The sequence below is a fragment of the Crotalus tigris genome, unplaced genomic scaffold (assembly GCF_016545835.1).
Source record: "Crotalus tigris isolate CLP2741 ecotype Arizona unplaced genomic scaffold, ASM1654583v1 scf7180000020425.245734, whole genome shotgun sequence".
Classification (NCBI taxonomy): Eukaryota; Metazoa; Chordata; class Lepidosauria; order Squamata; family Viperidae; genus Crotalus; species Crotalus tigris.
Window position 1 is genome coordinate 101,297 of NW_024098016.1, and position 141,204 is coordinate 242,500.

General features: G+C 45.5%; 1 protein-coding gene across 5 annotated transcripts; it reads right to left on the reverse strand.

Moving 5' to 3' along the window:
- Positions 1–12,535: 12,535 nt before the first annotated feature.
- Positions 12,536–112,888, reverse strand: PTP4A3 (protein tyrosine phosphatase 4A3). Of its 5 annotated transcripts, none has more exons than XM_039366825.1 (7): positions 112,750–112,888; positions 90,101–90,208; positions 32,886–33,656; positions 25,708–25,800; positions 17,661–17,791; positions 16,415–16,489; positions 12,536–12,884 (listed from the first exon to the last, which is right to left on the reverse strand). In XM_039366825.1, the coding sequence occupies exons 3-7, from the start codon at positions 32,988–32,990 to the stop codon at positions 12,767–12,769; spliced, it is 522 nt and encodes a 173-aa protein (XP_039222759.1). In that variant the 5' UTR covers positions 32,991–33,656; positions 90,101–90,208; positions 112,750–112,888; the 3' UTR covers positions 12,536–12,766. The 5 variants fall into 5 exon arrangements, with proteins under 5 accessions (XP_039222759.1, XP_039222762.1, XP_039222763.1 ...); XM_039366828.1 differs by lacking the exons at positions 90,101–90,208; positions 112,750–112,888 and adding exons at positions 38,496–38,528; positions 40,512–40,612; XM_039366829.1 differs by lacking the exons at positions 90,101–90,208; positions 112,750–112,888 and adding an exon at positions 40,653–40,778.
- Positions 112,889–141,204: the final 28,316 nt, after the last annotated feature.

A 141,204-nucleotide genomic window follows, 5' to 3' on the forward strand; every position in this document is an offset into this window, starting at 1 on the left:
CTTACAATTGCCAAGCTTTCTGGTTTAAATTGTATTAATCAGAGGGACAGTGGTGAGGATCCTGAACAAGAAACCAGGAGTGTATGAGTTTTAGGCCTTCTGTTTTTGAAAAGCTGCCTGTATGACTTTGGACCAGTCCCTCAGCCCAGCCCAACTGACAGGGTGATTGTTGTGTGGAAAATAGGAGGAAGGGCATTAGATACGTATCCAAGGTGTGCTGGCTGAACATTAAGAGGATAAACATCTAATGAAGGGAAAAAAGGGGATTGGTTTCATTTTAATTTGGAGATTTCCAAAAACCAATTGAAAAGTTTTTTTTCTCTCTCTTCAAAATCTGGTTCTCACTCAACATCTAGATTCAGTTAGCTAAATAACCCAGCTTAATTATGCCACGTTTTGGGGAGGTAGTGACAGGACTTCCCAAATGAGTAATTGGTCTATTACATTCCCAAGAGCTTCCTTGCAAGACATCCACACCTGCCGTGAAACTATTCATAACATTTAGCATTAAAAGCGGCTTCATCTCAGCTGTCATTCCAGGTCTGGGTGCAAAGCACGATGTTCATGCTGCTCTGTGCATCAGGCTGCAATTGGCCCTCTTTCTCACTTCTGATGACCATTTTAATCACCATGCATCTGGTAAACCCACAGCCAAGTTCAGACGCAGATCCCCAATGCAGCTTAACTGCCACACCGACCTACATTTCAGTGTGGTGTTACACACTCGGGGGGTGTCTGCCCTATGATGCTGTTCTAGATAACAGAACAGTTAGAAGGGGGCTTTGGAGGTGTTCTAGTCCAGCCCCGTTCAGGCAGGAAACCCTATACCATTTCAGACCAGTGGCTATCCAGTCTCTTCTTGAAAACCTCCAGTGTTGGAGCACCCACAACTTCTGGAGGCAGGTTGTTCCACTGGTTAATTGTTCCAACTGTCAGGAAATTTCTTAGTTCTAGGTTGGATCTTTCCTGGATGAGTTTCCATCTGTTGCTTCTTGTCCTGCCTTCGGGTGATTTGGAGGATAGGTTGACCCCTTTTTTCTTGTGGCAACCCATCAAATATTGGAAGACTGCTATCATATCATCCCTAGCCCTTCTTTTCATTAAACTAGACATACCCAAATCCAGCAACCTTTCTTTGTATGTTTTAGCTTCCAGTCCTGTAATCATCTTTGTTGCTCTTCTCTGCAACTCTTTCTAGAGTGTGCTGATGACGTTACCTAGAATCTACTTAGACACAAAGACTCCACAATTCTCCTCCTCTGCAAACCTCATTCCTGTCTAGCACTGATGTTATCATGAAATGTCTGCAACAAAACCACCCAGCTCAGAGAGCATCAAGGACTCTATAGTTGTTGTCCTCCTCCTCCTCCTCTGCTCTCCACAAACCTCACTCCCTTCTAGCACTGATGATGTTACCAAGTTGGGTCATGAAATGTCTGCAAGAAAACTACCCAGCTCAGAGAGCACCAAGGACTCCATAGTTGTCATCCTCCTTCTCCTCAAACCTCACTCCCTTCTAGCACTGATGATGTTACCAAGCTGGGTCATGAAACGTCTATAAAAAAACCACCCAGCTCAGAGAGCACCAAGGACTCCATAGTTGTTGTCATCCTCCTTCTCCTCTGCTCTCCACAAACCTCACTCCCTTCTAGCACTGATGATGTTACCAAGCTGGGTCATGAAACGTCTGCAAGAAAACAACCCAGCTCAGAAAGCACCAAGGACCCCTTATTTCAACTCTGAGCTACAAATATTCTCCTTTATTGCTAAATGCTGGATTTCAGCAAAAATGCCGGATTTCAGCAAAAATGCCTGCAGAAAACAATTGGTTCCACAAACAAACAAACAAATAAAAAAAGGCTTATAAAATCTGGTCAGTCATGTGACAATCTTCCTTACCAGTCTCATGATTTATGACCCTTAATGAGCAGGTTCCACTACTGGCGTAGGTGGAGGACTTACTTGCATGACAGCTGGGTAAACATTTAATTAACGAATCACACAATTATCGTGGCTCCGACAACCTACACGCCCAAATCGCACAATTATTGTGGCTCCGACAACCTACACGCCCAATGAGAAAAACCCACTGCTAGACAAGAGTCTCATACAAAACAGTGAAGCCTTTTATTGTCTTTTATTGTGGCGGCTGGAGGCCCCCAAAAAATCACCTCACGATGCTTTTCAAGAATTCTCTCACCACTCCAGAACAAAAGGATCATTAAAAAAGACATAGTTTTCATACAGGACTTGAGCAAAACCAGGTACATTTCATTTTATTTGTGGGGGAGGGGGGGTTTGTCATAATTATAAAAGTTCTAGATCTCATTGGCAGACCTTAACACGAACATTTTACCTGATTAAAAAAAGCACCGGAAAAAGTCATCGCCATCATGATTTACGCAGGGCTCAGAATAGAGAAAAACAAGGATTAAAAGCAGGAATGTCAGAACTTTGTCAACTTTTGTGGACTACAACTCCCAGAATCCCCTAGCCAGTGTAGCTAGCTGGGGAATTCTGGGAGTTGAAGTCCACAGATCTTAAAAGTTGCCAAGGTTGGATAGGCCTGCTTTAAAGCCTCAGCATCGATTCCTCATTTTTGCGAACTACTGAGACTCAAGGAGTTGTGTCGTTGTGTCAAAGTGTGTGGCTGATGGAAGTCAATTAACAGGGCAGTCCCTGAAGGAAATAACCGCCATTGCAATGTGATCACACGTAATTTAAGAAGAATAAAAATAACCAACACCATCTCCTGCACATTATACAGCTCCTAATTTTCATTTTTCCCTCTGATTTGACTGCCATGTTCTGACTGCTGGATGACTTATGGACACGAAGCATTACAATTCATTAAACTGTCATTTTTAGGAGACCGGCAACCACACGAAGGCCTTGTTTTTCAAGAAGCAGATTGGCACCCACTGCCCAGCGCCTTCCCGCCTTGGCCCGTCTCTCCATCTTATGAGAAAAAGAACGTGTGAATGTGTCACAGGACCACCACCACGCCTGCTGCGTTCCTGAATTTCCATCGAGAGAGGTAGAGAAATCAACGGAAAGCAACATCTATCGATGGCGAAGTGTGAACTGGGTGTGACAGGAAGCGCTAGTGTAAGAAAAGAGACACACAATTTCTCATTTTCGATGGTCTTAAGAGCCACTTTAGATGCCACCAAAGTTGGGCTCTCATCTTTAAGCCAACTGACGTTGGGCACTTGCTGTGGAGAAGATCTTGATGTTCTCCTGAGATGTTAAAATCTTTGGACCTTCATCCTTTAACAGCCAACCTTCTCCACCTCCCTCCCCCCAAGGTTTTCCAGCTGGATGGACTTCAATTTCTCAGCCAGAAATAAAGCCCACCTGCAAGAATCGTAGGACCCAATTCCATGCATCTGGAAAACCTCTGGGTCTTGCACCAGATCATTTGTGCACGAGTGGAATATGGAAAGGAAAACATCTCCTTGCTCTATCCATTTCACTGAATTTCCGGCATCCAAAGTAACAGGAATGCCAGCATAGACCCATAATTCTATTTTTTTTTTTTTTTGCTAAGTGCAAATTTCACATTCTGGACATATTAGAAGCTGCGTTGAAAGATGATCAAGAATAGATTTGGGATGGTGTTTTTCCTCCCCCCTATTTCCCAGGGTTTGATTTCAATCACCAGGTACAAAGGCTTGACAACTGCGTAGGAATATAACGTGTCTTCTTTGCAACGGTTAAGACACCCCCGTCCCACCCACCTACCCCCAAAACACAAAGGCATTGTAGTATTTTTTTTTTTGTTTTGTTCATTTCTATACATACTTCTTCCAGCTAAGGATACACACAAGCTTTTATTCTTATATTCAAAGTTTTCACACTATAAGGCTATTAAAAATGCTGGTATGTTCTGTAAATAACTAAGCTGGTCTTCTGAAATAAATCTCAGGAGACCTTCAACTTGCTTTCGTTTTCCCAAAACCGCCAAGAATGTTTTTCCAAAGGGATGCAGGATCCGACGAAGGAGACCCATCACCATAAAAAACAAACAAACAAACCCTGTACTTTATAAAACTTCAGAGTTGTGCCTTTGAAGACATTCTTTATCCATGAAGCTAGAAATCACCTTTATTCTACCTCCGCTCTCTTCGGACTTTCAATACATGGAATCAAGCCAAGATCCACGAGTGTCCTTCATTCTATGCCTGTGCATGAATGGCCCATGCGCTTGTTCACACACCCACTGCTCCTATGCCATGAGGTAATGGGCTTGGTGGAAGGAGGCACACGTGGGAATGGACTCGCCCTGAAAGATTTCCTCCACCAGCCAAACCCACCCTGTCTGGGAGTGAGGTTGTGACCATGACTGAATTCTGGTGGATCTTCTGATTGTTTCGGAGTCTCCACCTGCTCCTAAGGCTAGTTAAAGTGTTCTGGAGCATTTCACCTGGTTTTGAGGAAGGGAAGGAACTAGGATTCAACATTCCTATCGTCCACAAAAGGAGAGTCCACGCGTGGCCACTTTTAAGACTTGTGGACTTCAATTCCCAGAATTCCTCGGCCAACATGAGAGTTGAAATCCACAGCTGTTAAAAGTTGCCAAGGTTGGACACCCCGGATCTAAAGGATGGGAAAAGGAGAGGAAGCAGGGAATCAGCTCCGGTTGCTCTCCTTCCAACACGCTAGGTGTCTCCTCAAAGTGGTTTTCACAGGTGGTCCAAACCTCCAGGAGATACCCCGAAATAATTCAAACCTTTCATGCTAGATTTTGCTCAATTCCTACTAGTACCAGTTCTAGTTCAGAAGCAAAAGATGACCACACTAGATTGTAATTTGAGACTCACACTATTCAATATAGGGTGGGTTTTCCCCCCCCCTTCTCTTATTTTTTTTTTTAAACTTTCAGGAAAACTCCAAATCTTGACCAGTCAACTCAAGAAATCAATTTGCCTACTTTAGGGACGGTCTGGGTCCAATTGCACCCAGAAGAGCAGATCCTCAAAACCCAAAACATCGCGAAGATCACTGTGTATTTTACATTCAACTCCCAAACGGAACCAACGGAATCCCTAAGCGGATGTCAATGCTGCATACTGTATATTCGTGCTTTGACAATATGCAGAACACATATGCCAGTCACATCAATTCTGTTTCCAGGTTATTACAGAAAGAATTGAAGCTTTTGTTTTTAAAAAGAGGAGGAAGCACATCGCTCTGAAATTTCATGGCGAGAACAGAATTTCCGCTCTTTGGCATAGCTCAAACTTAGCCGCTTTCAGCCTGCTTGAATGTCTTTCCCCAAACGGCCACCTTTTTGAACAAAGCATTTATCCGTTATTTTGGGATAAAATAATGCTCTGCATAAAATGGTCTCTTATGCTTCCTCAAAACGACAAGAGATGCTACAGTCTTCCCTGCCTCCATTTAGTTCGAGGCCCGTACACGAAGCAACCAAGAAAAGGGGTGTGCAAAATAGTTCATCTTGAAACAGGCCATTCTATTTTGGGGGGCAAAGCCTGCATTCTCTACTTCTTGACATCGTACATCTTTTTAAATCTGCCAAAGCTATTTCACAAAGCACGGCCACCTTGCAACATGAAATCTGTTTTGTGAAGCACCTGGGGAAAGAATTTCCCCAAGCAACGAATCAGCCGGAATCAACTAGATCACCTATGCTAGGAACAGCACCAGTGGATCAAAAGAGACACCCTACACCAGGGGTAGGCAACCTTGGCTCTTTTATGACTCGTGGACTTCAACTCCCAGAATTCCTGAGCCAGCCATGCTGAGGGGAAAGGGAGAGGTTTCCAAGCTGAGCCAGGCTGGCTCAGGAATTCTGGGAGTTGAAGTCCACGAGTCATAAAAGAGCCAAGGTGGCCTACCCCTGCCCTAAACCTTGCAGAAAGAAAACGCTTGCTCACGTTGTAGTTCCATATTTCAAATGAGGAACAGACTACAAGACGCAAGGACAGTATCTTAAATTTCCTCCCCCCCCCCACAAGTTTCTAGATCTTATGATCTTGAAGGAAGTGTCTGGACAATGTTTGAGGCGGTTACAGTACTTAGTAAGACAACTTATATCTTGATAGGAGCTGAAAGGTCTCTTCAATATTATGTGCTAGGATCAAGCAAAGAAAAGGATTCATTTCATGCATGCCCAACACCTGAAGGAAGAAAACCTTAGCAACTGTCCGGGTTTAGAAATCCTGGTTATATATGCAATTGGGGAATTCCTAACGCAGCTGAGGCACATCAAAAATGGGTGAAGGGCTAAGGACTGCTCTTGGGAGATTTTAACAGTGGCCTAAAGCTCTAAATAAAATCCGTAGGGTTTAATTTGTTCATATTCCCAGTTGCAATGCATGTGAAAGTTGGACCATAAGAAAGGCTGAGTGCCAAAGAATGGAGGCCTTTGAACTCTGGTGCTGGAGAAGACTCCTGCGAGTCCCTTGGACTGCAAGGCGTTCAAACCGATCAGTCCTAGAAGAGATCAAACCCGACTGCTCTTTAGAAGGCCAGATCCTGAAGTTGAAACTCAAGTACTTTGGCCACCTAATGAGAAGGAAGGACTCACTGGAGAAGAGCCTAATGCTGGGAAAGATGGAGGGCAATAGAAGAAGGGGACGATAGAGAATGAGATGGCTGGATGGAGTCACTGAAGCAGTAGGCGTGAACTTAAATGGACTCCAGAAGATGGTAGATGGTAGAGGACAGGAAGACCTGGAGGAACGTTGTCCATGGGGTCGCGATGGGTCGGACACGACTTCGCAATTAACAACAAAAAATTCTGGGGAAGATAAAGAAAAATGTCCCACCAGGAAAAGCAATGGAAGAGCGGTGGTGAAGATGGACAGTTATTCCATTATCTGGGATGCTTCGTTTTGGATTCCTGGGTCAAACAGGGCTGGATTTATGACCTCAGTGGGCCTCTCTTAAAGACGGATTTGGTAGGCTTCCTGGTTCTGAACACAAGGATGCTGGAAGCTTCTACGGCAATTTGGAGAAAGAAAAAAAACTTCCTGCCCCACCAGTGAGGTGTAAGAAAACCATCTCTTCTACAAGGAAGACTGGAGGTGTCCCTCTCTGGAGCACTACTGATGGCGGAGCGCATAGAGCTCAGTTAAAAAAAAAGGATATGTCATACATCAACCCTGACTGCTCTTTAGAAGGCCAGACCCTGAAGTTGAAACTCAAGTACTTTGGCCACCTAATGAGAAGGAAGGATTCACTGGAGAAGAGCCTAATGTTGGGAAAGATTGAGGGCAATAGAAGAAGGGGACGACAGAGAATGAGATGGCTGGATGGAGTCACTGAAGCAGTAGGTGTGAATTTAAATGGACTCCAGAAGATGGTAGAGGACAGGAAGACCTGGAGGAACATTGTCCATGGGGTCGCGACGGGTCGGACACGACTTCGCAATTAACAACAACAACAACGTCATACATGTAGAAATTCCAAAGCTCAATTCCTCGTAAGTCTTATTACGGTATCTTAGTGACAAAAATGGGAAAAGCCATGATCCAGAATTAGGCATCTGATGAAGGGAGCTCACTAAAGCTTATGCCTTTTAATATATATATTTATACATATTTAATTTGGAAAAAGTGCTACCACAGAATCCTTCTGAATTTTTCTACCCAAAAGGACAATCCACAGACAACATTAACCATAGTCTGCATCTAACTGGAAGATAAACCAACTCCTTAGGAAAAGACGGATGGACCCGCGTTAGTTCACCCCACCTTAAGTGGGCTTCACTCAACCCAGCTCTTTTTAAGGTTGTGGCTTTGCCACGATTTGGAGAGAGAACATCCATGGACCACAGCAGCGAGTGCAAAAAGAACAGGAAAATGATGGAAGTTTCAAGACGGGATGTTCCTCCTTAGAATCCAACCACAGGTCCCAAAGCTAAGCTAGAAGAGCAACTAGCTGGATGTTCCAGATAGAGACCACGTGAAACAGCTCTGCAGACGTAAAGGCTCTCCAAAATCTAGAAAGCATCTTGAAAAGTCAAGTCAATATATCTCGACGGCAGGACTACTGTGTGCACAAAAATGGAAGGACATTTCGATTCCCCCGATGGACGGAGGGCTCCAGAAGTTGACGGAGCTGGCAGAGATGGCCAAATTGACTGTTTTGATTAAAGAAGCTTTGTTTCTACATGGAAACCGCTTCTGGACTTTGTGCTTGAGGTGGAAAAGAATGAAACTTGGATTCTGGGTTCCACTGATTAGATTGATTTGTTGTTACAGAAATGGCTAGTTTTTACTATTGTGAAAAAGTACTAAATTGAGGCTCGACGTTAATACTCTATTCCAGGGGTCTCCAACTGTGGCAACTTTAAGACTTGTGGACTTCAATTCCCAGAATTCCTCAGCCAGCAAAGCTGGCTGAGGAATTCTGGGAGTTGAAGTCCACAAGTCTTAAAGTTGCCTAGGTTGCAGACCCCTGCTATTCTACTGCAATAGGGGAAGTCAATCTCTTTTTTTCTCCTTTTTTCTCCCCATTGTGTCCTACTATTTGCTTTGCAGTTTCTATTTTACTGTACAACTTAATGTTATTAAAAAAAGGAAGAAAAGTCAGCCAAGAGTTTATGCAGGTGACAATGTTCTACGATGCCTCGCAACCTACAAAGAGCTAAATCAAACTATACACCAGTTTGTCCTCTCCCCAACTGCTGAGTCCTTGTCTTCTAAAACGACACGATCCCTGTAGGTGTCAAGGCAGGTGGCAAAACTCTTCCATCACTTATTCACTGGTTCTTTTAGCATCACCAACCAAACGAGCATCCTTCATCCAGAATCTAAGCCCGTAATTCTCTTTCTGGGACAATCGGATCATCCCGTAATAATGCCAAAGCTGACGGATGACACCTTATTTTTTTGTAAGTTTAAGGTTCTCCACTTTCAATCTCGTAATTCCCTTTTTTCCCCATAGAGGACCCCAGAGATGACTGTGGAGGAACGTCAGACCGGCTGACAAAATTGGATTTAAGCCCAGGATGGGAAGGCTATGTTATAAAGCAGTGGTTCTCAACCTGTGGGTCGGGACCCCATTTGGGGTCGAACGATCCTTTCACGGGGGTCGCCAAACAACGCAGTTCGCCATTCCCCCCCCCCTTTCCTTAGCTGTGCTACTCCCTTTTATTCTATTGGCTTTCGAAAGCCAATAGAACAGACTCTCTTGAATAGAGTCTAATTCTATTGGCTTTCAAAAGCCAATAGGAATTGTCCAGGCTCTCTCTGCCCTGCTGAGCCCGCCAAAAGTCCCATTCTGCAAACGGTGCTGCACCAGTTGAGTAGTCCTAGCCTACTCACCAGCCTAAGTTCTCGACTTACGACCGGAGGGGGGGTCGCGGCATTAAAAAGGTTGAGAACCACTGTTATAAAGGAACTTAAAATGGCTTTGCCTTCAAGTCTCTTGGCTGTGGGAGGAAGGAGAAACGAGCTTAGGCTTCTCTTATCCTGTTAACACCCAGGACAGGACTTCGAACACCAGGGAAGTTTCTTCCATAATTATTCTTCCAACCACAAGCCCAACGGATGCAGACAAAACCCACCTCTCCAAGAAAATGAGAAGGCCACTAACCTCCTTGTCCACTTTTGAACTTTTACTGGATGGGTTTATTCCATTGGTTTGGGTAAAACTTTTCTTATTTTTCATTTCCACATTTCATTTCTTGCCGTTCTGCCCCCAGCTCTCAATATTTTCATCAATCCCCCTAAAAAGCAGCCAGCAATTAAAATATATGTCTATAAATATATAAACGGGAGGACAGATAAGAAGTCTCAACTCCTTCATGAGTTCAACTGCAGTTGACAAACTGGGTTGACGCAGGAGATCTAGTGGCTTAACAGAAAGAAGCCTTGGGCTGGTTTGGGGAACAGGAGATGGCTATATATATATATATATATATATATATATATATATATATATATATATATATATATATATATATATATATATTATAATAATTTGGATTGCTAACAAAGAATTAAGGGAGAATGGGATAGCTATTTCGAGTTTCTTAACTCTCTTCAGCCACACTTACCCTTCTGAGATTCAAGCCTGGGCTATGTGCATGTTAGGCAGCTGTATTAACCTCTAGGTTAATATATATATATGTGTGTTTTGATATATATTATATATATATCAGAACACACCTCCACCCAATCAGAACACAGCCAAGCTCCCACCCAATCAGTTCATACCCCCACTGGCAGTTAAAAGGAAGAAACAGCTAAGACCACACATTGCTCCTCGAAGCACGAAGCTGAAAACACCAGCCTGAAGATGACGAATGGGACTTCGTCGAAACGTCGCCAAGACACTTCCAATTTTACGCGGGACAAAACCCGAATAACCAAAGACCTACGTATATAAATTTATATATATAAATTAATTGGCTCACTGTGATAAGAGGATAGACTCAACGTGAGAGGCTGTAATCTGTCTCCCCGGTCACCAGGACTGCAATGCGACAGTCCTGGTGACTTGTGAGGACGTAAGTCTCCTCACCCACAAGGAGTGGCTGAGGAAGTATGTACAAAAGTGCATTGCACACACATTGGAGAAAGTTGTAAAACTCAAAAGTCCCTCCCTGTAGATCAGGCGTGGGCAACTAAGGCCCCTTTTACGATTTTCTGGGACTTCAACTCCCAGAATTCCTGAGCTAGCCATGCTGGTTCAGGGATTCTGGGAGCTGAAGTCTACAGGTCGTAAAGGGACCATAGTCGCCCACCCCTTGCTCTAGGTCAGGGGTGGGGAACCATGGTGCTTTTATGACTTGTGGACTTCAACTCCCAGAATTCCTGAGTCAGCCATGCGTTCTCCCCCCCCCCCCTTGAGACCTTCTGACAAGCAAAGTCAATGGGGCAGCCATGCTGGCTGAGGAATTCGGGGAATTGAAGTCCACAAGTCATAAAAGGGCCATGGTTCCCCACCCTTGCTCTAGGTCAGGGGTAGGCAATCTTGGCTCTTTCATGACTTGTGGACTTCAACTCCCAGAATTCCTGAGCCAACATGGCTCAGCTTGGAAACCTCTCCCTTTCCCCTCAGCATGGCTGGCTCAGGAATTCTGGGAGTTGAAGTCCATGACTCCTAAAAGAGCCAAGGTTGCCTATCCCTGGCCTAGGCCTGTGTTTTTCAACGTTGGCCACTCGGAGATGGGTAGACTTCAACTCCCAGAATTCCTGAGCCAGCATGGGGGAACTATGGCCCCTTCATGACTTTGGATTTCAACTCCCAGAATTCCTGAGCCAACATGGCTCAGCTTGGAAACCTCTCCCTTTCCCCTCAGCATGGCTGGCTCAGGAATTCTGGGAGTTGAAGTCCACCGGTCATAAAAGAGCCAAGGTTGCCTACGCCTAATCTAGGTCCATAAAATGGGGATGTGAAGAGGCTTTATTTAAAAATATTAATTCCACGTAGTCAATACTGAACTTTTACAAAAAATGACTCTCAGATAGACACTTCAAGACAAAAAAAAAAAAACCTCCAGAAAAGGGATTTTCTCAGCTTCTTCCTCAAAACGTCCGAACCTATGGCAGCCAACGATACTCCACAAAATACCTCCAAATCAAGTGCCATTCCGTACCATCAGTAATTCCCGCGTCCCATTCCTGTTTCCAGAAAGACCTCCTTCACACACACCTTCCTAAATTTCCCTCCGTTTTCTCGTCAAGAGAGACCGCCTTTCCCGTCTCCAACTTCAACGTCAACCCGCCTTCTTCTCCCAGACATCCCAAAAGTCATAGTTATCAAATCGAAGGGGAATTTTATGACTTTATGGGCTAGCACCACAAACCCGCGCAAAGAGGAACAGCCTACTCGCTGGAAGGGTGGTGGGGTGGGGTGGACAGACCGTGATGCGTTCGAGACACATCAGAATTGGTGGATCCATCTCTACAAACCAGGTGATGTCTCGCCAACTGTCCAAGCCTCACAAGTCTTGCCAAAAAAGGATGACCCAGCTATCTTTTCAAACATGAATGCCAAACAAGCACAGCATAGCACAACACCCTTCGTACCTCAACTAACTCAGCTCTGCTGTGTATCTAGATCAGGGGCCTTCAAACTTGGGCCTTTTATGACTTGTGGACTTCAACTCCCAGAATTCCTCAGCCAGCAAACCTTTGCTGGCTGAGGAATTCTGGGAGTTGAAGTCCACAAGTCATAAAAGGCCCACGTTTGAAGGCCCCTGATCTAGATTGATCTCTGCCCAGAAGAAGTGGACTTAGCTCCAGGCCTGCCAACCCAATGGCATCTACTATAGTTAGTTCATGCCTTAATCCAGTGTTTCCCAAACTTGACAATTTTAAGGCATGAGGACTTCAACTCCCAGAATTCCACAGCCAGCGTTGCTGGCTGTGGAATTCTGGGAGTTGAAGTCCACATGCCTTAAAATTGTCAAGTTTGGGAAACACTGCCTTAATCCACCAACCCATCCATCAGTTCTCCAGTGAAAAGAGAACGCTCCGGAGTTATTGCATTGAAAGTTGATGTTGTTACAAAGAGTTTTTGACAAGGTGAATATCTGGGAAAAGAAAGGAGAGGGGTGGGGTGAACCGCCGTCATTTCAAGCCTTTGAAACCAACAAAGGGGGGGGGGCAACTCCCAGTTTTCCTTGCTTGGGACAATTAAGAAAAAAAAGGGAGGGGGGAAAAGTTGTGATAAAAATGTCCTCCGCAAACTTCAGAAGTCAAGCCCTGTGCGTTTTTTTGTGTGGGGCGAGGTTCGTCTTCCCCCACGGGTGGGATCCAGCTAAGGGGGCACACCACCACGGAGGTTACATGATGCAGCATTTATTCTTGTGGTTCTGGGGATCCTTGAAACGCAGGCGCTGCTTCGGCCGGTATTTCTCCAGATAGGTCAGCTGCTTGCTGTTGATGGCGCCTCGGCGTTTCCTGCAAAGAGGAGGAAGAGGAAGGAAACATGTTGTGTGCTCCTCAAAATGTCTGAAAGTGATCTTTCCATGTAGGGAGGAGAGATTTTGGTCTAGGGGTTAAGGCAGGGGTCCCCAACGCCTAGTCCTTGGACCGGTACCGGGCCGCGGCATGCCAACAACCGGTCTGCACAAACAAGCAAAGCCCCTTCCGTGGGATGCAGACAGCACACAAAACCACGCATTCTCCGATCCGTGGAAAAACCTCTCTCCAAGGAACCCGTCCCTGGTGCCCCAAAAGTTGGCGACCTCTGGGTTAAGGCACCAGGCTGGAAACCGGGAGAGGGTGAATTCTAGTCCCACCTTAGACGGGCAAGCCAGCTGGGTGACTTTGGGCCAGTCACCAGGAGACAATGAGTTCTAGTCCCTCCTTATGCATGGAAGCCAGTTGAGTGACCTTGGACCAATCACCAGGAGGCAGTGAGTTCTAGTCCTGCTTTAGGCATGAAAGCGGGCTGGGTGGTTTTGCACCAATCACCAGGAGACGGTGAGTTCTAGTCCCACCTTAGTCATGAAAGCTGTCTGGATGACTTTGGGCCAATTACTAGGAGACAATGAGTTATAGTCCCGCTTTAGGCATGAAAGCTGGCTGGGTGACTTTGGGCCAATCACAGGATGAGGTAGATGGAAAATTGCCATTAAGAGAAATGATAAAGTACTTTTGAATTATATTTTAATTAACAGGTGATGTTTTGAAAGCATTAACTAATACTATTAACTGGCTGAGTGTGATGACCTGTGTACAATTCTATGAAGAAACATTTTTACAAGAAGTGCCAACTGAAAGTCACAAATGGTGTAAGATATTACACGTGTAGGGGAGTGTGGTTTTCTGCACATTGTATAAACTTCCCTTTTTCCTATGTGTGTGGTCTCAAGATATGAATTTCTCTCTTTTAGTGTGTTATAGGTAGATAAGAAGTCATCTATTAGGTTAAGCGTGGGCGCCAAGCTGTATAAAAATGACACCCTCGGAGTAACTCAGGGTTCAGAATCTGTCATGTGAATGCTCTGAACCATTGTGCACAAATAAAGCCTGTTTTCTCCAACCCTTCGTGGTCTTGTCTTCTGATGTAAGTATCGTGGTTTTTTCCACAACAAGGAGACCATGAATTCTAGTCCCTCCTTATGCATGAAAGCCAGTTGAGTGACTTTGGATCAATCACCAGGAGACAGTGAGTTCTAGTCCCGTCTTAGGCATGAAAGCCGGCTGGGTGACTTTGGGCCAATCACACTAGGAGACAGGGAGTTCCAATCCACCAGCTGATCTTCCTGCTTAAGGGGGGGACTAGAACTCACCGTCTCCTGGTGATCGATTATTAATTAGACTTGTTGGCTGCCCATCTTGCCAAGAAGCCCAGCATCATCCAAATCATCCACCTGGCTTTCATCTTAAGCCGGGGCTATAACTCACCGTTCTCCTGGTTTCTCGTCTGATGCCTGAACCACTAGAACAAACTGATTCCAGGCAACAACATGGACACTTCCATGCGGATTTCTTGGCATGAGTAGGAAAGTGATCTCCCCCCCCCCATGTCTTCTTTTGAGTTGGAACTTTTAATCCAGGTCGTTAAGTACCTTTTGGGAGGATCCATTGTAACTTAAAATGGTGACTACGCAACTGGTCGTTAACTTGAGGACTACCTGTTCTTGGCGCCCTGTAGGCATCCACAAGAGTTTATTGTGATGTCAATAATTTTTGACTCTTCCAACACAATTTGGACCGCGTGCAGGAATGAACGGGTCTCCTGCTTCCAGTTTAGAAGCAAGCCTGCTTGGAGAATTAAGATTATAAGCCATTTCCAGGGCTTAAGATAATGCATTTATTGCGATTTTGTTCAGAGTTGGGGAAGGAGGGATTTGAAGCACCTCCCCTGTCTATACTCTGAAGTGGTACCACCCAGTGGGAAAGATTCCTGCCAATTGTCTATGGAGGTTCTCAGTCACCCAGGTTGTGATTGTCCCAAAGGTGCTTTTTCGGGAAGCAACTGGACTTTCTTTGTTCTTCTTGGAAGACTTTTCGCTTCTCATCCAGGAAGCTTCTTCAGCTCTGACTGGATGGTGGGGAATGGAAGGACTTATACTCCTTGCCGACAATTGGTCATTTGCATTCTTTTAGAGAGTCTTTGAGGCCACTTGGAGGTTTATCCGTGTGCTCAGGGTCACTTCAACAGTGAAGGGACCCAGGGCAGAAAACATCCTGCAGGCAAGAAGGCTTCACACCCATTTTCACTACTCAGGTGAGCCTGAAGACATAAACCTCCAGGTGGTCTCACTGCCTCTCTAAAAGAATGTAAATGACCAGCTGTCTGCAAGCAATATAAATCCTTTATAAAGAGTGGCCTTTGTTTTTTAAATGTGGATGGACTGCTGAATCTTGTCCTGATGGGTTTGTTCTCCTATGCTGTACCCTGCAAGTGGCCTCAACAACTCTCTAAAAGAATGCAAATGACCAGCTGTCTGCAAGGAACATAAATCCTTTATCAATATAAAGAGTGGCCTTTGTTTTTTAAATGTAGGTAGACTGCTCAATCTTGTCCTGATGGGTTTGTTCTCCTATGTTGTACCCAGCAAGTGGCCTCAATGACTCTCTAAAAGGATGCAAATGACCAGCTGTCTGCAAGGAACATAAATCCTTTATCAATATAAAGAGTGGCCTTTAGTTATTAAATGTAGATGGACTGCTGAATCTTGTCCTGATGGGTTTGTTCTCCTATGCTGTACCCTGCAAGTGGCCTCAACGACTCTCTAAAAGAAGGCAAATGACCAGCTGTCTGCAAGGAACATAAATCTTTTCTAAATATAAAGAGTGGCCTTTGTTTTTTAAGTGTAGGTGTCCTGATGGGTTTGTTCTCCTATGTTGTACCCTGCAAGTGGCCTCAACGACTGGAAGGATTTATATTCCTTGCTGGCAGCTGGTCATTTGCATTCTTTTAGAGAGTCGTTGAGGTCACTTGGAGTTTTATCCATGTCCTCAGGGTCACTTCAACAGTGAAGGGACCCAGGGCAGAAAACATCCTGCAGGCAAGAAGGCTCCACACCCATTTTCACTACTCAGGTGACCCTGAAGACATAAACCTCCAGGTGGCCTCAACGACGCTCTAAAAAAATGCAGATGACCAGCAGTCTGCAAGGAGTATAAATCCTTTCTAAATATAAAGAGCGGCCTTTGTTTTTTAAACATAGATGGACTGCTGAATCTTGTCCCCATAGGCTTGTTCTCCTATGTTGCACCCTGCGTGGCCTCAACAACTCTCTAAAAGAATGCAAATAACCAGCTGTTTGCAAGGAGTATAAATCCTTCCATTCCCCACCATCCCGTCAGAGCTGAAGAAGCTTCTTGGATGAGAAGCGAAACGTCTTCAAAGAAAAACAAGGAAGTCTTGGGTTCCTGTATTCTTTAAAGATGTGCCAAGTAGTTGCCCACTGACCGGTGGTGGTCCATCTCCACCAGAGCCAGGTGGCACAGAGGCTTCCAGAAGAGGCACTTACTGTCTAATGAACTGGATGGCGTCTTCATATTTCATTCCGCTCTCAATCAGGGCGAGTGCGACCAGAACGGGAGCCCTGGACAGGAAAAGACAGAAGTGAGATCAGGCCCACAAAGCGATATTATTTCTCTATTCCAATTTGAAAACAACAACAACGACAAAATGGCTGAAGAATAATAAATCAGGACGCCAAGGCTGAAAGGGGGGGGGGGGAAATCCAGTTACACAAAACTGAACATATGGACTTGTGTTTTCTAAACTTGGTGACGTTAAGACGGCTGGATCTCCTGGGGAATTCTGGGAGTTGAAGTCCATCCATCCAGTTAGAACCATTAACCAGTGGAACTACCTGCCTCCAGAAGCGGTGAATGCGGCAACACTGGAAGTTTTTAGGCAGAAACTGGACAGCCATTTGTCTGAAATGGTATAGGGTTTCCTGCCTGAGCAGGGGGTTGGACTAGATGACCTCCAAGGTCCCTTCCAACTTTATCATCATCATTATTATTATTATTATGGATCATCGCACAGTCAGCCAGATGTTCAGATTGGATTTGGCATTTTGTCTACCTATCGAGTCCTTACCCAGGACCTGGGATAGGCAGATGTGGATGTTTGATGGTATTACAGATATCGTCGCAGATGGAAGCAGTTCCTAGTAAGGCCGCCTTTTGCAATTGACTAATAGTGAATTTGTCAATGCCAATGGTGTTCAAGTGGTGCTCCAGTTGTTTTGGGATTGCACCCAAGGAGCCTATGACTATTGGTACTACCCTTGCTTGCTTTTGCCACAGTCTTTCTATTTCTATTTGTAGGTCTTTGTATTTTGTTATCTTCTCCAGTTCTTTCTCTTCTGTTCTGCTATCTCCAGGCACTGCCACGTCCACTATCCAGACTTTTTTGTCTTTCTTATCGACAATTGTTAAGTCTGGGGTGTTATGTTGCAGGTGCTTGTCTGTTTGAATTCTGAAGTCCCAGAGCAGTTTAATTTTATCATTTTCTATGACTTTCTCTATTTTATGATCCCATAAAATAGAGAAAGTCATTATTATTACTATTACTATTATTATTATCTTAAAACTGGATCTAAACTGAGTGCCAACCTACAAGTTCTTTTCTACCACGTATATCTAAATTAGTGAAGGTAGTCAAACTCTTGGCCACGGATAATTGCAGAGTTTTGTGCAAAGGAAAAATGTCAACAACATAGTGCTTGTTCCTGGGTCAGAAACTGCCAGGTGGGCACTCACCGTCCCAGGCCAGCCACACAATGGACAGCGACGCAGCAGCCGGGATCTTCGCAGAATTTGGTCTTCAGCAGGTTGAGCCAGTCGTCCACAATTTTGTTGGGTGGTGGAGCTCCATCATCAAACGGCCAGTCCTGGAGAAGAAGACCAGAGATGAGAAGTCCTTGGGGCTCTCTGAGCTTGCTTGTTTACTTAAAGACGTTTCATGACCCAACTAGGTAACGTCATCAGTGCTAGAAGGGAATGGGGTCTGTGGAGGAGGAGGAGGAGGAGGGGGAGTGTGGGGTCCTTGGTGCTCCCGAGCTTGTTTAGACGTTCCATGACCCAACTAGGTAACGTCATCAGTGCTAGAAGGGAATGGGATCTGTGGAGGAAGAGGGGGAGTGTGGGGTCCCTGGTGCTCCCGAGCTTGTTTAGACGTTCCATGACCCAACTAGGTAACGTCATCAGTGCTAGAAGGGAATGGGATCTGTGGAGGAAGAGGGGGAGTGTGGGGTCCCTGGTGCTCCCAAGCTTGTTTAGACGTTCCATGACCCAACTAGGTAACGTCATCAGTGCTAGAAGGGAGTGGGGTCTGTGGAGTAGGAGGAGGAGGGGGAGGGTGGTGTCCTTGGTGCACCTGAGCTTGTTTAGACGTTCCATGACCCAACTAGGTAACATCATCAGTGCTAGAAGGGAGTGGAGTTTGTGGAGAGGAGGAGGAGGACAACTGTGGGGTCCTTGGTGCTCTGAGCTCGCTTGCTTACTTGCAGACGTAGGTTTGTTCTCTTATGTTGTACCTTGCAAATGGCCTCAACGACTCCCTAAAAGAATGCAAATGACCAGCAGTCTGAAAGGAATATAAATCCTTTATAAAGAGTGGCCTTTGTTTTTTAAATGTAGGTGGACTGCTGAATCTTGTCCCGATGGGTTTGTTCTATGTTGTACCCTCCAAGTGGCCTCAACGACTCTCTAAAAGGATGCAAATGACCAGCTGTCTGCAAGGAGTATAAATCCTTCCCTTTCCCACCATCCCGTCAGAGCTGAAGAAGCTTCTTGGAGGAGAAGCAAAACATCTTCAAAGGAAAAACAAGGAAGTCCAGTTGCCTCCTGAAAAGGCACCTTTGGGTCAACCATGACTTGGATGACTGGGAATCTCCTTAGACCAGGGCTTTTCAAACTTTTCACTCATTGTACCACTTTTAGGATATAGCAATACCCAAGTACCACCAGTCACCTAGCAAGGTGTCAAAAACTTGATGACAAAAAAAAAAAAGTGATTAAGTATAGGTAGTCCTCGACTTACAACAGTTCGCTTAGTGACCGTTCGAAGTTACAATGGCAGTGAGAAAAGTTCCCCGCAAGCCACAGCCGAGCAAGACACCTGCCTACCCACCTGCATTCTTCCTCCTGTCCGAGGTTTTCATTGTTGTGAGCATTTCTGTTGAGGATTGGCAGTGGGGGTGGGCTGGGGGGTGTTTGGTTTTTATTCCCCCCCCCCGTCTGCTGGGTGGCTGCAGCAGGTTTTGGCCACTTCACATGACCCCGGGACACTGTGACCGTCATAAATATGAATCGGTTGCAAGCATCTGAATGTAAATCACAAGACCCTGGAGATGCTGCAACAGTCCAGCTGATCGGCGCTTCTTCTGGGCTCAGCAGAAGCTCCCGGATCAGTGCTGCTTTCCAGCTGATTGGTGCTTCTTCAGGACTCAGCAGAAGTGTCAGGAACAGCACCGAGCTCCAGCTGGACCCTGGCACTGATCCTGGCGCTTCCGCTGAGCCCTGACAGCCCTGCAGCTCCAGTTGTCTCTTGCTCAGGCCTGTGCGGTGCTGACACCGGTTCAGCTCATTCCCCTCCCCTGCTACCACTTTTCTAGGATGGTCGCGTACCACCTGCCAGGTGCCCATGTACCACAGGTGGTACCCGTACCACTGGTTGAAAAGCCCTGCCGTAGACAATAAGAGGGGAATCAGACCTTGTGTTCTACAGGCATTGGCCAGACATTTAAGAAGGTGGGGAGAGGGTGTAGGAGATCAGTGGTACCACCAGCAGCTTTCCTTCTGATCTGGATTCAGGTGGGACATTTCTGTGATATTACATCGAACCCTGGTGGCCCTCAGAGACCAAGCGAAGCCCTTGAAATCCCACATCCACACAACCCCGGAAGGGATGTCTTTGGATCCCGGAAGAGAGTCCTACGTGGGAATTTCAGAATGAAGAATTGGTGCCGTTCCAGATCAACAGCTGGGATGAGAAAACAAAGCAGGATAGACGAAGCGGCTTGTGCTTTTTCCAACAAAAATGTGCATTTCTTTTTAGAATGGGGGTTTTTATTTTATTTTAAACAGAAACGCCCAGAAGCTAAGATTAAAACACCCGCATCCAAGGTGTTTTTGACTGCATCGTGCACCTGCGCTTAAGTTGGCACTTGGCTGCAGGCAGGAAGCAACCATGGAGAGGTTGCCCAAGTCTTCCTTTCCCTTACAAACCACACAACACAACTTGCTGAAGCCAAAACTGGGGGCCGGATGGAGATCTTCTGATGGAGGTGGACCCCCGTCCCTAAGAACTGGCTGTCTCTCATGGAAACGGTAATGCAGATGGATGTCCCGTACGGGTCCTTACACAATTAGAGCAGTTCGCTTAATTTAATCAAGAATGTAATGCAACATAAGTTTGTTCGATCATCTGTACTGTGTTCTATGAAAAGTTATAGCCAAATAACCAGGAAAAAGGAAGCACAACTTGCTTAGGTTGATCTCAGGTAGCTTTCCTTCCTCTGATTGTAGCCAATGAGCATGAGCATTTAGAGAGCCAATCAAAGGTCATCTTATTTGGCCATGAGCCAATCAGATCACAGTAGGATTCAGTTATCGATGTTGTGTACTGAAGCCGAGAGGAGGACATTGGTCAGTGTGTTATGTGATGGCTATCCAGTTGGCTGGGTTTTTTTGTGTTCTTTCATTGAGTAAGCTTGTAAAATGTAATAAAATTAAACTAATGGTGCAAGGAGTTGACTGGTCTCCCAGAAAGCGATGTAAAATACTATTTATTAAGTGAACAAGGCTACAGTTCTAAAGAAATTAGAAGAAAAATGGGTGGAAACTTAACCAAAGGTGGCATTTCTACTGTACACTTTTCCCAAAAGGTTTCCACAATTTTGGCCACTACTATATTCTGTTCTGTTCTGTTCTGTTCCGTTCCATCTATTCTATTCTATTCTATTCTATTCTATTCTATTCTATTCTATTCTATTCTATTCTATTCTATTCCATATTTTCTATTCTATTCTATTCTATTCTATTCTATTCTATTCTATTCTATTCTATTCTACTCCACATATTCTATTCTATTCTCCATTCCATATTCCATTCAACATTTTCTAGTCTATTCTCCATTCCATATTCCATTCCACATTTTCTATTCTATTCTATTCCACTCCACATATTCTATTCCACTCTCCATTCCATATTTTCTATTCTATTCTATTCCATATTTTCCATTCCATTCCATTCTATTCCATTCCATATTCTATTCCATTCTGTTCCATATTTTCTATTCTATTCTATTCTATTCTATTCTATTCTATTCTATTCTATTCTATTCTATTCTATTCTATCCTATCCTACCCTACCCTACCCTATCCTATCACTGAGGACATTCCCTGGTTGGGTCATGAAACGTCTGAAAGAAAACAAGCAAGCTCGGAGAGCACCAAGCTGCCCCCCCTCCCCGACCCCCTCACCCATTTCAACCCTAAGGCACAAATATTCTCTTTTATTTTTGCAATGTCATGGTTTGCACGCAATTCAATCCCTTTCTCTTAGGTTTTTGAAGAGTTATCCTGAGGACAGGCAGGATGTTAAGTCCATTCAAGTAACTTTCCTTCCAACACAGCACTGAGTTGGAAAAAAAATAAAAAAACAAAAAGGTTTGCATAACAAATATAGACGTTATGAAAGGCAGGATTTTAATTGTTGGGATTGAGACTTCGGTTATTTCCCAGTGACAACTGATGGAGGAACTAATATCCTATCGTAATCATCACAGCCAATCTCACTGCAGGCAGCTACGTTTCTACACGACCAGAAATAATACCATTATTCCCTCCCCCCCCGCCAAGATTTTCAGCTGCTGCCCAAGGGAAAGAAAATTTGGGATTATGCAATCTGGGACCTTTTGGGAGGTGGAGAATTTCCTTCTCCAGTTGCAAAATAACCTTGGCCAGACCTTTTTAAAGGCTGCCTCTTGAGATGGTCAGAAATAGGTGCTGTGCATCTCACTTAATTTGTGCGTTGGGGACAAAAGCATTATTACTCTTTTCTGTCACTAGAAGAAAACATCTGTAGCTCAGGATTGAATGTGTAGTTTTTGGTGCTCTCTGAGCTTGGCAGTTTTCTTGCAGACGTTTCATGACCTAACTAGGTAACGTCATCAGTGCTAGAAGGGAGTGGGGTTTGTGGAGAGGAGAAGGACTGTGGGGTCCTTGGTGCTCTCCAAGCTTGGCTGTTTCCTTGCAGATGTTTCATTACCCAACTAGGTACCATCATCAATGCTAGAAGGGAGTGGGGTTTATGGAGAGGAGGAGGAGGAGGAGGAGGAGGAGGAGGAGGAGGAGGAGGAGGAAGAGAAGAAGGAGAAGGACTGTGAGATCCTTGGTACTCTCTGAGCTTGGTTGTTTTCTTGCAGACGTTTCATTACCCAAATAGGTAACATCATCAATGTTAGAAGGGAGTTGGGTTTATGGAGAGGAGGAGGAGGGGGGAAGAGGAGGAGGAGGAGGAGGAGAACTGTGGAGTCTTTGATGCTCTCTAGGTTTGATAGTTTTCTTGCAGACATTTCATAACCTAACTAGGTAACGTCATCAGTGCTAGAAGGGAGTGGGGTTTGTGGAGAGGAGGAGGAGGAGAGAAGAACTGTGGAGTCTTTGATGACCTCTAGGTCTGGTAGTTTTCTTGCAGACATTTCATAACCTAACTAGGTAACGTCATCAGTGCTAGGAGGGTTTTTTTTTTTTTTTTTTGCTCTTACTTGTATATACTAGTGGCTTGTCCTATCAGTGTTGATCTGAGTGTTCTTGGGGGGTTCCAAACCACAAAGAAGAGGGAGTCAAGCTATTCCCCAAAGCACCTGACGACAGAGCAAGAAGCAACGGATGGAAACTCATCAACCCAGAACTAAGGAGAAACTACCTGACAGTTAGAACAATTAGCCAGTGGAACCACCTGCCTCCAGAAGCTGTGACTGCTCCAATGTGGAAGTTTTTAAGAAGAGACTGAACGGGCATTTGTCTGAAATGGTATAGGGTTTCCTGCCTGAGCAGGGGGTTGGACTAAATGACCTCAAAAGTCCTTTCCAGCTCTATTATTGTTAGGTAATGAAACATCTGCAAGAAAACCACCAACTCAGAGGACATCAATCTACAATCCTCCTCCTCCTTTCCATAAACCGAACTCCCTTCAAGCACTGATGATGTTACCTAGGTGGGTCATGAAATGTCTGCAAGAAAAAAAAGTCATAAAGGCGTCAAGTTCCCATCCTGGCTCAGGAATTCTGGGAGTTGAAGTCCACAAGTCGTAAAGGGGCCAAGTTTCCCACCTCTGCTTTAGCATAAAGCCATCTTTTTTTTTTTTGAATTAGCATCCATTCTAAGTGAGATCATCGCATAAGCCAGTGGTGGCGAACCTATGGCACGGGTGCCAGAAGTGGCACTCAGAGCCCTCTCTGTGGGCACGTGCGCCGTCACCCCAGTCCTAGGCCTTCAGCTGGGTTTTATAAAAACTTTCTGCTTTAGGCCTCCACCGCCGTGTGCAAAAGAAAAAAAGGTTCAATCAATCAGTCAATTTCAACTTCTCGCGGGAAGAAAAAAGATCTTGCAAAGTTGGAATTGATTGATTGAACTTTTTAGTCCCACCCAGTCTGCTGTAACCACTGCAGCCACGCCACCATATGGGCAACGCCTACCCAATGGGCCACACCCACCCAGCACCCGACGATGCATAAGTGGGTTTTGGGTTGCAGTTTGGTCACTCGGTCTCTAAAAGGTTCGCCATCACTGGCAGAAGCAGCTGGTTTTTGCCATGAACAACCTCCCCCCCAGCTCTTTAAACTGGTTTATGCTTCCCAACGGATGTCGTACGTTAAATCAGCCAGCTTCCCGAGGATTTCCCTTTTACATCTGTTTCCAGAGGGAAACAGTCTGCTGGTCAGGAGAGAGCCCTGGAAAATTTCCGCCTTGCTCATGACTCAATAGCATGGAGACGAGCTTGGATGACTCAAGAGAGGAACATATTGAGAGGTGAGGAGTTTTCTCGTTTTCTGGAATTCTGATTGCGTGATCATGGGGACGCTGCAGAGGTTGTTAACTGTAAAAAAACCCTGCTCATAAGTTACTTTTTTTTCAGTGCTGTTGTATCACTAAATGAACTGTTGTAAGTCAAGGACTATCTGGAGTCTGGAAAGAGTGCAGAGAAGAGCAACGAAGATGATCAGGGGACTGGAGGCTAAAACATATCACAAACAGTTGCAGGAATTGGGTATGTCTAGTTCTGGCTATGCTGACTCAGGAATTCTGGGAGTTGAAGTCCATGAGTCATAAAAGAGCCGAGGTTGCCTACCCCTGGTCTAGTTTAATGAAGAGAAGGACGAGGGGGGACATGATAGCAGCCTTCCAATATCTCAGGGGTTGCCCCAAAGAAGAGGGAGTCAAGCTATTCTCCAAAGTACCTGAAGGCAAGACAAGAAGCAATGGATGAAACCAACCAAGGAGAGAAGCAACCTAGAACTAAGGAGGAATTTCCTGACAGAACAATTAATCGGTGGAACGACTTGCCTCCAGAAGTTGTGGATGTAATGTCTAATTTAATGAAAAGAAGGACCAGGGGAGACATGATAGTAGCGTTCCAATATCTAAGGGGCTGTTCCAAAGAAAAGGGGGTCAACCTATTCTCCAAAGCACCAGAAGGCAAGACAAGAAACAATGGATGGAAACAAATCAAGGAGAGAAGCAACCTGGAACTAAGGAGAAAACTTCCTAACAGTGAGGACAATTAATTAGTGGAACAGCTTGCCTTCAGAAGTTGTGGGTGCTTCATCACCGGAGGTTTTTGAGACTGGACAGCCGTTGGTCTGAAATGGTCTAGGGCACGGGTTGGCAACCTTGGCTCTTTTATGACTCGTGGACTTCAACTCCCAGAATTCCTGAGCCAGCCACGCTGAGGGGAAAGGGAGAGGTTTCCAAGCTGAGCCATGCTGGCTCAGGAATTCTGGAGTTGAAGTCCACGAATCATGAGGGAGCCATAGTTCCCCCATGCTGGCTCAGGAATTCTGGGAGTTGAAGTCCACGAGTCATAAAGCGGCTTGGGCCTAGGCCAGAGATAGGTAACCTTGGCTCTTTTATGACTCATGGACTTCAACTCCCAGAATTCCTGAGCCAGCATGGGGGAACTATGGCCCCTTCATGACTCGTGGACTTCAACTCCCAGAATTCCTGAGCTAGCCATGCTGAGGGGAAAGGGAGAGGTTTCCAAGCTGAGCCAGGCTGGCTCAGGAATTCTGGGAGTTGAAGTCCCCGAGTCATGAAGGGGCCAAAGTTCCATGTTGGCTGAGGAATTCTGGGAGTTGAAGTCCACAAGTCATGAAGGGGCCATAGTTCCCCCATGTTGCCTCAGGAATTCTGGGAGTTGAAGTCCGCAAGACATGAAGGGGCCATAGTTCCCCCATGCTGGCTCAGGAATTCTGGGAGTTGAAGTCCACGAGTCATAAAAGAGCCAAGGTTGCCTACCCCTGGTATAGGTTCTCTTGCTTGAGCAGGGGGCTGGACTGGAAGACCTCCAAGGTCCCTTCCAACTCTGATGATGTTTTATGTGAGATCGGAGTCTGGGGTCAAATAAACCCATTGAATTTCAATCTCAATTTTGCGGAACGTACAACCTTGCTGAACCCACGTGAGCCCAGGCAGGACATTTTAACTCCCTTAGAAGAATTTGTGATACTTGATCTTCTGGGTTGCTTCAGCCAAGATTAAGGGGGAAAAAAAAACAACAACCCCGAAACGCAGAGACTTACCATCACTTTAATGCCATCCTTTTCCAGGGGCGTCTTGTCGTAGGTCACTTCACACACCCTCACAACGGTGGTTGCGCCGTATTTCTTCAGGTCCTGCCAGGAAAAAGGGGAAAATATTTCAGATTACCTTACTCTCTGCTTAAGACTCCAGTCATGGCTAAAGCAGTCTCATCTCAAGAACATTTGTCTAAAAATGTTTTACAGATGGCATATGACACCAGTAAGATTAACGAAAATGTTTAAAAATACTTTGAATAATTGCTGGGAATGTAAACAAAGACCAGGTACTTATACGATCGTATCTGGTGGACATGCCCTAAAGCAAAAAAGTTTTGGGTTAAGATACATACGTGGTTGGAAAAGATGATTAAAAGACATAATTTATACCAGAATTGTTTTTGTTAGGCATATTAGGACCTGATTATGAGAAGGAGAATGAATATTTAACATTGCATGTCCTGACAGCAGCGAGAATAGCATTTGCCCAATACTGGAAAAATGAAAACTTACCAAGTGAAGAGGTTTTAATTAAGAAGATCTTAGAATGTGCAGAAATGGATAGATTGACTTTAAAGAGAAGTTTAAAGTTTAGAGTTTAAAAAGAAGATTCAGTTCTTTAAGTGTGAATCAGTTCCCAAGCTTCTGAATTTTGATCATGTGATCTTGGGGGTGGGTTGGGGATGCTTCAAAGGCCGTAAACGGTGAACAACCACCTTAAGTCACCTTTTTCAGTGTCCTTGTTAACCTTGAACCGTCACTAAACAAAACGTTGTAACATGAGGACTATAATAATAATAATAAAAGTTGGAAGGGACCTTGGAGGTCATCTCGTCCAACCCCCTGCTCAGGCAGGAAACCCTACACCATTTCGGACCAATGGCTGTCCAGTCTCTTCTTAAAAATTTCCAGTGTTGGAGCATTCACCGCTTCTGGAGGCAGGTTGTTCCACTGGTTAATTGTTCTCACTGTCAGGAAGTTTCTCCTTAGTTCCAGGTTGCTTCTCTCCTTGATTAGTTTCCATCTGTTGCTTCTTGTCCTGCCTTCAGGCGCTTTGGAGAATGGTTTGACTCCCTCTTCTTTGGGCAGCCCCTGAGACACTGCTATCCTGTCCCCCCTCGTCCTTCTCTTCATTAAACTAGACATACTCAATTCTAGCAAATGTTCCTTATATGTTTTAGCCTCCAGGCCCCTGATCATCTTTGTTGCTCTTCTCTGTACTCTTTCTAGAGCAGCGGTTCTCAACCTTGACAATTTTAAGGCATGTGGACTTCAACTCCCAGAATTCCACAGCCAGCATTGCTGGCTGTGGAATTCTGGCACTTGAAGTCCACATGCCTTAAAATTGTCAAGGTTGAAAAACACTGTTCTAGAGTCTCAACATCTTTTTTACATCGTGGTGACCAAAACTGGATGCCGTCTTCCAAGTGTGGCCTTACCAAGGCCTTGTAAAGTGGTATCAACACTTCACGTGATCTTGATTCTGTCCCTCTGTTAGTGGGTAAATCCCGGTGCTGTTGCTCTTAAGCCCCGAAGGGCAGAGGATACCCTGATATTGAAGGCTTAGCGATAGCCTGCCAATCATAGTCCCTTTGGCCGAGATAGACTTCAGATCTATTTCTGGTGCCTAAGGGCTGCACGAATTCTTCTTAACGGCCGAAACGGGGTGAGCAAACGATGTGGGTGGAAAGGCTGACCAGCGGGGAAGTAGCAACGGCCGAGGCGCTCAGGTTTCCTGACCCAGAAGAATGTTGTTTTTGAACCTCTCGTGCTCAATTTAGGACTTACACAAATGCTTTCCTCGGATTTCCCCTCGCGAAAGGTCGCAAAGCAGTTGCTGTTGTCAGCTCAGAAGAGACACTTGAAGGTCCTCAGGACAACGTTCTCGAGTCGCCCTTGATCTACAAAAGCGGGTCAAGTTAGGCCGGTTCAAATGCCTAGCGAGACGGGTTTTCTGTGACACCTGCCAACTCTGGAAGGAATTCAGACAATGCGCGGTTTGTCCTCGCCTTATGACTGCCACTGAGCCCAACACGCTGGTTTGCTAAGCAAGGTGGCTGTTTAAGTGAGTTTTGTCCCGTTTTACAACCTTTTCTGCCACAGTTGTTAAGTAAATCCCTGCAGCTATTTGGTGACTCATCTGTCTACCTACCTACCTATCTATCTGTCTGCCTGCCTACCTACCTATCATTATCATCTATCATTATCTCTCTATCTCTATCATCTATATCATCTACCTTTTTCATTATCTCTTTCTATTATCTATCTATCTATCTATCCATCCATCCATCCATCATCTATATCATCTCTATCATTATATTATCTGTCTGTCTGTCTGTCTGTCTATCTATCCATCCATCAATATCATCTCTATCATCCATCTCTACTATCTATCTATCTATCTATCTATCTATCTATCTATCTATCTATCTATCTATCTATCTATCTACCTACCCACCCACCCACCCATCATCTCTATTCTATCTATCTATCTATCTATCTATCTATCTATCTATCTATCTATCTATCTATCTATCTATCTATCTATCTATCTATCTATCTATCTATCTATCTCTATCCATCATCTATATCTCTATCATTATATTATCTGTCTGTCTATCTATCCATCCATCAATATCATCTCTATCATCTATCTCTCTTATCTATCTATCCACCCATCCATCTATCCATCCGTCCATTATCTATCTATCTATCTATCTATCTATCTATCTATCTATCTATCTATCTATCTATCTATCTATCTATCTATCTATCCATCCATCCATCCATCCATCCATCCATCATCTATATCATCTCTATCATTATATTATCTGTCTGTCTGTCTATCCATCCATCAATATCATCTATCTCTACTATCTATCTATCTATCCACCCATCCATCTATCCATCCGTCCATCGTCTCTATTATATCTATCTCTCTATCTCTCTCTATCTCTCTCTCTATCTATCTATCATTTTCATCTCTCTCTCTCTCTCTGACATGACTTCCCCATCACAAGACTGACTGACCACACAAAGCCGTTATCCACAGAAGAACAACAACTCTGACATCCCCTAAACTCCGCTGAAGATATTACCCAGCCAGATAATTAAACATTCGGAAACCCACCCACAAGCTCGGAGAACAAACCTTCACCCTCAACCTACACCCAGGTTACAGATATTCACCCCTATTGCAAATAAATCACGTTTTTCAGTGACGTGGTAACTTCAAAGTGTCGTTAAATGAACGGTTATATGTTGAGGCCCGCCTGTTTTCTGCCTGAGGCCAAGGAGATCTGTGGACCATCTGGGAATCTTACGGGAATCTTGAGTTCCAAGGCAGAAAAACAGGAGAAAATGTTTGAGTATGCAACATGAAATTATAACAAGCAAGACAAGAAGCAATGGAAACTGATCAAGGAGAGAAGCAACTTAGAACTAAGGAGAAACTTCCTGACAGTTAGAACAATTAACCGGCGGAACAACCTGCCTCCAGAAGCGGTGAATGCTCCAACACTGGAAGTTTTTTAAGAAGAGACTGGACAGCCATTTGTCCGAAATGGTACAGGGTTTCCTGCCTGAACAAAGGGTTGGACTAGATGACCTCCAAGGTCCCTTCCAATTCTATTACTATTATTATTATTATAACTGAGTGAGAGGCCTTTGACGTCGCATCTGACTTATGTCCACAACTGAGGCCCAAATTCCTGTTGTTAAACGAGACACTTTATTTAGGATGGTTGCAATGTCCCGTCTGTGTGTGTGTGTGTGTGTGTGTGTGTGTGTGTGTGTGTGTGACATGATCCCCCTTTGGTCCTTAAGCCAATGGAGAAGCCGGATTCACTTAACCACCATCCCCAGCGATTCGTTTAACAATCTTGACAAGGAAGATGGAAAAAGGGGGCGAAACCCGCTTAGCGGCTGCCTCGCTTTGCAACAAAAAAGTTGGGCTCAATTGGGTGGCCCTTTTAAGATGAGGAATACCCGTATGGCACGGGATCGAAGTACTGAGGCACCGGGGGTGGTGGTGGTGAGAAAGTGGATCCCTTTGCTACAGGTCTGGAGGGAAAACGTTATCCCGGCCCGCGGACGGCAATCCATCTCCGGCTGATGATCCAAGAGTAAACAAGGGCATTTATTTTTAATCCCCGCAGGTATGCCACAATTCCGGCGAGTCGCCCGTGTAACCAGAGCAACATCTGTGGACGACACATCCCCATTGGAGGGAAGGCAGGGGAAGGTACAGCTATAAACAGCACCTTGGCCGAGAGCCCAGGTATCAAAGCAAAAAAAAAACAACAACAACAAATCAAAAAAACCCCTCTACCTATCTGTGTGTCACGCGCCAAGCCAACAAGTGAGGGAAGGCGAGGAAGGGAACGAGAGCGGTGGGAAGGTGTCAAAACGCACGAAGGGAACCATCATTTGGGCTAAATCCACTTGGAAAAAAGGAGAAGCCACTAAACCAGTTGGATCTCCTTTACAGGGAATCACGCTGTATAAGCCCGGTTCAACAGGAGTAATCTTTGCAACTGTTTTGCCGAGATGTACAGCAGTGGCCAAAATGGTGGAAACCTTTTGGGAAAAGTGTACAGTAGAAATGCCACCTTTGGTTAAGTTTCCACCCATTTTCCTTTTAATTTCTTTATAATTGTAGCCTTATTTACTGAATAATACTCTTTTACATCGCTTTCTGGGTGACCAGTCAACTCTTTGCACCATTACTTTAATTTTATTATGCTTTGCAAGCTCACCCAACGAAAGAACACCAAAAAACCCAACCAACTTGATAGCCATCACAAAACACACTGACCAATGTCCTCCTCTCAGCTTCAATACAGGACATCCATAATTGAATCCTACTGTGATCTGATTGGCTCACTGGCAAAGCAAGATGACACCCAATTGGCTCTCTAAACACTCACGCTCATTGGCTACAATCAGAGGAAAGAAAGCTACCTGAGATCAACCTAAGCAAGTTGTGCTTCCTTTTTTGGCTATAACTTTCATAAAATACAGTACAGATAATTGAACAAACTTTGTTGCATTACATTCTTGATTAAATTATCTTTCCACTGATATCTAATTTTATGGTACTTCCCCCCCCAAAAAAAAGTCGTGTTATTAGCCATCAAACCTTAAAAATACACTTTTCCCAAAAGGTTTCCACCGTTTTGGCCACTACTGTATAGTTAGAGTCCCTTAATGTGAAACGTCCCTCAAGTGAGCTCCGTGTAAACCAGTGGTTCTCAACCTTTTTAATGCCGCGACTCCCAACCGGTCGTAAGTCAAGGACTACTCAACTGGTCGTAAGTCGAGGACTACTCAACTGGTGCAGCACCGTTTGCAGAATGGGACTTTTGGCGGGCTCAGCAGGGCAGAGACAGCCTGGACAATTCCTATTGGCTTTTGAAAGCCAATAGAATTAGACTCTATTCAAGAAAGTCTATTCTATTGGCTTTCAAAAGCCAACAGAATAAAAGGGAATAGTACAGCTAAGGAAAAGGGGGGAAAAAATGGCGGACTGCGTTGTTTGGCGACCCCCGTGAAATGGTCGTTCGACCCCAAATGGGATCGCGACCCACAGGTTGAGAACCGCTGGTGTAAACCTTCTCAAGTCAGGACGAGGCTTCAAGGCCATTTCTGGAAGATAGTCCTTGACTTACAACAGTTCATTTAGTGACCGTTCCTGAACAAGGGATGGAAGCTAATCAAGGAGAGAAGCAACCTGGAATTAAGGAGAAGCTTCCTAACAGTGAGGACAATCAACCAGTGGAACAGCTTGCCACCAGAAGTTGTGGGAGCTCCAGCACTGGAGGCTTTTAAGAAGAGATTGGACAGCCACCTGTGTTGAATGATATATGGCAGGGGTCCCTAACCTGTGGGCCACGGCCTGCTGGTCATTGGGCCGCGGGATAGGCTGGCCGGTGCGCGCGCACACCCTCACTTGGGCTAGTTCCAGGTTGTTTCTCTCTTTGGTTAGTTTCCATCCATTTCTTCTTCTCCTGCCTTCAGGCGCTTTGGAGAACAGCTTGACTCCCTCTCCTTTGGGGGCAGCCCCTGAGATACTGGATCACAGCTATCATGCCTTTCCTAGTCCTTCTTTTCACTATAATAATAATAATAATAATAATAATAATAATAATAATAATAATAACAACAACAACAACAACAACAACAACAATAATAATAATAATAATAGTAAAGTTGGAAGGGACCTTGGAGGTCATCTAGTCCAACCCCCTGCTCAGGCAGGAAACCCTACACCATTTCGGACAAATGGCTGTCCAGTCTCTTCCTAAAAACTTCCAGTGTTAAAGCATTCACCACTTCTGGAAGCAGGTTGTTCCACTGATCAATTGTTCTAACTGTCAGGAAGTTTCTCCTTAGTTCTAGGTTGCTTCTCTCCTTGATGAGTTTCCATCCGTTGCTTCTTGTCCTGCCTTCAGACGCTTTGGAGAATGGCTTGACTCCCTCTTCTTTGTGACAGCCCCTGAGATACTGGAAGGCTGCTATCATGTCCCCCCTCGTCTTTCTCTTCGTTAAACTAGACATACCCAATTCTAGCAACCATTCCTCATATGTTTTAGCCTCCAGTCCCCTAATGATCTGTGTTGCTCTTCTCTGCACTCTTTCCAGCCTACAGGAAGTCCTCGACTCACAACAGTTCCTTTAGTGATGGCTCAAAGTTACGACGGCACTGAAAAAAATGTGACTTACGACTGTTTTTCCCAGTTACAACTTTCGCGTGTTCCCCACGATTACGTCATCAAAATGCAGATGCTTGGCAACTGGTTCATACTTATGACCGTTGTAATGCCCCAAGGGGTGGGTCACGTGATCCCTTTTTGCAACCTTCTGACAACCAAAGCCACTTAACAACCAGGTTAATTACTTGTCCCCTCTGAGGTGACCACTGTGGAAAGAAATGTCGTAAAACGGGGGCAAAAAATCGCTTAAGAACTACTCAAGTTTAACAACATAAATTTTGGGCTCCGTTGTGGTCGTTGAGGACTACCCGTACAACTAGCCTACAATGACGTTGTTATGTTCTGACGGTTCTCTCCTCAAAGTCCTAACCAGGATAGAACCTGCTTTCTTCTGAAGCTTCACGAGCTCAAGGATCTCTGTGACCTTTATTGACATCCAGCTGCCCGCTCTCAGCGGTTATAGCTTACCTCAATGAAAGTGTTCAGGGTGGCGTTGGTTGGGTTGTGGGTGATCAGGAATCTCATATTCTTGTAGCACACTTCCACCGGGGCGGGCCTGTTCATGCGCGCCATGCTGGAGACCAACCGAGGTGGACCGGAGGCGGGTCGGCGGGTCACAAAAACCGAACCACCTCCCGAGAAAAAACGAATTGCAAAGCCCAAAAAACAGAACTAAGGGACGAGAGCCTGACCGGACTCTGTTCCTGCTCAATCAACACAACCGTTGTGCTAGTAACGTCGGATTCTCTAAATCCTCCAATTTAGGAAAAAAAGGAACCCTGTGCTTGAGGCCGAGTAGTAATACTTTTGTTTTTTTTGTTTTCCTCTGAAAAAAAAAAATATCCGTAGAGTGTGCAATTTTAAGTAGTCGTCCTCCCGTCTTTCCTTCTGTAGCTTTCCTTCTTAGTTCTCTTCTCCTCCTCACAAAGGCCTCTGCATTCAGCGAACACGCCGGTGTATCTCTTGGGCTTTCAGGTTACCCCATCTGGATATGTAAAATATTTGGGGGCAAGGAGAAGGGCCCGGGGCAGCTCAGGGTAGAGTGACTGCCGGTGGAAGCTTTCCGTTGACCCGAACGGCCATCCACGGGGTCTCTGAATGGTGAAGACTGAGGGCTCGGGGCCAGGCTTCGGGCAGGGCCCAGTCCTCTTTCAACGGGAAGGATGTTGTGCGTGGCAGTGCTCAAAAGTGCGCCCAGCCCCCGCCATAAATCCACAGGTGATCAGCATGCAGGACAATCTGGAAGAGCAAAAGAGAGATTCTCGGTCAGAATTCCACCTGGCGGACTGGAAAACGTAGCAGAAGTGGGTTGAATTAGGCAATTATATACATTTAGGATCCGGGTGTCAAAAATTCAGAAAGGGCCTAGCTTGACTCTGGCTGGGGTGTCATCTCTATCCGAACAAAGAGAGAGAGAAAAAAACTCTGTACATATTCATTTGCACTGATGATGTTACCTAGCTGGGTCGTGAAACGTCTGCATGAAAAACCACCAAGCTCAGAGAGCACCAAGGACTCCACAGTCCTTTCCTCCTTCTCATCCTCCTCCCTGCAAACCCCTCTCCCTTCTAGCACTGATGATGTTACCTAGTTGGGTCATGATACGTCTTCAAGAAAACCATCAAGCTCAGAGAGCACCAAGGTCCCCACAGTCCTTTCCTCCTTCTCATCCTCCTCCCCCTCCTCCTCTCTGCAAACCCCTCTCCCTTCTAAGCACTGATGATGTTACCTAGCTGGGTCATGAAACGTCTGCAAGAAAACCACCAAGCTCAGAGAGCACCAAGGACTCCACAGTCCTTTCCTCCTTCTCATCCTCCTCCCTGCAAACCCCTCTCCCTTCTAGCACTGATGATGTTACCTAGTTGGGTCATGATACATCTTCAAGAAAACCATCAAGCTCAGAGAGCACCAAGGTCCCCACAGTCCTTTCCTCCTTCTCCTCCTCCTTCTCTCTGCAAACCTCTCTCCCTTCTAAGCACTGATGATGTTACCTAGCTGGGTCATGAAACGTCTGCAAGAAAACCACCAAGCTCAGAGAGCACCAAAGACTCCACAGTCCTTTCTTCCTTCTCATCCTCCTCCCCGAAAACCCCTCTCCCTTCTAGCACTGATGATGTTACCTAGTTGGGTCATGATACGTCTTCAAGAAAACCACCAAGCTCAGAGAGCACCAAGGTCCCCACAGTCCTTTCCTTCTTCTCATCCTCCTCCTTCTCTCCGCAAACCCCTCTCCCTTCTAGCACTGATGATGTTACCTAGTTGGGTCATGAAACGTCTGCAAGAAAACCACCAAGCTCAGAGAGCACCAAAGACTCCACAGTCCTTTCCTCCTTCTCATCCTCCTCCCCGAAAACCCCTCTCCCTTCTAGCACTGATGATGTTACCTAGTTGGGTCATGATACGTCTTCAAGAAAACCACCAAGCTCAGAAAGCACCAAGGTCCCCACAGTCCTTTCCTCCTTCTCATCCTCCTCCTTCTCTCTGCAAACCCCTCTCCCTTCTAGCACTGATGATGTTACCTAGTTGGGTCATGAAACGTCTGCAAGAAAACCACCAGGCTCGGAGAGCATCAAGGACACCCCCCCCCCAGTCCTCCTCTTCCACCCTGCAAGCCCCATGCTTTTCTGGCACGGAGGATGTCACCTCATCATCACCAACTTCATCTACTTGGTACCACCTACATGTAATTTGGAGGGCAACTTGCGGAAAGCTTAAGATAAAAAAATTCCAGAGCCGAACGCCCGGAACACCGATACCTTTAATTGTGATCCATTGGCGGGTTGAAATTCAACCCTAGTGCAGGCAGTCCTGACCGCTTTTCATACTTACGGCCCTTGCAGCATCTCCATGGTCACGTGATCCGAATTCTCGGACGCTTGGCAACTGACTTGTACTTAAGACGGTTCACGTGATCACCTGTTTCCCACTTTCTGGCAGACCAAGGCATCGGGGACGCCACATTTACTTAACAACCAGGTTACTAGCTTTAACGGCAGTGCTTACTTAAGCACCAGGGTCAAGCCAGGTCATAAAACGGGGCAAACCTCACTGAACAACTGTTTTGCTAAGCCATAACAAAAAAAAAAAATTGGGGCTCCATTGTGGTTGTAAGTCGGGGACTGGCTGTGTACGTTTTTCACCCTGTGCCTAGCCAGCAAGGAGACAAATCCAGAGCGGGTGTGGGCAAATCTCACTCTGTAGAAAGAGGCCTCCACTGCAGCTGGTTAAAGCCTGAGCATTAGGATGTAATCCTGTGCTCTAAGTCTTTTCTCACCTGTTCTGAACCCAGGGCACGGGGCGGGCGGCACAGGAATCGAGCACGGACTCTGTAATGTGCTTAACAGCGCCTGAAGGAGGGATCATTACGGGAATTCAAGGATTAATCAACGCTACTTTGAACTTTTGGTTCTTTGGCCTAAACTCTGTGGAAAAACCTTGGTGGAACCCCATATTTAGCTGTGACCGGTTTCCTTCCTCCCTCCTTCTTCTTTCTCTCCCACCTTCCTCCTTTCCCTCCCTCCTCCTTCGTCCCTTCTGCTTTCCTTTCTTCTTTCCTCCCTCCTTCCTTTTTCTTTCTTCCCTCCCTCCCTCCTTCCTTTCTTCTTCCTCCTTTGTCCCTCCTCCTTTCCTTCTTCTCTCCCTTTTTCTTTCTTCCCTCCCTCCCTTCTTCTTCCTTCCCTCCCTCCTCCTTCCCTCCCTCCCACCTTCTCTTCCTCCTCCATCGTCCCTCTTGCTTTCCTTCCTTCTTCACTCCCTCCTTCCTTTTTTTCTTCCCTCCCTCCTTCCTTTCTTCCTCCTCTCCCTCTTTGCCCCTCCTCCTTTCCTTCCTTCTTCCATCCCTTTTTCTTTCCTTCCTCCCTTCCTCTTCCTTCCCTCCTCCTTTCTTTCTTCCCTCCCACCTTCTTCTCTCCCTCCTCCTTTGTCCCTCCTTCTTCCCTCCCTCCTTCCTTTTTCTTTCTTTCAACTCTCCAACCTTTCTTCTTCCGTCTCTCCTCCTCCTTCCCTCCCTCCCTCCTCTTTCTTCCCTCCCTTTTTTTCCTCCCTCCCTCTTTCCCTACTAGGGTAGTTCTTGGTGTACAACAGTTCATTCAAAGTTATAACGGCACTGAAAAAAAGTGACTTTTCACCGTTTTTCACACTGACCACCGTTGCAGCCATCCTCAGGGTCAAGGGATCAAAATCCAGACCTTCCGCAACTGACTTGTATTTACGACCATTATCGTGTCCCGGGGAGGGGGGGTCACGTGACCGTCTTTTGCGACTTTCTGACAAGCAGAAAGCCAACGCGACGGGTTACTAATTCAACAACTGCAGCTTAACAAGTGTGGCAAGAAAGATCTAAAAATGGAGCAAAATTAACTTAACCAAGAACTCGCTTAGGAATCCCTTCCCCCCCCCAAAAAAAAATTGGGGCTGAATTCTACTCCTAAGTCAAGGGTAGGCAACCTTGGCTCTTTTCTAACTCATGGACTTCAATTCCCAGAATTCCTGAGCCAGCATGGGGGGAACTATGGCCCCTTCATGACTTGAGGACTTCAACTCCCAGAATTCCTGAGCCAGCATGAGGGAAATATGGCCATGACTCGTGGACTTCAACTCCCAGAATTCCTCAGTAAGCCATGCTGAGGGGAAAGGGAGAAGTTTCCAAGGTGAGCCAATTGACTAATGGCGAATTTGTCAATGCCAATGGTGTTCAAGTGGTGCTCCAGTTGTTTTGGGATTGCACCCAAGGCGCCTATGACTATTGGTACTACCCTTGCTTGCCTTTGCCACAGTCTTTCTATTTCTATTTGTAGGTCTTTGTATTTTGTTATCTTCTCCAGTTCTTTCTCGTCTATTCTGCTGTCTCCAGGCACTGTCCATGTCCACTATCCAGACTTTTTTGTCTTTTTTATCGACAATTGTTAAGTCCGGGGTGTTATGTGGCAGGTGCTTGTCTGTTTGAATTCTGAAGTCCCAGAGCAGTTTAATTTTATCATTTTCTATGACTTTCTCTATTTTGTCTATTCCACCTTTATTGTTGTTGTTATTATTATTAGTCGTTGAGGCCACTTGGAGCCTTTTAATCTATGTCCCCAGGGTCACCTAAGTAGTGCAAACAGTAGTGTTTTGTAGTGAGTAGTGACCTTGAGGGCACAGGTAGCTTCAATGACTCTCTAAAAGAAGGCAAATGACCAGCTGTCTGCAAGGAGTATAAATCATCCCTTTCCCCCACCATCCAGTCAGAGCTGAAGAAGCTCCTTAGATGAGAAGCGAAACATCTTTAAAGGAAAAACAAGAAAGTCCAGTTGTCTCTTGAAAAAGCACCTTTGGGACAAACGTGAGCTCTATGCCGGAGAATCTGCGTAGATGTTTTGCCAAGGGGAATCCGTGTTCCCCACCACGAAGACCCACTACTAAAGCCAGTTGTGAAGTTTTATTTTAGATCCACCCCATGCATTTCCTCACAAGTACAGGTTAAGTCCTCGACTTACGACAGTTCGTGTAATGACCGCTCAAAGTTACAACCACATCGGAAAAAGGGAACTTAGGACCGTTTCCCGCGCTTATGACCGCTGCAGCGACCCCCTGGTCACGTCACTTACATTCGGATGCTTGACAACTGGTTCCTATTTATGACGGTTGCAGCGTCCCGGGATCACGTAATCACCTTTTGCGACAAGCAGAATCAATGGGGGGGGGGAGCCAGAGTCACTTAACAAGCGTGTTGCCAATTTAACAACTGCGGCGGTTGTGGGTGGAGAAAAGTCGTGCAATGGGGCGAAACTTCCAGCTGACCATTTTCTCACTTAGCAACATCAATTCTGGGCTCAGCGGCGGTCGTTAAATTGAGGACCCCTCCCGTTAAGAAAATGGCTAATTTGGGAGGGAACTATCAACTTTCAGACCCCCAGGAAGAGTCCAGAGAGAAACTTCATCTCCCGAAGGTTGAGAAAAAAAAATCCCTCTAAAATAGGTTGTGCTATTTTGGGTACAATGCGCTCAACTTGGCAAAGCAGGTAGGAGAGAATAAAAGCTAGAGATGCAGAATGTGCAAGCAAGGGGGGGGGGGAAACACCCCCCACCCCAACAGCTTACCTGAATTCGTCCACAGCTTCCCACGCAACAGGTCTGAAATCCCACAATACCATCCAGGGTTTTTTGGTGGGGGAACAAAAAAAGCAGAACGAGTCGCAACGGCTGGAGGCTTCCAAGGAACGCAACGTTACGGGCAGACTACTCTAAGCCTTCTATGATCACCTTTCCTTCCTGCTAAGCTGGTTTGCTCATTTCCTTAGAAGACGCTGCCTCCTCCTCCTCCTCCTTCTCCTTTCTACCTTTCCTTTCCGCGCGGGGGAGAGAGACAAGCCCAAAACCTGTTCGGTGCGTGACACGAGGACCGACAAGAACGTGCCTGCGTGTGCGTGCAAACTCTCCAAAGCTTTCGACACTTCTTTGAAGGAGCAGCCAGAGGCAAACACGGGCTCCCTCCAGAAAGGATGGGCGCGCCGGGCACCGTCAGCGAACAACTTCCTTTTCCACCCTGAAAGGATCACGCTGAGAGAAAGAGATGTCCACGGATAAGAAAGCTAATAAATCAAAGAGGTACGGATCAAAGAGAATTTCTGTGGCTCAGGGTTGGCATGAGAGTTCCTGGTGGTCTCTGAGCTTGCTTGTTTTCTCGCAGACATTTCGTGACCTAAAAACTTAGGGAACATCATCGGTGCTAGCTAATCATCAGACTAGCACTGATGATGTTCCCTAGTTGGGTCGTGAAACGCCTGCGAGAAAACAAGGAAGCTCTGAGAGCACCAAAGACCCCACAATCCTCCTCCTTCTCCCTGCAAACTTCACTCTCTTCCAGCACTGAGGATGTTCCCTAGTTGGGTCATGAAACGTCAGCAACAAGCAAGCTCAGACAGCAGCGAAGACTCCACAGACCTCCTCTTTCCTGCAAATCCCACTCCCTTCCAGCACTGATGTTGTTCCCTAGCTGGGTCATGAAACGCCTGCGAGAAAACAAGCAAGCTCAGAGACCACCAAAGACCCCACAATCCTCCTCTTCCCTGCAAACCTCACTCCCTTCCAGCACTGAGGATGTTCCCTAGTTGGCTCATGAAACGTCAGCAAGAAAATAAGCAAGCTCAGAGAGCACCCAGGACCCCTCAAATCAAAGAGGCTTTAGCCAACCCACGTGAGAAGCTGGCTGACCCAGGGCACCATGAGGCACAACGACCAGGATGGTTCTTGAAGGATTTCCTGGCTGAGGAATTCTGGGAGTTGAAGTCCACAAGTCATAAAAGGGCCAGGTTTGGTCTACCTCAACAGAACCGGGTCGAAACTCTAAGACGTCTTGCATGTGAAGTTTGTGGCACACCTTTCAATTTAGGCTTATTTTTTAAAAAAAATTTATATTTTACCATCCTGCCTTCATTATTTTCATCAGCAACCGGAGGCAGAGAACGTTCCTAACACTCCTTCCTCCATCCGTTTTCCCCACAACGACAACCCTGTGAGGTGAGTTGGGTTGAGAGTGACTGGCCAAAATCACCCAGCTGGCTTTCATGCCTAAAAGGCAAAGCTAGAATTCACAGTTGCCTGGTGATTGGCTAAAAATTCAACCAGTTTTCACGCCTAAGGGAAGACTAGAACTCACAGTCGGGGAGTGACTGGCCCAAAAGTCATCCACCTTAAGGTGAGACTAGAATTCACGATCTCCCAGTTTCCAGCCTAGACCAAACTAGCTTTTACCGACAGAAAAGTTGGAAACAACTGCACCACTAGCTGCACGGAAAGGCATCCACAACAGCTGTGCAAAGCTTATTAACCACGTCAACATGCAGGCAATAGGCTGTAATCAACCTCTTCAATTTCCTTCCTTTAATCCCAAACTTTAAAACGTCTTGTAGATCTGCAAGAACCGAGCCAAAATCAGAAGAGCAAAGGATCCAAGAAAGAGGAAAAAGCACCAAGAGAGAGAGCAAAACCTCGCTTCTACCCACGCGAAACACAGCAAGCAGGAATCGATCGGGTAAAAATAATAAATAAAACCTCTCAAAATCCAGCGTGCTAAACATCTGGGCCAGCTCCTATTTCCCCTTCCTTGGTTTTTACCTTTTGCATGAAGAAAACAACTTCCTGCTTGGCCCAGCGCCTTTTGCAGCCAGCTTTTCAGCTGTTCCCTGGCTGGATTCCCCTCCCGAGAAGCTAAGCCGCTGGTGTGATCTGCTCAAAAGCTCGTTCTGCAATGCTTACCTTCGGCCGGGTCACAGGCTGCTAAGCGCTATGTGGCCGGGGCCCCAAAATAGAACATAAGCGTGTAAATAAATGCAGAAGAGGGCAGGTTTTTGGCTGCCCCATGAAGCAAAGGGGACGCACAAGGAAGTTGTTGTAACTGTATGCCACATACTGAATTGCAAACCAGCTGTACCCAGTTTAGCTTAGAGGGTCCTTTACAAAACTGAAGAAGTGTCACCTTGTAGGGGAGGAAAGAAAGAAAGAAAGAAAGAAAGAAAGAAAGAAAGAAAGAAAGAAAGAAAGACAGAAAGAATGGAAGGAAGAGAAAGGAAAGAAAGAAAAAGAAAGAGGGGAAGGAAGAAAGAAAGAGAGAAAAGAATAGAAGGAAAAAAGGAAAGAAGGAAAGAAAAAAGAGAAAGGAAAGAAAGAGAGAGAAAGAAAAAGAATGGAAGGAAAGGAGAAGGAAAAGAAGGAAAGAAAAGAGAAAGAAAGAATGGAAGGAAGAGAGAAAGGAAAGAAAGAAAAAGAAAGGGGAAGGAAGGAAGAAAGAGAAAGAAAAGGAAGGAATGAAGGAAGGAAGGAAGGAAGGAAGGAAGGAAGGAAGGAAGGAAGGAAGGAAGGAAGGAAAGATTTAATAAGACAGATTCCCAAACTTTCTTGGTGAGGTCATCCTCAATGTCTCAGCCATTTTTTTTTGTGGCACTCCTAGTGTCACAAACATTGCACTGTGGTACCCCTGGAATAGTTAAGACTATCATGTTTATTATTTAGTAATAAAATAAACCATGGGATGCTGCCATGCAGTTTGGGAACTGCAGATAATGATGAAATTTAGTCCTATCAACAGCCCAATTCAGCAATCAAATAACTGAAAATAGAGCAATCGTCCCATTTGGTCCATCCAAAGCCCCAGAAAGCAGAAGCCACGGATGGAAACTGGTCAAAGAGAGAAGCAACCTAAAACTAAGGAGAAATTTCCTGACCGTGAGGACAATTAACCAGTGGAACAACCTGCCTCCAGATGCGGTGAATGCTCCAACACTGGAAGCTTTTAAGAAGAGACTGGACAGCCATTTGTCTGAAATGGTATAGGGTTTCCTGCCTGAGCAGGGGGTTGGACTAGAAGACCTCCAAGGTCCCTTCCACCTTTGTTATTCTATATTCTCTATGGACACAGAATTGGTTGTATGCCATTTCTTTCAAAGCCCACCAGCTGTTTAATGCCAGTTTTCCCCCAAGGATGGATTCCTGTTCCCCTAGCACAGAGGGAATATTAAATGGATAAATGCAAACAGCCATTTTAAATCCTAAATACTTATATTCAGCTTATAATGTGAGCTATGCAAACTTTGGGCCCTCAAGGAACTTACAACAGCCTGTTTAGTGACCATTTGAAGTTACAACAGCCTTGAAAAACGCAACTTATGATCGTTTTTCACAATTACAATCTTTGCAGCATTCACTTAACAACCTGCTACTAACTTAACAACTGCAGTGATTCGCTAACGGTTGCAAAAGAGGTCGTAAAATGGGGCAAAACTCACTTAACAAATGTCTCACTTAATGACAAGAAATGTCGGGCTGAATTGTGGCTGTTAAGTCGAAGACTACCTGTATTTATATGTCACATCTCCCTCACAGAGCGACTCTGGGGTGTGTAAAAATAGAGCAAAATAACAAATCTCACGTCTCTTGGGACGTTAGGGTGTTTACACAAGTGTGCCTCAGCACCTACACAAAGCTAAAATAAGGTTGTTAACGTTTCTGTCTGATTCATACCACATTGGGGAGGATCACTGACTTTGCTTATAGCTCTCCGGCCTACCAAAACCCAGCCTAGATTTATATGATGCATTTGTTCACGCGGCATGTTGTCTGGGTTCACACAATATTCTTGTGAGTTAACAAAATGGCTATATTCAGAAATTAAACGATGCCTAAATGAAGCCTTAGACGCTTTAACAAGGGGGACTAGGCCAGCATTTCAAAACCTTAGCAATATTATGAGGGATGGACTTCAACTCCCAGAATTCCTTAGCCAAGCATAACTGACTGGGGAATTCTGGGAGTTGAAGTCTACCTATCATAACCTTACTAAGGGCTGAGAAACAACTAGCCCAGATAAGATAACAGTTGTGACTTCCACCAAATGCTGTGGACACAACTTTATCTCCGTTTCGATTCCATCTGGCACGCTGCACAAATCCAGCACCCAAGTTGTGAAGCGGAATGTACAAACCACATCACGCACTTAAACAGAACCAAAACCAACCATTTGGGGCCTTAAGGCAGCACATTATCCCCCCAACTCAAGTCTACTTTGGGCCAAGTGGGTCCCGTCAGAAGACCATGTTTTTTTGGCCCGCTGCCTTCTCTTTTTACACAACTGGCCTTATAAACTGACACTTGGGAAGCTGCTTTCTTTGCGAGTCTCCGGAATGACCGTTCTCCTTGACCTTTATTACATAAACCTCTATGAATCTCAGATTACCTCTCTTGAGCTGCTGGCCATTATCTGGAGATAAGGACACCAGCATTATCTGGGAATATCTTTGCTCTTCCGAGATGCTGGGTGGTGGGTTTTTTTTTTTTTCTTCAAAAGCTCCAAACTTGCACAAATGCTCGGTTCTGTTTCGGTGACGCTTTAAACCGCAGATCCAGAGAGAAAGCTAGCTTGCCGAGAAGGACAGGCATCATCTACTTAGATGGACGAAAAGCAGCTCTCCTTGTCTTCTGCTCTATTTATAACCCCAAAATCACATTACACAGGGCTGCTTGACCTGCAGTGAGGATGCAGCTTCTGAGGTTGCTTTGAAAGCAGCTGAGGTTGCTTTGAAAGACATATCCTGTGCAACGTTGTTTTTTTTTGGGGGGGGGGGCTGTTTTTCTGGCTGTTCTGTTTTCTCACGGCCAACTGTCCTGCACCTGCTTTTTGTTTTCAAGACACAAACCACACCAAGCAATAGTTGGATATGTGTGTGTGTGTGTGTGTGTGTGTGTGTGTGTGTGTGTAGATTATTCCCACTCTGCAAGTGATTCACACCAAGACTCGAGAACCGAAAGCCGTTCAGTAGGAATAATAATAATAATAATAATAATAATAATAATAATAGAACTAAGGAGAAACTTCCTGACAGTGAGAACAATTAACCAATGGAACAACCTGCCTCCAGAAGTGGTGAATGCTCCAACATTGGAAGTTTTTAAGAAGGGACTGCACAGCCATTTGTCCAAAATGGTATAGGGTTTCCTGCCTGAGCAGGGGGTTGGATTAGATGACCTCCAAGGTCCCTTCCAACATAATAATAATAATAATAATAATGATGATGTTGGAAGCGACCTTGGAGGTCATCGAGTCCAACCCCCTGCTCAGGCAGGGGGTTAGTCTGAGCAGCAGCTACAGATAGTCAACTTACAACAATTAATTTAGTGACTGGTTCAGAGTTACAACGGCACTGGAAAAAAAAAGGACTTATGGCCATTTTTACACTCATCTACCGTTGTAGCATCCCCAGTGATCAAAATTCAAACGGTGGGCAACTGGTTCATATATTTATGACGGTTGCAATATCCCGGGGTCGCATGATCAAAATTCAGAGGCTTGGCCACTGACTCGTATTTATGATGGTCGCTGTGTCCCGGGGTGGGATCACGTGATCCCCATTTGTGACCTTTTGACATGCCAAGTCAATGGGGAATCCAGATTCACTTAAGAACCGTGTTACTAACGACCAATGCAAGGATTCACTTAACTGTGGCAAAAAAGGTCGTAAAATGGGACAAACTCACGTTTCACTTAGCGACATAAATATTGGGATCAATTGTGGTCGTAACTACAGGGGCCACTCTTAATGATCACCAGGACTCTCCAAACTGGGTAACTTTAAGACTTGTGGACTTCAACTCCCAGAATTCCTCAGCCAGCCCTGGTCATGTATGCTTCAAGTAAGAACTCACAATTGACATAATTGTGAAAGTGATTCTAGCTGTTCACAATATTCGGCACATCAGGTGCCATCAAGTTTAAAAGTAATACAGATAGTCCTTGCCTTACAACAGTTTGTTAATGACCGTTTGAAGTTAAAAGGGCACTCGAAAACTGACTTATGACCATTTTTCGCACTTACGTCCACTGCAGCATCGCAGCAAAATTCAGAGGCTTGGACACTGACTCGTATTTATGACGGTCACAGTGTCCCGGGGTCATGTGATCCTCTTTTGTGACCTTCTGACAAGCAAAGTCAATGGGGGAAACCGGATTCACTTAACATCAGGATTACTAACTTAATAGCTGCGGTGATTCACTTAACGACTGTGGCAAGGAAGGTCGTAAAATGGGGCAAATTAACATATGTCTCACTTAGCAACAGAAATTCTGGGCTCAACTTGAGGTCATAAGTCGAGGACTCCCTGTAGTGTTTTTGGACAATTTGGATGTTCACATAGGTTCCATCCACAATAGGATTTGGGTCTAAATCCAAATCTATTCTATGACTGGCTTCACATTATCCCAAGAACCGAGAATCATAGTGTCAACATCCAGTTTGAGAATCCAAATAAAACTCCTGATTAATTCCGTCTCTGAAAATCCTACTGTTTATTGGATACACTGCAATGTTACGGTAAAGCAAAACTAACGCGTAGACTTAATCAATTATTTCTCCAGCCAAACCCCCAACATCTTACGTCGTCGTCCATATAAACAAGTTCACTTTGTTATGGGAACCGTCTGCTTCAAATCCACACCTGTTCTGGTGTCCTTGAAAACGCTTCAGACTCTTGCAGTCTTCAGCTGAATTGTAGAAGTTTCGTTTCTTCATCCAACCCATCTGAAAGTTAACACCTTCCCCCACTTAATCTAAAGGCAAACTGAAAGAGGCACATAGCTGCCGAAGTTTCATCCCTGACATAGAGCTAGAAGGGACCTTGGAGGTCTTCTAGTCCAACCCTTGCTCAAGGCAGGAGTCCTTATACAATGCTGGACATTCTTGTGTAAATTTAACTCGGCACAGCCTCAACTGAAGGATCTCTTCCACATGTCCTCCGATGCCTGCCAGACCCAAACCCTTTGCACTCACCTCCCTTTTGGGGAACATCATTTCTCCAGTCTGAACAACCATGGGGCGTACACAAACACACTAATACCACACCAGTTCAGCTACATGAAGACGCTTCAATCATCAGGTAGACAACATTATTGTTGTTAGTTGCAAAGTCGTGTCCGACCCATCGTGACCCCATGGACAACGTTCCTCCAGGCCTTCCTGTCCTCGTAGACAACATTAGAAGACATATAGCCAAAGCAGCATGTGTAGCATTATAAAAGGCCATCAGGAATTTGGCAAAACAACAAGGAGTGCCTACTTTGTGACTTACAGATAGGCCTCGATTTATGACGATAATCGGGTCCAGAATTTCCAGGGCTAAGCAAGACAGTGTTTAAGCAAATCGTGCTCAATTCTACGACCTTTCCTGTCACAGTCATTAAGCAAACTGCAGCATTTGTTAAGTGAGTCATGACGTCGCTAAGCAAATCTTCCTCTTCCCATTGATACTGGTTACTGCAAAGGAAGGTCGCTAATGACGATCACGTGTCCCTGTAAATGATGCCGGTTACCAAGTGCCCAAATTTTGACTGTAGGGATGCTGCGATGGTCTTAAGTGTGAGGACCACTCCTAAGTCACTGATTTCAGGGGACTTGCAACTTCTAACGGTCGCTAAAGGAATGGTCGTTAAGTCGAGAACTGCTGTAGCAGGGAAGAAGATTCTGCAGTCATGCCACCACCTCAGTGTCCAAGTGTTTATCCCGAAGAGCTGGGAAAACATTCTCGGATCCAGCCTCTTCCTGGCTCCTCCGAAGAGCAAAGCAGGTGCGGCTGAGAACTGAACTTTTGGCTGAGGGATTTTGGACAAATTTGAATGCAGGTGAGAGAGAAGAAGTGGTGCCAATATAAAAATCCTCGGGGATCAAAGTCCCAAAAGAGGAAAAGGGGGAAGGCTGGGGCTGCCCCATGTTTGCATGCAGAGGACAGCGGCTTGGAAGACATTTCTAGTCATGCCCAGCACAACACAAGAGATGACTGTGTTGCACAGCAAAGGGTGTGGGACTATACAAATTTTGTCTTCTCCAGAACATCTATTTGGCCTTTCTCTCTCTCTCTCTCTCTCTTTGATATGTGTCTACTATCATTTATCAATCTCTATTATCTATAGTCATCTCTCTCATACACATTTGTTATCATCTATCAATCTCTTTATCTTGGTCGCTCAACAGCGAGACCCTGGTGAAGCGGGCACAGCAGTACCTACATTGTCTGCGTCGCATGAGAAAAGCACATCTTCCTTCCTCCGTCCTTACCACTTTCTACAGAGGGACGATGGATTGCATCACAGTCTGGTTTGGAAGCATCACCGCTTCGGACAGGAAGATGTTGCAGAGAGTGGTGAGGACGGCAGAAAAGATTATTGGCAGTTCCCTCCCTCCCTTCCATCCAGGACATGGCATATAAGCGATGCTTGAGCAGGGCCCGCAAGATACTCTGGGACACTACACACCCTCTTCACGATCTGTTTTCCTTGTTGCCTTCTGGGAGGAGGGGGGCTCCGTGGTACCCGAAGTAGAACATCCAGATTCAGTCCCAGTTTTGTTCCATACAGTATTAGCCTTGTGAACTCTCAAGCTTCCTCCTTCCATTATGTATTCAAGATGGACAGTGATTAATATTTATACGTTACTTATATGTAAGGGTGTAGGTCTATGCATATATTATATATAGTATGTTTTAAATGTGTTATGTATGTGTACACTAGATTTCATTTTAATAGAATAAGGAATAGAAGAGAATAAAATAGAATAGAATAGAGATGGAAGGGGCTTTGGAGGTCTTCTAGTCCAGCCCCCTGCTCAAGCAGGAGGACTATACCATCTCAGACAGGTGATTGTCCAGTCTTTTCTTACAGATCTCCATTGATGGAGCGCCCATGATTTCTAGAGGCAAGCTGTTCCACTGGTTGATTGTCCTCACTGTCAGGAAGTTTCTCCTTAATTCCAGGTTGCTTCTCTCCTTGATCAGCTTCCAACCATTGTTTCTCGTCCTTCCCTCTCGTGCTCTGGTGAATTGTGGATTACCTGCATTTCACCCTTGGCAGGTACCTGTCCAGACAGGAGCTGTCAGCTGATGTAAAGTTGCTTTTCATCCTTCCCAGGCAGAGCTCTGAAATGAAGACACCCACCCCTTCCTTTCCGGCACAGCGTGGCAGTTTCTTCCCGGCTTTCCGACAGGATTAGGAGAGCTTTGCAATTGAGGACAACCGCCTGCGATGGACACCTGAGAGCTGCTAAATCTTTAGGTCCAGATCACGTGGCTGATCTCTGCAGCCGCAGTGTGTCCCCCGGGAATAAACAGGATTTGCTTTAAGGGAGATCCGGAGAGCTGCTTTGCACCGTGAGCTCCGGGGCACCTTGTGGCTTTCAAATCTGCCATCCAAGTCAGCCCGAGAGATTAGACCTGTGGGGAACAGACAGGGCCAGGAAGCGAGCTGCTAAAACTCGGTGCTTAATCTGCAACAGCCACTGTCAAGCCTTTTCTCATCCTTCCCTCCTGCCATATCACAATGCAGTAACACAGTAGTATGACCGTAGCAATGCAAAGAAGAGCAACTAAGATGATTAAAGGCCCGTAGACGAAAACATATGAAGAACGGTTGCAGGAATTGGGTCCAGAGAAAAGAAGGACTAGGGGCGAGACGATAGCAGTCTCCTAGTATTTGTGAGGCTGCCACGAGGAGGAGGGGCTCAATTTATTTTCCAAAGCACCAGATGGATGGAAATTAATCAAGGAGAAACAATGCATGGAAACTAATCAAGGAGAAACAACGGAGGGAAACTAATCAAGGAGAGAAGCAACCTGGAATTAAGGAGAAACTTCCTAACAGTGAGGACAATTAACCAATGGAACAGAAGTTGCCGTCAGATGTTGTGGGTGCTCCATCGCTGGAGGCTTTTAAGAGACTGGACAGCCACCTGTCGGAAATGCTATAGGGTCTCCTGCTTGAACTGGGGGCTGGACTAGAAGACCTCCAAGGTCCCTTCCAGCTCTATTCTGATTTCGATTCAATGTGCTATTTGGTAGCTCACAACTTTGCAAACCCAGGTTCAAAGTTTGCATCCACCTGGGAAACAAAAGGCCTTGAATCCTGAACAGCAAGAAATGCTGTTATTAATAATGGACAATATTTGTAGATCAGGGCTGAAATGAAGGGTCCCTGAAGCTTGGTGGTTTTCTTGCAGACGTTTCATAACCCAAACTGGGTAACATCATGAATGCTAAAAGGTGCAAACCTCACTCCCTTCTAACACGGATGATATTATCTAGTTGGGTCATGAAATGTCTGCAAGGAAACCACCAAGCTCAGAGAGGAATAATGACTTCACAGTCGTTCTTCCTCCTTCTCCTCTCCACCAACCCTACCCCCTTCTAACACGGATGATATTACCTAGTTGGGTCATGAAACGTCTGCAAGAAAACCACCAAACTCAGAGAGGAATAATGACTTCAGAGTCATTCTTCCTCCTCCTCTTCACCAACCCTACTCCCTTCTAGCACTGATGGTGTTACCTAGTTGGGTCATGAAATGTCTGCAAGAAAACCACCAAGCTCCGAGGGCACCAAGGAACCCACAATGCTGTTATTATGATGGACGGTTAAGAGAGGGGTCTTCAGACTTGGCCCTTTTATGACTTGCGGACTTCAACTCCCAGAATTCTTCAGTCGCCCATTTTGATGAAACTGCGGGCTTGGATCCAGACCAGGGGTCTTCAAACTGGGCCCTTTTATGATTTGTGGACTTCAACTCCCAGAATTCCTCAGCCAGGCACGCTGGCTGAGGAATACTGGGAGTTGAAGTCCACAAGTCATAAAAGGGCCAAGTTTGAAGACCCCTGGCTTAAGGGAACTAGGTATTTCTAGCCTAATGAAGAAAAGGATTGGGGGGGGGGGGACACATGACAGCTGCTTTCTGGCACTTGAGGAGCAGTTGCTGGGGGGGGGAGGGGATCAACCTATTCTCCAAAACACCTGAATCCAGGACAAGAAGCATTGGATGGAAACTAATCAAGGAGAGAAGCAACCCTGGAACTAAGGAGAAATTTCCTGACAGTGTGAACCATTAACCAGTGGAAGAGAAGATGCCTTCAGAAGTTGTGGGTGCTCCATCACTGGAGATCTTCCAAAAAAAAAAAAAAAAAAAAGGCCTGGACAACCATTTGTCCAGGATAGTTTAAGGCAGTGTTTCTCAGCCTTGACAATTTTAAGGCACGTGGACTTCAACTCCCAGAATTCCACAGCCAGCAATGCTGGCTGTGGAATTCTGGGAGTTGAAGTCCACATGCCTTAAAATTGTCAAGGTTGAGAAACATTGGTTTAAGGATTTATGCCTTGGGCAGGGGACTGGACTAGAAGACCTCAAAAGTTCCCTTCCAGCCTTCTAATTCTATGATCTCTTATTTTCCTTTTTACAGCTAAAGCCTGGGTAGGAAGTCAACCCAGTCCATGCTATTTCCTGCTTTTGGTGCAGTTCCAAGGACTACCAGGAAGTTAATCATCTGACAGACAACGGCAGATGTCCACACGCCCTGGAAACGTCAGCAGCAGCAGCAGCACCACCTCACTACAAGTCTGTCTGGACTCTACACCAAGAAGACAAGCAGTACAGAGAGAAGACAAAAGGGTTTCCTGAGAAAGCTTCTTGGATCCGATCAAGCCTACTTGAGTGCCCAATCGACACATCCTGAAGACCTTCCTCTTGTGGCTGGGACATTAAGTGGGGTCAACCCCTTAGGAAGAGGCCTCAGAAAATCCCAGGAGTGGAGATTAGAATGGGGAAAAACATCCAGGAAGAAGGTCACGGGAGGCGGGCTGGACTCTGTTGACGTGACCATCAAGTCAACTTGAAGGAGACTTTGCTCTGCCTTGTAGAACCTTCTATTTAGAAGACTTCCTAGACCAGTGGTTCTCAACCTTTTTAATGCCGCGACCCCCAACCAGTCGTAAGTTGAGGACTACCCAACTGGTCATAAGTCGAGGACTTTCCCTGCCCGGGAGTGCTGCGCATGCGTGGTGCCGCCCCCTGCGTCGGCCAAGGTGTAGCTGGCAAGGGGCAGCGAGGGCGCAGGGCGACCACTGGCTGGGCCACCAGCTGGCCCAGCCCAAGGGAAGTAAGGCACCCGCCGGGCCCCACATGCGCCAGCAACCCTCCCTGCGCCCGCCAGCCTCTCACCTCCCACCCCTGGTCCTCTTTTACTTACATTTTTAGTAGTTGCTCAGCAGGGAGGGGTGGAAACTTCCAGACAGCTCGCCTTCTCTGCAGACAACTTGCAGCACCGTTTGCAGAATGGGACTTTTGGCGGGCTCAGCAGGGCAGAGACAGCCTGGACAATTCCTACTGGCTTTTGAAAGCCAATAGAATTAGACTCTATTCAAGAGAGTCTATTCTATTGGCTTTCAAAAGCAAATAGAATAAAAGGGAGGAGCACAGCTAAGGAAAAGGGGGGAAAAATGGAGGACTGTGTTGTTTGGCGACCCCCGTGAAATGGTCGTTCAACCCCAAATGGGGTCCCGACCCACAGGTTGAGAACTGCTGGACTAGAAGATCTCCAAGGTCCCTTCCAGCTCTTTTCTATTCTTCTTCTTTCTAGGACCACACAACCACCTACAGCTTGGCCATCATCACCAACAGTTTGAGAGGGGTAGATGTGGAAAACCATAGGACTTTTCCTCAAACCTAACAAACAGATGTTCCCACATAGACTGCTAAGTGTTGGGAAGCAGTAAGATTCCCAAACCAAGATTTAAGCCTCCAGAGAGAGCCCTGGTCCAAATCCCAGGCGCAGATAGTCCTTACGACCATTCGTTTAACGTTGGCACAAAATTATGACAACCTCAGAACAAGTGGCCTATGACTCTGCACTCACTCAACTTACAACCCGAGCAAATCACAATTGGAGCATTTGGCAACCAGTTCCCCTTCTGAGTCGTTAAAAGTGACCGGAGCGTCTTATACAAGTGGTTCTCAACTTGCAACTATTTGTTTAGCAAGTGTTTGAAGTTGCAACGGTGCTGGAAAAAGTGAGCGACAATCAGTCCTCAGCCTTACGACCTTCACAGCATCCCCATTCGCCGTGCCCTGAGGTCGTGGGATGCCAACTTGCGACCTTGTCTGCAAATTTCTTGCAACCAAGCCCCCTTACGATTGGAAAACCTGGAATCTGATTACAGGCAGTCCTTGACTTACGACAATTCATTTAGTGACCGTCTGAAAAGACAACAGCCCTGAAAAAAGGGACTTACGACCATTTTTCACACTCATCGACCGCTGTGGCATGCCTGGGGATCACGTGATCAAAATTCAGAGGCTTGGCCACTGACTTGTATTTATGATGGTTACAGCGTCATGTGTGTGTGGGTGTATTGTGATCCCCTTTTCTGACCTTCTGACGTGCCAACTCAATGGGGAATCCAGATTCACTTAAGAACCACATTACTAATTTAACAAATGCAACTGTCAACGCTGCTCACATCGGATGTTTTTGCTTTGACAACATATGGAGATGCAGCCATTTTCCTTTTTACGTTTTACTCTTAGAATTAGAGTTGGAATTAGATGATACTGGGGGGGGGGGAGGAGGAGGAATGTGCATGGGAGTTTAGTTAGACATAACAATATTGTAACTAGTGTGAGAATCAAAGTTATTAAAATAAGAGATGATAAGAATTGGCCAGGCTGGAGAACTGGACGGAAAAAACTGCATTTCAAACTAATTGGAGAATGTGATTTATGACTGTAAATTAGAGGAGGGAATTGTGCTTTGATACTATGTGCTCAGGGGAAGGGAATCCAGTTTTTGGCTTCGGCTATGTAAGTGACGATGCCATGCTTCTCGAATGAAGATCCTTGAAGGTAAACAATGCCTCGAAGTTCTTTGAGGAGTTTCATCCGTCAGAACCATGACAGGAACGATTCACTTACCAATTATGGCAAAAAGAGTTGTAAAATGGGACAAACAAATGTCTCCCTTAGCAACATAAACACTTGGATCGATTGCGGTCGTTAACTACAGGACTACCGTGACTGCTGTAAAAACTGTGGTAAAATTGGGTCTGACATGATGTACAACTGCTGTAAGGACCCACCCCACTTTGCATCTTAAGAAGACAGAACTCTTGGAATATTTCTTCCAACAGGCATCCTTTATTAAGAGAAAATGGTTGCAGGCATTCTAGACAGGACCTGGGGTCCAAGACCTACGGTTCAAGATTTTAAGGGGTCCCCAGCAGCCCCATCATCTTTCCAGCGACAATCCCAGGCGCTACATTTCCACCCCCTTTTTTCTCACTGCCGGCGGGAGACTTCAGAGAGGAGTAGATGAAAGCTAATGGCCCCACTGTTCTGCTTTAGTCCTTTTGGTGGTATCCACATTCAAGTCCTTTGAAGTTGTACCGAAGGAAGTGAGGGCCATAAAACCCCTTTGTTCACCCCCCTTCCCCTTCATCGTATGACAGAATCCAGAGAGGGCAGAAATGGGGTTTTCCATAGTCGATAACTAGAGATGAAATATAATTGGATTCTGACAACTGCAATGACTTAGGATGGAAACCGCAATCTCAATTGTGGGCCTAAGTCGAGAACTGTCTGTGTTCTCCAACCAAGCATGGGTATTTGTGAAAATTCTCGGATTTGTGACCCCCATATCTAAAGGCCCAGATTTGGGAAAGCTATTCTCCACTTCTCTTTTGCCAAAGGATCCCGTTTCCAATTCCTAAGACTTTTTCTCTCTTCCTGGGAACATGCCATGAATTTTCCTACTGGAAGATTGAACCAGGTTCAATTCTGGTTAAAGTTTACCTGCTTCTCATATTCTCTTCTCTTGCAAAGGCGAGCTAAAAAATGGGGGAGAAAGTTTTTGTTCAGCGTCAACCAGGATTCCACTTCGAAAACTACAGCCATCCAGAAAGAACAAAGTAGCCTACAAATAATCTTTGCAGGATCTCGATTGCAGGTGTGAGTTTTCCAGAACTAAGAAGAAAATTTTCCTACAACCAATTCATTTAGACCGGATGGAAAAAGATCAACACACCTTGATCGTAAGGTTTACTCTTCGTGCATTTATTAGCTGCCAAATCTGTCTGTTAAGGAAAGCTGGCACCGATTTATTATAAATGAACTTGTGAAATGGAAAGTTTTCTGCAGATAAATTAAGCATTTAGATTAAAAAAAAAAAACTTTACAGGGAGAAAAAGGCCAGTGGAATATTTTCCACTCTATCCTCCATGGATATTGCAGACAGCCGAGATAAACAGAGCAATGTTAGTAGGCAGTTAAGACCAGCGAGCTAAGATTTTTTTGATCAGATCCAAGAATGACAAAGCGATAAAACTCCAGTTTCAAGGTTGTTATTGTATGGGATCCAGCTCATCATATGGGCTGGACCACCCAATGCATTATAATAAGGTGTTATATACAATAAAGAAACTTGTTGAGACTCTGGAATGAGTGTAGAGAAGAGCAACTAAGATGATTAAAGGCCTGGAGACTAAAACATATGAAAAACGGTCAAACCGGTCAGTCCTAGAAGAGATCAACCTCGACTGCTCTTTAGAAGGCCAGATCCTGAAGTTGAAACTCAAGGACTTTGGCCACCGAATGAGAAGGAAGGACTCACTGGAGAAGAGACTAATGCTGGGAAAGATTGAGGGCAAGAGTAGAAGGGGACGACAGAGAATGAGGTGGCTGGATGGAGTCCCTGAAGTAGTAGGCGTGAGCTTAAATGGACTCCAGAAAATGATAGAGGACAGGAAGGCCTGGAGGAACATTGTCCATGGGGTCGCAATGGGTCGGACACGACTTTGCAACTAACAACTGAGGGAAGTTAGCCCCCCCCCCCAGAAGGAAATATTAAAAAGGAAAATATATTTTTCACCAAAAGGATTTTTTGAAAAGCAGAAACCAAACCTGGCCCCAAATTTGGAGCCAGGGAACTCAAGACAAAGAAACTTTTAAGAGTCATTAGCCCAGCCCCAGGGAAGCAGGAGATGACTTTTGGGATATAATAGGACTAACCCATTACCATCAAGTATACCATAGAGGCACACCTAAACTCAGGTCAGAATACGTGACACAGGAAATAGCCTCAAAGTTCACGCCACAGGAACAGGAAACTATTCCAAACAAAAGGCTAGAAGGGGGTATAAAAACCTACAACACCATGTGCTCAGCCCTTCTCTCCTCTGCTCTTTCCTGAAGAACCATCTTTCTGCTTCTTCAATAAACTGTAACCTTCTTCCCAAAGCAGTCGCCATGTTTGCTTATTTATTCCCGGCTTGGATGAACCAGGATGAAGACTTTACTTCTAACACAACAACAAAGTTTAATGAAGAGAATTGATTTTGCTTGTCATAAGATTACAAAATGGGATCACCTGACCATGGGACCCCGCAACAGTCATAAGCGTTCGGATTTTGATCCCTTGACCACGGGGATTCTTCAACGGTCCTAAGGGTGAAAAACGGTCCTAAGCCACTTTTTTTCCAGTATTGTAACTTTGAACAGTCACTAAACCAATGGTTTTAAGCGGAGGACCACCTGTAATATAATAGTTTTTTTTAAAAAGCAATAAAATACTTGGAATCCTGCATCTAGTTTTGGTTACCACGATGTAAAAAAGATGCTGAGACTCTAGAAAGAGTGCAGAGAAGAGCAACAACGATGATCAGGGGACTGGAGGCTAAAACATATAAGGAACGGTTGCTAGAATTGGGTATGTCTAGTTTAATGAAGAGAAGGACGAGGGGGGACATGATAGCAGTGTTCCAGTATCTCAGGGGCTGCTCCAAAGAAGAGGGAGTCAAGCTATTCTCCAAAGCACCTGAGAGCAGGACAAGAAGCAACGGATGGAGACTAATCAAGGAGAGAAGCAACCTAGAACTAAGGAGAAACTTCCTAACAGTGAGAACAATTAACCAATGGAACAACCTGCCTCCAGAAGCTGTAAATGCTCCAACACTGGAAGTTTTAAAGAAGAGATTAGACAGCCATTTGTCTGAAATGGTATAGGTTTCCTGCCTGAGCAGGAGGTTGGACTAGATGTAAAAAGGGACTAGACAAGGTCTCTTTTTACATTACTACTACTACTACTACTACTACTACTACTACTACTACTACTACTACTACTACTTGAGGCAGATTTTGCATGGAATCCAATGTGGTCATGAGAGGAGAAAACCTACCTCTCCCCATAAAACCAGAATTATTTCTGGATTATCTTACAATAGGCGATGCAGTGGGCACGTGTGGAGAGCCACAGAATTAAGAGAGCATCGTCATACATTGATTCGTGGGTTGTAGACGGTGAAATAAAAGACTTATTTTCCTTCCTCTGGTCTCCAGCATAAAAATAAACCACGCTAGCTAGAAATACCCCATCCTTATTTCTTTACTATTTACAGATTGCCAAAGACAGATTTCCCAATACCTCCACTGAGACTAGATTCGTGCCTACGCTTGAAGTAAAGTTTCTTTCTTCTTTTTTTTTTTTTTGGTTAAGGGAAGACAACCTCTTCTCGTTCCCTCCAATTTATCCCTGACAGGAATTTATCTTAAGAACATTTCGAGGCTACATTTTATGAACATAGAAGTTTGGAGGTCTTCTATCTAGTCCAGCCCCCTGCTCAAGCAGGAGACCCTATACCAGTGGTGGCGAACCTATGGCATAGGTGCCAGAGGCTGCACTCGGAGCCCTCTCTGTGGGCACATGCACCGTGCCCTGGAGATGGCAACTGTCTGTAAGGACCCACCTCACTTTGCATCTTAAGAAGACAGAACTCTTTGAATATCTCTTCCAACAGGCATCTTTAGTACGAGAAGATAGTTGCAGGCGTTCTAGACAGGACCTGGGGCCCAAGTCCTCCCATTCAAGGTTTTAAGTGGTCCCAAGCAGCCCCCCCCATCCCACCGTCCTTCCAGCGACAATCCCAGGCGTGTTACATTTCCACCCCCTTAGACGAGCAGAAAAAGAAAGTTTAAGATACAAACATTAGCCATAAAGAGCAGAGGCAATTTGAAACACTGGATAATTATTAGAAAGGGTAACCATTACTTTAAATGCATCTTTGCAGGAGAAGTGTAGTTAACTCAGTTTCTTTTGGAACCATGGCCGGCGGAAGGGAGACTTCAGAGAGGAGTAGATGAAAGCTGATGGGCCCTATTGTTATGGTTAGTCCTTTTGGTGAGATCCACATTCAGTCCCTTTGAAGTTGTAAAGAAGGAAGTGAGAGCCATAACACTCCTTCGCTCACCCCGCTTCCCCTTCGTAGTATGACAGAATCCAGATAGGGCAGAAATGGGGTTTTCCATAGTCCAGTGTTTCCCAAACTTGACAATTTTAAGGCATGTGGACTTCAACTCCCAGAATTCCACAGCCAGCATTGCTGGCTATGGAATTCTGGGAGTTGAAGTCCACATGCCTTAAAATTGTCAAGTTTGGGAAACACTGCCATAGTCCATAACTAGAGATGAAATACAATTGGATTCTGACACTGTCCCTCTTCAACCAGCCGCCTGCTAACTTGCCGAGGTCCCATGTGGCCGGATGCGTCACGGCACGGCTGGTTTCCCTCTCCCCCCCGTCCCATCCCTCCTGGCTCGCATGCTCTTCTTTTCCCCGGCACGACCCACTGCATCACCTCCTCAGCTGTCGGCCGGCCATCCAGCTCAGAGGCGGCTTCTCTGAACTGCTGGTGCGGGCTGCGGAGCCCCAGAGTGCACCGGTTGAGTGGCCAGCAGCCTGCTGACAGACACCATCGGCCCCGATGTGCTCACTGGCCTCTGTGTGCTGGGGCCGATGGTGTCAGGCATCCCCAGCCGTTGCCTTGCCCCGTGGCAATGGCACCCCCATCCTGCCTCGCCTCACCCCGCAGGATGAGCCTCCTGCCTTCCGCCCCACCTGCCAGAGACCCCCTGGATCTCCCCCAACCCTGCCCGGCCCCCACAGGCGTCCTTCCCCACGAGCAACATTGAGGTGACCATGCCCACCTTGACCATACCCACCCAATCTGCCATGACCACCACAGCCATGCCCACCCAGTGGGCCACGCCCACCTGGTACCCGGTGATAAATAAGTGGGCTTTGGGTTGCAGTTTGGGCACTCGGTCTCTAAAAGGTTCGCCATCACTGCCCTAGACCATTTCAGATAAATAGTTGTCTAATCTCTTTTTGAAAGCTTCCAGTGATGGAGCACCCACAACTTCTGGAGGCAGGCTGTTGCACTGATTAATTGTTCTAACTGTCAGGAAATTTCTCCTTTGTTCCAGGTTGCTTCTCTCCTTGATTGGTTTCCATCCGTTGTTTTTTGTCTTCATTTTTGGTGCTTTGGAAAATAGTTCCTACCCCCGCCATCTTTGTAGGGTGATTAGTGTTTGAGAGAACTGGGTATATCTAGTCCAGGAGTAGGCAACCTTGGCCCCTTTATGACTCGTGGACTTCAACTCCCAGAATTCCCGAGCCAGCATGACTCAGCTTGGAAACCTCTCTCTTTCCCCTCAGCATGGCTGGCTCAGGAATTCTGGGAGTTGAAGTCCACGAGTCATAAAAGAGCCAAGGTTGCCTACCCCTGGCCTAGGCCACTTTATGACTCGTGGACTTCAACTTCCAGAATTCCTGAGTCAGCATGACTCAGCTTGGAAACCTCTCCCTTTCCCCTCAGCATGGCTGGCTCAGGAATTCTGGGAGTTGAAGTCCATGAGTCATAAAAGAGGCAAGATTGCCTACCTCTGGCCTAGGCCCAAGCCGCTTTCTGATTCGTGGACTTCAACTCCCAGAATTCCTGAGCCAGCATGGCTCAGCTTGGAAACCTCTCCCTTTCTCCTCAACATGGCTGGCTCAGGAATTCTGGGAGTTGAAGTTTATGAGTCATAAAAGAGCCGAGCTTGCCTACCCCTGATCTAGTCTATCAAAGAGAAGAATTGGGGAGACATGACAGCTGTTTTGCAGTACTTTAGAGGACTGTCATGCGGGAGGGGGTCAACCCATTCTCCAAAAAGGGCAGGAGAAGAACGAATAGGTGGGAAGCCTGTGACAGAAAGATCCAACCTAGAACTAAGGAGAAATTTCCTGACAGCGAGAACACTTTGGAAAAAGTTCAGAGAAGGGCAAGTAAAATGATCCAAGGCCTGGAGACTTAAAACATACGAAGAACGGCTGCAGGACTTGGGTTTGGCTAGTCTAAAGAAAAGAAGAAACAGGGGCAACATGAGAGCAGTATTCCAGTATTTGAGGGGCTGCCACAAAGAGGGGGGGGGTTCCACATTATTTTCCAAAGCACCAAGACGAGAAACAATGGTTGGAAACTGACCAAAAAGAGAAGCAACCTGGAATGAAGGAGAAACTTCCTAACAGTGAGGACAATTAACCAGTGGAACAGCTTGCCTCCAGAAATTGCGGGCACTCCATTAGTGGAGGTTTTAAGAAGAGACTGGACAGCCACGTATCTGAAATGGTATATAGCAGGGGTCCTCAACCCCCAATCCATGGACCGGTACTGGGCTACGGCATGCCAGCAACTGGGCCGCACAAACAAGCAAAGCCCCATCCACGGGATGCAGGCAGCACACAAAACCGCACCCCCTCCGTTCCACAGAAAAAGCTCTCTCCACATAACCAGTCCCTGGCGCCCAAAAGGTTGAGGACCTCTGGTATATAGATTCTCCTGCTTGAGCAGGGGGCTGGACTAGAAGACCTCCAAGGTCCCTTCCAGCTCTATTCTGATTAAAAAAAAAACAACCACAACAAATCCCAAATATCTCAGCCTTTCCTCCTGGAGAAGCTCTCCCAACTCTTTGATCATCCTGTCCTGCTCTGAACCTTCTCTAGTTCTCCTAAATCACTTTGGACTGCGTCACGCTCAAGTGCAAACAATATTCCAGATGTCGTTGCATCATTGTTTTTATGTAAAGGCAGTATAAAATTGCCGTTCTCTCTTTGTAGTTTGAAAGAAGCTCCAGTCTGCATTGGTAATAAAGGAGGGAAGGAAGCTGAGAAGGATGGGAGATTTTCCTGTCCTTTAATAACAACAACAACAACAAGTTGGAAGGGACCTTAGAGGTCATCTAATCCAACCCCCTGCTCAGGCAGGAAACCCTATACCATTTCGGACAAATGGCTGTCCAGTCTCTTCTTAAAAACTTTCAGTGTTGGAGCATTCACCGCTTCTGGAGGCAGGTTGTTCCACTGGTTAATTGTTCTAATTATCAGGAAGTTTCTCCTTAGTTCCAGGTTGCTTCTCTCCTTGATTACTTTCCATCCGTTGCTTCTTGTCCCACCTTCAGGCGCTTTGGAGAATAGCTTGACTGCCTCTTTTTTGGGGCAGCCCCTGAGATATTGGAAGACTGCTCTCCTGTCCCCCCTCATCCTTCTCTTCATTAAACTAGACATACCCAATTCTAGCAACTGTTCCTGATATGTTTTAGCGTCCAGTGTTGGATTTCACTTCTCAACAATTCATCCCAAGAGACTGCGACACCATTTTTGAACCATATGAAAAGATGTTCCTCAGAAGATGATGAAGTCTACTTTAACTGCTCTTTAGAAGGCCAGATCCTGAAGTTGAAACTAGTAGTAATAGTAGTAAAGTTGGAAGGGACCTTGAAGGTCATCTAGTCCAACCCCCTGCTCAGGTAGGAAACCCTATACCATTTTGGACAAATGGCTGTCCAGTCTCTTCTTAAAAATTTCCAGTGTTGGAGCATTCACAGCTTCTGGAGGCAGGCTGTTCCACTGGTTAATTGTTCTAACTGTTAGGAAGTTTCTCCTTAGTTCTAAGTTGCTTCTCTCCTTGATGAGTTTCCATCCGTTGCTTCTTGTCCTGCCTTCAGGCGCTCTGGAAAATAGCTTGACTCCCTCTTCTTTGGGGCAGCCCCTGAGATATTGGAACGCGGCTATCCTGTCCCCCCTCGTCCTTCTCTTCATTAAACTAGACACACCCAATTCCAGCAGCCGTTCCTTATATGCTTTAGCCTCCAGTCCCCTGTTCATCTTTGTTGTTTCTCTTGCTTGTCTTCATGGAGAGAGTGTTGAGGACTCTTAAGCACGTGCAGACTGCCCATCCGAGCCTGGTTTTCCGAGCGGAAGCCAGAGGAGAAAAAGGGAAAGACGAGTCCGGAAGTGGACCTTTTGAGCGACACGTCCATCCTTTTTATAGCCAGCTGCACTTCCTCTTGGTTTCCAAATGCAGCAGCTTTCTTCCACAGGGAATCTGTTATCCGTCTGCCTCTGCAAATTTCCGGCCCGGAGCAGCAGATGGCTGCAGCTCTCCCCGCCCTCTGCAGCTTTTGTTCATTCAGGAAAAAATGCTTGCACCCCTGACACCGGGTGGTTTTCCACCCACCCACCCGCTTAGCCAGCCTCTCTCTTCATAGTTTCCAAAGCAAGTGTATTTCTGCAGATGTTGAGCTGGCTGGTCCTCATCTCCTCCCTGTAACCTTTCATCTTGGCATCCTGTTTCTTTCCGGGCCCGTCCGACCACCGGGAAGTGGGTGAACTCTGCTGTCCGGTGGCTGGCCTTGAACATCGAATAATAAGAGTTGAAAGGGATCTCAGAGGTGTTCTAGTCCAGGGATCCCCAACCCCCCAGTCCGTGGACTAGTACCGGGCTGCGGCATGCCATCAACCGGTCCACACAAACAAGCAAAGCCCCATCCGTGGGATGCAGGAAGCACACAAAACCACGCCCCCTCCGGTCCACGGAAAAATCTCTCTCCACGGAACCAGACCCTGGTGCCCAAAACGTTCGGGACCTCTGTTCTAGTCCAGCCAGCCTGCTCAAGGCAGGAAACTTTATGCCATCTAGAGCAGTGGTTCTCAACCTGTGGGTCGGGACCCCATTTGGGGTCGAACGACCATTTCACGGGGGTCGCCAAACAATGCAGTCCACCATTTTTCCCCCCTTTTCCTTAGCTGTGCTACTCCCTTTTATTCTATTGGCTTTTGAAAGCCAATAGGATAGACTCTCTTGAATAGAGTCTAATTCTATTGGCTTTCCAAAGCCAATAGGAATTGTCCAGGCTGTCTCTGCCCTGCTGAGCCCGCCAAAAGTCCCATTCTGCAAACGGTGCTGCACCAGTTGAGTCGTCCTCGACTTACGACCGGTTGAATAGTCCTCGACTTACGACCGGTTGGGGGGTCACGGCATTAAAAAGGTTGAGAACCACTGATCTAGATCAAATGGTTCTCCAATCTACTTTTGAAAACCTCCAGAGATGGAGAATCCACAATTTCAGGAGGCAAGATGGTTCATTGATGAGTAGAGTAGAATGCAGAATAGAATAGAACAGAATAGAAAATATGGAATGGAATGGAATGGAATAGAATAGAACAGAACTGAAATGGAAGGGACCCTGGAGGTCTTCTAGTCCAGCCCCTGCTCAAGCAGGAGACTCTATATCAGGGGTAGGCAACCGTGGCTCTTTTATGACTGGTGGACTTCAACTCCCAGAATTCCTCAGCCAGCATGGCTCAGCTTGGAAACCTCTCCCTTTCTCCTCAGCACGGCTGGCTCAGGAATTCTGGGAGTTGAAGTCCACAAATCATAAAAGAGCCAAGATTACCTACCCCTGCTCTATACCATTCCAGACAGGTGGCTGTCTGGTCTTTTCTTAAAAACTTCCAGTGATGAAGCACCTACAACCTCTGAAGGCAATCTATTCCTGATTAATTGTTCCAACTGTTAGGAAGTTTCTCCTTAATTCCAAGTTGCTTCTCTGTTTGGTCAGTTTCTAACCATTGTTTCTTGTCTTGCCCCCTGGTGCTTTGAAAAATAAGTTGACCCCCCCTCTTCTTTGAGGCAGCCCCTCAAATACTGGAATACTGCTATCATGTCATCCCCTTTTTTTGTCTTGACTAGTCAAACCCAAATCCTGCAACCGTTCTTCATAGGTTTTAGTCTCCAGGCCTTTAATCATCTTAGTTGCTCTTCTTTCTACTTTTTTCAAAGTCTCAACGTCTTTCCTGTAATGTGGTGAGCAAAATTGGCTGCAGTATTCCAGGTGCGGCCTTACTAAGGCTTTATAAAGCGGTACTAATACTTCACGTGATTTTGATTCTATGCCTGTTTTCACAACCAGGGATTGTTTCAGCACAGAACTGAGGGGTACACCATGGTGCAGATAAAGTAGGCAAGGAAAGCTGTTTCCCCTTTTTCTGGTTCTAGACATCTGTGGAGTTTCATTGGCTGAAATGGTTTGGGTCACAGGTCGTCAACCTGCGGCTCTGGAGTCGCATGTGGCTCTTTGAGCCTTCTCCTGTGGCTCCCAGCCTCCTCTGCTATTTGCAGCGAGAGAAAAACAGAAACAGAGAGAGGCATTTGCGCTTTCCTTCTCTCTCTCTCTGTATGTGTGTAAAAAAAGAGAGTAGCCTCACACTGTCCTCCGACAAGCTGACAAGCTTATTGGGTGGGGCTCCTGCCTTTGCTTCGTCTCAGCAGGAAGCAGCAGCTCTCTCTCACACTCTCTCTCTTTCTCTCTCTCACACACTTTTATTTATTTAGTGGGGGAAGCGGACTGGCAGACCAAGGTCAGGAGAGAGCCAGACCAATAAAAATGTGTGTCAGCTTGTCAGAGAACAGCGTGAAGCTAGCTTGCCAGGTGAGCAGAAGATCGGAGAGAGAGAAAAGAGAGAGAGAGAGAACTCTTCAATCAAGCCGCACATGCATGCGCGTGAGTTTTGCGGCTCCCAGTGTTTTATTTTCTGTGAAAAATGGATCCAAGCGGCTCTTTGAGTGTTTAAGGTTGCTGACCCCTGGTATAGGTTCTCCTGCTTGAGCAAGGGGCTGGACTAGAAGACCTCCAAGGTCCCTTCCAGCTCTATTCTACTCTACTCTATTCTCAGTCATCCAGGTCGCAGTCGTCTCAAAGGTACTTTTTCAAAAGACAACTGGACTGTTTTTTTTTTTTTTCATTTTTGTCCCTGATTTCACTTCTCGTCCAAGAAACTTCCTTGGTTCTGGCGGGATGGTGTGGGCTATGGAGGGATTAGTTCTGATAAGATGGCAGTCATCTGGTCTTCTTTGCAATTATTTGCAGAATTGCTCGGCCAGCATGGCTTACCAAACTTGGCGTCTTTCGTGCTTGTGGACTTCAACTCCCAGAATTCCCCAGCCAGCATGGCTGGCTGGGGAATTCTGGGAGCTGAAGTCCACAGGTCTTAAAAAGTTGCTGAGGTGGGACATCCCTGGTTTAAGACCTTAGTTAAGGAGATAATAAGTTCCTTGGCACTGAATTTTGCTCAATGTACTCTATCCAGATAGCCTGGCTATTGTTGTCCCATCTGTGGACTTCAATCTCCAGATTTTCCAGCCATGGTTATGCTTTGGAGAATTCCAGAAGTTAAGATTCCAGACCCCAGGAGAGTCTCAGGACAGGGAAGGGCTGAGCTGACGGTATCTGGGGGCTCGTACTCCACTTCACTGCTTCGTTTTGTACCTCTTTCTTTTTAACGTTTTTCATTCTCTCCTGCTTTCAACGGACGTTTGCTAACGGTGGGAAACAGACACGTGCTTCCAAAGCCAGGGTAATTTTCTGGGCGAAACGGAAATAAAATTTTCCAAAAGCTGAACATCCCAGGAGAAGACATCCTACAGCGCTCTTCCTAAAAGACCTATAGCAGTTGGCTTAATTTTATGACCGATCTTGGCGCAAAAGCAGTGGCGTCTTTTATAGTGACTTCCATCACCTATGCCAAAATCTGCTTTGCTATCTCAGCTATTTTTATTTATTTTTTTAGCAAAGACCACACTTTTTTTTTTGGCTTGGTTTTTGCAAGGTGGAACCTGTTGTTCCACATACATCCCATACATCAACATCTGATTAGGGGTGCAGGAATTGGGTACTGTCTAGTTTAATGAAAAGAAGGACGAAGAGTGACATGATAGCCGTCTTCCACTATTTAATGGGCTGCCACAAAGAAGAGGGGGGCTTTATGCAATCTTAGTAAGATCACACCTGGAATGCTGCATCCAGTTTTGGTCACCCCCTGACAAAAGAGATGTTGAGGCTTTAGAAAAAGTGCAGAGAAGAGCAACTAGGACAGGGGTAGGGAACCTTGGCTCTTTTATGACTCCTGGACTTCAACTCCCAGAATTCCTGAGCCAGCCATGCTGAGGGGAAAGGGAGAGGTTTCCAAGCTGAGCCATGCTGGCTCAGGAATTCTGGGAGTTGAAGTCCACGAGTCATAAAAGAGCCAAGGTTCCCTACCCCTGAACTAGGATGATCAAAGGCCTGGAGACTAAAACATATCAAGAACGGTTGCAGGAATTGGGTTTGGCAAGTCTAGAGAAAAGAAGGAGTAGGGGGGACGTGATAGCAGTAGTCCAGTATTTTAGGGGCTGCCACAAAGAAGAGGGAGTCAAGCTATTCTCCAAAGCGGCTGAAGGAGAGAAGCAACCTGTAACTAAGGAGAAACTTCCTGACAGTTAGAACAATTCACCAGTGGAACGGCTTGCCTCCGTTCGCTGTGGGTGCTCCAACACTGGACGTTTTTCAGAAGAAATTGGTCAACCATTTGTCTGACATTGATATAGGCTCTCCCGTTTAAGCAGGGGGCTGGACTAAAAGACCTCAAAGGTCCCTTCCAATTCTTGTTAGGACAATTTGGACCCAAGGGCTCAACAATCTAGGCATGGAGGATCCTTCCAATTAGTTTTTATTTATTTATTTATTTATGAGACTTATATACCGCTTCAAGGGCAAGCACTCTCTAAGCGGTGTACACCAGTAAGCAATGTATATATATATTTACATTGCCCCCAACAATCTGGGTCCTCATTTTACCTACCCCGGAAGGATGGAAGGCTGAGTCAACCTTGAGCCGGTGAGATTTGAACCGCTGACCTGCTGAACACAGTCAGCTAAAGTGGCCTGCAGTACTGCACTCTAACTGCTGTGCCACCTCGGCTCATAGTTCCTCTTGCCAAGAATTAGGGTTAATCTGGACAGGCCCGCTCCAAATTTCTGACCGGGATTAAGGAAGGCCAGGTCTTTCCCATCTCATTTCCCCAACAGCTTGGCTTCCCTGGATCCAGCCTCCCCCCCCCTCCCAGCCACATGTTCTTGACAGCCCACTCCGGCTGAAAAGGAGGGAGATAGCACAAGTTAACAACGTCACAGCCCAGGGTATCCCCTCTAAAACCGCCATTCCTGCCTCCTTACCCAACAGCTGGAAGTCTTCAAATGGCTCTTCTCCTGTCCCTTAAAAACCCAGCAGAAGGCCAAACAATCTTCGGGAACTCCACGGGGCGTAGGGGGGAGGCTGATGGGGGTAAGGCTCAGCCAAGGAGAAATCAAAATTTAACATTCAGGGGCGGACTCACCTGGCTTTGCTCCCGAAATGCAAAGAGGGGGGAAGGAAGACCCAAAAGTTGGAAGAGACGGGGCGCAGCAAGACAAGCGTGTCCCCTTACAAACTGCTGGGTCTGCCTTCAATTAGAAATCTCAAATGCCAGTTTGAAGGGGGGGGGAGAGGGGGAGAGAGAGGGAGGGAGGGAGGGAGGGAGAGAGAGAGAGAGAGAGAGAGAGAGAGAGAGAGAGAGAGAGAGAGAGAGAGAGAGAGAGAGAGAGAGAAACCAAGTCTAGGGGGAAATCGTAATATGATTATTTAAACTGGCAGCTTTGCAAGGCATTGGGATTCTCCAGCCTGCGTGGAAGGAAGTCAAGCCTAAAGCAAGCAACAAGCAGTGTGTGTGTGTGTGTGTGTGTGTGTGTGTGTGTATGGAGGGAGAATAGAGGGGGGGGCTGGTGGCAGCTGGAAAGCAGAGAAACTGGCTGGTCTGTTAGCCACTGAACAGAGATTGCTGGACAGAGAGGAGATTTGCAATCACAATCCACTAGGACAGTGGTTCTCAATCTTTTTAATGCCGCGACCCCCAACCGGTTGTTAAGTCGAGGACTACTCAACCGGTCGTAAGTCGAGGACTACTCAACTGGTGCAGCACCGTTTGCGGAATGGGACTTTTGGTGGGCTCAGCAGGGCAGAGACAGCCTGGACAATTCCTATTGGCTTCTGAAAGCCAATAGAATTAGACTCTATTCAAAAGAGTCTATTCTATTGGCTTTCAAAAGCCAATAGAATAAAAGGGAGTAGCACAGCTAAGGAAAAGAGGAAAAAAAATGGCGGACTGCGTTGTTTGGCGACCCCCGTGAAATGGTCGTTCGACCCCAAATGGTGTCCCGACCCCCAGCACTGCACTAGGAGACAGGAGCTGCCAGAAAGCTGCCCTTGCTAGTTTGTCTGGACTGAGAGGGGTGGGGCTCCTGGCTATCCTCTGAGCTTGGTGGCATTCTTGCAGACGTTTTGTGACCCAACTTGGGAACATCATCAGTGCTAGAGGGGAGTGGGGTTTGGAGGAGGAGGAGGAGGAGGAGTAGGAGGAGGAGGAGGAGGAGGAGGAGGAGGAGGAGAAAAAGCGACTTTGGGACAACCCTGATCAGGATGGCAGAGAATCTCCATAAGACCATGACTTATGTAAGTTCTGACATGACATTTCACATCTCCAATCTTAAGTTCAGCAATTTACAGTAGTAGCCAAAATTGTGGAAACCTTTTGGGGAAAGTGTATTTTTGAGGTTTGATGGCTACTAACACCCCTTTGGTTTGGAGTAGTACCATAAAATTATGTATCAATGGAAAGATAATTTAATCAAGAATGTAATGCAACAATGTTTGTTCAATTATCTGTGCTGTATCCTATGAAAAGTTATAGCCAAATAACCAGGAAATGGAAGCACAACTTGCTCAGGTTGATCTCAGGTAGCTTTCCTTCACCTGATTGTAGCCAATGAGCAGGAGTGTTTAGAGAGCCAATCGGGTGTCATCTTGTTTTGGCCGTGAGCCAATCAGATCACAGTAGGATTCAGTTACTGATGTCCTGTATTGAAGCCAAGAAGAGGACATTTGTCAGTGTGTTGTGTGATCGCTATCAAGTTGGTTGGGTTTGTTTTTGTATTCTTTCATTGAGTGAGCTCGTACAACGTAATAAAATTAAAGCAATGGTGCAAAGAGTTGACTGGTCACCCAGAAAGCGATGTAAAAGAGTATTATTCAGTGAACAAGGCTACAGTTATAAAGAAATTAGAAGGAAAATGGGTGGAAATTTAACCAAAAGTGGCATTTCTACTGTACACGTTTCCCAAAAGGTTTCCACAATTTTGGCCATTACTGTATAAGATCTGGCATGACATTTCACATCTCCAATCATCTCCTGGTGGCCCTCCCTCCACATGAAATGGTGTCCCAACACACCAAATAATAAGAATTTCAACTCTCCTTGTTCCAAATCCTGGTTTTTTAGAAAGCTCCCTTGTGTCAAGGCAAAGCATGGCCTCAACTGCCAGGTTCAACCCCGGCCAAGTTATACACGCTAATCCCTCCCTTTGCAGTTGTGGCACACACCTTCACAATTTCAAAAGCAGGATCAGGGTGACTTGCTTCAAAGGTCACCGTGCCACCAAAGAATAAACAATGAATGACTGCTAGTTAAGCCTGGGGCTTTTCCCTAAACTATTTGCTCGTCAGAAACTCACAACAAGGGGATCACACGATCCCGGGGGGGTGGGGGGGCAGCAGCAAGTGCCATAAATACACACCAGTTGCCCAAATTTTGATCACGTGGTCACCACAGGGATGTTGCCGCCGTCCAAAATCTGAAAGAGATGTGTTGCTTTTTTTTCAACGCCATCGTTAACTTTGAATGGTCACTAAACAAATCTGGTCGTAGGTCGAGGACTATCTGTGTTAACAAAGGACAGGCACTCCTTGACTTACAAGCTCGCTCAGTGACTGTTCTAAGTTATGACGGCACTGAAAAAAGGGACTTTATGACCAGTTTTCACACTTAACGACCGTTGCAGCATCCCCAGGAAGTCACGCGATCGACGTTTGGATGATTGACAACCGACTCGCCTTTATGACGGTCGTGGTGTCCCGCGGTCCTGGAATATCACCTCTTGCGACCGTCTGCAAGCAAAGTCATTTGGGGAAGCCAGATTCGCTTAGCGACCGCGTGGCCGATTTAACAAGCGCAGTGCTTCGCTTAACAGCTGTGGCAAGCAAAGTCGTAAAACGGGGCAAAACCCGCTCAACAACTGTCTCACTTAGCAACATAAAAGTTGGGCTCAATTGTGGTCGTTGAGGACGACCTGTACTTGGCTTCCAGATTAGGAAGCTGCAACAGAGAAAGTTGATGGAGAAAAGAAGAATTTGAAAGACGTTGAGACTCTAGAAAGGGTGCAGAGAAGAGCAACGAAGATGATCAGGGGACTGGAGGCTAAAACATGTAAGAAATGGTTGCTGGAATTGGGAATGTCTAATTTAATGAAGAGAAGGACGAGGGGGGACATGATAGCAGTGTTCCAATATCTCAGGAGCTGCCACAAAGAAGTCAAGCTATTCTCCAAAGCGCCTGAAGGCCGAACAAGAAGCAAGGGATGGAAAGTAATCAAGGAGAGAAGCAACCTAGTGGACAATCACCTAAATAGGAGCCAGCCGTGTGCTGCAGCTGCCAAAAAAGCCAACACAGTGCTGGGCTGCATTAACAGAGGGATAGAATCAAGATCATGCGAAGTATTAATACCACTTTACAAGGCCTTGGTAAGGCCACACTTGGAATCCTGCATCCAGTTTTGTTCACCACGATGTAAAAAAGATGTTGATACTCTAGAAAGAGTACAGAGAAGAACAACGAAGATGATCAGGGGTCTGGAGGCTAAAACATATGAGGAACGGTTGCTGGAATTGGGTATGTCTAGTTTAACGAAGAGACGGACAAGGGGGGACATGATAGCAGTGTTCCAGTATCTCAGGGGCTGCCCCAAAGAAGAGGGAGTCAAGCTATTCTCCAAAGCACCTGAAGGCAGGACAAGAAGCAACGGATGGAAACTCATCAAGGAGAGAAGCAACCTAGAACTAAGGAGAAACTTCCTGACAGTCAAAACAATTAACCAGTGGAACAACCTGCCTCCGGAAGCAGTGAATGCTCCAACACTGGAAGTTTTTAAGAAGAGACTGGACAGCCATTTGTCCGAAATGGTATAGGGTCTCCTGCCTGAGCAGGGGGTTGGACTAGAAGACCTCCAAGGTCCCTTTCCAGCTCTGTTATTCTGTTGTCTCTTTGTGTATACTTATAACTCAGTGTTTGATGCTGAAAAAGACATTTCTGATTGCTCTGAGGCAACCGAGTTTCTTAATTGCTGGGTATTTCCAACCTTAATCACACGACACATTCACAGAGTCTCCAGCTTCAGACCTCAAAAACCGACAGAATAATTTGGTACTGCTTGCCAAAAGCCTTTAAAATAGTCTCTCCTCTGTCTTCTGACAATTCCCAATGCTTAAACAGGTCCAGAGAAGGTCATTACTTCTCTATGATGCAACTCGGTATCAAAGTGGCATCTTTGTACTTGGTCGGAAGAAGCAAAGAAAGCCAGCAGTAAACTTGGAATTTGTATTACTTTTTTCTATCCTGCCTTTATTACTTTATAAGTAACAGAAGGCAGAAAATGGTTGTAAGTCAAGGACTACCTGTGTGTGTGTGTGTGTGTGTGTGTGTGTACACATAGAGGAGAATCAACTTTGTTGGCCCATGAGACACACCACGGAGGTTACACAACCTTCCTCAACTCGATGCCCTGCAGATAAGTTTAGGATCACGCTATTTCCATGGCGGCCTGCCAACACATCAAGCGCATGCCAGGTGTTCTATCCCAGCCTACAGCCGTCCTTGTTAAAGGCATAAGGACCAACCCCGTTGATAAAATAGGCTGGAGACTTAAAACAAAACAAACCCCTTTTAATACGGGTGACAAACCTGCCAAGTAGTCCAGAAACAAAAGCAGCCAAACTCAACCCAAATGAAGGAAATAGTCCACATGAAGCACGATGCAAACAGAAGAGTAGTCACAGCCAAGACGAACGGAACAGGATCCCATGAAGTACTTTGCAAACGGTTGCCTTCAGCAACCAGCACTGCCCACACCTCCTCTTTTTATACAGCAGTCCCAAGGCGTTGCCTCTCAGTGCCTTCTCCTTTTACTCTGGAGTTGCCGTATTGACTGCTGCTGATTTACTCTTGCTAATTGCCGGCGTGTGCGAGCATCAATTAGCATGTCCGTCAGGTGTGAGTCCTCCGAGTCTGACTCATTCTCCTCACACAGCTGAGCTTCATCAGGAACACGACTGGAGGGCCCAGGCTCTGCACCAAACCGTGAGTCCTGTAATTCATCAGAGACTCCCTCTGCCCCTGATGGCCCTTCAAATGCCTCCTCCACCTCCTCCTCAGATTTCCCAGACTCAGCTGTTGGGAGCACAGGCTGGCACGGAATCACGACACCAGGTTAGAGAGGAATGGCAAATGATAATTGGGGAACAGAGAGAAAAGCAAGGGATATTTTGCTGGACTCAGCTGCATCAGGAGGTGCCCTGGTTGACAGATGGCTTCCAGATGGGACTCTACCAGCAGTCCTCATCTTACGACTGCGGTTGAGCCCAAAATTTCTGTTGCTAAGGGAGACATTTGTTAAGTGAATTTTGCCTTGTTTTACGACGTACACATTTATTGATTTCGAGAGATCCTTTCTTTCTAGAAGTGGCTGCAATCCACCCAAACATACGCAAGGATAATTGGGCCTGTCAGTTTAAGATGCCACAATGCTCATTTACAGGATTTGTGTTGCGAAACAAGTAGTATGACTGCCGTTCAAAACACCCGGTTAGTTGTTCTCTCCTCAGTGGCAAGGGTTTATTTTCAGACTTATTATTAAATGCATGGAGTTTCAAGAAGAAGAAAAAAGGGAACAAATAGATGAAGTTGGGCAGTGGGATAACATATGTGCAAGACTCATTCCCTCTAGGACAGTGGTTCTCAACCTTTTTAATGCCGTGACCCCCAACCGGTCATAAGTCGAGGACTACTCAACCGGTCGTAAGTCGAGGACTACTCAACTGGTGCAGCACTGTTTGCAGAACGGGACTTTTGGCGGACTCAGCAGGGCAGAGACAGCCTGGACAATTCCTATTGGCTTTTGAAAGCGAATAGAATTAGACTCTATTCAAGAGAGTCTATTCTATTGGCTTTCAAAAGCCAGTAGAATAAAAGGAAGTAGCACAGCTAAGGAAAAGGGGGAAAAAATGGCGGACTGCGTTGTTTGGCGACCCCCGTGAAATGGTCGTTCGACCCCAAATGGAGTCCCGACCCACAGGTTGAGAACCACTGCTCTAGGACAGGGGTCTCCAGACTTGGCAACTTTTAAGACCTGGGGACTTCAACTCCCAGAATTCCTTAGCCAGCCAATTCCAATTCTGGGAGCTAAAGTCCCCAAGTCTTATAATTGCCAAGGTTAGAGAGCCATGCTGGCTGAGGAATTCTGGGAGTTGAAGTCCCCAACTCTTATAATTGCCAAGGTTAGCCATTCTGACTGAGGAATTCTGGGAGCTGAAGTCCTCAAGTCGTATAATTGCCCATTTAAGAGGCAGCTGTATTAAACTTGAAAGAAGCTGGCAGGAAATCTATAGTGGATTTGCATTCAAAGGCAAAGCAGAATATACCGAAGGGAGAAAACTTTAGAATTCTGTTTAATGGTTCCACTCACACCAGCAGAATTATGAAAGCTCATTCAAAGATTGTGGAAAGTGGCTTGTTTGTTCAATGGATTAAGAAGGACTCTGGAAAGAGAGCAGAGAAGAGCAACAAAGCTGATTAGGGGACTGGAGGCTAAAACATGCGAAGAATGGTTGCAGGAATTGGGTACGTCTAGTTTAATGAAAAGAAGAACTAGGGGTGACATGATCGCAGTCTTCCAATATCTCAGGGGTTGACACAAAGAAAAAGGCAACAGCCTATTCTCCAAAGTGGCAAGACATGCGAAGAATGGCTGCGGGAATTGGGTATGTCTAGTTTAACGAAGAGAAGGACAAGGGGGGATAGCAGTGTTCCAATATCTCAGGGGCTGCCATAAAGAAGAGGGAATCAAGCTATTTTCCAAAGCACCTGAAGGCAGGACAAGAAGCAACGGGTGGAAACTAATCAAGGAGAGAAGCAACCTGGAACTACGGAGAAACTTCCTGACAGTGAGAACAATTAAGCAGTGGAACAACCTGCCTCCAGAAGCAGTAAATGCTCCAACACTGGAAGTTTTTAAGAAGAAATTGGACAGTCATTTGTCCGAAATGGTACAGGGCACAGGTCGGCAACCTGCGGCTCCGGAGCCGCATGCGGCTCTTTGAGCCTTCCCCTGTGGCTCCCAGCCTCCTCTGCCTTTGCAGAGAGACAGAGACAGAGAGAGGCAACTGCGCTTTCCTGCTTCTCTCTCTCTCTCTCTCTCTCTCTCTCTCTCTCTCTCTCTGTGTGTGTGTGTGTGTAAAAGAAAGTGCACTCACAGTGTTCTCCGAGGAGCTGAAAAGCTGACTGGGCGGAGCTCCTCCCTTTGCTGCATCTCTGCAGGAAGCAGGAAGCAGGAAGGACAGGAGAGAGCTAGCTAGCCCAGCTAAGCTGACTCAGGAATTCTGGGAGTTGAAGTCCATGAGTCATAAAAGAGACGAGGTTGCCTACCCCTGAGCTTGTTGGACAACAGCTTGAAGCTTGCCAGGTGAGCAGCAGATAGGAGGGGGGGGAGAGAGAGAGAGAGAGAGAGAGAGAGAGAGAGAGAGAGAGAGAGGGAGGGAAAGAGAGAGGAAAGAGAGAGAGAGAAAGAAAGAGAGTGGGGGAAGAGGAGTGGCAGACCAAGGGCAGATAGAGAGGGAGGGAGAGAGAGACAGAGACCCTTTTGACATCTAAAATGAAGATAACACTGCATATATCCTTTTTTTTACCTGTGTGTGTATGTGTGTGTATACACACACACACACACACACATATATATATATATACACACACACACACACATACATACATACACACACACAAACACACACACACCTATAATAAAGGTAAAAAAGGATATATGCAGTGTTATCTTCATTTTAGATATCAAAAGGGTTTTGTGGCTCCCGGTGTTTTGTTTTTAGTGGGAAATGGGTCCAAGTGGCTCTTTGAGTGTTTTGGGTTGCCTACCCCTGGTATAGGGTTTTCTGCCTGAGCAGGGGGTTGGACTAGATGACCTCCAAGGTCCCTTCCAACTACTACTACTACTACTACTACTACTACTACTACTACTACTTCTTCTTCTTCTTCTTCTTCTTCTTCTTCTTCTTCTTCTTCTTCTTCTTCTTCTTCTTCTTCTTCTTCGTCTTCTTCTTCTTCTTCTTCTTCTTCTTCTTCTTCTTCTTCTTCTTCTTCTTCTTCTTCTTCTTCTTCTTCTTCTTCTTCTTTACTAGCATCTTTCTCAGAATAAAATTGTAGCTACAGGAAAGTAAGTTGGACAAGGGGCACTAAAATCCACATTACATTTTAGCTGCTTTACAAAAAAGTATGACTTCAGACATGCCAGTAGCAAGGAGAACCAATCTAAAACTAAGGAAAAGGTTCCTGACAATTAGAACAATTAATCAGTGGAACCATTTGCCTCCAGAAATGGTGGATGATCCAACACTGGAGGTTTTCAAGGAGAGATTGGACCACCATTTGTCTGCAATAATATAGGGTTTCCTGCCTGAGCAGGGGGTTGGACTAGAAGACCTCAAAGGTCCCTCCCAATTCTGTTATTCTATTACTCCGAATGTTTTTTGTACGTTCCTTTTCTAGAAGGATTTCATATGGATAAAAGGCAAACGGACGTGAAAAACAGTATGGGCTCAGGAGCAGTACATTTCATGGCTTGAAAATATCTCACGAAGACGTAAGACAAGAGGTAACAGATGGAAATGCATTAAAGAGAGAAGCCACCTAGAACGAAGGAGAAATTTCCTGACAATGAGAACAATTAACCAGTGCCACCATTTGCCTCCAGAAGTTGTGGGTGCTCCATCCCTGGAGGTTTTCAAGAAGAAACTGGACAGTCATTTATTCAGAATGTTATAGGGTCTCCAGCTGGGGCAGGAGGGCTGGACTAGAAGACCTCCAAGGTCCCTTCCAATTCTGTTGCTCTGTATCATCATCACCATTATTATTATTTGGATAAACTGACTGAACTGATGTTTGAAATGCAAATCGTTCAGGTAAATTCTGTCCGTTACAACATCCTTACCTACGTCAGAGATACGCTCCAAAAAGTAAGTCTGGGACGAGGGCCAATGGGCCGGTGAGCTACTATGAACAGGTTGCCAATCCCGCAAGCTTACACAAAGCCAGAAAATGTCTTGACGCGATGGGGGGGGAGGGAAATTCCCGATAATTTACGTGCACCCAGACAGGAGCCGGATGAGTAAAGACCAAGAGGCAACCTGCCAGTTCTCTAGTCCTGCGTGAGTTAAAGCCTTTATCCAACAGATGGAAAGTGAAATGTGAACGGCAAAGAGGAGCAGATGCATCGTCAAAGGTCATTCCCAACATTGGAGATGTTACTGTACTGACCGTACTTGAGTGTTTCCACCTTAAGTATTGAAGTATCTAAGGACGATAAAGATGTGGGATAATGAGAGCAGTGTAGTTTCTGAGTACCTCTAACTACAATGTCGAAGTTAAGGAATGTGGGGCCCTCAGTGCAATTTCTGAGCTTGGCTGTCGTCCCGCAGACGTTTCATGACCCAACTAGGTAACATCATCAGTGCTTAGAAGGGCATGGGGTTTGCAGGGTGGAGGAGGAGGACGCTGGGGTCCATGGTGCTCTCTGAGCTTGGTTGTTTTCTTGCAGGCGTTTCATGACCCAACTAGGTAACATCATCCGTGCTACATGGGAGTGGGATTTGTGGAGAGAGAAAGAGGAAGAGGGAGGATGACAATGACTATGGAGTCCTTGATGCTCTTTGAGCTGGGTTGTTTTCTTGCAGACATTTCGTGGCCCAACTAGGTAACACCATCAGTGCTTAGAAGGACATGGGGATTGCGGGGTGGAGGAAGAGCACTGTGGGGCCCCTGGTGCTCTCTGAGCTTGGTGGTTTTCTTGCAGACGTTTCATGACCCAACTAGATAACATTATCAGTGCTAGAAGGGTGTGGCATATGCAAAGTGGAGGTGGGGTCCTTGGTGCTCTCTGAGCGTGGCGGTTTTCTTGCAGACCTTTCATGACCCAACCAGGGAACGTGATCTGTGTTAAAAAGGAGTGGAGCTTGCTCTCTTTAAAGACACCCTATCAGTGTCGTTTTACGGTGAGCCTGATTGTGTGAGTCAGTAATTCCTCAGTTGGAGTATTAATTACTTCTTTGTTGGTCTAGTATTAATCACGTTAACCTCTTCTTATCTGGAACACTGGAAGTTTTTAAGAAGAGACTGGACAGCCATTTGTCCGAAATGGTGTAGGGTTTCCTGCCTGAGCAGGGGGTTGGACTAGATGACCTCCAAGGTCCCTTCCAACTTTACTACTACTACTACTACTACTACTACTACTACTACTACTACTACTACCACCACCACCATTATTATTATCTGGGTGTTGAATGCTGGAATGGTCTCTTTTGTGCCCCTCTTCGCTTTTTGACTGTCTCTTTTAAATGGCATGTAGACACTGTTCATCTCTATGTGCCCGTTGATGGCTGATTTGACCGACTGCCTGCCTTATGTTACTTAGTCGGGTAACGAAACGTCTGCAAGAGAACCACCAAGCTCAGAAAGCACTAAGAACCCCACAGTTTAATCCTGAGCTACAAGTATTCTCATCTAATGCTTTGATGCGCCAGAAAAATCTCGGGAAAATAACTGCCGGTAGTTTACATACAAAAACAGCTGCTGGGGTTAAGCAGAAAACTCTCTTAAATTGTTTTTAATTTGTCCCTTTGGTAGAAAACCATTTCGGTCTGGATGTATAAATTCAATTAGATATTTTTTTCAGTCTCTCTGCCATTATTGAAGTAAAATTTTTATAATCCACATCCGTCTACAGTTTTGTTTAATCTGTGTCCAATCTGAATCTTCTTTTGGTATTAAAGCAATATTTGCTTCCATCCATGTGGTTGGGAGTTTAGCCTCCAACAAAAGTTCATTACAAACATCTTTCAACGGTTCACTTAAGTATATCTTGTAGGGCAGCGGTTCTCAACCTGTGGGTCAGGACCCCATTTGGGGTGAACGACCATTGCACGGGGGTCGCCAAACAACGCAGTCCGCCATTTTTTCCCCCTTTTCCTTCGCTGTGCTACTCCCTTTTATTCTATTGGCTTTTGAAAGCCAATAGAATAGACTCTCTTAAATAGAGTCTAATTCTATTGTCTTTCAAAAGCCAATAGGAATTGTCCAGGCTGTCTCTGCCCTGCTGAGCCCGCCAAAAGTCCCATTCTGCAAACGGTGCTGCACCAGTTGAGTCGTCCTCGACTTACGACCGGTTGAGTAGTCCTCGACTTACAACCGGTTGGGGTTCGCGGCATTAAAAAGGTTGAGAACCACTGTTGTAGGGTTTTATATAACTCCGCTGGTAGTCCGTCTGGCCCAGGTGTTTTCTCGATTGTTTTTGCCTTCTTAGGGTCTCTGTTATTTCCATCATTGTAATTTTTTTCCTCTAACATAGTCTTAAATGTTTTAAGCAGAAAACTATTATTTGCTCTCTTGGTGGCCTCCCACCAGTAGAGCAGCGAAAATGAATCCTGGAGGTGGAGCTCACCCAAGGGATTAATCTGAAAATTAAAATAAGGAAGCGCCAGTCCGCTGGGTCTTGACAGAACCGCAGATAATACAATTGGTGTCCTCCAGATGCGTCAGCAGAGCCAGAGGCTTGCAACCGCAATGCATCTGGAAGATATCATGGGCGCAGAAACAACATCTGTATTGCCACAGCTGTAAAGCCCCACACCGTTTTCACCTCACACAGACTTTTGCTCTTCCAAAATTCTGGGTCACCTAAAAACTTCCAAGGAGATTAATCCCAGTAGGGCCTTAAGACTTGGGAAGTGAGACACAGGAAGTCCTTGACTTACGACAAAGCCCAAAATTTCCATTGCTAATCGAGACAGTGGTTAAGGGAGTTTTTTGCCCCATTTTGCGACTGTTCTTGTTCAAGGAATCACGACGGTCCGTAAGTTGATAACACGGCTGTCAAGTGGCTTCCCCACTGACTTAGCTTGTCAGAACGTCGCAAAAGGGGATCAGTGTGACCCCGGGACACATTAAGTACGTGCCAGTTGCCAAGTGTTTGGATTTTGATCATGTGACCATGGGGAGCCCGAAACGGTCCTAAGGGTGAAAAAACGGTCACAGGCCATTGTAACTGTGAACCGTCACTAAAACAGTCGTAACTGTCGCTAAAACGAACTGTCGTAACTCAAGGACTACCTGTATTACAATCTAAAGCAGCGGTTCTCAACCTGTGGGTTGCGACCCCATTTGGGATCCAACGACCATTTCACGGGGGTCACCAAACAACGCGATCCGCCATTTTTCCCCCCCTTTTCCTTAGCTCTGCTACTCCCTCTTATTCTATTGGCTTTCGAAAGCCAATAGAATAGACTCTCTTGAACAAAGTCTAATTCTATTGGCTTTCAAAAGCCAATAGGAATTGTCCAGGGCTGTCTCTGCCCTGCTGAGCCCACCAAAAGCCCCAGTCTGCAAACGGTGCTGCAAGGGGAACAGTCTGCAGAGCTTCCCTCCCTGCTGAGCAACTAAAAAGTAAGTAAAAGAGGGCCGGGGGTGGGAGGCCGGTGGGCGCAGGGAAGATTGCTGGCATGTGGGGGGCCTGGCAGGTGCCTTACCTGCCTTGGGCTGGGCCAGCTGGTGGCCCAGCCGGTGGTCGCCCTATGCCGCCGCGGCTACCCAGAAGCGACTGGGCCTGCCTGCCGCCGCCCCAAATGGGCAGCGGCCAAGGTAAGCCTAGCGGGGCAGCAGCGGGTGCAGGGACGGTTGCTGGCACGTGTGGGGCCCGGTGGGTGCCTTAACTGCCTTGGGCTGGGCCAGCTGATTAGGAAATTAGGACATTGAATTAATAGTGGAACTGAATCAAGATCACGTGAAGTATTAATACCACTCTTCAATGCCTTGGTAAGGCCACACTTGGAATACGGCATCCAGTTTTGGTCACCACGATGTAAAAAAGATGTTGAGACTCTATAAAGAGTACAGAGAAGAGCAACAAAGATGATTAGGGGACTGGAGGCTAAAACATATAAGGAACGGTTGCGAGAATTGGGTATGTCTAGTTTAACGAAGAGAAGGACAAGGGGGGACATGATAGCAGTATTCCAATATCTCAGGGGCTGCCATAAAGAAGAGGGAATTAAGCTATTTTCCAAAGCACCTGAAGGCAGGACAAGAAGCAACGGGTGGAAACTAATCAAGGAGAGAAGCAACCTAGAACTAAGGAGAAACTTCCTGACAGTGAGAACAATTAATCAGTGGAACAGCCTGCCTCCAGAAGCAGTAAATGCTCCAACACTGGAAGTTTTTAAGAAGAGACTGGACAGCCATTTGTCCGAAATGGTGTAGGGTTTCCTGCCCGAGCAGGGGGTTGGACTAGATGACCTCCAAGGTCCCTTCCAACTTTACTACTATTACTATTACTATATAGTATGTTTAGGTGTGTGTCATGTACGTGTTCAGTTTAAGAGCAGGCAACTAAATTTCACTTTTGATGTGTGTTGTTGTGCCCACAGTAAAAAATTGACAATAAAGGTTATCTCATCTTTTCTTATTTTATCTACTAGCGCAACAACTGCAGGGACTCAGTGAACGCAAAAAAAGGCCGCAAAACGGGGCCAAAACTCACTTAACAACTCTCGCTTAGCAACAGGCACGTTGGGCTCAGCTGTGTCCGGTAGTCAAGGACTATCCATGTGATTGCTTATTTCCTTACAGAGGTGAACAACCCAGTAACATCTGGACCGCTGACTTGATTGAAGCTAACAAAAAATAATAGGAGTTTGAATAGGAGAAAAATTGCAAAACTACTTGGCACAACTGCAAAAGGCAGAGAGGACTTTAGAAAGCGTGAAGCCAGCGAGAGAGAGAGAGAGTTTGTGTGGGAGTCTCCGGGGAAAACCTGGGTACTTTTTACACTCCCAGGGCAAGCCAAAGGCTAGCATGGGCATGAGAAAGTTGCCTCTCCAGCTGGCACCAGGTGCAAGCTGGAGGCTAAACACGAGCTTAAATTCAGACCTCAGAGAGTCAGCAAGATCTCCAGCTTTTGGGCTCACCCAGACAACTCAGTTGACTCAACAGCTCTCAGGTGTAATCCTCCAGTCTTTACTCCAGGTGTGTAATGAACTGATTCCAAGAAGCCACGGTCCGGTAGTGGGCTGTAGCCCACAGGTTGGGGACCCCTGTTTTAGGTTATCTTTAATTTATAACCCCCTCCTGTTTTTCCCAACACTTCTTTTATATTTATTTATTTGCCACCCACATTAAGAAAACCAAAATCATGGCATCTGGCCCTCTTAATTCCTGGCAAATAGATGGGGAAGAAATGGAGATAGTGACAGATTTTATCTTCCTGGGCTCAAAGATCACCGCAGATGGGGACTGCAGCCAAGAAATTAAAAGACGCTTGCTCCTGGGGAGGAAAGCTATGGCAAAGCTAGACAGCATACTAAAAAGCAGAGACGTCACCCTGCCAACAAAAGTGCGTATAGTCCAGGCCATGGTTTTCCCAGTTGCAATGTATGGCTGTGAAAGTTGGACCATAAGAAAGGCTGAGCGCCAAAGAATTGAGGCCTTTGAACTCTGGTGCTAGAGAAGACTCCTGCGAGTCCCCTGGACTGCAAGGCGATCGAACCGGTCAGTCCTAGAGGAGATCAACCCTGACTGCTCTTTAGAAGGCCAGATCCTGAAGTTGAAACTCAAGTACTGTGGCCACCTAATGAGAAGGAAGGACTCACTGGAGAAGGGCCTGATGCTGGGAAAGATGGAGGGCAATAGAAGAAGGGGACGACAGAGAATGAGATGAATGGCTGGAGTCACTGAAGCAGTAGGTGTGAATTTAAATAGACTCCAGAAGATGGTAGAGGACAGGAAGACCTGGAGGAACGTTGTCCATGGGGTCGTGATGGGTCGGACACGACTTCGTAATTAACAACAACAATTTGCCACCCATCTCACTGCAAGGGGGCTTCCTTCCTCCCTTCCTCCCTCCCTTGGTCTAAGAAAACTGCTGAGTCTTTGTAAGCAGAGTTGAAATCTTGATGTTCTCCAGAAATTGGAGAACGAGAGCTTTAAATCACACAGGATAATATGAAGCAACAACACTGAGCAACAACATTTGAAGCTGTTCTGCAGGATCTCGGTCGGAATGTAAAGCAGACACAGACAGACTTCAATAACAACAGCAATGTGTCTTTATTGCACATCTTTATGAGGGCGTGGTACAGATCAAAATAAAAACACAACTGTTGCAAAATTCTCCTTCACAAAATCAGCTCACGGCTCAATTGTCAACCGAGTAAAAAAGCCAATATTTAGAACTGAGACAAATCAAACATAACCATGCATGTATTTCAAGCAACGACGAAGGGTGCTCCAGAGCGCACAAACGCCCATAATTAATATAAATACAAATAGTACCTTGAGAGCTATCGATCTCTATGAAAAGTGAAATAAAATAACCAGAGCCTAGAGTAACTCATTAGGTATAAATACAGGGAGTCCCCTACTTACGACCACAAGTCCCCAAATTTCTGTTGCTAAGCAAGACGGTTGTTAAGTGAGTCACACCCAATTTTATGACCTTTCTCGCCACAGCTGGTTAAGAGAATCTGGCTTCCCCACTAACTTGTCAAAAGGTCGCAAAAGGGGATCACACAACCCCAGGACACTGCAGCCATCATAAAGATAAGTCAGTTGCCAAGCGTCTGAATTATGATCACGTGACCATGGGTAGGCTGCAATGGTCGTTAAGTGTGAAAAATGGCCACAAGTCACTTTTTTCAGTGCTGTTGCAATTTGGAACGCTTATTAAACAAATGGTTGTAAGTCAAGGACTCCCCATAATGATCTCCACTGCACTGCTTGTAAGATCACCCTTGGAATACAGGTAATCCTCGACGTACGACCACAATTGAACTCCAAACTTATGTTGCTAAACGAGACATTTTTAAAGTCAGTTTTGCCCCATTTTACAACTTTTCCTGACACAGTTGTTAAGGGAATCATTGCAGTTGTAAAGTTAGTCACACAGTTGTTAAGTGAATCTGGCTTCCTCCGTGGACTTTGTTTGTCAGTGCAAAAGGGGATCACGTGACCCCCGGAATGCTGCAACCGTCGTAAGTAGGAACCAGTTGTCAGAATTTTGATCATATGACCACTGGGATGCTGCCACGGTCCTAAGTGTGAAAAACGGTCATGTCATTTTTTTTCCTGTGCTGTTGTTGTAACTTCGAACGGTCACTAAACAAACTGTTGTTAAGTCGAGGACTATCTGTCGTGATCTCCACTGCACTGGGAAGACCGCACCACGATTCCTCCTAGATCCGAGGATCAAGTATTCTGTGAAAATTTGCATTTTCATGGATCGCAATCCATCCCATAGAGCAGGGCTGTTCAACCAGTGGCACGGGTACCACCTATGGTACATTGGCATCTGGCAGGTGGTACGCGACCATCCTAGAAAAGTGGTAGCAGGAGAGGGGAATGAGCTGAACCGGTGGCAGCATCGTACAAGCCTGAGAGAGAGACGGCTGGAGCTGCAGGGCTGTCAGGGCTCAACGAAAGCCCCAGGATCAGTGCTTCTTTCCAGCTGATCGGCGCTTCTTCGGGGCTATCAGGGCTCAGTGGAAGTGCCAGGATCAGCGCCAGGCTCCAGCTGGAGCTCGGCGCTGCTCCTGGCGCTTCTGCTGAGCCCAGAAGAAGTGCCGATCAGCTGGAATGTTGCAGCATCTCCAGGCTCTTGTGATTTACATTCAGATGCTTGGCAACTGATTCATATTTATGACGGTCACAGTGTCCCAGGGTCATGTGAAGTGACCAAAACCTGCTGCAACCACCCAGCAGATGGGGGGGAATAAAAACCAAACACCCCCCTACCACACCCCCGCTGCCAATACTCAACAGAAATGCTCACAACAATGAAAACCTCAGACAGGAGGAAGAGTGCCGCTGAGCGGGCAGGCGTGCCGCTGAGCGGGCTTGGGGGGACTTTTTTCAGTGCCATTGTAACTTTGAACAGTCACTAAGCGAAATGTTGTAAGTAGAGGACTACCTGTACTTTATCACTTTTTTCCTTTTTTTGTTGGTCATCAAGTTTTTGACAGCTTGCTAGGCGACTGGTGGCACTCGAATGTTGCCATATTCTAAAAGTGGTACAATGGGTGAAAAGCCCTGCCATAGAGAACTGTCTAGTTTAGGATTGTTTTTGGGGAGGGGGTGAGAAAAAAAAGTTTACAGACAGTTAACAAAGCATTTGGTACAACACAGATACAACTAGTTCTCCACTTACGACCCATTGTTTAGTGACCGTTCACAGTTACAATGGCGCTGAAAAAAGCGACTTAAGACCGTTTTCACCCTTACGACCGTTGCAGCATCCCCATGGTTGCATGATCCAAATTCAGACGCTTGGCAATTGACTCATATTTATGACGGTTGCAGCGTGACTTGGGGGGAGTCATGGGATCCCCTTTTGTGACCTTCAGCCAGGCAAAGTCCACGGGGAAAGCCAGATTCACTTAATAACCGAGTTACTAACTTAACCACGGCAGTGGTTCGCTTAACCCACAGGTCGGCAACCTGCGGCTCCGGAGCCGCATGTGGCTCTTTGAGCCTTCCCCTGTGGCTCCCAGCCTCGTCTGCCATTTGCAGAGAGAGACAGAGACAGAGAGAGGCACTTGCACTTCCCTGCTTCTCTCTCTGTCTCTGTCTTTGTGTGTGTGTGTGTGTGTGTGTGTGTGTGTGTGTGTGTGTGTGTAAAAAAGAGAGTGGACTCACTGTGTTCTCCGACAAGCTGAAAATCTTTTGGGGCATGGCTCCTCCCTTTGCTGCGTCTCTGCAGGAAGCAGGAAAGAGCTAGCTAACCCAGCTATGCTGACTCAGGAATTCTGGGAATTGAAGTCCATGAGTCATAAAAGAGCCGAGGTTGCCTACCCCTGAGCTTGTTGGAGAACAGCTTGAAGCCAGCTTGCCAGGTGAGCAGAAGATTGGAGAGAAGGAGAGGGGGGGGGAAGAAAGAGAGAGAAAGGGAAGGAGAGAGAGAAGAAGGAGAGAGAGAGAGAGAGAGAAAGAGAATGGAGGAAGAGGACTGGCAGATCAAGGGCAGAAAGAAAGAGAGGGAGAGAGAGGGAGGCACAGAGAGACCCTTTTGATATCTAAAATGAAGATAACACTGCATACATCCTTTTTTACCTTTATGAGATATATATGTATGTGTGTACACACACACACACACACACACACACACACACATACATAAAAAGTAAAAAAGGATATATGCAGTGTTATCGTACTTTTAGATATCAAAAGGGTTTTGCAGCTCCTAGTGTTTTGTTTTTGATGGGAAACGGGTCCAAGTGGCTCTTTGAGTGTTTTGGGTTGCCTACCCCTGGCTTAACCAATACGGCAAGGAAGGTCATAAAATGGGGGCAAGGCTCACTTAGCAAATGTCTCATTTAGCAACAAAAACGTGGGGCGGTTGTGAAGTGGAGGACTTCCTGTATCTCTGTGCTTTTGGATGGTAACATGCAATGGGCTTTTGATGCATTTGCGTGCGGTTGAATGCCAGATATAAACTTGGCAAGGGACAAATTAGGCCATTGCGGTTCGTTGAAACCCAGGGGATACCTTGATGGGGGGAGAGGGAATTCAGCCCCCTCTTCTCCCAACCTGTAAGGTTATTAATAGATAATCCACCCTCTGCGATCGCCGGGACAGTGATATTTGCCCAGTGGGACTATTTCCAAAAATACTCACGTCTGTCTATGTGAAGATCTATTCTCTACCCAAACCAGCTTAAATCTGCATTTTGGAAACCGAGGTCTGAAATAACCTATCTGTCAAGGTTGAATTGCTGAGATGCTTGCTAACCTCTCTGTCGCTGCTCAACTTGCCACAGAAACTGGGGGGGGGGGGTGGAGGGAGAGCCTGGGAAAGACACGGGAAGTTTCAAGAAGCTGTCTACGGATCGTGAAACCCAAGATCACCGAAAGCAGGTGTCTGACGGAGAAGTGGACCGTTCCCATAACAAACAGAAAGCAGGTGATTGGGCCATGTGAACACATGATGGGCGAGGGTTATGAAAAACCATTGTTCACTAAGCAGGTTTTCGTGCAGGAAAATTAGAGTTGGTTTTGCTTCTTCAGTGCCGGGATGTGTACTCAATAAAGCAGCGGTTCTCAACCTGTGGGTCGGGACCCCATTTGGGGTCGAACGACCATTTCATGGGGGTCGCCAAACAACATTGTCTGCCATTTTTCCCCCCTTTTCCTTAGCTGTGCTACTCCCTTTTATTCTATTGGCTTTTGAAAGCCAATAGAATAGACTCTCTTGAATAGAGTCTAATTCTATTGGCTTTCAAAAGCCAATAGGAATTGTCCAGGCTGTCTCTGCCCTGCTGAGCCCGCCAAAAGTCCCGTTCTGCAAACGGTGCTGCACCAGTTGAGTAGTCCTCGACTTACGACCGGTTGAGTAGTCCTCGACTTATGACTGGTTGGGGGGTGGCGGCATTAAAAAGGTTGAGAACCACTGCAATAAAGATTCTCTCTTACGGCACCGCAAGGCTGTAGAATTTCTTCAATATTCAATTCACCAGCCAGATCGTTGACACTACCTGTATTTTATTAGGGATAGTCTTCAAGTTACAACCATTTATTTACTGACTGTTCGAAGTTACATTGGCGCTAAAAAAAGTGACTTAGGACCGTTTTTTCAGACTTAACAGCCGTTGCAGCATTCCCGTGGTCACGTGATTTACATTCGGATGCTTGGCAACGGATTCACATTTATAACGATCGCAGCGTCCCTTTTACAACTGTCTGACAAGCAAAGTCAACGGCGAAGCCAGATTTACTTAATCACCGTGATTAACTGATTAACTGTGATTCACTTAACAACGGTGCAAAAGAAAGATCGTAAAATGGGGGAGGAGTGACTTAACAAAGGTCTCGCTGAGCGAGAGAAATTTGGAGCTCCACTGTGGTCATAAGCCGAGAAACCACCTGTACATCTGAAGGACACCACCTGAAGAAAGATGGAGTCACAAATGGTTGAAAAGGGTTTTGGAAAACCATCAACGAAGTCCACAGGCAAGCAACACAAAAACCAAAACTGGGAGAAGAAATCAGGAACGGTCACCTCCTAGTCAAGGAATGTCCCCTTTGGACATCTCAGGTGGAGGGAGACCATCGTCAAGCATCATGGACACGTTCCCCAGAACCCGTAGCACGAAAGCTTTCTTTCTTTGTCGAGACCTTGGAAAAAGTTCAGAGAAGAGCAACTAAGATGATCCAAGGCCTGGACGCTAACACATACGAAGAACGGCTGCGGGACTTGGGTTTGGCTAGTCTAAAGAAAAGAAGAAATAGGGATGACATGATAGCAGTGTTCCAGTATTTGAGGGGCTGCCACATAGAAGAGGGGGATCAACTTATTTTCCAAAGCACCAGAGGGCAGGACGAGAAACAAAGGTTGGAAACTGATCAAAGAGAGAAGCAACCTGGAATTAAGGAGAAGCTTCCTAATAGTGAGGACAATTAACCAGTGGAACAGCTGGCCTCCAGAAATCATGGGTGCTCCATCATTGGAGGTTTTTAAGAAGAGACTGGGCAGTCACTTGTCTGAGATGGTATGGGTTCTCCTGCTTGAGTGGGGAGCTGGACTAGAAGACCTCCAAGGTCCAGTCCGGTCCTGTCTTGTCCTATCCGATTCCTTCACCAGGAAGAACAGATTTTCCTTAATCCATCGGAGGTCACATGGAAGCATTCAATGCTGACGGTCCATGAGGGACTCATTTTGCTAACCATTCTTCAGCAGAATTCCAATTTCCCAACCCAAGGGGGTCCCTCCATTTCCAAGCCCTTCTGATGTGGTTTGCTTTGAAATGCAGATCACCCAACAGGACGAGGGTGGTCCTCCTCATTTCCTGCAGGATCCTGCTCTCTCGTCTGTTTCTCCCCCATCTTGAAAAAGTTTCCTCCACCCCACATCGCTCAGGCTTCCCTGATGCATTGGAGTAGACTCTCCTCTTTCATCCCAAGGGACCTGGTTTTAAGTTCTCAAATCCATCCATTCGTTGTTCAGGACACAGGTGGAGGCCTCCAACGCCATGTTCCCCAAAGCAATCTAGAACTAAGGAGAAACTTCCTGACAGTGAGAACAATTAACCAGTGGAACAACCTGCCTCCAGAAGCGGTGAATGCTCCAACACTGGAAGTTTTTAAGAAGAGACTGGACAGCCATTTGTCTGAAATGGTATAGGGTTTCCTGCCTGAGCAGGGGGTTGGACTTGATGACCTCCAAGGTCCCTTCCAACTTTATTATTATTATTATTATTATTATTATTATTATTATTATTATTATTATTATTAATTCTTCCCTATCGGAATTGCACTTTTAAAAGCTTTTCAGTTTCCTGAATAAACGCCAAAGGGAAAGAAACATTCATTAAACTATTCCGATTCATAAAACCGTTACTTAGCACCATTCATTATAACGTTTAAATGGCAGTAATTCAGTAATGCATTTCACAGTTTTACCGCTGTCGTGTTTCTTAGGAAGCGTTCAGCATCAGGCTGGCTTGGTGATTAAGGTTATAATCACGAAGTTAATGCTTTGAAAAACATTTCACCAAATGGTTTAATGGCCTTGAATATCACTTTTCTTGTTTCATTCAGCCGATTTAGTGTCATCTGGCAACAATCCAACCTGCGTTACTAGCTTGAATCTTTGCCAACTTGTAAATCAAATAAAGACAATAAGTCGTAAATTCAAAAAAAGAAAGAAAACATGAAATATTGCTCTGAAACCCCACTTTTTCTGCCCAATAGCTACGGAGATTCCAGGCAGCTGTCACTTTTAATAAAGATAACCCACGCTTAGAAACAGATTGTAATTTCCCCCATATATTAAAGGACCTGATGGGAATTGTTTTAATCTTCTTTTCCTAGGAACAAATGACTGAAAATGATTGGCAGGTAGTCCTCAACTCACCACCTCAACTGAGCCCAAAATCTATGTTGCTAAGCGAGACATTTGTTAAGTGAATTTTGACCCGTTTTACGGCCTCCCTTGCCACAACTGAAGGTCGCCAAAATGGGAATCCCATGACTCCCCAGGATGCTGCAACCGTCATAAATACGAGTCAGTCGCCAAAGCGTCTGAATTTGGATGTGACCAAAATGGGGAAACTGCAACAGTCTTAAGTATGAAAAATAATCCTAAATCCCATTTGTTCAGTGCTACTGTAAATTCAAACGGCCACTAAATGAATCATTGTTAAGTCGAGGACTATCTGTATAATAAAGCAGGTAGATTTCACACTTGTTAAAAAAACAAAACGAACTCAACTATAAATACCTATCAACAGCAGGATCCACACGTTTTTAAACCATTGTCAGTCAAAATCCAACACAACTGAAAAATGAAATCACTGCTACGATAATAACAATAATAATAATATAATAAAAGTTGGAAGGGACCTTGGAGGTCATCTAGTCCAACCCCATGCTCAGGAAGGAAACCCTTCACCATTTTGGACAAATGGCTGTCCAGTTTCTTCTTAAAAACTTCCAGTGTTGGAGCATCCACAACTTCTGGAGGCAGGTTGTTCTACTGGTTAATTGTTCTCACTGTCAGGAAGTTCTCCTTAGTTCTAGGTTGCTTCTCTCCTTGGTTAGTTTCCACCCGTTGCTTCTTGTCCTGCCTTCAGGTGCTTTGGAAAATAGCTTGACTCCCTCTTCTTTGGGGCAGCCCCTGAGATATTGGAACACTGCTATTATGTCCCCCCTCGTCCTTCTCTTCGTTAAACTAGACATACCCAATTCTAGCAACCGTTCCTTATATGTTTTAGCCTCCAGTCCCCTCATCATCTTTGTTGCTCTTCTCTGTACTCTTTCTAGAGTCTCAACATCTTTTTTACATCGTGGTGACCAAAACTGGATGCAGGATTCCAAGTGTGATGAGACATAACAGCCATTCTAAGTTATGATCGGACCCTCCTTGAAACTATGACTGACATCCCCTCCCCCCCCCGTTACATGAATTTATTTGTGGGGCTTGGCAACTGACTTAACATTTGTGGCCAGTGGCCAGACACCAGCAGCGGGTTGTTTTTTTTTTTTTGTCAGTTTCTGGTGAACAACACCCATTCGGGAGAATGGATTTGCTCAACAACCAGGTGGTTCGCTTCACAAACGCGATTCCCTTCATGACCGTGGTGTCTCGCTTTACGACAGCTATAAAGGCCATTGTGAAATCAAGTTCATGTCCCACAGTGACCAGCTTAATGACTTGCGACCAAAATCTCAGGCTCAATTGTGGTCGCTAAATGAGGACTACCTTCACCAAGGAATGTCCATAGAGCACTTGTCATCTCCTATGGGCGTAAAAATGAGACAGAAAAATACTTGTTCGATGTATGTTGTGGCTATTTCCATCCACACTGCACAAAAGACCTCACTGTATTACAAGCAGACTTACAACCATTCATTTAGTGACTGCTTTTTTCACACTTATGACCGCTGCAGCACCCCCCCCCCCACCGTTGCATGATCCAAATTCAGACGGTTGTCAACTGACTTGTATTTATGACGGTCGCAGTGTCCCGGGGTCAATTGTCAACTTTTTGCAACTCACGATGGAAAACGTCCCAAAAGTTTACGAACCAAAAGCCTTGAATCTTATCCCAAATCCCCAAAAATACAAGCCAATAATACTGTATTTCCTCGAAAACAGGATCCAATCGGAAAATAAGCCCTAGTGTGATTTTTTTTCAGGACACTCGTAATATAAGCCCCACCCCCAAAATAAGCCCCAGTTAAGATCGTCAGCCAGCCAGACCCATTTAGTACCGTATTTCCCTGAAAATCAGACCTAACTGGAAAATAAATCCTAATGCATCTTTTGGAGCAAAAATTAATATAAGACCTGGTCTTATTTTCGGAGAAACACGGGGTAGGAGCAGCTGGATTCAGGAAGCAAATCTCCCTGCCTCTCCTTGTGGTGTGATTTCCTTTCTGGCCCACTTTTAATCCCTTCACCCGAACTCTCCTTTCGATTCTCATATTGCAGATACCCCGACGAGCAACAAAGGTCAGCTCCCCACATTTTGAATACCTGTGAAATCCCCCATCAACCTACGAGCGATGGGTTCACTGAGCGACGGATGGAAATGGAAACATTCGCAGCAGAAGCATGGGGTGGCTGGGTGTCTAAACCAAACCAGCTATTTACGCACGGCTTCCCACCGTTTGCCCACAATCCACCCCTGCCACCCTTACCTAAACTGGCACGGATTCCCAGAACGGTGGCAGATGAAGCCGTTTCATCTCTGTTCCCGGATAGCCATCCTTGGCACTTGTTTCCAAGTTACAGTGTGCCAGCCGCACCTGGAAAGGAAAGGAGATGTGTTGAAATTTCTACACCCACCAAACTGAACCTCAACGCACACGGTCCTCAAATTACAGCCACTCGTTTAGCGATGTTCAAAATTTACAACGGGGCTGAAAAAAAGTGACTTGGGACTAAATCCTTAGGAAAAACCATTATTCGGATCATAATGCTCATTGATGCAAACGTTGGGGCCTCAAAACAGAGAAGGGCTAATTATTCCTCCATATAATGCTTATACAGGTAGTCCTCAATTTACAACAGCATCGTTTAGTGACTGTTTGAAGTTACAATGGCATTGAAAAACAGGACGTATGATGTGCGTGCGCGTTGGCCAGCCATTTCCGCGGCCCACTGGCCAAGAGCCTGCAGCCTGGTCTGCGGTCCATAGGTCAGGGACCCCTGCACTATACAACACAGTCATATTCAGACAAGGAACCAGACAGGTGGGCATTCTATCCTAAAAATGATCATGGCTAGATTTTAAAAATAATCTTTCCAGGAAAGTACTGCTCATTATCTAATTATTTTTAGCCTTCCGACCAGAAAGTTTAACAGGATGCCAAGCTGACTTGACCACGAAGCCTCCTCGGTGGTGAAGTTGTTTGGGTAGTTACTTGGCAGTTTGACAACTATTTGCACAAATCTGCTATTTAATGAAGCTTTTAATTTAATCAACGGAGGAAGTCCGCTAAAAATAAAGATCTAATCTCTGCAGCCACCTGGGTCCTTTTCTTGTTCCAGAAAAGTTTCCGAAGATTTAGCTCTGCTAACTTTTCTTGGGACCAAATTTGAGTTTTTGAACCGAAGGTTTAGAGTTATATAAACAGAAATACAGGTAGACTTCAACATACGAAAACAATTCAGGACGACGTTTCTGTGGCTAAGCGAAGACATTTGTTAAGGGAATTTTGCCCCACTTTACGACCGTTCTTGCTACAGTTGTTAAGGGAATCACTAGTCACATGGTTGTTAAGTGAATCCAGCTTCCCCCATTGACTTGGCTTATCAGAAGGTTGCAAAAAAGGATCACATGATGCTTGCATCCGTCATAAATATGAAGCAGAATTTTCATGACGTAACCACGGGGATGCTGCAACGGTCGTTAAGTGCGAAAAATGGTCCCAAGTCCCTTTTTTTCAGTGCCGTTGTAACTTCGAACAGCCACCAAACAAACTGTTATAAGTTGAGGACCACCTGTACACAGTAAAGTCACCATGTCTTAAATTTGGTTTGATATTTTTTGAACCAATCTAGCACCGGAATAAATTTCTTGACAGTGAGAACAATTAACCAGCGGAACAACCTGCCTCCAGAAGCTGCGAATGCTCCAACACTGGAAGTTTTTAAAAAGAGACTGGACAGCCATTTGTCGAAATGGTATAGGGCAGTGATGGTGAACCTTTTAGAGACCGAGTGCCCAAACTGAAACCCAAAACCCACTTATATATCGTCGGGTGCCAGGTGGGCGTGGCCCATTGGGTGGGCATGGCTGCAGTGGTAAGGGAAGACTGGGTGGTACTAAAAAGTTCAATCAATCAATTCCAACTTTGCAAGATCTTCCCCCCCCCCTCTCAAGAAGTTGAAATTGATTGATTGATTGATTGAACCTTTTTTTTTGCACACGGCGGCGGAGGACTAAAGCGAAAAGGTTATATAAAACCCAGCTGAAGGCCTAGGACTGGGGCGATGGTGCATATTCCCACATAGAGGGCTCTGGGTGCCACCTGTGGCACCTATGCCATAGGTTCGCCACCATGGGTATAGGGTTTCCTGCCTGAGCAGGGGGTTGGACTAGAAGACCTCCACGGTCCCTTCCAACTCTATTATTATTCTATTCTATTCTATTCTATTCTATTCTGTTCTGTTCTGTTCTATTCCATTCCATTCCATTCTATTCCACTTTTAACTCGGGGTTGCAACTTGCTTGCAAAGGGCGCCTTTTGCCAAACGACCTGACATACAGATAGTCCTCAACTTACAAGTGTTCATTTAGTGACTGTTCAAAGTTACAACACCGGTCTTTCAGTCTTCCCTGCTTTTGACTTCACAAGAGCACTGTGAGGTAGTCCTAAGGAAAGTGATATGGCTGCAGACACAGAAAAGATCCAGCTGCAGCCTTTCCAGGGCCTGCTGCTCAGCTCAGTTGCTTTTAAAGAAGAGATTGGACAATTTCATTTGTCTGAAATGGTCTAGGCCAGGGGTAGGCAACCTTGGCTCTTTTATGACTGGTGGACTTCAACTCCCAGAATTCCTGAGCCAGCATGGCTCAGCTTGGAAACTTTTCCCTTTCCCCTCAGCATGGCTGGCTCAGGAATTCTGGGAGTTGAAGTCCACGAGTCATAAAAGAGCCAAGGTTGCCTACCCCTGGTATAGGTCGGTCGGTCTGTCTATCTGTCTATCTATCTATCTCTCTATCATCTAGGTCAGGGGTAGGCAACCTTGGCCCTTTTATGACTCGTGGACTTCAACTCCCAGAATTCCTAAGCCAGCATGACTCAGCATGGAAACTCTCCCTTTCCCCTCAGCATGGCTGGCTCAGGAATTCTGGGAGTTGAAGTCTGCGAGTCATAAAAAAGCAAGGTTGCCCACCCATGGTCTAGGGTTTCCTGTCTGAGCAGGGGGTTGGACTAGATGACCTCCAAGATCCCTTCCAACTATTATTCTATTCTATGCTATGCTATGCCATGCCATTCCATTCTGTTCTACTCCCTATTCTATTCTATTCTATTCTATTCTATTCTATTCTATTCTATTCTATTCTACATTCTATTTTCTATTCTATTCCCCTCCTTAACTCAGGGTTGCAACTTGCTTGCAAGGGGTGCCTTTCACCAAACGACCCAACATACAGATAGTCCTCAACTTACAACGGTTCACTTAGTGAATGACTACATGATCTCCAAGGTCCCTTCCATCATCATCATCGTCACTATAAAACCTTTTACAGCACCCTCTCCCTTTAGGAACACCACACGGCCAACGCAACCTTATCCGAGACCTACCTTGGCTTTTTCAAAAGAAATGTTTGCTTATTAACGGTTTGCAGAGGCAGAAAAAGGACGTTAAGGGCGTCCTTAACAAGCCACAAGGATGTCACAAGGACCTTGGCGCAGCCCACTGGTTGCTCTGGCCTCAATGGGGTGAGAGATTTATCCCCAGCTAACCTCCCCACTGGGTTGAGTAGGAGTTCGCTTACTCTCGCACAAGGAACGCCCTTGTCCCCTACGGCTGGTTGCCGAGAACTCAAAGAACCGGATCTTTGTCCTGAACGAATGTGAAATGAGGTGATGAAGGACTGCAAGGTGAAAAGAGAGAAAGCTTTGCCGAAGGTAGCCCTGGAGTCACGACGTCAACAACTGATCGTAACTGCTACTCATTCGGCGCGTTCGTAACTCTGACTGGTCGCTGAATGAGCGGCCATTAATTGGGGACTTACTGTATCTAGATGCAGTGGGTAGTCTATCACTGGAGGCTTTTCAAGACAAACTGGACAACCACTTATTTGAAATGGTTAGGGCAGGGGGTCTTCAAACTTGGCCCTTTTATGGCCTGTGGACTTCAACTCCCAGAATTCCTTAGCCAGACACCTGGTCTCCGGCTAGAGCAGGGGGTTGGACTAGAACAGTGGTTCTCGACCTGTGGGTCGGGACCCCATTTGGGGTCGAACGACCATTTCACGGGGGTCGCCAATCAATGCAGTCTGCCATTTTTCCCCCCCTTTTCCTTAGCTGTGCTACTCCCTTTTATTCTATTTGCTTTTGAAAGCCAATAGAATAGACTCTCTTGAATAGAGTCTAATTCTATTGGCTTTCAAAAGCCAATAGGAATTATCCAGGCTGTCTCTGCCCTGCTGAGCCCGCCAAAAGTCCCATTCTGCAAATAGTGCTGCACCAGTTGAGTAGTCCTCGACTTACGACCGGTTGGGTAGTTCTCGACTTATGACCGGTTGGGGGGTCACGGTATTAAAAAGGTTGAGAACCACTGGACTAGAAGATCTCCAAGGTCCCTTCCAACTCTGTTAACCTTCTTTGCTTCCTCCCTCTGGATAGCCATTTGTCTGAAATGGTACAGACTAGAGCAGTGATGGCAAACCTTTTAGAGACCGAGTGCCCAAACTTCAACCCAAAACCCAGTTACGTATTGCCAGGTGCTGGGTGGGCATGACCCGCCGGGTGGGCATGGCTACAGTGGTCATGGCAGATGGGTAGGAGTGGCCAAGGTGGGCAAGGCCAACTCGATGTTGCTCCTGGGGAGGGACGCCTGTCGGGGCCGGGCAGGGTTGGGGAGATCCAGGGGTCTCTAGCGGGTAGGGCGATGGGCAGGAGGCTGGTTCTGAGGGGTGAGGAGAGGCAGGGCAGGGGTGCCATGTCGCAGGGCAAGGCGAGGCAGGGGCCGGGTCGGCTGCTGCCTGACACCATTGGCCCCCGCACATAGAGTCCAGTGAGCGCATGGGTGCTGGGATGCATCCGGCCACGTGGGACCTCGGCAAGTTAGCGGGCGGCTGGTTGAAGAGGACGGTTGCCATCTCCGGGGCATGGTGCGCGTGCCCACAGAGAGGACTCCGAGTGCTGCCTCTGGCACGTGTGCCATGGGTTCGCCACAACTGGACTAGAGCCTCCTGCTAGAGCAGGAGGTTGGACTAGAAGATCTCCAAGGTCCCTTCCAACTGTTTTCCTTCTTTCCTCCCTCCCTCTGGACAGCCATTTGTCTGAAATGGTATAAGGTCTCCTGCTAAAGCTGGTGGCTGGACTAGAACAGGGCTTTTCAACTAGTGGTACGGGTACCACCTGTGGTACATTGGCATCTGGCAAGTGGTATGCGGCCATCCTAGAAAAGTGGTTGCAGGGGAAGGGAATGAGCTGAACCGGGAACAGCACTGCATAAGCCTAAGCGAGACACGGATGGAGCTGCAGGGCTGTCAGGGCTCAGTGGAAGCACTTAGGATCAGCACCAGGCTCCAGCTGGAGCTCGGCGCTGATCCTGGCGCTTCTGCTGAGCCCAGAAGAAGCACCGATCAGCTGGACTGTTGCAGCCTCTCCAGGGTGTTGTGATTTACGTTCAGATGCTTGGCCACTGATTCATATTTATGACTGTCACAGTGTCCCAGGGTCATGTGAAGTGACCAAAACCTGCTGCAACCACCCAGCAGACGAGGGGAATAAAAACCAAACACCCCCCCACCCCACCCCCATTGTCAATCCTCAACAGAGATGCTCACAACAATGAAAACTTTGGACAGGAGGAAGAGCGCCACCAGGCAGGCAGGCAGGTGTCTTGCTTGGCTGTGGATTGGGGGGCACTTTTTCAGTGCTATTATAACTTTGAACAGTCACTAAGCAAACTGTTGTAAGTCGAGGACTACCTGTACTTTATCACTTTTTCATTTATTTTCTTTTGGGTCATCAAGTTTTTGACACCTTGGTAGGCAACTGGTGGTATTCGGATGTTGCCATATCCTAAAAGTGGTACAATGGGTGAAAAGGTTGAAAAGCCCTGGCCTAGAAGACTTCGAAGGTTCCATTCCATTCCATTCCATTCCATTCCATTCCATTCCATTCCATTCCATTCTACTCTACTCTACTCTAATTAGACGAGTGGCTTGGTGCACTAAAAGGGTTCTTTTAATTGTATGGATTTATAGTCAGTGAAGGAATAGTTTTATTTCAAATTATCATTATTATTGATCATTGCACAGTCAGCCAGATGTTCAGACTGGATTTGGCATTTTTGTTTACCTAGAGAGTCCTTCCCAAGGACCTGGGATAGGCAGATGTGGATGTTTGATGGTATTACAGATATCGTCGCAGGATGGAAGCAGTTCCTAGCAAGGCCGCCTTTTGCAATTGACTAATAGCGAATTTGTCAATGCCAATGGTGTTCAAGTGGTGCTCCAGTTGTTTTGGGATTGCACCCAAGGAGCCTATTACTATTGGTACTACCCTTGCTTGCTTTTGCCACAGTCTTTCTATTTCTATTTGCAGGTCTTTGTATTATTATTATTATTATTATTTCAAATTTTATTTCAAATGTAAACGACCCCCTCCTCAAACTTGGCGCCTGATTTCAAAGAGGCATAAGACTAGTCCGATTCACGAATCCTCCAATGACGATTCCTAAACTAACTGCGTATCATTCAATAAATCACAATAAAGCAAAAAACAGCTGAGGGCAGCACGTGAATCACACAACACAGGGATCAAGGATGAAGAGGTAACGCGTAAATATAACGTAAAGAAAAGAACCGGTATTCGTGCTGGGATGAACAGCATCCTCCCAAGTTGACCAAGTGAGCTTTGGCTATTTACGCTTAGAAATTGGGATTTTGTGAGCCACACAAGAAATTGGCTTTCTGCAGGAGGTGTCGGTTTGCAGCAGCTCATCTCGGTTTACAAAGCCCTGCGAAAGAAACCCGAGAGGAGAGGGTGATCTGAAACCAGGTTTACAAAGTGCCCTGCAGGGATTCACTCAAGACAGGAAGAGGTGAGATTAACCAAGAGGACCCCAAACCTCTTTGGAGACAGTATAGTCCCCCTTTCTCCGCTCGCCCATCCCCAAAACGGGCTGGATTACTTTAAAGCTAATCCCTTCATTGACCACCAGAATGGAGCACAACATTGTCTGTTGCTAAAGAAGACAGTTGAGTTTTGCCCCATTTTAAGAGCCAGCTGAAGAATTCTGGGAGTTGAAGTCCACAAGTCATAAAAGGGGCAAGTTTGAAGACCCCTGTTTTATACAATACAATACAGCAATTCAGAAGAAGAGGGAGGGAAAAAATCCAAAATATGCTCCGAGGAATTAAACAGAAGGAGAAGGAATTCCAGAATCAGCAGAAGATCCTAACATTCTTAATCAACTAAAATGATTGCACCGACAAATTTCTTGGTTGACGGTTTCAGATACTAAAAAGAAACTTAAATACACAAAACAACATATTTTTTGAACATGCAAATAAACCAGGGAGTTGTTGGGCATACAAACTTGAGAAAAACAGACAGAAAAGGAGATGATGACCAAGCTTCAAGAAAGAATAAGACTTATACGGATAACAAAAACATTCAATCACTAACTCGGCTATTTTCTAAGAACGCACCAATAAGCTAAATAATTCAATCGGACCTGCTCCAATGAGAGAGTCAAGAAGTCACGTTGTCATTGCGAAGACCAAGATGAAAACTGGAAGGTCCCCAGATAATGAGGGGGCGTGACAACTTGGTCTGATTGGGCAGGAGGACTAAGATAACCCATTGGTGGATTCTTCAGTCATCATGCTGGAGAATAAGACTTATACCAGTGGTTCTCAACCTGTGGGTCGGGACCCCGTTTGGGGTCGAACGACCATTTCACGGGGGTCGCCAAACAACGCAGTCCGCCATTTTTTCCCCCTTTTCCTTAGCTGTGCTACTCCCTTATATTCTATTGGCTTTTGAAAGCCAATAGAATAGACTCTCTTGAATAGAGTCTAATTCTATTGGCTTTCAAAAGCCAATAGGAATTGTCCAGGCTGTCTCTGCTCTGCTGAGCCCCCCAAAAGTCCACTCTGCAAACGGTGCTGCACCAGTTGAGTAGTCCTCGACTTACAACCAGTTGAGTAGTCCTCGATTTACGACCGGTTGGGGGGTCGCGGCATTAAAAAGGTTGAGAACCCCTGACTTATACAGATAACAAAAACATTCAAAGACTTTTTTTGGGAATTATTATACCAATTTATATAATGAACAGGAAAGAACATCTCCCGGTCCACAATTAACCAAATCATTTCCAATCGTAAACAGGGAGTCCTTGATTTACGACCACATTTGAGATCAGATTTTCGGCGGCCGGAGCAAAGCAGTTTTTAAACGTGTCAAACCCAAATATAAGACTTTTTTTTAAAAAAACATGGTTGTTAAGCAAATCACTGGCGTTAATTCAATCATCTGGTCGTTAAGTGGATCTGGCTCTCCCTGTTGATTTGTGCTTGTCGAAAGCCAGATGGGAAAGTCACAACGGCGATCACGATTTCAGAACGTGAGGTAAAATGCATGCCGGTCGCCAACAGCGCCTAATTTTTTAATCACGTGATCATGGGGAATGCTGTGACGTTCATTAAGCGCGAACCATTGTCATAAGTCACTTTTTTGAGGGATGTTGTAATTTTGGTCCCTAAAACTAAAGGTTATAACTGAAGGACTATCTGTAACTGATTAAAAAAAAAACAGTTTTGCATTTTCCAGAAGATGCGGGATGGCGAGATTAGGGCAATTATGAAGAAATAATTAGATTTAGAAGAAATAATTAAAAAAATACTAGAATGCGCAGAGATGGAGAAATTTGATTATGAGATTGAAAGAAAAAGAAGAAACAGAATATTATCAAATTTGGGACTTATTTTATCGATGGTTAGAGGAAAGAATAAAGGATTAGGAATTAAATATGTATTACCATATTTAAACTCAGACAGCACATTGGTTGAAAAAATATTATTGTATGTATGGAAAAAACTAATAAAATTATATACATACATTAAAAAAATGGTTATGCATTTCTCCAGAAGATGCGGGATGGCGAGATTAGGGTGATTATGAAGAAATAATTAGATTATGAAGAAATAATTAAAAAAATACTAGAATGTGCAGAGATGGAGAAATTTGATTATGAGATTGAAAGAAAAAGAAGAAACAGAATATTATTAAACTTGGGACTTATTTTATCGATGGTTAGAGGAAAGAATAAAGGATTGGGAATTAAATATGTATTAGCATATTTAAACTCAGCCAGCACATTGGTTGAAAAATTATTATTGTATGAAAAAAACTAATAAAATTATATACATACATTAAAAAAATGGTTATGCATTTCTCCAGAAGATGCGGGATGGCGAGATTAGGGTGATTATGAAGAAATAATTAGATTAAGAAGAAATAATTAAAAAAATACTAGAATGTGCAGAGATGGAGAAATTTGATTATGAGATTGAAAGAAAAAGAAGAAACAGAATATTATCAAACTTGGGACTTATTTTACCGATGGTTAGAGGAAAAAATAAAGGATTAGGAATTAAATATGTATTGGCATATTTAAACTCAGACAGCACATTGGTTGAAAAATTATTATTGTATGTATGACAAAAACTAATAAAATTATATACATACATTAAAAAAAATGGTTATGCATTTCTCCAGAAGATGCGGGATGGCGAGATTAGGGCGATTATGAAGAAATAATTAGATTATGAAGAAATAATTTAAAAAAATACTAGAACGCGCAGAGATGGACAAATTGACTATGAGATTGAAAGAAAAAGAAGAAACACAATATTATCAAACTTGGGACTTATTTTACCGATAGCCAGAGGAAAAAATAAAGGATTAGGAATTAAATATGTATTAGCATATGTAAATTCAGACAGCACATTGGTTGAAAAATTATTGTATATATGGAAAAAAACTAATAAAATTATGTTTGTGTGTACACACACACACAAACGGTTATGCATTTCTCCAGAAGATGCAGGATGGTGAGATTACGGCGCTGTCCATCAACCCAAAATTTAAGAGGCCATGGAAGAGATGTAACATTATCTCGAGGAGTTAAAAGCCAAAACCAAAGTCATCTCTGGGGTGAATTAATTTCCTGGGAATAAGAAAATTGGCAATGGGGCTTCTCTGGCCCTTTCACACAAGAGTCCAAAAATACCACTCCCAGCTGCAATGTGGTTTTTTTTTCCCCTCTCCCTCATTTAATAAGAAGGGACCAAGTTTCTCAAACTGGAGGACAGGACAACTCCCTACGAAAGGGGTCAGCGGAGTTGACCATCTGGCCTCTTCTGAACCGGCCGGCGGCCAAACTTTAAGGAGAGCCCAGGGGTTTCGTTTGCTTATTTGGGAAGCCCAAAATACATCTCGACAAGGAATGGAATCAAGCAAAATGGGAGCAGGCGCATACATTAGCCCCAAATAGCACACCTTGGCGATCGATTCTCAAAAGATGCATTATGCAGGCAGACAAGAGTTTTGCAGGCCACTTGTTTGTTTTTATATATTTATATGTTATTTATGATGTTTGTGTGTTTGTGTGTGTGTCTGTGGTTTTCCAAAAGAGACTAGACAGCCATTTGTCCGGGATGGTGTAGTGTCTCCTACTCAAGCAGGGCGTTGAACCAGAAGACTTCCAAATGTCCCTTCCAACTCTTGTGATTCTATATTTCAATGGTATTTACTACATTTGTGGAACTCAGCGGCACTTCCACTAAACAGCACCACTGGTCCTGGTTATTTCTGCTAAAACCGAACCAGTTGTGAGGTCCTTTGTGAGGTCCTTCCAAGACAAAATGAACACTCCAGAACAGAGGTCCCCAACCTTTTGGGCATCAGGACCGGTCCTGTAGAGAAAGCTTTTTCCACGGACCGGAGACTGCATGGTTTTGTGTGCTGCCTGCATCCCACGGATGGGGCTTTGCTTGTTTGTGTGGACTGGTTGTTGGCATGCCGCGGCCTGGTACCGGTCCACGGACTGGGGGTTGGAACCCAGCTCTAGAAAGAGTGCAGAAAAGAGCAAAAAAGATGATTAGGAGACTAAAACATATAAGGAACGATTGCTGGAATTGGGTATGTCTAGTTCAATGAAGAGAAGGACGAGGGGGGACATGATAGCAGTGTTCCAATATCTCAGGGGCTGCCCCAAAGAAGAGGGAGTCAAGCTATTCTCCAAAGGACCTGAACGCAGGACAAGAAGCAACGGGTGGAAACTCATCAAGGAGAGAAGCAACCTAGAACTAAGGAGAAACTTCCTGACAGTGAGAACAATTAACCAGTGGAACAACCTGCCTCCAGAAGCTGCGAATGCTCAAACACTGCAAGTTTTTAAGAAGAGACTGGGCAGCCATTTGTCTGAAATTGCATTATAGAGCTTCCTGCCTAAGCAAGGGGGTGGACTTGAAGACCTCCAAGGTCCCTTCCGACTGTTATTCTGTTCTGTTCTAGATCAAGAGCAGACAGGCATCCGTGCAAACTTTCAAAGAGTAAGGAAAAGACGGAAGATGTATGTTTGGCATGCCACCATCTTGCAGAAATCTCCTGCCCACAAGTTTGGGGGATAGAGGTGGTGTCTAGAGGTCACCTTCTGAAGATCTTCAGATTCCCAGGGCCATTGCCAGCTCATCTCCCAAAAAGAAGCTTTGTTCTTCCTGTTTCTCTCTCTCCCTCGGAGGCCTGCACCAGCAATTTCAGTCTGAATTTTGCAAGTAATTCGTAAGGTTTTTCTCCCCTTCTCTTACCACGAGGAACAAACTCAAATCTACTCTTTTTGGACTGGGTGTTCAAAGGCACAAAAGGAACAGGCTGTTTTTTTGAAGACGGGAGGCCAGGACATCGTGAATTGGGTCCAAAGGCCATTTTTACCCATTTTCTACTGCTGCTACAGATTCCACCATGACAAAGTTGGCAGCGATGCTTTTGACATTTGCATTTTCTTGGCCGTTAGGAAGATTTAGCAGCTCTGTTTAATGGGGGGTGGGGTGGGGGTGGAAACCTACTTACAGCTTGAAAACGTTCCTTACATGACAGGAAAGACCTTTGATAATAAAACCTTTGAAATGGATTCAAGACTCACTTCCCTTTTTTTGCAGTAAAGTAGGAAACTGGTCTGCACTACAGGATAGACCAGTGATGGCAAACCTTTTAGAGACTGAGTGCCCAAAAACTGCCCCCTGCCCCCGTCCTGCCTGCTCCACCCCTGCCCACCCGCAGGACCATGCACTGCCTCCATGGCCCGCCACAGATCGCCCAGGCAGCCCTGCAGCGCCATGGCAGCCACACGCTCTGTCCACACCCCGCAGCATCATCTGCACGCTATGAGGCACGAGGCCTGGCTATGTCCTTGGCTGTGCTGCTTCATGCAGGCTGCGCCCGGGAGCGACTCTCCTCCAGGGGGGCTGCTGGTGAGGAGGGGGCCATGGGGGGAAGCGGGGCTGGGGCGACGGCACGCGTGCCCACAGAGAGGGCTCCGAGTGCCGCCTCTGGCACGCGTGCCATAGGTTCACCATCACTGGGATAAACCAAAGGACATCCACGTGAAACATGAAATTTAGAGGATGCGTGCATTCATTCATTCTTAATAGAGCTGGAAGGGGCCTTGGAGGTCTTCTAGACCAAGGGTCTTCAAACTTGGCTCTTTTATGACTGGTGGACTTCAACTCCCAGAATTCCTGAGCCAGCCACACTGAGGGAAAGGGAGAGGTTTCCAAGCTGAGCCAAGCTGGCTCAGGGATTCTGGGAGTTGAAGTCACCAGTCACAAAAGGGCCAGGTTTGAAGACCAACCCCCTACTTGAGCAGGAGACCCTATAACATTTGCCTCAGTTTACATTTTTTTTTCTTGCCAGCGTCGTTAAGAGAATCACCGCAGCCATTAAGTTTAGTAACCTGATCGTTAAGTGAATCTGGCTTCCCCACTGACTTTGATTGTCAGAGGGTCACCAAAAGGGGATCCCATGAACCCCAGGACACTGTGACCATCATAAATATGAATCAACTGCCAAATGTCTGAATTTTGATCACGTGTTGCAACGGTCGTCAGTGGGGAAAATGGTCATAAGTCACTTTTGGTTTTTTTGAAAGTGGTGCTGTTAAGTTTGAATGGTCACTAAATGAACTGTTGTTAAGTCGAGGACGACCTGGCAGCCCATGAATAGCAAACTTTGTGTTGATTTTGCAAAGAGCTTCCAAGCTTAGCTGGCATCGTCTAATTCAGGGATAGGCAACCTTGGCCCCTTCATGACTCGTGGACTTCAACTCCCAGAATTCCTGAGTCAGCATGGCTCAGCACGGAAACCTCTCCCTTTCCCCTCAGCATGGCTGGCTCAGGAATTATGGGAGTTGAAGTCCACGAGTCATAAAAGAGCCAAGGTTGCCTACCTACCCCTGATCTAGGTCAGTCGGTCGGTCTATCATCTAGGTCAGGGGTAGGCAACCTTGGCCCCTTCATGACTCGTGGACTTCAACTCGCAGAATTCCTGAGCCAGCATGAGGGAAACTTTGGCCCCTTCATGACTCTGGACTTCAACTCCCAGACTTCTTGAGCCAGCCTGGCTCAGCTTGGAAACCTCCCTTTTCCCTCAGCATGGCTGGCTCAGGAATTCTGGGAGTTGAAGTCCACCAGTCATGAAAGAGCCAAGGTGGCCTACCCCTGGTCTAATTGAACTGTGCAGCGCTCGACTTCTCAGTCTGCTTCAGATGGCGAATGCCAACGCTGTCACAAAAACAGCTGCTTGAACACACTACAAACAGATGTTGGAGCCAGCAGACCTTTCCACACCCAACCAGCCTTGGCGCCTTCAAGCTGTTATCGGCAGCTTATTTCCCTCCAGCGCTCCCGGCTGGCTGAGGAATTCTGGGAGTTGAAGTCCACAAGTCTTAAAAGTTGCCAAGTTTGAAGACCCCTGGGTTACAGCATCTCCATGGTCACGGGATCAAGATTTACTTGGCAATTGACAAATTTGACAATATTGGCCACAGTTGCAGAGTCCTCGGATCATGTGATCCCATTTTGCAATCTTCCGACAAGCTAAGTCAAGCCAGAGTCTCTTAACAACCATGTTACTACTTTAACATCTGCAGTGATTCGCTTAAAAACTGTGGTAAGAAAGGACACAGTAGTTTGGTCTTACCAAGGCCTTATAAAAAGGTATTAACACTTCACCTGATTGTGATTCTATCCCTCTGTTAAGGCAGCCTAGGACTGCGTAGGCATTTTTGGCGGTTGCCACACACGGCTGACTCACGTTTAAGTGATTGTCCACTAGGACTCTGAGATCCCTCTGGCAGTTACTACTATTGAGCCAGGTTTCACCTAATCTGTACCTGTACATTTGTTTTTTTCTTGCCTAAGTAAAAGACTTTACTTTTCGGCACACTGAATTTCATTTTGTTGGACAGAAGAATAGAACAGAAGAGGAGCTGGAAGGGACCTTGGAGGTCATCTAGTCCATACCCCTGCTCAAGCAGGAGAACCTATACCATCTCAGACAAGTGATTGTCTAGTCTCTTCTTGAAAACTTCCAGTGATGGAACACCCACAATTTCTGTTCCACTGGTTGATTGTCCTCACTGTCAAGAAGTTTCTCCTTAGTTCCAGTTTGCTTCTCTAACAAAATGTCCTTTTGTTAGATCCCGATATGACAGCTCAGGGTCCGATGTGTGTCATTTGAGAAGCTTATTCAATACTGTGATCTGGCTGCAGGACGATGTCCTGAAAAACATGTAGGATGGTGGACCCCGAGGGAGATTTTCCTTAATGCTCAGCATTCTTCTGCATGGAAGCATAGATTCAAATCCAGAGATGCCCTTAATGAAACGTGACCAGCATTGCAGATATGGGCACCCACTGGGCAATTCCCACATTAAATGGAATCTGAGATGGGGGAAGAGGTGATCTGTAAGATATCTAACCTAAGGGCGAATATCTGGAGATCTTCAGCAAGGACACCATGTCACAGAGGTCGTCATGCTCCATGGTTGAATTGCTCTCACCATCCACACATTTCTTCTGACACTCCATAAAGACTTTATCCTCCTTTGATTTAAGCCAGTGGTTCTCAACCTTTCTAATGCCGCGACCCCATAATATAGTTCCCCATGTTGTGGTGACCCCCAACCACTTATACATCACTGGGTGCCAGGGGCGTGGCCAAATGGGAAAAAAATGGCAGACAGCCTTGTTTGGCGACCCCGGTGAAATGGTCGTTCGACCCCAAATGGGGTCCCGACCCACAGGTTGAGAACCACTGATTTAAGCCTGTTGAATACATTTCTGTGGCATTCATATCTTCTTACGTGAGAGGACAACAAAGGTGTTCAGTGTCCCAAAGATGGTTTTTCTTGAGGCAAGTGGACTTTCTTGTTTTTCTTTGAAGACGTTTTGGTTCTCATCCAAGAAGCTTCTTCAGCTGACTGGATGGTGGGGAATGGAAGGATTTATACTCCTTGCAGACAGCTGGTCATTTGCTGGTCGTTGAGGCCACTTGGAGATTTATCTGTGTCCTCAGAGTCACCTGAGTGGTGCAAATGGGTGTGGAGTCTTTTTGGAACTGTTGAAAGGACTGTGTTATAGACACAGTTGTAGTTCCCCCTTCCTCCTCTCTCAACAGAGGAGGAGGGATACAACATCCTCTATCTCAGGGGTCTTCAAACTTGGCCCTTTTATGACTTGAGGACTACAACTCCCAGAATTCCTCAGCCAGCGTGCCTGGCTGAGGAATTCTGGGAGTTGAAGTCCACAAGTCACAAAAGGGCCAAGTTTGAACCCCCCTGGTCTATTTTCTGTCTACAACACAGTCTTTCTAACAGGTCCAAGAAGGCTCCACATCAGGGGTGTCAAACTGCCAGATGTATCACGACCAAACCGCGCCCACCCCATTGCCGGCAATGGGGAAAAAGCTCCGATACGGCCGCGCGACATCACATGACGTCGCAAGTTTGACATGTCTGCTCCACACCCATTTGCACCACTCAGGTGACCCTGAGGACCCAGATAAACCTCCAAATGGCCTCAACGACTCTGTAAAAGTATGCAAATGACAAGCTGTCCGCAAGGAGTATAAATCCTTCCATTTCCCCACCATCCAGTCAGAGCTGAGGAAGCTTCTTGGATGAGAAGCGAAACGTCTTCAAAGAAAAACAAAGAAAGTCCAGTTGTCTCCTGAAAAAGCACCTTTGGGACAGCCATGACCTGGATGACTGAGAATCCCCACAGACAAGGTGTTTAGTGTTATCATCGACTTTTCCAGGACAAAATCTCTCTATGTGACTTTTAAGTGTTGACACCAATTTAATGGTGGTGATAATCAATTGCTCAATATTTTTTCTCTTCAAGGGTAATTGCTCTCTTTCTGGCAGTTGTCTGACGGTTTTTACATTCCCACTGTTCTCCTAGATGCCAATCAAACCTGGTTACATCATTATTCCTCAAACATGGGCCCTCCCAGATAGATTCACATTACAATTTCCAACTGATTCACTGGCTGAGACATCTCAAAAAGGACCAAAATAGAGAAACTGGCCTCACGTTTATCTTAAATCAGGAGCAGGCAACCTTGGCTCTTTTATGACTCGTGGACTTCAACTCCCAGAATTCCTGAGCCAGCATGGCTCAGCTTAGAAACCTCTCGCTTTCCCCTCAGCATGGCTGGCTCAGGAATTCTGGGAGTTGAAGTCCACAAGTCATGAGGGGGCCATAGTTTCCCCATGCTGGCTCAGGAATTCTGGGAGTTGAAGTCCACAAGTCATGAGGGGGCCATAGTTCCCCCATGCTGGCTCAGGAATTCTGAGAGTCGAAGTCCACGAGTCATGAAGGGGCCATAGTTCCCCCATGCTGGCTCAGGAATTCTGGGAGTTGAAGTCCACGAGTCACAAAAGAGCCACGGTTGCCTACCCCTGCCCTAGTTGTTATGTGCAGTGGATAAATTGTCGATAAGACGGTTGTTAAGTAAATAATGCATCCTATAGGACAGGGTTAGGTCCACGAAGGCTTGTTTTTAATTACAACATCCACACCAAGTCAGCTGTGACAACTCCTCAAAACTGGGCCTTTCCCGGGTGCGGTTCTGGGTCAAGTCTAAATTGGTGTTTGTGTGACTAACTGCATCATCACCATAACCGGGTCGCCGTGCGCCGATCTCAATTCCGATCTCGGAGGTGTGTTCCTAAACATAATTAAGAAGTGACACACTACAATTTAAATCGGCATTTGAAGGGAATTGTGGCGGGGTGTGTGTGTGTGTGTGTGTCAACGTTCCCACCGATAGGAATCAAGGTTTTAGCATGGTAATTGGAGAGAGAAGCTGGATGCACAAATCAAACTTTGCAGCTGAAGCGTCTTGCAAAAAAGGAGAGGGGACCTATGTGTTTACTGGTAGTCCTTGACTTACAACAGCCCACGTTAGTGACCGTCTGAAGTTACGACGACACAGAAAAAGGGACTTAGGACCGTTTTTCACACTTACGACCGTGCCAGCATCCCCGTGGTCACGTGAACAGAATTCAGACGCTGGGCAATTGACTCGTATTTATGACGATTGCAGAATCCCAGGGTCATGTGATCCCCTTCTGCGAACTTCTGACTCACAAAGTCAATGGGGAAGCCAGATTGGTGTTACTATCTTAACTGCAGTGATTCACTTAACAACCTGGGGCACGATAGAGCATAAAATGGGGCAAAGCTCACCTGTCTTGGTAGCAGTGGAAACGCTTCGCTCAATTTGGGTTCGTAAGCTGAGAACTCCTTATACAGCCTTCTTCCGAAGACACCCCGAACTGTTCCAAGTCTATACAGGAAGTCTTTGAATTACGACCATAATTGAGAGAGAATAGAGCTGGAAGGGACCTTGGAGGTCTTCTAGCCCAGCCCCCTGCTCAAGCAGGAGAACCTATACCAGGGGTAGGCAACCTTGGCTCTTTTATGACTGGTGGACTTCAACTCCCACAATTCAGCTTGGAAACCTCTCCCTTTCCCCTCAGCATGACTGGCTCAGGAATTCTGGGAGTTGAAGTCCACAAGTCATAAAAGAGCCAAGGTTGCCTACCCCTGATCTAGGTCGGTCGGTCTGTCTGTCAATCATCTAGATCAGGGGTAGGCAAACTTGGCCCTTTTGTGACTTGTGGACTTCAACTCCCAGAATTCCTGAGCCGGCATGGCTCAGCTTGGAAACCTCTCCCTTTCCCCTCAGCATGGCTGGCTTGGGAATTCTGGGAGTTGAAGTCCACAAGTCATGAAGGGGCCATAGTTCCCCCATGTTGGCTCAGGAATTCTGGGAGTTGAAGTCCACAAGTCATGAAGGGGCCATAGTTCCCCCATGCTGGCTCAGGAATTCTGGGAGTTGAAGTCCACGAGTCATAAAAGAGCCAAGGTTGCCTACCCCCGACCTATACCATCTCAGACAGGTGAATGTCCAGTCTCCTCTTAAAAATCTCGTGATGGAGCACCCACAATTTCTGGTGGCAAGCTGTTCCATTTTATGACGGTTTTGCACACACACAAAAAAACCAGCATTGCTTCTGTTTTTTCGCATACTCGTCTCCTAGCAAACCATCCAATTGGTTAATGACCATGTCAAAAGGGCTCATAAAATTAGGTCGCTCCTTTGGGGGACTTGATTACGACTACCGCCCATAACTGACCGTTTTAGGCAAGCTCCATTACAACTGTAACTTGAGGACTGTCTGCTTATGTAGTTTTAGTGGCTGAAAAAGGTGCTTTGCGGCACCTGGGCTGGAAACATACCACCTGTTGCTGAATGTGTTTGTTCCCCCCCCCTCCTCCTCCAGGATAACACTACAGATGTGGAACAGATGGTTGCTCTCAGGAAGAGGGGTAGCCGAAGCAATTTCCTGCTTTTGATCCCTAAGGGTGGCTGTCCCAAAACTCTTTAATTTTAAAGACGAAAACCCTCAAAGCAGCAACGCTCCAAGGGAGCCTTTATGCCTTTCTCACACTTCTGCAAAGATTTGCTGCATTTGTGCATTAAAGGGGTGCTCAATTCGGGCATGTCAAAAGGCTGCTGCCAATGATTACCAAACGTGTGTCGTAACTAGAGGACGCTTTTGCAACGGCTGACGCCGCTGGTGTTTGCTGTGCAACATATATATAGGTCAGATTGTCAAGGAAGGTGCCAGGCTGTCTGTGGTGCAACAGTGGGCACCAATCTTAATCCAGTTACAGCAATGCGAGAATTGTGTGCAGTTAGCAAAGCTCCAAAAATATAAAGTATAAAGCCTTTTTTCTGGTCTGGTTGCACCCCAGAGTGTACAGAAAGGAGGTTTAGAGCATTGTTTTCCAAGCTTGGCTACTTTAAAATGGGTGGACTCCAATTCCCAGAATTCCCCCACCCATCTTAAAGTAACCAAGCTTGGAAAACATTGCTTTACAGCAGAGGTCTTCAAACTTGGCCCTTTTGTGACTTGCGGACTTCAACTCCCAGAATTCCTCAGCTAGGCATGTTTGAGGAATTCTGGGAGTTGAAGTCCACAAGCAGGGTTCTTCAAACTTGGCCCTTTATGACTTGTGGACTTCAACTCCCAGAATTCCTCAGCCAGGCATGCCTGGCTGAGGAATTCTGGGAGTTGAAGTCCACAAGTCACAAAAGGGCCAAGTTTGAAGACCCGTTTTAAAGAAAAACTGTTGCTATGCAAAGTCGCTTTTTGGATCACCCCAGACCACGGGTAGGCAATCTTGGCTCTTTTACGACTCGTGGACTTCAACTCCCAGAATTCCTGAGCCAGCTATGCTGAGGGGAAAGGGAGAGGTTTCCAAGCTGAGCCAGGCTGGCTCAGGAATTCTGGGAGTTGAAGTCCATGAGTCATAAAAGAGACAAGGTTGCCTACCCCTGCCCCAGACGGACTCATACAGGTAGTCCTCGACTTACGACAGTTGACCCCAGAATTTACGTTGCTAAGTGAGACATTTGTTAAAAATGAGCCTCTTCTCCTGGAGCTTTCCATCACAATTAAGCAATCGGTCACCAGTGGAGGACTTGCAATAAATAAGTTTTTCATTTCTGAGGTACAACCCAAACTACGTTTGTAGTACAGGGAAGTCCTGGACTAATGGCCACAATGAAGCCCAAATTTACTGTTGCTAAGCGAGACAGCCGTTAAGTGAGTTTTGCCCCGTTTTACGACTTCGCTTGCCAAACGGTTGCTAAGTGAATCATTGCAGCCGTTCAGAGGGTCAATCGGTTGCTAAGTGACTTTTCCCCCGTTGACTTTGCTCGTCAGACCGTCCGCCAAAGGGGATCACGTGACCTTGGCACACGGCAACGGTCGCAAATATGAGTCTGAATGTAAATCACGTGATCCTGGGATGCTGCAATGGCCATCAGTGTGAAAAATGGTCCCAAGACCGTTGTTAAGTCGAGAATTACCTGCAAATTCTCCCCTGCCAATTCTGCTCCATCTAAGCACCACCTCAATCAGGGAACTTCAAGAATATTCCTTTTCCAACAGTTAAGTTGCAGCGTCATTAATTTAGAACAAAGCATTTAATCCCTTCATCTGGCACCCTGGTCATTTTTTCCTGTTTTGGAGAATATCGACACTTGATGAGATGCATTCACACAACATAAGACAGTGGTTCTCAACCTTTTTAATGCCGCGACCCCCAACCGGTCGTAAGTTGAGGACTATTCAACCGTTCGTAAGTCGAGGACCACTCAACTGGTGCAGCACCGTTTGCAGAATGGGACTTTTGGCGGGCTCAGCAGGGCAGAGACAGCCGGGACAATTCCTATTGGCTTTTGAAAGCCAATAGAATTAGACTCTATTCAAGAGAGTCTATTCTATTGGCTTTCAAAAGCCAATAGAATAAAAGGGAGTAGCACAGCTAAGGAAAAGGGGAAAAAAATGGTGGACTGCATTGTTTGGCGACCCCCGTGAAATGGTCGTTCAACCCCAAATGGGGTCCTGATCCACAGGTTGAGAACCACTGACATAAGATGATCCAAGGCCTGGAGACTAAAACACACCTGGAATACTGCAGCCAATTTTGGTCACCATATCACAAAAAAAGATGTTGAGAGTCTGGGAAAAATTCAGAGAAGAGCAACTAAGATGATCCAAGACCTAGAGACTAAAACTTAATTAGAATGGCTGCGGGACTTGGTTTGGCTAGTCTAAAGAAGAGAAGAAATAGGGGTGACATGATAGCAGTGTTCCAGTATTTGAGGTGCTGCCCCAAAGAAGGGGGGGGGGTCAAATTATTTTCCAAAGCACCAGAGGGCAGGACAAGAAACAATGGTTGGAAACTGACCCAAGAGAGAAGCAACCTGGAATTAAGGAGAAATTTCCCGAGAGTGAGGACAAATTAACCAGTGCAACAGCTTGCCACCAGAAATCACAGGTGTTCCATCACTGGAGGTTTTTAAGAAGAGACTAGACAGTCTCTTGTCTGAGATGGTATAGGTTCTCCTGCTTGAGCAGGGGGCTGGTCTAGAAGACCTTCAAGGTCCCTTCCAGCTCTATTCTATTCTAACATGATTGGCTAAAAAGATGGTGGGGTTGTTCTTTCCCGTACCTTCTTGAACCATTCTGAGCCATAAACTCAACTCAACGCTCAAGAAGTCAGGCAAAGGAACAACCCCACCACCTTTTAGCCCAGCATGTTGTGTGAATGCATCTAGTTGTGGGTCAACCTTCTCCACACCAGGAAAAAAATGGCCAGATTGCATATGAACGAGTCGCAGTGCAAGCCAATTCAAATAACCAATCACGATGCCCATCGTCACAGCTTCATGTCTCGTCTGAATACAGGTAGTCCTTGACTTACAACCACAATGGAGCCTCAAAGGTCCGTCGTTAATTGAGTCCTCCCCATTTGGCAACTTTTCTTGCCCCTATTGTTAAGTGAATCACTACAGTAATTAACTTCGTAACCCGGTTGTTAAGTGAATCGGCTTCCCCATTGACTTTGCTTGTCAGAAGATCCCCAAAAGGGATCCCTGGGGGACGCTGCAACCCTCATAAATATGAACCAGCCGCCAAATATCTGAATTGCAGAGATTGCAACTGTGGCTAAGTGCGAAAAATAGAATAGCAGTGATCCATAATAATAATAATAATAATAATAATAATAATAATAATAATAATAATAATAAAGTTGGAAGGGACCCTGGAGGTCCTCTAGTCCAACCCCCTGCTCAGGCAGGAAACCCTATAACCATTCCAATCTATGAAATCTCTACAATGGTCATATGTCACTTTTCCCAGTACATTTGTTAACTTCGAAAGGGTCACTAAATGAACGGTTGTTAAGGCGAGGACTACCTGGACAACGGATGCACGCTGGTATAGAGCCTCCTGCTTGAGCAGGGGGCTGGACTAGATGACTTCCAAAGGAGAAGAAACTGTTCACCGCGGTTGCCGCTCAGCCTGGGGCTGATGGGCTCCGGATCGGGGCTTCTTTGCAAAGCTGAGACGCGCAACACCAACACAACCTCCGGGCGCCGGTTTTGCTCCACGTGCACCCAGCAGACCCTTGCAAATCCAGGATTTGCTGCTCTGGGTCCGGCCTCGCCCCTCTTTCTTTCCCAGATCGGTCCCGCGGAATTGAGCCAGCATGGTCAGTTGCAAAGCCCGGGTTAGGCCTCCCGGTGCAAAACCGGCGGGCATTTTTTTTTTTTTTTGCAACCGCCCTTGCCCGCTTGCAACAACTCCCGGGGATCGCTTGCGAGCCCGCGCAGGGAGGGAGGGGCGAGGCCATGGCAGCGCGCCGGCGCCTTCCGTGCATTCTCGGGGAGCACGACCATCAGCAGCCCCCCTCCCCGGCTGAACACACACACACACACACACCACCCAGACTTTTTGCAAACCCTCCCGGCCTTGGCACGGCACGGCATGGCACGGCACGTGCGGTGCAAGCCCCCGCCTTTTGCAGCAACGCCCAGGCCAGCGCCCCGCGCGACCCTCTCCCCGGGGGCCCTGCGATTCCCGAGCCATGCAATGCACGCTTCGAGACGCGTGGAGGGGGGGGGGAAAGAAAGATCCTTCCGTGCCGTTCCCACGACCGCCTTACCCGTTTTTTGGCTAATCCGGAGCAGCGCAGCCTCTCGCGCTTCCCGCGTGCAAAGCCCGGGCAGGAGGTGGGAGGGGGGAAGAGAGAGAGAGAGAGAGAGAGAGAGAGAAAAGGAGCGCGCGCGTGCAAGCAAGGCAGGCGTTCCACCGCGGGGCGCGCGCCAGAGCGAAGCAGCCAATCGGAGCGCGCGCCCTCCCTCCCTCCCCGGCGTTCCTGGCCCGGGACTCGGCCCCGCCCCGAGCTCGCGCGGCCGAGACGACACCCCCCTCCTCCCCTCCGGGCCACGCCCCTTTCGTCGCCGCCGGCCAGACGGAGCGAGTCCGGCTGCGGCCGGTCACGTGGGGGGCGGCGGTGGCGGCGAGCTCTTGCAAGCGGGCGCTCGCGGGCGCCTTTGGCCGTGCTGGCCCGCTCCCGGTTGCGGTGGGGGGGGGGAAGAAGTCCGCTTTGCATCTGGCTTGGCGAGGACGGTCCAGCCGTGTCCTGCGTGGACTGGGTGGCTGAGAGCCTGGAGTGGACGATGCCCGCCTGTCGTAGCTACGTGCCCTCCTAGCGAGTTTTTGATCGAGAAGAAATGCCGCTTGCGTGGAATTAAGGAAAGAGGGAGGAGTAGAATAGAATAGAATAGAATAGAATAGAATAGAATAGAATAGAATAGAATAGAATAATGAAATAATAATAGAACAGAACAGAATAGAATAGAAAATATGGAATAGAATAATGAAATAATAGAATAGAATAATGAAATAAGAATAGAATATAGAATATAGAATAGAATAGAATAGAATATAGAATAGAAAATAGAATAGAATATAGAATAGAATAGAATATAGAATAGAATAGAATAATGAAATTAGAATAGAATAGAATAGAAGAATGAAATAATAATAGAACAGAATAGAATAGAAAATATGGAATAGAATAATGAAATAAGAATAGAACAGAACAGAATAGAATAGAAAATATGGAATAGAATAGAATAGAATAATGAAATAATAGAATAGAATAATGAAATAAGAATAGAATAGAATAGAATAGAATAATGAAATAATAGAACAGAACAGAACAATATAGAAAATATGGAATAGAACAGAATAGAATAATGAAAGAATAGAATAGAATAGAATAGAATAGAATAGAATAGAATAATGAAATTAGAATAGAATAGGATAGGATAGGATACACAGAGCTGGAAGGGACCCTGGAGGTCTTCCAGTCCAACCCCCTTCTCAAGCAGGAGAACCTGCACCATCTCAGACAAGTGACTATCCAGTCTCTTCTTTAAAATCTCCACTGATGGAGCACCCAATATTTCTGGTTAATTGTCCTCACTGTCAGGAAGTTTCTCCTTAATTCCTGGTTGCTTCTCTCTTTGGTCAGTTTCCAACCATTGTTTCTCGTCCTTCCTTCTGGGCCTTTGGAGAATAATTTGACTGGGAGAACCTTGTGTTAAACATAGGGTAGTCCTCAACCTAACAACCATCCCTGTTTAGTGACCCTTGGCAACCATCGTAAGTACGAGTTGGGTGCCCAGCATCCGAATGTTGATCACATGCTGCAACGGCCTTCGGTGAGAAAAACGGTCACTTTTTTCAGTGATGTTGTAACTTTGGACGGTCGTTAAATAAACTGTTGTAAACGGAGATCTACCTGTCTATAAGTTTTAAGTGCAATTGCCCCTGCTGTGAGGTCTTCCATCTAACAGAAGGGCCATATATCAGTGATGGCGAACCTTTTAGAGACCGAGTGCCCAAACTGCAACCCAAAACCCACTTACGTATCGTCGGGTGCTGGGTGGGCGTGGCCCGCTGGGTGGGCGTGGCTATGGTGAGCATGGCAGACTGTGGGCGTGGCCAGGGTGGGCGTGGCCAACTCTGTTGCTCTGGCGGGTGGGGCAGTGGACAGGAAGGCATCTTGCTCAGTGGGTGGGGGGGAATGGGGGGAGGCTCCTGAACCCTGCAGCTCTTCGGGGGGGGGGGGGAGGAGACACTGTGCTGAAATTGGGGCTCTTCATGCCTTCTGTGCCCGCCTGCGCTCTTCTGCTGAAGATGCCACGGCTCCACTTGCCTGGCAGAGCGGGGGGCGCGCTCACGCACGCGCATAGAGCTGCTGCCTCGCTTTCCGTGCCGTGCCATGACTGGACTGGGCACGGAGCCTCCTCGTGGCTTCTTCCCCCGTGGACATCAGGAGCGCCCACCCCACCTACCGCTCGTCCCGGGGCAGCTGCCACCATCCCGCGCTCTCCAGCCCATCGCTGGCTAGCTGGGCACGCCAAGCTTGAGCCTCAGCAGCCGGAGGGGAGCGAGAGCTGTGGCTGTCCGGCTCCTCTGCCTGAGGACACATGAGGGGAGAGGCACTTCCGCTGAAAGTTCCTCCTTTTATAGCCTCTCACCTATTCCCAGACTGCGCATGTGCGGAGAGCTGCGCATGCGGGGAGAGGAGGAGGGAGCAGCTCGGCCTAGCAAAGGCTTGCATGCCACCAGAGATGGCTCCAGGTGCCGTGTGCCACAGGTTCACCACCACGGCCATATATCAACGCTACTAATATGTTTTTGCATTGACAACAGAGGGAAATGTAGCCTTCTTTTACCTTTTGCTTTTAGAATTAAATGATGCTGGAGGGGGGGGGATGTGAATGAGAGTCTAGCTAGACATAACAACACTAAACGTAGCATGAGAATCAAGGTTGTTGAAATCAGAGCTGATAAAGAATTGGGCTGGAGAACTGGAGAGGAAGCCCCCAAGCTAATTGGGGAATGTGATTTATGACTGTAAATTAGAGGAGGGAATTGTGCTTTGATACTAGGTGCCCAGGGGATGGGATTTCAATTTTTTGGGCTTCGATTATGTAAGTGCTGATATTATGCTACTCAAATAAAAGATTCTTTAAGGTAAGCAGTGCCTCGAAGTTCTTTTGAAGAGTGTCATCTATCGGAACCACGGCACCATACACGATAAATGAAGAATGGCAGTTTCTTGCTGCTAAATAGCATTAAATGCATTAAGGATTCCGAGTTTAGCATGCCATAAAGTTGGGTGAACAAATGAGAAATATTTACGAGGCTCGGAAAACACATCGTGACTACGGACTTCGCTGGGAACAGTTAAAGCAGTTTAAAAAAAAAGATTATTGGCATTGCAAAGATTTAAAATGTCACTTGCTGCTTGAGACAAAAATCCACAGAGCCTTTCTCCCTGGCCAATACTGTTAAGACTGAATTCTTGGAACAGGATGGCTACGTTTTAATGAGTCGCCATAAATATTCTTATCTAAAAAGTTAGAGACAGATGTATTGGGGCCTAGAAGGCTTTGCCTGTTCTGTTTCAAACCCAGAGTCTCTTTTAAAAAACTTTTTCTCCAGACCAACTTTACTTTTCCTAGTGACTTGGCCACCCCGATTGCCAAATTGAGCAATTTTGTGTTCTTGTGTCTTAATTTGTACCTCTTCATTTTCATTCACAGGCAGGAAACTCCGTTCTTGAGCTGAGTGTGAATCCTGGAGGTTACACAAAGCCATACCGTTTTTCTGGCAGGCATATAGATGTGGTTGGGTGTGTGTTTGTGTGTATCTGCATGTTTCTAGGCCTCTTTAAGTCACACTTCACTGATAGCAACTGCTGGTCTTTGATGACGCCACCTTGCATTTTAGGGGTGATGTAATAATAATAATAATAATAATAATACAGTTGGAAGGGACCTTGGAGGTCATCTAGTCCAACCCCCTGCTCAGGCAGGAGTCCCTATATATACCATTTTGGACAAATGCTTGTCCAATCTCTTCTTAAAAATTGTTGGAGCATTCACAGTTTCTGAAGGCAGGTTGTTCCGCTGGTTAATTGTTCTAACTGTCAGGAAGTTTCTCCTGAGTTCTAGCTTGCTTCTCTCCTTGATCAGTTTCCATCCATGGCTTCTTGTCCTGCCTTCAGGCGCTTTGGAGAATAGCTTGACTCCCTCTTCTTTGGGGCAGCCCCTGAGATACTGGAAGGCTGCTATCCTGTCACCCCTCGTCCTTCTCTTCATTAAACTAGACACACCCAATTCCAGCAACCGTTCCTTATATGTTTTAGCCTCCAGCCCCCTAAACATCTTTGTTGCTCTTCTCTGTGCTCTTTTCAGAGTCTCAAGGCAAGGCAAGACCAATTTCTGCAGCTCCCTCTTGCATCCCAAATCCTGGGATCAAAATACTTGGGCAAGGATGGACTGTTAGAAAAATGCCTTCCCGTATCTGGAAGACGCTGCACGTTTCTTGTGCCGTGTTATCAGCACTGTTTACTTGGAAGAACCACCTTGTTCCATGAAGAGAGCAATTTTTGACCTGCGTCCAGTAGTTTGCTGCGGATGACGGAAAGTTGGCAGGCCTTGGCCAACCGTCAAGAAGACAGACAAAGATTGCAATCTAATCTACAGAGTCGGGAGGACTGGGCTGGGAACAAGATGTCCCTCAAAGAAGAAGAATGTAAGGTATTAGAATTGGGGAGGCAGATGTCAGGCAGATAAAAGGGTGGAGGATTCACGGCTCGGAAACGTTATCACGGGGAGAAAGTTGGACGCCATCCTTGAGAAGAAGAGGTTGAACAGGAGCCAACAACGGGAACAGCTGCTGGAAGGGCTGAAGCAGTTTTGGGTTGTGCACGAGACAAAGTTGCATATCAAAGACACGCCAAGTTCTCGTTCCTCTCTACTTCGAGCGCTCAGCCTATAGTTGGATGGTTTTGGGCGTCAAAATGAAATTGACTACGGACATGCCTTGGGAGGACAGATTGAAGGATGTTGGGATGTTCAGTTTCAAGAACAGAAGACTTGGGAGAAAAGATAACAGGATAATGGAGTTTTATATCCTGGTTTTATGGGGAGAGGTAGGTTTTCTCCTCTCATGACCACATTGGATTCTCTGCCTCAAGTAGTAGTAGTAGTAGTACTACTACTACTACTACTACTAGTAGTAGTAATCATATCATTTGCCTGGTGGGATCATAAAATAGAGAAAGTCATAGAAAATGATAAAATTAAACTGCTCTGGGACTTCAGAATTCAAACAGACAAGCACCTGCAACATAACACCCCAGACTTAACAATTGTCGATAAGAAAGACAAAAAAGTCTGGATAGTGGACGTGGCAGTGCTGGAGACAGCAGAATAGAAGAGAAAGAACTGGAGAAGATAACAAAATACAAAGACCTACAAATAGAAATAGAAAGACTGTGGCAAAAGCAAGCAAGGGTAGTACCAATAGTAATAGGCTCCTTGGGTGCAATCCCAAAACAACTGGAGCACCACTTGAACACCATTGGCATTGACAAATTCGCTATTAGTCAATTGCAAAAGGCGGCCTTACTAGGAACTGCTTCCATCCTGCGACGATATCTGTAATACCATCAAACATCCACATCTGCCTATCCCAGGTCCTGGGTAAGGACTCGATAGGTAGACAAAATGCCAAATCCAGTCTGAACATCTGGCTGACTGTGCGATGATCCATAATAATAATAATAATAAAGTTGGAAGAGACCTTGGAGGTCATCTAGTCCAACCCCCTGCTCAGGCAGGAGACCCTATACCACTACGGACAAATGGCTGTCTAATCTCTTCTTAAAAACCTCCAGTGATGGAGCACCTATACCTTCTGAAGGCAAGTTATTCCATTGGTTAATTATCCTCATTGTCAGGAAATTTCTCCTTATTTCTAGGTTGGTCCTCTCCTTGATTAGTTTCCATCCGTTGCTTCTTATCCTGCCTTTGGGTGCTTTGGAGAATGGATTCACCCCCTCTCCCTTGTGGCAGCCCCCCAAATATTGGAACATTGCTATCATGTCACCCCTCGTCCTCCTTTTCACTAGATTAGACATTCCCATTTCCTGCAACTGTTGTTCATATGTTTTAGCTTCCAGCCCCTTAACCCACTTTGTTGCTCTTCTCTGCACACTTTCTAGAGCAGTGGTTCTCAACCTTTTTAATGCCGTGACCCCCAACCAGTCATAAGTTGAGGACTACCCAACCGGTCGTAAGTCGAGGACTACCCAACTGGTTGTAAGTCGAGGACTTTCCCTGCCCGGGAGTGCCGCACATGCGTGGTGCTGATCCCTGTGCCGGCCGAGGCGTAGCTGGCAAGCGGCAGAGACGGCGTAGGCCGACCACCGGCTGTGCCACCATCTGGCCCAGCCCAAGGGAGGTAAGGCACCCGCCGGGCCCCACATGCGCCAGCAACCCTCCCTGTGCCCGCTGGCCTCCCACCTCCCACCCCTGGCCTTCTTTTACTTACATTTTTAGTAGTTGCTCAGCAGGGAGGGGTGGAAACTTCCAGACAGCTCACCTTCGCTGCAGACAACTTGCAGCACCGTTTGCAGAATGGGACTTTTGGCGGGCTCAGCAGGGCAGAGACAGCCTGGACAATTCCTATTGGCTTTTGAAAGCCAATAGAATTAGACCCTATTCAAGAAAGTCTATTCTATTGGCTTTCAAAAGCCAATAGAATAAAAGGGAGTAGCACAGCTAAGGAAAAGGGGAAAAATGGCGGACTGCGTTGTTTGATGACCTCTGTGAAATGGTCGTTCGACCCCAAATGGGGTCCCGACCCACAGGTTGAGAACCGCTGTTCTAGAGTCTCAACATCTTTTTTTACACTGTGGAGACCAAAACTGGATGCAGTATTCCAAGTGTGGCCTCACCAAGGTCCTGTAAAGTAGTACTAACCCTTCACATGATCTTGATTCTATCCCTTTGTTAATGCAGCCTCGCACTGTGTTGGCTTTTTTTAGCAGTTGCAGCACACTGCTGGCTCATACTTAAGTATATATCAGGGTTCGGGGTTCATTCATAAAAGTGAGAGAAGATGTTTAGGGTCTTTTTTCCGTTGCCACAGAAACTTGAGACCAGAAAGAAGAGTTGAAAATTGCCACCACTTATATTTCATGTAAATTGTAAGGAAAAACATCTCAACTGTAAGATCTTCACGTCACTGGAAAGTCTACCTATCCAGATTGTGGTGTCCCCAGTTTTGGTCACCAGATTGCAAAAAAGATGTTGAGACTTTGGAAAAAGTGCAAAAAAGAGCAACTAAGATGATTTAAAGGCCTGGAGACAAAAAAAAAATATGTGAAGAACGATTGCAAGATTTGTGTTTGGCCAGTCTAGAGAAAAGAAGGACTAGGGGCGACATGATAGCAGTATTCCAGTATTTGAGGGGCTACCACAAATTATTCTCCAAAGCACCAGAGGGCAGGAGAAGAAAAAAGGATGGAAACTAATCAAGGAGAGAAGCAACATGGAATTAAGGAGAAACTTCCTAACAGTAAGAACAATCAACCAGTGGAACAGCTTGCCACCAGAAGTTGTGGGTGCTCCATCAATGGAGGTTTTTAAGAAGAGATTAGACAGTCACTTGTCTGAGATGGTGTAGGTTCTTCTGTTTGACTAGGGGAGTGGACCATAAGATCTCCAACGTTCCTTCCAACTCTCTTCTTCTGTTAATCAGTGGAACTCCTTGCCTCCAGAAGTTGTTGGGGCTTCGTCCCTGGAGGTTTTTAAGAAAAGTCTGGATAGCCAACATGTCTGAAATGGTATAGGATCTCCTGCTTGAGCAGGGGGCGGGGGTGGACTAGAAGACCTCCAAGATCCCTTCCAGCTCTATTCTGCTTGAGACGTTTTTAAGGGGAGGCTGGGACAGCTGCAAGGATGGCGTTAACTGGTTTTTCTGCCCCACCGCAGACAGTAAGACTAGATGATCTTCGTGATCCCTTCCAATCCCACCCTTCTATCGCCGGATTAACGTCTGACTCAGAGGAGTTTCTTAAAGTCAGAAAAGACAAAAAAACTAAGGAATGTCTGCGTGCTGGCACAGGGAGGCTTTACACACACACACACACACACACACACACACACACACACACACACACATAAAAAGAAAGAAAGAAAGAAAAAAAATAGCTTCTCACAGTGTAGGTTACACAGAGTTTATTTAAAGGCCCCTTCTGAATTCTCCGGGTGGGTTATCCCAAGAAAGCACCGGATGGGAAGATAGATTAGCAAGCAGCTGGGTCTTCCTCGCGGAGCCCATGGGACGCTGGACTGACATCATTCTTGGACCGGAGCTGAGGCTGCCACCGGCTGAGATAGCCGGAGGTTCCCCAGAGAGAGTCTGTTTACAGCAATGTGCAACACGTTCTCGGAGGTGCTGCAGAAGGCAGGAATAAGCAAGTGGGCCTCTTCTTCATCCTGAGATACCTTGGGAAAAAAAATGAGAAAACCCTGGTAGAAACATAGAAGAAGTGAAACTCTCTTTCTCTCTCTCTTTGTCTTTTTTCTCTCTCTCTCTTTCTCTCTCTCTTTCTCTCTTTCTCAATCTCTCAAACTCAGTCTCTCAATCTCTCTCAATCTCTTTCTCAATCTTTCACAATCTCTCTCAATCTCTCTCAAACTCAATCTCTCTCAATCTCTCAATCTCTCTTAAACTCTCTCAATCTCAATCTCTCTCTCAATCTTTCTCAATGTCTCTCAATCTCAATCTCTCAATCTCTCTCTTAATCTCTCTCTCAATCTCTCAATCTTTCTCAATCTCTCAATCTCTCTCAATCTCTCTCTCAATCTCTCAATCTCAATCTCTCAAACTCTCAATCTCTCTCTCTCAATCTTTCACAATCTCTCTCTCTCAAACTCTCTCTCAAACTCAATCTCTCAAATTTTCTCCCTCAATCTCTTTCTCAATCTCTCTCAAACTCTCTTTCTCTCTCAATCTCTGTCAATCTCTGTCAATCTCTCAATCTCTCTCTCAATCTCTCTCTCTCAATCTCTCAATCGCAATCTCTCAATCTCTCTCAATCTCAATCTCTCAATCTCTCTCTTAATCTCTCAATCTCTCAATCTTTCTCAATGTCTCTCAATGTCTCTCAATCTCAATCTCTCTCAATCTCAATCTTTCTCTCAATCTTTCTCAATCTCTCAATCTCTCTCTCTCTCAATCTCTCAATCTCAATCTCTCAAACTCTCAATCTCTCTCTCTCAATCTCTCTCTCAATCTTTCACAATCTCTCTCTCTCAAACTCTCTCTCAAACTCAATCTCTCCCAATCTCTCAATTTCTCTCCCTCAATCTCTTTCTCAATCTCTCTCAATCTCTCTCTCTCAAACTCTCTCTCTCTCTCAATCTCTTAATCTTTCTCAATCTCTCAATCTCTCTCAATCTCAATCTCTCTCTCAATCTCTCTTTCTCAATCTCTCTCTTTCTCTCTCAATCTCTCTCTCTCTCTCTCTCTCTCTCTCTCTCTCTCTCTCTCTCTCTCTCTCTTTTAAAAGTTTTTTCATCTGGAGCTCTATGACGTCCCAGCGAAACAACTCCTAGGGAGAAAAGAGATTTGGGAGCAAGTTGGGTGTAGGGTTGATCTCGGTTCCGGTCCCCTCTATTGTACGTAAAAACCACTGGGTGGCGTTTAACCTGCGTCTCTCTTTTTTTTCCCTCACCTCAGTTTAAGAGTTCAGGAGGAGCACCACAACTACCAAAAAAGTGTGCCTTGGTTTCATCTGAGGAAATGCAACGCAGCCAGAGCTAAAGATGAGATATCCCTTATTCTGGGAGAGCCAAATTGTAAGGCCACAGCAATTACATCTGGTCAGGGTTGAATTTCAACCTTCTGTTCCCCCATCCAGATGTTCACAACCTCCAGTCACTGGGACATGATCTGGAGACCTATTCTCTTCTCTTCTCTTCTCTTCTCTTCTCTTCTCTTCTCTTCTCTTCTCTTCTCTCTCCCCTCTATTCCATTCCTTCTCTTCTCTTCTCTTCTCTCTCCCCTCCATTCCTTCTCTTCTCTTCTCTTCTCTCCTCTCTCACCTCTATTCCATTCCTTTCCTTTCCTTCTCTTCTCTTCTCTTCTCTTCTCTTCTCTTCTCTTCTATTCTCTCTCACCTCTATTCCATTCCTTTCCTTCTCTTCTCTTCTCTTCTCTCTCCCCTCCATTCCTTCTCTTCTCTTCTCTTCTCTTCTCTTCTCTTCTCTCTCCCCTCTATTCCATTCCTTTCCTTTCCTTCTCTTCTCTTCTCTTCTCTTCTCTTCTCTTCTCTTCTATTCTCTCTCACCTCTATTCCATTCCTTTCCTTCTCTTCTCTTCTCTTCTCTCTCCCCTCCATTCCTTCTCTTCTCTTCTCTTCTCTTCTCTTTTCTCTTCTATTCTCTCTCACCTCTATTCCATTCCTTTCCTTCTCTTCTCTTCTCTTCTCTCTCCCCTCCATTCCTTCTCTTCTCTTCTCTTCTCTTCTCTTCTCTTCTGTTCTATTCTCTCTCACCTCTATTCCATTCCATTCCTTTCCAAACCTTTCCCTTCCATTCCTTTTCTTCTCTTCTCTTCTCTTCTCTTCTCTTCTCTTCTCTTCTCTTCTCTTCTCTTCTCTTCTCTTCTCTCCTCTCCTCTCCTCTCCTCTCCTCTCCTCCTCTCCTCTTCTCTTTCCCCTCCATTCCTTCTCTTCTCTCCCCCCCATTCCTTCTCTTCTCTTTTCCTCCCCTCCCCTCTTTCTTCTCCTCTCTTTTCTTCCCTTTCCCTTTCCCCTTCTTTCTTAGCTTTCCATCCTTCCAAGATTGGTAAAACGAGGAGCCAGAGTTTTGGGGGCAATATGCTGACATTTGTAAACAGCTGAGAGAGGGCTGTGAGGCACCGTGGAGTGTTATATAAGTTTAAGTGCTATTGCTAAGTGGTCATGTTATTGCTATTAACTTCTGTCATGTGCATACGTATTAACTAGATATGAGGGGTCCTTGGAGATCTCTGAGCTGGGTCGTTTTCTTGCAGACGCTTCATTACCCAACGTGATAACCTCATCAGTGCTAGAAGGGAGTGAGGTTTGTGGAGAGGATGACAACGACTATGGAGCCCTTGATGCTCTCTGAGTTGGGTTGTTTTCTTGCAGACGCTTCATTACCCAACTTGGTAACATCATCAGTGCTAGCAGCGAAGGGAAGAAACATCTGCAAGGGAAGAACCAGGCTCAGAGAGCAACCAGAACCCCTCATTTCAACCCTGAGCTATAAATATTCTGCTTTATTGGAACTAGGCATGTTTAGCCTAACAAAAAAAATTGGGATTTTTGTGTGTGTATGTGAGAATGCAAAGTTAGTTACTAGCGCCACCTTGGGTTCATTCCTCAAAAGGCAAGCAGAATGGCAGAGACATTAGATCAGGGGTCTTAAGACTCGGCCCTATTATGATAGATAGATAGATAGATAGATAGATAGATAGATAGATAGATAGATGGATGGATGGATGGATGGATGGATGGATAGATAGATAGATAGATAGAGAGATAGAGAGATGATCATGATAGAGATAGATGATAGGTACATAGATATGATGACGATGGTGATGATAGTGATGGTGATGGTGATGATGAAGATGATGATGATGATAATAATAGTAATAATAATAATAATAATGCCTAGAAATAACAGGAGTCAGTAGAAACATCAGAAAATTTGTGCAAAGATCGATGGCACAATGGAAGACACAGTTGCAGATCAATGGTGAGAGGCTGGGAGAGGTTAATATCAAGAGAGGAATATTTCAAGGAGATTCATTATCACCATTACTATTTGTTATTGCACTGTTTCCTCTGTCAACAATACTGAATAACTCAGGACATGGCTACCAAACATCAAAAACGTCTGCCAGACTATCCCATCTCCTGTACATGGATGATCTGAAGCTGTATGGAAAAACATCATCTGAAATAGAATCGCTGCTCAACACTGTCCGTATATATAGCAAAGATATTGTAATGGAGTTTGGCTTGGACAAATGTGCCACACTTACTATCAAACAAGGAAAAATAATGAAAACTGAAGGAATCAAGATGCCCCACGAAAATAACATTAAGAGTCTGGATGAGGAAGAGTACTACAAATACTTGGGTATCTTCAAGCTGACAACATCAAGCACACTGAAGTCAAGAAAAAGATTAGAGGTGAATACATCAAGAGAGTGAAGAAGATCTTAAAGTCCAAACTCAATGGAGGAAATATCATAAAGGCAATCAACACCTGGGCAATCCCAGTCATTAGGTACACAGCTGGAATAGTAGACTGGACTCAAGCAGAACTAAAAGCAATGGATAGGCAGACAAGAAAAATAATGACAATGAATCATGCCCTTCATCCATGCAGTGACATTGACAGACTTTATCTACCAAGGCAAATAGGTGGGCGTGGAATGCTACAAGTACATCAGATGGTTGAAGAAGAAAAAATGGCTTTGGAAGAATATCTGAAGAACAATGATGAAGATGCACTGAAATTAGTATTTCAGGAAGGCTTACTGACTACTGGAGAGACCAAACTGGCCTACAAGAAAGACCAAATGAAGAACAGAATAGAGGCATGGGAAGATAAAGCACTACATAGCCAGTACATAAAGAAAATAGCTGGGAAAGCAGATAATAACAAGACCTGGCAATGGCTAAGAGCAGGAAAATTGAAGAAAGAGACTGAGGGACTAATTCTCACTGCACAAGACCAAGCCTTAAGGACAAATGCATATAAAGTCAAAATTGAGAAGACAGCAACAGACAGTAAGTGCCGCCTATGCAAAGAAGCTGAAGAAACACTGAACCACCTGGTAAGCTGTTGCAAGAAGATTGCACAGACTGACTACAAGCAGCAGCATGACAAAGTAGCAACAATGGTGCATTGGAAGATCTGCAAAAAATATCATTTGCCTGTAAGCAAAAACTGGTGGGATCATAAAATAACTGGAGCACCACTTGAACACCATTGGCATTGACAAATTCGCCATTAGTCAATTGCAAAAGGCAGCCTTACTAGGAACCGCCTCCATCCTGCGACGATATCTGTAATAACATCAAACATCCACATCTGCCTATCCCAGGTCCTTGGTAAGGACTCGATAGGTAGACAAAATGCCAAATCCAGTCTGAACATCTGGCTGACTGTGCGATGATCCATAATAAAGTTGGAAGGGACCTTGGAGGTCTTCTAGTCCAACCCCCTGCTCAGGCAGGAAACCCTATACCATTTCAGACAAATGGCTGTCCAGTCTCTTCTTAAAAACTTCCAGTGTTGGAGCATTCACCGTTTCTGGAGGCAGGTTGTTCCACTGGTTAATTGTTCTAACTGTCAGGAAGTTACTCCTTAGTTCCAGGTTTCTTCTCTCCTTGATTAGTTTCCATCTGTTGCTTTTTGTCCTACCTTCAGGCACTTTGGAGAATAGCTTGACTCCCTCTTCTTTGGGGTAGCCCCTGAGATATTGGAACACGGCTATCATGATCCAAGACCTGGAGACTAAAACATACGAAGAACGGATGCAGGACTTGGGTTTGGCTAGTCTAAAGAAAAGAAGAAACAGGGGAGACATGATAGCAGTGTTCCAGTATTTGAGGGGCTGCCACAGAGAAGAAGGGGTCACATTATTCTCCAAAGCACCAGAGGGCAGGACAAGAAACAATGGTTGGAAACTGATCAAAGAGAGAAGCAACCTGGAATTAAGGAGAAACTTCCTAACAGTGAGGACAATTAACCAGTGGAACAGCTTGCCACCAGAAATCGTGGGTGCTCACTGGACAGTCACTTGTCTGAGATGGTATAGGTTCTCCTGCTTGAACAGGGGGCTGGACTAGAAGACCTCCAAGGTCCCTTCCAGCTCCTGTTCTATTCAAATATGCTGAATTTCAACTCTCTGGCTAAGATGAGAACTCCCAATTGGAGAAAATACTTTGGAAAAAGAACATTTTTTTTGGTTCTCATTTTCCTCCCTGAGAATTCCCAGTTCTTCCCTTCGCCCACTAGGGGGCCCGTGTGGGCCACGTTCAGGAAAGCTCTGATATTTCCTATCTTTCTGTTAACGTTCAGCGGAAAACCTGAGGGACATTGGGGGGGCAGGCTGAGAAGGAAGGGATAATTTTATGGTAAATTTCCAAGCCCGTTAATCTCTCGCTTGCAAAAAAAGAAAAAAAAAAGGAAGCTCAGCCAGTCTTTTGCGCCGTAATGGTGAACATATTCATTACCGCTCAAGCTGTTGCTCACGAGATGTGCCTAGAGTGTCAGAAGACTGTTTGTCCGAACGATGGATGTTCTCATTACTGGAAGGGCTTTAGGGAAAAAAGATTTCCAAGAAGAAGTAATCTCAGGCTAGGCCAGGAGCTGGGAGGCCACCGGCTCTTTCTTGTGACAAAGAGGAACTATCTGGAGAAGCATCAGATTTATGGGACATTGGAGGAAGCAAGTCTCCATTCAGATGTGTACGGAGTTTCTCAGCCATCTGTTGAAGGAAAAGTCTTCATCACGGTTCAGTCCAAGCCGGGAATAAACAACATGGCGACTGCTTTAGAAAGAAGATTGCCGTTTATTGGAGAGGAGAGCCAGACAGGAAGATGGCTCTGGAAGAAAAGAGAGCTAGCACATGTAGGGAGTGGGTTTTTATACCTTCTTGGGCTTTTGTGTTTGGAGTTGTTCCTGTGGCGTGAACTTTGACCTGAGTCTGAGTGTGCCTTTCTGGTATTCTGATGGTGGTGGGTTAATCCTATTATGTCCCATAGGGTCATATCCTGCTTCCCTGGGGCTGTGGCTGATGACTCTTAGATTTTTGCTGTGTTGATTCTAGAGATCTTTCTTCCTAATCCCAGTTTCCTGACTCCAGTCTTTCTGAACAAGATTATCATCTGCATTTTGCAAAGTTGTTTCTGTTTGGGACAGAGAGACTTGGGGGGAGGGGTTGGTTTCTGCCTTTAAAATCCTTTAGGGAAATATATTCTGCCTTTTAAATATTTCCAAAAATATTTCTTTCTCTGGGGGGGGGGACTGACTTCCCACTCATCTGAAGAAGCTTCCTGGATGAGAAGTGAAATGCAGTGGTTCTCAACCTTTTTAATGCCAAGACCCCCAACCAGTCGTAAGTCAAGGACTACTCAACGGGTGCAGCACCGTTTGCAGAAGGGGACTTTTGGCAGGCTCAGCAGGGCAGAGACAGCCTGGACAATTCCTATTGGCTTTTGAAAGCCAATAGAATTAGACTCTATTCAAGAGAGCCTATTCTATTGGCTTTCAAACGCCAATAGAATAAAAGGGAGGAGCACAGCTAAGGAAAAGGGGGAAAAATGGTGGACTGCGTTGTTTGGCGACCCCCGTGAAATGGTCGTTCGACCCCAAATGGGGTCCCGACCCACAGGTTGAGAACCACTGCTGAAATGTCTTCAAGGAAAAACAAAATCCAGTTGCCTTTTGAAAAAATTGCCTTTTGGGACGATCGCAGTGCAGATGTTCTGGCTTATGCAAGCCCATCTGGGTGTCTCAGGTGAACAAGGACAGGTCCACCTCTTCTCCAAAGCACCTAAGGGCAGGACAAGAAGTAACAGATGGAAACTTGTTGTGGGAATTCAGCCCCCCAGAGAAAGAAATATTAAAAGGGCAGAAAAATATATTTCCTCAAAGGATCTTAAAGAGGCAGAAAAGCATGACCAGCTTTTCTTAATAGCCCCAAGTCTCCAGTCCCCAAGCAGAAACCAGCTTTGTAGAAATGCAGATGTAAACCATCCAGGAAGGTTGGAGGCCCCCAACTAGAAGATTAAGAAGACACCTAAAATCTACATACCCCACCCAAACTCTAAGACGGGACATAATAGGATTAACCCATAGAAGCCAAAGGGACACAGGTCAAAGTTCATGCCACTGGAACAACTCCAAACAAAAGGCTCCAGAGGGTATAAAAACCCACTCCCTATATATGCTCTCACTGTTTTCATCCAGAGCCATCTTTCTATCTGGCTCTCCTCTTCAATAAAGTGCAACCTTCTTTCTAAAGCAGTCGCCATATTGTTTATTCCCAGCTTAGACTGAACCATGATGAAGACTTTTCCTTCAACATTATTAAGGAGAGATCCTGTCTAGAACTAAGGAGAAATTTCCTGGATGGAGGCTAAAACATACGAAGAACGGCTGTGGGATTTGGGTTTGGCTACTCTAAAGAAAAGAAGAAATAGGGGAGACCTGATAGTAGTGTTCCAGTATCAGAGGGGCTGCCACAAAGAAGTGTGTGTGTGTCAAGCTACTCTCCAAAGCACCTGAAGGCAGGACAAGAAGCAACGGATGGAAACGAATCAAGGAGAGAAGCAACCTAGAACTAAGGAGAAATTTCCAGATTATTAGAACGATTAACAACTTGCCTCCAAAAGTTGTGGGTGGAAATTTTGAACAAGATATTGGACAATCATTTGTCTGAAATGGTATAGGGCAGTGGTTCTCAAACTTTTTAATGTTGCGACCCCCAACCGGTCGTAAGTCGAGGACTACTCAACTGGTTGTAAGTCAAGGACTACTCAACTGGTGCAGCACCATTTGCAGAATGGGACTTTTGGTGGGCTCAGCAGGGCAGAGACAGCCTGGACAATTCCTATTGGCTTTTGAAAGTCAGTAGAATTAGACTCTATTCAAGAGAGTCTATTCTATTGGCTTTCAAAAGCCAATAGAATAAAAGGGAGTAGCACAGCTAAGGAAAAGGGGGAAAAAATGGCGGACTGCGTTGTTTGGCGACTCCCGTGAAATGGTCGTTCGACCCCAAATGGGGTCCCGACCCACAGGTTGAGAACCACTGGTCTAGGGTCTCCTGCTTGAATGGGGTTGGACTAGAAGATATCCAAGATCCTGCTACTCTGTTATTCCTGACAATGAAAGAATTAACCAGTGGAACTGCTTGCCTCCAGAAGTTGTGGAGGTTTTCAAGAAGAGATTGGCAGAGCCATTTGACCAGGATGGTACAAGGTCTCCTGCCTGAGTGAGAGGTTGGACTAAATGACCTCCAAGGTCCCTTCCAAGCCTATTATTCTATGTTATAATCCAGTGGTTCTCAACCTGTGGGTCGCGACCCCATTTGGGGTCGAACAACCATTTCACGGGGGTCGCCAAACAACGCAGTCCGCCATTTTTTCCCCCTTTTCCTTAGCTGTGCTATTCCCTTTTATTCTATTGGCTTTTGAAAGCCAATAGAATAGACTCCCTTGAATAGAGTCTAATTCTATTGGCTTTCAAAAGCCAATAGGAATTGTCCAGGCTGTCTCTGCCCTGCTGAGCCCACCAAAAGTCCCATTCTGCAAACGGTGCTGCAAGTTGTCTGCAGCGAAGGTGAGCTGTCTGGAAGTTTCCACCCCTCCCTGCTGAGCAACTACTAAAAATGTAAGTAAAAGAGGGCCAGGGGTGGGAGGTGGGAGGCCGGTGGGCGCAGGGAGGGTTGCTGGCGCGCGTGAGGCCCGGCGGGTGCCTTACCTCCCTTGGGGTGGGCCAGCTGCTGGCCCAGCCGGTGGTCGGCCTGCGCCGTCGCTGCCCCTTGCCAGCTACGCCTCGGCCAGTGCAAGGGGCGGCACCACGCATGCGCAGCACTCCCGGGCAGGGAAAGTCCTCGACTTATGACCGGTTGGGTAGTTCTCAACTTACAACTGGTTGAGTAGTCCTCGACTTACGACCGGTTGAGTAATCCTTGACTCACGATCGGTTGGGGGTTGCGGCATTAAAAAGGTTGAGAACCACTGTTCTAATCTATTGCAACTCTTCCCTAAAGATGGGAGTGACATTTTGCTATTTTTCCCATCATTGCTACGTGCTGGAGTTACTTGTACAGTACTTCTTTTTCATGCAGAAGCCCTGAGAAATTACATTGCAAGAAGCCCTTTCAACTTACATTATTGAATTAATAATGCTTTTATTAAGATTTGGGACCTGAATAAAAGCCTCTTTTAGGGGCAAGGGAGGTTAAAAATGTTTAATCACAAAACTGGTTCCAGGGATATCCGAGACAATAATTTCCCTATTTGTGTTACGGCAATCTCTGTAGTGATACTGAAAGGCTGAAGTTATTATCTCACACAGCTCCAAAAGCACTTTTATTAAAGCCCAAACACATTGGTCTTTTTATTAAATTCATAAAAAAAATACCCTATCCTGGGATTTTTGATCCTTTTTTTTCGTGATTGAAAATTGTTGAGTTTTTTTTATTCATTTATTCCAGTAATAGATGTTAAGAACAGCCTCGGAAATGGATCTGATATAACCAAGTATAGGCACTCTGTGACTTACGACTGTAATTAAGCTTGGAATTATGGTCATAAGCTGTGTTGGTCATTAAGTGGGGTCACCAGGAGACCAATCCAATTTTATAACCTTTTTTTTTTTTTGCTGTAGTCGTTATTCAGTGAACCCAATTCCAGTTTCTAGGAAAAGTCATAAATCATGATCATGTGTTCTGGGGATGCTGCAAATGGTGATAAATGTGGGCCGGTTGCTGAGCACCCAAAATATGTAAGCAAAAAAGGGCAGCAGTTGGAATTTCAAATCTGGCTCATAAGCACCTTTTGGGGGGTCTATCGTACCTTCAAACATTTGCTAAGCAAGTGGTTGTAAGTCAAGGACTTTGATTCCTTTCAATCTAAGGCAGTGGTTCTCAACCTGTGGCTCGGGACCCCATTTGGGGTCGAACGACCCTTTCATGGGGGTCGCCAAACATCACAGTCTGCCATTTTTTCCCCCTTTTCCTTAGCTGTGCTACTCCCTTTTATTCTATTGGCTTTTGAAAGCCAATAGAATAGACTCTCTTGAATAGAGTCTAATTCTATTGGCTTTCAAAAGCCGATAGGAATTGTCCAGGCTGTCTCTGCCCTGCTGAGCCCGCCAAAAGTCCCATTCTGCAAACGATGCTGCACCAGTTGAGTAGTCCTCGACTTACGACTGGTTGAGTAGTCCTTGACTTATGACCGGTTGGGGGTCACGACATTAAAAAGGTTGAGAACCACTGATCTAAGGAGAGTTGAGAATTCCTCAACTCTCTTTTAGAGCAACAGCTCTGAGGAAAAGGCCTTTGTTCATGACATGGAAGACTTCTTGGACAACTTGAAATCTAACCTCCATTCCAGTTCTAGGAACGCATAGACCAGGGGTAAGCAACCTTGGCTCTTTTATGACTCGTGGACTTCAACTCCCAGAATTCCTGAGCCAGCATGGGGGAACTATGGCTCCTTCATGACTCGTGGACTTCAACTCCCAGAATTCCTGAGCCAGCATGGCTCAGCTTGGAAACCTCTCCCTTTCCCCTCAGCATGGCTGGCTCAGGAATTCTGGGAGTCATAAAAGAGCCAAGGTTGCCTATCCCTGCCATAGACGAAGGTGTTACTTTTTCTTGCTAACGCCCGCCTCTTTGATCAATTGTTTCCATGCTTACAACATTGCAAAAACTGTAGTTTTGTAAAGTTGGGAGATACCCAGTTATGCTGACCTCCTTCCATTGGCATCATGTTTTTAAGTAGTCACGGCTTCCTCTTTGCTAGAAGGATGCAAAACCCTTCTGCAAAGTTCAGACAGGTGCCTCCCAGCCCCTAAACCCGGAAAAATACAGCTAAATGTCTGTGGAATTGAAAAGATGGAGGAATAGAATAGACTAGACTAGACTAGAGTAGAGTAGAGTAGAGTAGAGTAGAGTAGAGTAGAGTAGAGTAGAGTAGTGTAGAGTAGAATAGAATAGAATAGAATAGAATAGAATAGAATAAAATCTGGAAGGGACCTTGGAGGTCTTCTAGTCCAGCCCCCTGCTCAAGCAGGAGAACCTATACCATCTCAGACAAGTGACTGTCCAGGCTCTTCTTAAAAATCTCCAGTGATGGAGCGCCCATGATTTCTGGAGGCAACCTCTGTTCCACTGGCTAATTGTCCTCACTGTTAAGAAGTTTCTCCTTGATTCCAGGTTGCTTCTCTCCTTGATTAGTTTCCAGCCATTGTTTCTCATCCTTCCCTCTGGTGCTTTGGTGAACAACCTGGCCCCCCTCTGCCTTGTGGCAGCCCCTCAGATACTGGAACACTGTGTTGATGCAGCCTAGGACTGCACTGGCCTTTTTTGGCAGCTGCAGCACACTGCTGGCTCAAACTTCCGTGTCCAGTAGGACACCTAGACCTTTCTTGCAGTTACTGCTATTGAGCCAGGAAACCCCTGTTCTATATCTGTGCATTTGGTTTTTATTGCCTATGCATAAGACTTTCTTTTGCCTTGAAGATGTTTTGCTTCTCATCCAAGAAGCTTCTTCAGTTCTGATCAATTCAATTCTCAGCCAAGAAGCTTCTTCAGTTCTGATCAATTCAATTCTCAGCCAAGAAGCTTCTTCAGTTCTGATCAATTCAATTCTCACCCAAGAAGCTTCTTCAGTTCTGACCGATTCAATTCTAACCCAAAAAGCTTCTTCAGTTCTGACCAATTCATTTTTCAACCAAAAAGCTTCTTCAGTTCTGACCAATTCATTTCTCAACCAAGAAGCTTCTTCAGTTTTGATCAATTCAATTATCAACCAAGAAGCTTCTTCAGTTCTGATCAATTCAATTCTCAGCCAACAAGCTTCTTCAGTTCTGATCAATTCAATTCTCACCCAAGAAGCTTCTTCATCTCTGACCAATTCAATTCTCAACCAAGAAGCTTCTTCAGTTCTGATCAATTCAATTCTCACCCAAGAAGCTTCTTCGACGAGCAGCAAAACATCGTCAAGGAAAAACAAAGTCCAGTTGTCCTTTGAAAAAGCACCTTTGGGACAACCAGGACGTGGATGATGGAGAATCTCCATAAATAGTCACGCTTGAGTTTGTGTTTTGTGGGAGAGTGATCCCGTTTGTCGAGATCTCTCTGGATCTTCAGCCTGTCTTCTCCAGTGGCATGTCATCTCCATCATTCATCCCAACGTCTTGTGCTTTTTGGGTGTTCAACACTCACTCACGCCTTTGACTTGAGGGCCCCGTGTTTTAAACTTGCTCCGAAGATGGCGGGTTTCGTTGTCAACCTCTTAATGAAATAAATTGCCGCTTGAGAAGTAATTGGGGAGAAAACATCCTTGCCGGTGAGGGGGCAAAGGGAAATTTCTATCATTTACAGCTCACTGCTGATAATTGAGATGAATGTTCTTTGCATCCTCTTTTGCTTATCACCTTACTATGAATGGTGTCCAGGCTGAGCATTTGGGGTCCAGATGGATGCCTCTCCAACTTGGCAGAGGGAGGTGATTAATGAGGCTGACTTTAATGGCAGGAGCGGCTTTTTAGCTGTGATTATCACTGCGGCTTCCATGAAACAAGTCCCTCCACTGGGGAAGGGAATTTAAAAACACGAGAACTTCTGCTGCTAGCAGAACCAAAGAGTGGGTAGGGATCACAGTTGAAAGGAGTCCAAAGGGCAGCTGGACTTCTGAGCAAGAAGAGTTTGGTAGAAAGCTTCTTGGATGAGAAGTGAAACATTTTCAAGGGAAAGAAAAACATACAAACCAAGAAAGGTAGAGTATAGGTGGTACCTGGCTCAACGTCAACGCTGCAAATCTTGTATATTCTTGCTTTTGACAATATGCAGAACTGTCTGATATTTATGGGGTTAATACAGAGCAGAAGGGGGGTTGGGGGTAAAGCCCGGGAAAGAAAGAGGAAGGAAACCTTTGACCTTCACACTAATTGGATAATGTGAGATATGACGGCTAATTTAGGGAGGGAACATGCTGTTAATTTAACTGCTCAGAGGAAGAGAACTTAGATCCTAGCATCCCTCCGTTGTGCCTGTGCCGACATTTTGTAACAATAAAAGACTTTTAGGAAAAAACAAATGTCTGGAAGTTCTTTGGAATGTTTCATTAGCCGGAACCATAACACTCAATAGTAGTAACCGTGAGAGGGATCCTGGAGTCCTAGTGGACAATGGGTTTGGGACTTGGGTTTGGCTAGTCTAAAGAAAAGAAAAGAATAGGGGAGCCATGATAGCAGTATTCCAGTATCTGAGGGGCTGCCACAAGGCAAAGGGGGTCAGGTTGTTTACCAGAGCACCAGAGGGAAGGACAAGAAACAATGGTTGGAAACTGGTCAAGGAGAGAAGCAATGGATAAATGTCTCAACAGTGAGGGCAATCAACAGTGGAACAGCTTACCCCTAGAAATTGTGGGCACTCCATCACTAGAGATCTTTAAGAAGAGAATAGATAATCACTTGTCTGAGATGGTATAGGTCTGTAGTGGCAAACTTATGGCACGCGTGCCACAGGTGGCACGCAGAGCCCTCTCTGTGGGCACGTGCACCGTTGCCCCAGTCCGAGCCTTCAGCTAGGTTTTATAAAATCTTTTCGCTTTAGGCCTCCACCGCCATGTGCAAAAAAAAAAAAAGGTTCAATCAATCAGTCAATTTCAACTTCTCGCGGAAAAAAAAATCTCTCAAAGTTGGAATTGATTGAACTTTTTAGTCCCACCCAGTCTGCCGTTACCACTGCGGCCACGCCCACCCAATGGGCCGCATCCACCCAATTGGCCACACCCACCCAATGGGCCATGCCCACCTGGCACCTGATGATACATAAGTGGGTTTCGGGTTGCAGTTTGGGCACTCGGTCTCTGAAAGGTTTGCCATCACTGGTATAGGTTCTCCTGCTTGAGCAGGAGGCTGGACTAGAAGACCTCCAAGATCCCTTCCAGCTTCTATTCTATTCTATTCTATTCTATTCTATTCTATTCTATTCTATTCTATTCTATTCTATTCTATTCTATTCTATTCTATTCTATTCCATTCCATTCCATTCCATTCCATTGCATTCCACATTCTATTCTATTCTATTCTATTCTATTCTATTCTATTCTATTCTATTCTATTCTATTCTATTCTACATTCTATTCCACATTCTATTCCACATTCTATTCTATTCTATTCTATTCTATTCTATTCTATTCTATTCTATTCTATTCTATTCTATTCTACAAATGGACATCCAATCTCCTTTTGAAAACTTCCAGTGATGGAGCACCCACAACTTTGGAGGCAAGCTGTTCATCTGATTAATCATTTTAACAGTCAGGATATTTCTCCTTAGTTCTAGGTTAAACAGTTTAGGAAGTCAGCACCCCTCCCTCCTCATAGAGAATGAAACATTTTGAGGAATATTAAAAGTGGCAGGATAGACTATTTCCCCTAAGGGAGAACTGGAGGGAAAAAAACTTAACAAAGGCAGAAAGCAGCCCCAGTCTTCCTGCTATAGGGAAAAGCCTCAAGCAAAAACGTGGAGATTTTATATCCATTCGGAAAGATTGGGCCACTCAGCAAAGAGCAAATGGAGACTCCAGATAAGCAACACAATTAGGCAAGTCAAAAGTTGTCAAGATTAGCACAGACAAACACCTAGGATTTGCATTTCCCCCTTTGCCTATAGAGCCAGCCATGAACCCTACATGACCCCATAGGAATCTGGCAACAGCCGTTAGCTTATTAAAGGACATGTTCTTGCACAGGAAGAGGCATCTCAAACACGAAGCCCCAAAGAAGGTATAAAAACCCACCTACTCTCAACTCCATTTTGTCAGCCACCCCAGAAACAGGCTGTTGTCACGAGTCTCTTGCTAACAATAAAAAGAGATCTCCTTTCCAAAATGCAGCCCGCCTTCAGCTCGTTTCTGCAGCGCCCTCCCGGCTTAGAACAGGATCAGATTTTTCTTCCAAGAACAGTATCTCTCTTTGATGAGCTTCCATCTGTTACTTCTTGTCTTGTCCTTGGATGTTTTGGAGAATAAGGGGGATGCCCATCACGTCCTTATGGGTTGATTCTTTTTTTTTATATATATATATATATATATATATATATATATATATATATATATATATATATATATATATATATTATTAGATTTTATATGAGTAGGGAAAAGGTAGAGTCAGTACGGGTACAGGAAAATCAGGATAAAAGGGACAGAGTGTGGATAACTACAGTAAATACGTAATTCAGTGAACAAACTGTCGTCCGGGTCTTCATATTAAGTATTATTGTTTATATAATACTAGACACATATAAGAATACATCGGTATAGTTACAACTGACATTTGGTAAAACACTAATATTCCTTTAAATAATTAACATAGTTGATAGCATAACAACTATTTCCAATCATCAACCTTAATACTTAATATAATAAAGCTCTAAAATCTCTTCTTATTCTAACGTGTTTCAACCCACTGATAAAATTTTCCCCAGGTTTTATAAAAAATTGACTCTTCTTTCTCCTTCATCTCTAATGTTAATCTGTCCATTTCTGCACAATCTAGGATTTTCAAAATTATAATCTGGTCTGATGGTAGGTTTTCATTTTTCCAAAATTAGGCAAATTCTATTCTTGCAGCTGTTAATACCTGTAATATTAAATAATCCTTTTCTTTGCCATAGTTAGGTCTTAATATACCTAACAGGAACAGTTCCGGTTTAAATTCTATCTGGATTTTCATCATCTTTTGTAACCATCTATGAATCTTAGACCAATATTTTTTTTGCAATAGAACATGTCCACCAAGCATGATAGTAAGTACCTTATGGGTTGATTCTTGATGACTCTGTTGTGAACAAGAGCTTGGAGGTGACATAGCATCTTCTGCTCCAATTTTCTCTTACAACTGCAGCCTGTGAAGTGGGTTGAGTGGAGAGTGGAGGGTCGATCCAAACAGGTGTATATGTGTGCATGACATCAAGACGGGAGCTGTAAATTTCATGTTTGAATTGTGACAAAAGTTCTTGTCCTTTTTAGTGTGCGTAGGGTAGACTTTCCCCTGGCCTAGAGTCCCTTCAGTAATCTTCAATATCAGAGGATAAATTTGAACCTGCCTCCTTGGTGATCAGCTTTCTGCAACTCAGTTTAACTCAAACCCAGATTTTCCCTGCAAAACCCTTGTGTGTGGCGGTTGAATCATCAGTGTGCCCAATGTATTTCGTATCGTTTTATTCTGTTTATTTATTGCAGCTGTAGCGGTTTAATCCCAACATTCTCCTGGTGATCCCCCAAGGGATCAGAACCAATGAAACACCCCCAGATCATTAAAGAAAAATATGAAGAATCTGGCTGGAAAACATAGACACCCCCCTGACAATAGCTTACTCAGAGCCTTTCTCTAAAATAACAACGACACAAACTGTGTGAGTTGCTTTTCCTTCTTTAGGCATTGTTTAGAATCTGGGAAAGAGAATTGGAAGTCACCCCCAAAATGTTCTCTTTATGCTCCCACTTTGCACCCCCAAGACTGGGTAGAAGGTGGAAGCCTTATTAAGCAGAATGGAATGGAATAGAATAGAATAGAATAGAATAGAATAGAATAGAATAACAACAACAACAATAATAATAATAAAGTTGGAAGGGACCTTGGAGGTCATCAAGTCCAACCCCCTGCTCAGGCAGGAAACCCTACACCATTTCAGACAAATGGCTGTCCAGTCTCTTCTTAAAAACTTCCAGTGTTGGAGCATTCACTGCTTCTGGAGGCAGGTTGTTCCACTGGTTAATTGTAATAGAATAGAATAGAATAGAATAGAATAGAATAGAATAGAATAGAATAGAATAGAACAGAACAGAACAGAATAGAATAGAATAGAATAGAATAGAAAATATGGAATAGAACAGAATAGAATAGAATAGAATAGAGCTGGAAGGGACCTTGGAGGTCTTCTAGTCCAGCCCCCTGCTCAAGCAGGAGAACCTACACTGTCTCAGACAGGTGAATGTCTAATCTCTTCTTAAAAACCTCCAGTGATGGAATTCCCACAATTTCTGGAGGCAAGCTGTTCCACTGGTTGAGTGTCCTCACTGTCAGGAAGTTTCTCCTTAGTTCCAGGTTGCTTCTCTCTTTGGTCAGTTTCCAACCATTGTTTCTCGTCCTTCCCTCTGGTGCTTTGGTGAGCAACCTGGCCCCCTTTACCCTGTGGCAGCCCCTCAGATACTGGAACCCTGTATCTTCTTCTTTCTTCTTTTCTTTAGACTAGCCAAACCCAAATCCCGCAGCCGTTCTTCGTGTGTTTTGGTCTCCAGGCCTCTGATCATCTTACTTGCTCTTCTCTGAATTTGTTCTCATTGTCAGGAAATTTCTACTTAGCTCTAGGCTGCTCCTCTCCTTAATTAGCAGGAGCACATATTCTGCATCAAAGAATCCTGATTCAATATCCAGAATATTCAGAAATGGCTGGAAAAACATCAGCTTAGCACCTTGGAGAGCTTTGTCTGGTCCTCCTAGAAGAGACCAATCCATCAAGATTTTTGTTTCAGCTCAGAGAAACAATCTGGCTACTTTTTATGGCTTTGCCGTTTCACCAGATCTGCTCTTCTTTGAACGTATATGTGAAATGCATTCAATTTAATTAGTTTACCTGATTTATTAGGAGTTTCCACCTTCATAGTTCACATGAGATGCCAGCTTCTCATCAGTAAAGTGACTTGGGGAAAAGAAAGCATTGATGATTCAGAGCAAACAAAGCTTCATCAATAAAAAAAAACTGGCTGATAATTGCCCAGAACGATAGCCAGACATTCTGTAATTTGTGTACTGGGACTCTCATCGCTCCTGTGAAAAGGGACTCAGTCTTGTAAAAAAAAGACTTAGTGACTTTTTCCATCCAGGAACTGATCCTATTAGAGAGACCTTTACCAGGGGCGAAAAAAGTAGGCTTGAAGACTGATTTTTCAGGAACAATTTTCCAGAGGAGTGTTGACTTTGACTGGTTATATAGAACATAGAATAATAGCATTGGAAGGGACCTTGGAGGTCTTCTAGATCAATCCCCTGCTTATGGCAGGAGACCCTAACCATTCCAGACAAATGGTTGTCCAATCTCTTCTTGATTAGTTTCTATCTGTCAAGGTAACAATTTAAAAGCTAACCAACTGATGTAATGTGGATGATGCAATAATAGGAATGACTCAGCCGGTGTGTGTATCCCTTTAAGAGTCTGACTATATTATGGTGGACATGCCCAGTTGCAAAAAAATAATGGTCTACAATAAGAAAATGGATCGAAGAAATAATAGACCAACCCGTAGACTGGAAACCAGAGATCATTTTGTTGGGTATTTTAAACAGAAAATATAGTAAAGAAATATGGTACTTAATTTTACATATAATAACGGCGGCAAGAATAGCCTATGCACAGTGCTGGAAAAATGAGAATATACCATCAGAGGAAGAAGTGATAAGCAAAATCCTGGACTGTGCTGAGATGGACAAATTAACAAAAGAGATAAAAGAAAAGGAAGACATAGAGTATTATATAACATGGAACAAGTGGTATGACTGGTTGGAGACTAGAAATAATAGAGGAGAATAAATATGGAAAGGTCAAAAGTGAAAATATGTGTATAATAATGTATAATAATAATCATATGAATTATTCTTAGTAAGAAGTAGAACATGAAGGAAGAAAAATGTAAATAAGAAATAACGGGGCAATAAGGACAAATATTCTAAAGAAGAATAAGGGGGGAAATGTAAATAATAGATTACCGTTATGTAATTGCTGTAAAAAAAAAGGGAGAGGAGTATATATTGTGTGTGTATGTGTGTTATGTTTTGCTTTGCTTTGTTTTGTTTTGTTGGTTAAAAATAAAAAAAATTAAAAAAAAGAGTGACTATAAAAGGAAAGATTTTTGCTCGAGTATTTCTCTCTCTCTCTCTCTCCCATCCATTTGACTGCTGTAATTGCTGTGTATTGGAGTTTGCTGAGTGACCACGTGCATGTATCTTATTTCTAGTATATTTGTAGAGAGTGTGTAACATAAACCACATTTCAACACACACCACTGTGTACTGTATTTAATCCTGGGTTACCTCAGCACAGTAAGACTGTGCATGCTCTGACATTATCCATTGCTTCTTGTTTCGGGTTGAGGAAAACTCACCAACATGAACTCAAGTTGGTTCATGTTGGTGAGCCAACTCACCATCGGACAATTTGCTGCGGGATAATTGAACGCTGCATTCATCATTTCATTGTTACTTTTATCGTTGGTGACCACATTTTCGTTGAAGTTATTATAACTCTGGATTGACTTTCTTTCTTTTATTATTATTGGCCAGCACTGAGGATGTTACCTACTTTGGATAGTGAAACGTCTGCAAGAAAACAAGCAAGCTCAGAGAACATCAAGGACCCCACAGTAGTCTTCCTCCTCCTCCTCCCCTCCTCCTCCTCCTCCTCCTCCTCCTCCTCCTCCTCCTCCCCACAAACCCCATTCCCTTCCAGCCCTGATATTCTGACTTGAGTTAAAAATGCCTTCTTTTAAATCAAGTCAGACAGATAACTCAATAGAAATGGTTTCATAACAAAAAATATATTTCAATCAGAAAGATCACTTGCATACATGCTGTGGCTGTTACTTCTGGAAAATACATCTTTTGTCCATTCCTATAGGTAAAAGGATGATGCTCTCTTCCATACCATCTTTATAATAGGCTCATCGGGTGACATCTGATGGCCCATGCTTCTTTCAGACAAAGGCATTCCCATCTGGCTTGTGTCCAGGAAGTCTCCCAATGACCTTTTGAGACTCCTCCCACTGACTCATCAACATACCCAGCATTTAACCCATTAACTGCCAGATATTCTAACATACTGATACATGCTCATTAGTTAGGGTTACATAGAGCTATACGAGGTTACATAGAGCTATACAGTCCAGAATACC

Bases quoted from the DNA above. Each gene is read 5' to 3' on its own strand.
- PTP4A3 (XM_039366825.1), bottom strand. From the start codon at position 32,990: ATGGCGCGCATGAACAGGCCCGCCCCGGTGGAAGTGTGCTACAAGAAT. The intron at 17,792-25,707 runs GTAAGTCTCTGC...CTTCTTCTCCAG, and splicing joins AGGATGGCATTAAAGTGATG to GACTGGCCGTTTGATGATGG. The intron at 12,885-16,414 runs GTAAGTGCCTCT...TCCTCTTTGCAG, and splicing joins GCCATCCAGTTCATTAGACA to GAAACGCCGAGGCGCCATCA.